We start from the raw sequence: 144,179 nt of genomic DNA on the forward strand, positions 1-144,179 counted from the left end.
TGTAAGTAAAACTATTACACAAGAAAAAGTCAATGAAACTCGCTTAAATTTGAACCAATATCAGTAACAGCGTTTTCCCAAGATTTGTTATCGAATTTAATCTACATTATACAAAAATAAATATAAATAAATACGTTGATATATATTCAAAAACTTGTAAAGAGTGTAAAATTAAAATAATAAAATGGATAAAATCTTTAAGTTTTCAAGAAACGGAATTTTTTTTAGAATATAGGAACTAGCATTCATATCCTACTCACACCAACATACACATACAACACACACACACACACACGCACACACACACACACACACACACAAATGCGCACGCGCACGCATGCATACACATACATTTTAATCCCACATTTGCTTCCTTTTTGGTAATTACTTCTCTTATTATTACTTTTTTATATTGTTTCTTTATTATTGTTGTACTTTAAATATCTTGTATACTTTTACCTAATTCGTGATATGGAAGAGCGGAGTTTCCTGGCACAGGTTTTTCATATGCTTAAAAGGAGACTCCAACAACTTTATATTTAAGTACAAACTTGTTAAATAAAACATACTTTTTTTTTATATTTAAATTCAAAATTTATTCGACATTTATTGATATAACTAAGTGAATTCAGAGCCAAACCAACCCCAGCAAATCGAGTGTTCATCGAAGCAAAGTCTTGTCACTGACTTCCGCCACAGATAGCTCGTCGTGTAACATAACGCGTCGCTAGCATTGCCGCCCTTTCTGTGTTTGATAGTGTGAATTGTGGTAAGGATTTAAAAAGTTTGAAAGTCAGTCTCGTAATAATTCACTTCAATTAAAACCATTGCTTACAAAGAAAAAAGTGTATTTATATATGAAATATACTTATTAAACAATTGATTGATTAAAGTTTTGTCGTGTACTTAAAATAATAACGCATTAAGTACTCTATCGCTTCGGCCATTTGTAATACAGTGCCAATGTTACTTAAAAGATAAAATTAAATAATTAATTAATGTGACCTTTTTCCCATAGAGCAACTAACTACGAATTCACGAGTATGAAAATAGTGTCATTACGATACTCCAAGCAGAAATTTGAATGAATATGATTAACTTAGCATATTATAGCCGGTAAGTTCATTATAAATTCATAGCTTTACGCTTACACTGAATCTGAAGAGAGGTGTTAACGTGAACGTTATTAAGCTAAAATATGAGATGTTTTGGACGATGAACATAGTCGATAAGACTTAAATTAGAACAAATGACACAAAGTTACTTAAATATATATACAGATCGAATTAATAATTAATCTGAACAAACGATAAACTCGTTGAATGATTGTATATTTGATAACCTACAACGCTCTGAGATATATAAACCCACACGCTGTTGTGGCAGTGTTCATGATATTGGAAGCTTTATTCTTCGATGCGTCAAAATGCATTTGAAAAAGTCTGTCAGTTTTCTTTCACATACTTATCATACGTACTATAGTTGGTGAGTCCACCTCGCAGCCTGAATTGATGGATGAAGTCAAATAACTGGATAGGTAAAATTCCTAAAAGATGACCAACGAATGCGTTTGGCTAGATCGGCAGACCAAAATTCCAAATAGCAATACGATGTTTTGGAATGCTCCAGTAGAAGTTATGGTTGGTTGAGTAACCCAGGCGGGCTTGCATGATAATAAATGTAGAATATTAAAGTAATGAGATTAAGAGCTCTCTTTAAACATTATTAATATTTAAAGATATTAATATTATATTAATAATTTAAATATAGTATAGTAGTAATATTGATTTTCTATGAAACTTTTTTAGAATGGGTTACGGAATCCGACGAATATGCCAACCGAACTGATGCAAACGATGCAATATAATTGAATGCATAAAAAAGGTAATAGTGAATATGATAGACTCAGATGTATGTGTTACTATAGGTTACTTCTTTACAACCAAACATTGAACAATATTTGGTCCCAAGTCGCCAATGTGAAGTTAGCCATATATTTCAGAATTAATTATATTTATTATGTTACGACGCTACCGAATATTTTGAATCCATTATTTTGATGACTTTTCATCATATTTGAAATTTCCATTAGACTTTACTTTCATCAAATATTTGAATTATTTTATTGAACGCGTATAAAAATGATATATTAAGACATTAGAACACGGGCACTTGTATCTAAACGGTGTTAAACGAAGGATCTAAATTAAAAAATGATAATCAAATTTCTGAAATTCCAAATGACTGTTGAGAATTTTATCGGTATTTTTAGAAGCTATTCTTCACTTTCAAAAGTAATGCGTGTCATCGGTTGGTCAAGAATTTTCCTAGAAGGTTTTTTGAATATTATTTGGTGCCGTTTACATTGGTATCATCCTATTAAAAATAAACGTGACAATTTATATTACATTTTAATTATTTTGTATTCCATTTTTGTGATTGTATTAGCAATATATCATTCAGGTAAATTTAACAAATTTCTGAGATATATTTCGAAGACTCACGATTACTTTAGCGAGGACCCGATATATTTACGTAACTTGAGTCAGATGCTTAAAATACTGATATTGCTTTATTTAGTTAACTTTGTCTTAATAATTAGTTCACACACGTATATAACAATTGCTAAAAATAATTATTTGATCTTTTCTAATATACTCTTTAGTCTTATTTGCTTCTCGTGCAATGTTCGTTTCATTGTCGAATACGTCTTAATGTGGTCATTGTTACATATATTATCTGAACAAGTAAAGTGCATAACTAGAAAGCTATCAAATGATAAAGACCTCACATTACCAGAGAATATGGATTTGAGTTCAGAAGCTTCAGATCATAAGGAAGGGGTCAACTATGAAAAGTTGACAGATGTTTACGTAAATATCAAAAAAAGTTCAGAATCATTTAACTCCATATTCGGATTGCAGGTAAGATATTATTACGTTTTATTAAAAAAAATCTGATTATGATTTGTTGAAGTCTGTCAACTTTCTATCAAATGGTCTAAGAGACAATATTTAAATAATTTTTATAACATTTTTTTTTAATTAATTCGGTCGTTGACATGTTCCCGCGTCCTCTAATATTACTAATACTTAGTCATGATAGTGAATTACAACTGACGGCTGATTAAATAAACCTATTAAATATTCCTATAAACCTTGATATACTTTTTACGAAATTGAAATATAATGTTATATTATGAACACCAATTATTAACTTGGTGGTGAAATAAACTTTTGCGATCCATTCTGATATTAAGTTGATCAAGTGGCCGTTACGATATTAAATCGAATTACATTGGTATAGAATCGATTTTATTTTAATTTCTGCTCAACATAATACATATGGTAACTGATAAAAACATTACAAAAACATAACTAAAGAAAATGTTATGAATTCTACCGTCAAAGAGAAGTAATATACTTTGTATTGTCGTGTTCCGGTTTGAAGGGTGACTGAGCCAGTGTAAATACTGGCACAAGGGACATGATATGTTAGTTCCCGTATAGGTGGCACATTAGGTTTTAGAAACATGTTTATTTTTTTATATAATAATGTATAATTATTTATATAACATTGTTTTAATTTTGTTTCTATTTATTAAGTAAACGAATAATTAAACTCTTTTAATATGCCCCATGTTTTAATCAAATAAGTGTTTTAAGTTTAAATACTTAAATTCGATACAGTCAATTTTTTTCATTAAAACAACAAAACTACTTGAAATTTTCGACATTTTTGTATTTCATTACAGATTACGATGTTTTTGATTACAACAACAGTTTTCTTTATCATATGTCTATACAATTTGATATCTACAAGTATGCACGTGAGTATTTAATCAGGTTTATAGTTATGTAATGAATAAATTTATTTTTTAAATTAATATGTTGTTACTATCTTTATATAAATAGCCTATCCACGATTGTAGATCGTTAAAAAATAATGATTTTTAGTCAATAATATTTATCCTTTTAAATTCAATGCTATAACAGTTCAATGGCCGGCTATGTTTGACGTTTAAGGGTGCGTTCAGAAAGAGTGTTCGCACGTGACATTGGCGAAAAAATCTGTGCGTTCTTGCCGTAAATAAAAGCCACAAAAACAAAAAAAGAGAAAGTTTTTTCCAAATAATAATTCCATGCAGGGGTACGGTAGTTAGTACATTTATATTTATTTAATTTTATTTATTTTACTCGAGCGAAGCCGGGTTTTCATCTAGTACAAATATAATTTGGCGAATTAAAATATATTTATCGTTGCATGGAATTCCATTGCGTATTTGACTATTATCTATTATCATAGATATTACTCATATTTGAAGTTTCTTTTTTGGAAGAGTCTAAAAAGACAATAAATGACACAGGTGAAATTTTTTTTTTTAACATGTGCTACGTTTTTTTTTAATTTGTAAAGTTAGACTATAGCGTATAACAGTATATAATGAGAACGATTTATATTCGTTTCTATTACGTTTTATTTACTTTTTTAATTAACAATCTCTTTTATTTTTCAGGGTTTATTTTCGTCTTATCTTTTATTTATATTCTTTGTAAGGATATCAATATTACTAATCGCGCTTTTTACCTTATGCTGGGCTGCGCAAAGAGTTCTTAACAGTTCGATCGTACTTCGACGTCATCTCGGTAAACTGCTTCTTAACACAATATCTACAGGTATAGTCTTCACAGCTGTTTTTTGTATACAAACTTCTTCTCTTCGATCTTAATATGAATTTGTTGGCATAGGTTTTCTTTGTTTGGAGGAGAAGTATTTAAGCCTTTTTCATTACGCTGCTCCAGTGTGGGTTGACGTATTATTAAAAATGTAAGACATAGCGGTTAGAGCTAATAAATACTTAACGTAACAAAAAATATGTATATTCGTTAATTTTCATAACATTACATATTTATAAACACTTGAAAATTGGATTGGATTTGTCTTAGTTGTTTATACAATTCGTCAGCAAATTAAAGAACTAGTACGGAATCTCTCTCTTTTTTTATAAATTGATCAATCAATCATAATTTTATTTATTTATTTTTAGATATGAAAAATTACAAGGAAATAAAAGATTTCATGCATTTAATATCAAGTCGTCCAATCGTAACGCGAGCCTTTGGCTACATCGATGTAGACATGACGCTGATGCCGAAGTTCGTTTTATTCTTTACTTCTTACACTGTTACTGTTTTGCAGTTGAATAATGTGGTTTAGTTATAAGTAGATTATATAATTTGCAACTATGTAATCATTCTCACATCTAGGTTTATGGTTAGCCACATAGGATTAATGTGTCACCTGCGTGACGTGTTTTGTCACGCTGTTTCATCTAATTATAGATTTATATATTATATTATGTTTTTTACTTATTTTCTGATTAAAGTTACATTGTTTTGCTACTATTAATATACTGCTCTTTGAACAAAAATATATTCTGTACTTTATTTAATATTTAACATCTTTACTTTATCGATAAAGATATGTTATCAGGAATTTATGTTGCATAGACCTGAACATATAGTTTACGTATATTACTTGGAGGTAGGGTTTGTGCAAGCGCGCCTGTGTCTTATCTTTTTTACCATTTTTTGTATTATTGTCATTCTAATAAAAGAGGTCGTATATGCGTGTAAATTCATTATCTCTAACATATATATGTATGTATTGTCGGTATAGTTGGTAATATTAAAATATCGTAGTTTTGATGGATTAAGTTATAACGGAATTTATAAAGTTAAACATGTAATTGTGTACACAAATGTTGCTCAATCTTAACTATTACAATATGTATAACTATAGTTATATAACTCAACATTTTATTAATTTTATGCAACATATCGGTTTAATATTCTGTACAGCATTGAGTATCATCAAGTTACTTGTGGACTGCACGGATTCAGTACACATTACATTCTGCTCGTGATGCTGCGTTTGAACGTTACTCCTACTGGGAACTTTACTTGACTATCATAGTATAAAAATTGGTATATTTCTAAAATACGTGTAACCATTTCACATAACCTAAGATTCCGTATATAATAGAATTACTATGTTTTACAAGTAAATTGGAAATTTGAATAGCGCTGAAACAACGGACATATTAAATTTATCCTTCAAATCTTCAATTTCATATTTTTAATATATGTAAAAAAACACTGATATACAGTAGTATACATATATCACATATTATGTTAGTAAAACACGTACCACGCATACACATACGAGCACACGCACACATCTATACTTTTCTTGAATAACTTAATACTTGCTCCTTTTAAATAGAATGGATTATTCAAAATAAATTATTCATAATTTATGATAGTTATTACTTTCACCAGTCTACAACAAGAATATTTATAAAGCTATAAAGCGACTTTATGTCGTGAGTTCGAGTGCACCATTCGCTTAGAGTTAGAAACTTCAGATCTGATGGGAAAAGACCACTAAGTCGATCTCAGCTCGCTTTAACTACTGATGAGCGGTCTCTCTATCTGCTCTGGGGTGATAACTTTCTATATCAACCGCAAAGTTATGAAAGCAGTATCAAGAATTTCTTTGGATGGAATAAATGAGATACATTTAATTCGAGTTTTTTTTAATATATGATAACTCGAAAGTAACTATGTCTATCTGTTGCTCTTAAACAGCCAAAACCACTGAATTGATGAAAGTTGGTATGAAGCAAGTTTGAAATCGATGGAAGGCCAAAGGCTGCTTTTTATGCGTAACACCTGCCAATCTATCCTATAAACACAAGCGAATCCGTGAGCGACAACAAGTCTTCTTTAAACTGATTTTAAGTATGATAAAGTAAGTTTCTTTTATTGCACTTTAAAAATTCGCTTTTTAGCTAATAATTTCATTATAATAATATTTGGTTGTCACAAAGAAGTACCTTAATTTTGTAATTGTTTTTTGATGTACGTTATTTATTGGCGCGCCTTGAGGGTATACTCTCTTTGACATGCCTTTTAACTGCACCCGATCTCCTAGGAATTAGTTTGTGCGAAGCTTTTATACTATATTATACTTCGTAACTTCGGTGCAATAAAAAAAATATTATACATTTATTTTTACAACTAGCTGTTACCCGCGGCTTTGCCCGCGTAGAATATAAATATATTTACAAATTAACTTCAAAAATTACGTTAATGTAAGACCTCTTTATATACCACATTGGTGTGTATTTTAGCCCTCAGAGTATAATATTCAGAAACGCTAAAATGCGTATCTACTCATTTTTAATCAATAGCCCAAATATAAAGTTTCATGCTTCTAACTTCAAAAATGACGGACTTCCAGACTAACCTGTATACGAAATATCAACCTCTATTTCTCCCCTTAAGCGTAAAATATTCAGAAACGCTTAAATACGTATCTACTCATTTTTAATCGGTAGCCCATAAATAGTTTCCTGCTTCTAACTTAAAAAATGACGGACTTCTAGACTAACCTGTATACGGAATGTCAACTCAATTTCCCTTCTTAGGCGTAAAATATCCAGAAACGCTTAAATGCGAATCAAGACATTTTTAATCGGTAGCCCAAAAATAAAATATCATGCTTCTAACTTCAAAATGACGGACTTCCAGGCTATCCTGTATACGAAATGTCAACCTCTATTTCTCCCCTTAGGCGTAAAATATCCAAAAACGCTTAAATACGAATCAACTCATTTTTAATCGGTAGCCCAAAAATATAGTTTCCTACTTCTAACTTCAAAAATGACGGTCTTCCATACTAAACTATATAAAAAATGACAACTCTTATTAAACCCCTTATAGGTTGAATATGCAGAAATGCTTAAATACGTATCTACTCACTCCTCAATTTTCATCCCTTATTTCAGCCCCTCAGAGATAGAATATCAAGAAACGTTTTAAATACGTATTTACTAATTTTTAATCAGTAACATAAAAATAAAATTTCATGCTTTAAACTAAAAAAATGACGGACTTCCATAAAAACTTTCAACACTTATTTCATCCCCTTTATGGTAGAATATCAAAACACGCTTAAATTCGTATTTACTCATTTTTAATTAGTATCCCAAACATAAAGTTTCATGTTTTTAACTTAAAAAAATGACTGACTCCCATAAAAAATTTCAACACTTATTTCACCCCCTTAGTTGTAGATTATTTAGAAACGCTTAAATACGTACCTTATCTTTTTTAATCAGAATTCCAAAAATAGAGTTTCATGTTTTTAACTTAAATAATGACTGACTCTCATAAAAACTTTCAACCCTTATTTCACCTCCTTAGTGGTAGATTATCTAGAAACGCTTAAATACTTATCTAATCATTTTTAATCAGTATAAAAAAAATAAAGTTTCGTGTTTCTAACTTAAAAAATTACGGACTATCATACATACTTTCATCCCTTATTTCATCCCCTTAGGATTAGAATATGCAGAAACGCTTAAATGTTTATGTACTCATTTTTAATATCCTATAAATAAAGTATTATGTTTCCAACTTAAAAAATGACGGACTTCCATACAAAAGTTCAACCCCTATCTCCCCCCTTTAGGGGTATAATTACCAAAATTCTTTTCTTAGTGGGTGTCATGATATGTTAGTTTATAAATGTACAGCCTAAAATATAAGATTTATGCTTCTAGTTCTAAAAATGACAATACATTCAACTACTTACAACCTTTCATCCCCCTTTTCAACCCTTTACAGCATTTTTCCAATTAAAACGTAGCCTATGTCCTTTTTCAGGCTCTAGACTATTTGTATACCAAATTTCATTTAAATCTATCCCTACTGGACCGATTTTGGCGTAAAAGCGAGACAGACAGACAGACAGAGTTACTTTCGCATTTATAATATTATATAGTATGGAAGTATGGATAGTATGGATTTTTAGAAACAAAATATTATCCTTAATAAAAACAATACTATAAAGAAAACTATGACACCTAATCATAATTAATTTTATCTACATCAAAACTAAAAAAAGTGTTAATAATTGTGAAATTATTAGAACCGAAATATTATCCTTAAAACAAAATTAAATTGTATTTAAAAAGTATTATTATACACGACGATATTATATCGCAAAAATAAATAACGCTGCATACAAACGTTCAGAAGGGAGCCGACCGCGCGTCGATTTCGACCAAATTTGATTACCATAAAAACGGTTCTAGTGAGTTAATCTTAAAAGATAGACATATACTGTCGCAGACATTTTTTTAGATCATTTCAAGAGGAACAATTCTTTCATACATATATTTTTGATATCTTGAACCGTTTTCGCAGCGCACGCAACGGAAGCCCTCAAGAATGAATAATTTTCCCCGCTTTTTTCACATTTTTCATTATTTTTTTCGCTCCTAATAATTGCAGCGTGATGTTATATAGCCTAAAGCCTTCCTCGATAAATGGTCTAATCAACACAAAAAGATTTTTTCAATTCGAACCAGTAATTCCTGAGATTAGCGCGTTCAAACAAACAAACAAACAAACTCTTCAGCTTTATAATATTAAAGTATAGATAAAAATTATTTAATTGTAAAAATAATACTTTTATTATATTTATATATATATATATTATCCAAATAAATAAAATATTTGCTTGAGATCCATTCGTATATTACAAAATACAAGTAACACGCCAAGGACCCATTTCGTCAGACCCAAGCAAATATAAGAAACTAAAGTACGTACAGGGCCACGGTATATGTTCCTTTACCGACAACGAAATTAGCTTTTTCATGTAATAAAGTAAAACGATGTTTTGCTCTGTGTATATTTTGTTTCTAGAGATTAAGCTGATATAAGTGTCATAAAAATGTTTTAATTAAATATCAATACAAAGCTATTAAAAAACTCAGATTTTAATCATGGCGGACTTTCCGGATATACTAATCTACAAGAGGTTTAAAAAAAAAACATATTCTGGGTAATTGCATCCATAAACATAAATAAATGTACATTTGTTTTATTAAAATGTAAAAATATATACAAAAATCATATGACACTAGTTTGCTTAAATGTTTTTTTTTTTAATCAATGGATAGAAAATATGTTGTCGAGAGACGAGATGTCACGATGAACCCAAGCAAGCAATAATTCGTGCCAATGTACTGCGTACGCGGCGTAATGACATGAGGACATCTTCATGTGTCGGATGAAATTCTGACACACGTGTAACTAACAATGGAGCAACGTCGTGGGATAAAATGAAATATCCAGAAGAAAGATAAATATGCTTCAGAGATCCTGAGATCAGGCTGTCAATATTTATTATATAATAAATCCCTACCAATGGCAAACTCGTCCTAAAACGAGGACTGGCCGAATAGGATATGAGTCACGCCTAGTCACGTCTATTTTGAACCATTGAGTAATCATTAAATATTCGACTTTAGTATCATGAGTCGCTCTCATGCCTGGTGTCGCTGACAAGGCCAATAAAACCAACAACTATAATTATTTTGTCTATGGGCTTATATTCAAAATTCACTGTCTCAGTACAAAGTCATAACTTGAAAAAATACAAGTATTTCACTACCATTTTCAGCCATGTTTCAAATATAAAGTGGAAATAAGCTTAACTAGGATGAAACACGTGTGGAGTAACGTGACACGGGCTTTTAAAGCTCGTATCATCGAGGTTGCGGTGTATTATACCAATTTTGTAGTGGAAAATTTGTAAAAAGTTATATTTAATAAATGCCGATGTGAAAGTAAGTGATTCATGAATATATATATACGTATACGTTACTACGTTAATTATTACGTAGTAAAGACTAAAAGATACGAGATCGTAATCGTAAAAGATAAAATAATCGGAAATATATTGAATTTATTAAAACAATTGAAAAAGGTTTAATATGGGTTGAATGTAAACATAATTCGTATCTTATATTGGAGGTAAAAAAGTAAAATCTATTTTAAAAGTTCGGACGACCAAAAGGGCCATCTGATGGTAAGTGGTCACCATCGCCCATAGACAATGGCCCTGTAAGAATATAAAATATTAACCATTTCCTATGGTACATTGATTGTACATTGATTATGTAATCAATGTACCATCAGCCTTGGGAGCTGAGATGTTAAATCCCTTGTACCTGTAGTTGCACTGGCTTAGTCACCCTTCAAACCGGAACACAACAATACTGGGTACTGCTGTTTGGCGGTAGAATATTTGATGAGTGGGTGGTACCTACCCAGAGGGGCTTGCACAAAGCCCTACAGCCAAGAAAATATGTTGTAAGAATAGTGAAATACAGGCATAAGAGGCATCTCACATCACACAGACATCATCCACTGAAAGTATTCCGCACAAATGTAAAACAGTAATCCTGAATCATTAAAACTACTACTGTTACGATTACGTAATTTTTTTTTTTTTTCGCCTAGACATCCTTCATAATTATAGAGTTTAAATAAATGTGTACTTGTGTGTGATGATATAATATCATAAATATTCATAATTTAGAAATATGTTCTTATTTTAAAAGTCTTCGAGTTTAACAAAAAAAAAGTCTAATTTAGGCCAGCATGCTGTGCTGTATAATGAAAAATAATCTGTCTGTCCGTTATTGTTAATTTATATTTAAATCAACACAGACATTTTTTAATATCGAAAATTTTAACCGATTATTTCTACGATAAGCTGAGCTTCTTTAACTTTGCAATAAACTGCCATTTTAATCTGTATCGAAATTAAAAATATAGTATTTTATGATTGAATTTCACATTCACTATCGTATTAAAATTTCGTGGAATATGCAAAAAGATTTTACTCGAAAACTATAATAACCAGAACAAAAAAATATTAAACAACATTTCCCCCCATACAGGGTAATTGAACGGTACCTGGGACTCACAAGCACCATGTGTACCGAAATACAAACGAAGCGAATACCAGCAAGCAAATCAACGGACTAACATGCGATATGCGATACTCTCGCAGAAGACGACCATGGTCCCAGGTTAATCTTCCATGAATCAGCAACATTCCATTTATTTATTGCAGACAATATATATGCTATAAAAAACAGATTAGTGCTGTGTTCTTGAATGTCTAATGAATCTTGGTAATCGGCAAAATGTACAAGGAACATCATGTGACATAGTGCGCTGAGAAATATTTTATACTTCTTACAGACTTCCTACATATGGAATAAAATGACTAACCATCATATTCTTCATATTAGTTTGTGTTAGGAATATAATAATTAGAAAAAAGTAGCAAATTTATTTATAAATATTTTTAAATCTCATTATCTCTCATTAGTTGTAGTATGTATTATATTTGACAATACGCATATGGTATAGCCTAGGTATAGTTCTGTCGTAAGCCTTTATAGTAATAACAACGAAATTGTGTAATTCGTAGTAAATAGATCCGCCTGTTGGTGGCTTGATATAAGACCACAGGTTCCAAGGTCCTGAGTTCAAACCCCAGGTCGGGTGGATAAAAATTAATGGGGTTTTCTCACGAAATTTCTCAGTAATAGCCCGAAGTTTGGAAATAGGAAGTGCGTACACTCGCGTGCCTCGGAAATCATGTAACACTGTAAGTCTTGCTTCTGAAAATCGATAGTACGATTATCGAATAATCGATTCGAAATCGGATTATTAGAGTGATTGAACAAGTACATCTGTGTTTACGCACCTTTGTGCACAGTAATATGTCCTGCACAGTTGGCTGGTCATCCTTGAGATTCGCCGCCGAGACCGAATTCGGTCAGGACGACATCATCAATTTGAGTTCAATGACATTTAGTAATTTGCACAAAAGAATGGCGATCATATGTGTTGTTCGGCGGTTTCCTACGTAAAAAACTCATTCGCTGGTCTATTTAAATATTATGATTTATAATGAAGCTCCGTAATGTGTGGCAGCTCTTACTAAATTTCGATCCGCATTTCGATTGAATCGACATAGGTGGTTGTATAATTAATCCGCGGTCAATTGCATAGTAGATGAAAGCTTTATAGGACAATAATTGAATCGGTAGCATTTCACCATTCCACGCGATTTCCATTGTGTCGAAACTATGTTAAGAGGATTACAATCTGTTCTACTTAAAACGGATGCAAGCAATGCGAAATTAATAATTTAATTGTAATGAATATTACTTGATACTTATACTAACTTATATCATCGTAGCATCATCAGCGTTCATTGAGATATTATAATCACTGCCTTGCTGGTGAAAGATAAAATTTAGAAATTATAATTCGCTCTTGTTCCTATGTCTAGCAGAAATTTTTCAAAAAATTTTTTCGTAAGTGAGGCTGCATCTACACATATTAACACACTATTAACACACATTAACAGCAGGTAAATTTCCCACTGCTGGGCTAAGGCCACCTCTCCCTTTGAGGAGAAGGCTTGGAGCATATTCCTCCACGCTGCTCCATTGCGGGTTGTTGGATACACATGTGCCAGAATTTCGTTGAAATTAGACACATGCAGGTGTCATCACGATGTTTCCTTAACCGCCGAGCAGAAGATAAATTAAAACACAAATAAAGCAAATGAAAATTCAGTAATGCTTGCTTACAAGTAATCATCATTTAAGATGCACGCGTTCTAACCACTGGACCGTCTCGGCTCTCTGAACGTTTTTAACATATTTATACTTTTTACTCGGTGGCAAGGTATGATGCCACAAAATGATTGTTTTACACTAGTAAATGAAACATCACAATCACTCACTGTAATTTCAGGAACAACTGAAACTATAGGGGTCTACTTAAGGTTTAAATAAATTTTTTTTTTATACAAATTTTTTAATGATTAATTATAAAAAATATATTATGCTATTTAGATTAACACAATTTTGACATATTACATTTCTAAATAAATACACTTTTAAATGTCCGTAGTAAGAAACTAGATTTAAGTATGATAAGAATCAACAACAAAACAGCATCAGCCTCGTTAAAATATACATATACTCTCCCTTTCTCAATATATTACATATCTTCATTATATTTTCGTGAACAGAACATCAGATCTTTGTGAAATAATTATTTTTGCCTCTGGAAAGTAAGGCAAGATATCGATCCAGGAATCCAAACTTAAACTAAGAACGGCCACCTAAAATAAATATAATTTATGGCATAAAAATAATATTACAATTTATTCAATTTCATTTGACGAATCCTTATCTTAATCACGACATATATGTATTTTTTCTTTAATTTACATTAGCATCCTGTTTACAAATCCAAGAGCGAAATTTTGGATACTCAATCACGCAAAAACGGCGGAATTGATCTGAATGAAGATTCTCTCAGAGATAGATAAATGGAAGAGCACATAATTTGCTGTTTGTTTCGGAAAAATGTGCTTAACATTTGCACCCATCGTAAGCGGGCGAAACCGCGGCCAGAAACTAGTGTAACAAATGCGCAAGTGAATTTGTTTATTTGTTTGTAAAATAGTATTACGTCTTAATTTGGCCTATTAAAAATTTTGAAGCTCTTATAAAAAAAATCATTGATAAATAAGGCATTACTCAACACAAGATTATATTACAGAAAAAAACTCGTGGGCTTAGTATTTATTGACTTCTAGGCAGGATATATATAAAATTATTCTTTTTTACTGACATACTGCCATTAAAATGATGGAAAACAGTAAATACAGAGTTTCTTGCCCGTTCTTCTCGGTAGATGCTACTTTCCGAACCAGTGGTTGCTTTAAATTTAATTCAACAGTGTAACATGACGATTCATAAGTGTTTTTATGAATCAGCTTGAATAGAGAATATTATGATTTTGATTTTAACGTTTTAACCGATCAAAAATGGCACCCACGAGGGTCAAGCACAGGACACAGACGATATATATTTTAGTGAACGTCAATAACGTCGATTATTTCAAATTGTTAATTTTAAAATTCGCAATTTTTCCGATAAGCAATATAAAAAAATAAACATTTTAATGAATATATAACAGAAGACGAGTTTAGAGTTCTTGTTTATTTACCTTAGTTTCTGCTCTGTAGGAGAAACAATGTGGCAAGCCATAGTTTAGACCTTGTAAAATCCCGAACACATCCCCAGTACCGAGGCTTTCATGAGTAGTTTCAGTGAGATCTTCTCGCACAGATACCACCGATACAGTCCCTGATGCCACCCAATGCATACGGGCCTCGCTATCTCCGGCTACAACTATATAATTTCCTAGAAAAAATATTCAAATCATAGAGGCCGTTTTGAAAGAACAGAACAACCTTTTTACAAAAAGAAGTGGTTAATCAAATATATTTATAGGTATTTTTCCTACAAAAGTGTTTTAAAAAATATATTGTTTTGATTTTTGTTACATATCTTTCATTAATGAGAACCGAGATGACCCATTGATTAGAACATCTTATTCTTAATCGAAGATTACGGATTCAAAAACAAGCAAGTACCTTTGTTCAAGTTCTTGATTTTTGTTTATCATTGATTCCGTATTCGCATATATATTTATTTTATCGACCCCCATTAGATAATATTGATGGAATAAGATCTTTAATAACAACCTTAGTCCAGTTAAACATTTACAGCCCGTAACTAAAAATAGATCTTTAAAAAAAAAAACTAAGTGGCGGCTTATATAGATAACCGTCACGTAACCAGAAACATTCCGCTAAATTTGGAGGATTAATTCTTAAAATTAAGGAGTGAAAACTAAACATAATATTTTGAGAAAAAAAGCCTATTAATTACAAATTTAAATATATCACTTAGATAAAACAAATTTAAAAACCAATAAGATTATACACATACTTATTATCTAAGAGAAAATAAGAATCAGGTAATTATTTATTAAATAATTAAAAAACAAGCAATGTTGTTTCTTATCTACATTAAGTATATTTTTTCAGATTACGATTTATACAGTAGATATCAAGAGTCTCTTCACAGTGATGTATGACTTAATTAACTAACTAATTTTCCCCTATTTATCAACTTCAACGCGCCAACTTCTTATTATTATCGCACGCAGTTTGTTAGTAATGTTTCTATTTATATTATGACTATCTTTTACGACTGAATATTACAGAAAAAACTATTTACAGAATACATTTTGTGACTAATTAATCTTATTATTTCAAACAGGGCGAAGACTATTATTATTATTATAATTACAATATCACCTCCTAAAAAAAATTAAATAAAATACCAACTTTAGAATGGAATTTAATTTCTAAATTTAAATTTCGATGTCGTTATTAATTTTATCTGTGACGGATTGTAATTACATACTGAATTGCAATAACAGCCTGTAAAGTTCCCGCTGCTGGGCTAAGACCTCCCCTCCCTTTGAGTAGTAGGTTTAGCATATTCCACCAAGCTCCTCCGATGCGAATTATTATAAGAATTAATTCAGTGTGCAATCATTTTCAGGAAAAAACAAGATATTTGGTTGACTTTTTGAACCGAATAGATAATACAAATGATTAAAACATGATTTATGTTTACCTATATCAAAATAAATATTATTTATTTTATGGTTATTATCTAAGCAATTAGTATTTTGGTAACCAAATTGTATTTCTCAAAGATATTTGATAGATTAGAAGTGTTTTACACAATTTTTTTTTTTCTTTGAAATGTTTCATTATCAATCATCATTCTATATATTTTATGAACTCATGTTACTCATGTATGTTTAAATATATCTTTTGTGAACTCGGAATATGGTTAAAAAAGTCAATGTTAAATAAAAACTAAATCATAAAAAACGATCTCGATGTCAACGAAAATAATATAAGAAATAAATTTTATGTTCATTTATACAATAAGTCTTACCGAATAAAGAAAATCCTTACCTGGAAAATATATAGAGTAATCTAACAACACGGTGAGCTGACGAAGGAACGGTTCGCCAGTGTCAGCAAAAATATAACAGCTCCGCAAATGATGGCCGAACATCGCAGACATCAGGTCGCAACGAAGCACGTATGGAGTTTCCGCTACCAAAACTGGCAACTGCGAAATATGTGATTTGATCTTATTACACAAACAGAGGCCCAGTAAATAAAACATGTAGTTCTTAAAAAAATATTACGGGATAAAATTAAGACAAGCTACATTGAGTTTTTAAATGTTTAATTTGTTTTTGTAATTCATCGTGAAAGCTGCATTGTTCGGGTGTAATTCTGCGCCATATTGTCCCTCTCTCAACAAGCTTTAAAATTGTATTTCATAAATAGTTACTTTTTATTTTTAATATGAAATATATTCACTGTAAATCACAAAAAACTCAACTAAATATTTACGTCCCGCATTTATTTTCATTACTATTGTATTCGCAATGTTTGACCGCGTTCTATGTAATTGGATTAATACTTATCCCTTTCAATAATAAACCCTGTATAGCTATTGAATACAAAATATTTTGTCTCCTTCGGTCGAATGTCAAATTAAAAATGACGGAAAGAGAAGAAAAATATTGCGTGACAATCATACGGTAGAAATGAAACTTGTTAACTATTTTTTTGCTTTTCTCGTTGTCGATACATATTTTGTTTCATTGAGTTTCAAACTACACCGATTCTAAAGAAATTCTGCTTTAAAAACGATAATATAGTTGATTTTTAAAAAAATGTCAACAAAATATAATATTAATAAAATGTTATGCAAAACATGGTCATAGTACTTATATTCAAAGCTTTAGGAGAATAATTGCGGCGACTTGCACCCATACTGCCCGGAGACTTGTGGCGACGTATGTATTGCAGTGTCTCTAGACCTATAGCAATCGTTAACTGCCAAAAGAAGTTCCATATTTCGTATCGCAGATAAAGGTTTTGCAACTAGTAACGAGATTTGACTTCCCTAACAACATAGGCAATGACCTGTGTCAGTGGAAAGGTAGGTTAGGTATGATGACATTTTAATAATTACCTGTCTTCCTCTTTCCGTTACCCAAAGCTGACGGACATATTTCCAAAACTTCATTAATTGATAGTCTATAAAAAAATATTAGGTTCTACATTCAAATAGAAAGTTTCAATTATTCTTAATAACCAGAAAAGAGGTTGATTGTAAATTTGATTGACATAAAAAAATCGTAAATTTGTTGCGTAGTTTTTGTTTTTGTGGTCACAATAAATACTTAAAGATCTTTCGAGGAGGCTTTCATACTATTGGCGAACAAAGCGCTGTTGCACATTTCGCTCAAAGCTAAGTCTATATATTGCAAAAGGCAAGTGCATCTTGAATGTAATAGCTCATATAAGACACGGTGAAACAAACATAAAGACTGCATTTATAGCAATCGATTCGAATCAACTGTTTTCAAAAGCACATCGACATGACATGATGTAAATAGAATGAGACATAAAAAAATATTTGGTAATTAAATACTTTGATGTCATTTGAAGGCGAAAAATTCCAAGACGAAATTAAATGTAATATCTCCTTTCGTTTAATTTAAATTTGGAATTGTAATACTTAAAAAAATATTTATGTCTTACAAAATTTTGCATTACGAAATTTTTGTTAAAAGATTTATTACCTCGTGATCAATTTACACGTACGCCTAACATATCTATACGAATAACTAGTGAAGTTAGAGAGCTTGTAACATACAATGTACATACATAAATGAATTAATGTCAGAAACTACCAGATAATTTTAAAGAGTTTGAAGCTTCACGTCATAACCCAATGGAATCAAGCAGCAAAGATTAAGAACAACCAGTAAAGAAACTGAATTAAACTTTTATGAAAAAAACAAAATTTATTTATTTAATTTAATTATATTATATTTATATGGAGTATACATACTTGATAATCCCTGGTTCTTCAGGACATCGATCAGTTCTTTGGTTGATTTCTCATAATTATTCAAGGCATATTTAGTGGAATACGCAACCTGCATGCTAGTCGCAATCACAGTTGCGGCCAACATCTTACCGCTGATAAGACATATAGCTAGGATCACCATGGAAAACATATCTTCTACTATAAACTCATCGCCCCCCGTTGAAGTCAGCTCCGCGACTATTACGTATAAAGATGTCGTGTAGTCCCATTGGCGTTGTGGGGTATCGCTATAAAAGGATGTGAGGCCAAACAAAACAATTTTAGAAGTTATTTACTTTTATATAAACAGCATATCTATTATGTGAAAACATGTATATTGTTAATATCGAGAATTGGCATGAATCATATTTCGAATAGTAGGCAATGTTTTTTGAAGTGATAACTGCTTATGGAAGTGTAAATCGCTTCGTTACGTAACGCGTTACGGGACCAGTCTGTCTGGCTTCCCTTTGTCTTACAGCAGTGGTAAGCAAGCTTTAACAGTTATACTTAAGCGATTCTGTTTTAATTTCATGAAAAAACAGTGAACATTCTGACCTACCTCGGAAAACAGAGACACTGAGACAGACGGACAGTTTTTTTTTAATTTTTTTTTTTGTTTTTGGTAACTTCTAAATAGTCATATAATCGTAAACTTGAAATGAAGAGCGGCAGTTGTTTTGAATTCACTAACACTCACAGTAAAATCTTAGTTTTTTACATATATAGAAGTATGTATAGGTAGGTATGTATATATAAAAGACTTACTCATCTAGCAGATGGAGTTTTAGAGTCCGTATGATATTGAAAGGCGCAGAGGCAATCAGGGTCAATAACCAGACACATGTTAACGTGTGCAACAACAAAATGACTATGAAAAAAGTCATTGCGGACTGAAAAAAAATGTTATTTTTTTTTTAATTTTATGTTATAAATGGCCAATGTGCCATCTGATTGTGAGTGGTCCCCATAGACATTGGTACTGTGCGAAATCAAGCTTGAGAAAAAAGATGTTACGTCACAGATACGACACGAACACACCAATATTAAAGATTGCTGATTGGCGGTAGAATATCTTATGTTTGGGCGGTTTCTACCCACACAGGCTTGCACAAAGCCCTACCACCAAGTCGAAATATAAATATTCTTATACTCAGTCGTAGCCTAATAAATAAAAAATAATGTTCCTTAGCAAGTCCTTTAATAAACGTTTATGTCATATATTGTTTTATATTCTACTCGAATGAAGCTGGAAAGGATAACTAGTATAATGTTGTCGCTTAGTATAACTGAAGAAAGTGACCGGACCTCAGATACGGATAACAAGAGCTTATGTTTGATTTGAATCATAATTTTAATTGAATGATGGAAAATTTTAGGTATAGCTTTTGTAAAAACAATTATCAATTTAATTTGTTTTATTCTATCTTTAGGTTTGGATCTCTGCTTATATAAACATTCTAAACATATTTTGTAACGTAAGTCTTAACTTATAAATTAAATAAAAAGAAAGATATACAGGTTGTGAAATACACGTGTGAATTTTTCTTTAAATATATGTCACAACTTACTCCAATCTAATATATTATAATATGGCAGCACATCGTCTATCTCTTTCATTATTTTTTTTGTCTCTATCACACATCTATCAAAATCTTTACGAATTCTTACACATATACGAATTATTCTCAACCCCTATATTTTATATGTATGATAAAGAAAATTTGGATGTTACTCGATTAGATAAATATATTTTTTAACATATTTATTTAAATGTTGAGATGGTGACGGCTGGTTTTCCCATATTCATCTATTAAGCACCACGAGCTTGGTAATTAAACGGAAATTTATGATAAAAACATTAAATACGTTCTTTCCGTGGCAGAGGAGTGTGTCCACTACGAACTCCCAGACTCTGTTCTACTGAGAATTTATCAAGTAAAACAAACCAATGAAATTTTATTGTTCGGGTTTTATACTTCAGGATTTGCGAGAAGCTCGCCAACGAGGCAGTCGAATGTAACGAACTATAGCATAGGTATACGTATATACTATGAGAAACCGCAAGGCTGATTCGGTTGACCTCCGATCCCACAGAAATATTTGCAGTTCTAAGAGCGTTTACACATTATCCTACACAAACTCCTAATTTATAATGTATATAGATAATAGTAATTATATAATGAAATTATATACATTTAAATGGAAAGCTATATTGGTTCTCGATACAAAAAAATAACAAAAGAACGTGGAACTTCAATCATTTCAATCTTTAAAGATATTATAAATTGGTAGCACTGATGTCATATTGTAATAAAATAACGTTTAAAAGGTTTTTTTTTTATATTAATATTATTAATACTGTTTTGATTTGCCAAAGCAGCTACTAGCCATTGGACAGGCATTTGCATTTTCACCGCAAAATCCGTATGGACCGCAAATCTGGACAAGCATCTCTTAAATAGTATTTACATACATAATATATTTTGTCATCGTCGATTAAAGGAAACATCGAGGATAAAAATATGTTTCGGGTGTAATTTTGTCACTTGTATTCTTTATATTGTTAACTTGATGTTAAGTGGTCACCAGTGCCCAAAAATATTTATATATTTTTATTTTTTTTATTTTTAATAATATATTGATGCTGTGAAAAATAATAACCAATACAACCCCAATATTGAGGATTTGTGCCAACAGTTACGCTGGCTCACTCACTCTTCAAGCCGGAACACAACGATCTATAAAGACGTATCACTTTGTATGTTACCCACAGTATTAATTTTAAGTTCCTTTTTCAATAAATAAATAATAATATCTAAATATATAATATATATATATATAAATAAATATATATATATATATATATATATATATATATATATATATAAATATATTTAACTACATAATATATATATAAAGTATGAAGTATTAGATATTAAACAATAATGGTATTGTGTGTGCTATGAGGATAAATTTTCAAGCCTCTTTAGATTAATATTACCCAGAAAACAGTTTGGTAAGATCTGAACCAAACCGGGAATAAAAATTTAGCTTGATTTTATTGGACATTTTACGCTATTCATTTAAAACTTACATAAATAATGAGAAAACATTATTTACCTATCTTTTACATGAAACTATAAATATCTTGTTCACAATATCGATAAAATACCTGCAATGTAGTAAGATTATTTGTAAGTTCAGCTGAAGTTTTCCGATAAAATTCAACTAGATACTTTAGTCTCAACAATTTATTCATCCTCAAATAATGCATTGCAGTAATGGGAATACTGAAATAATGATAAAATAATTCATAAAAATAACTAATAACTGGATACTTTATGATTATATTATTATCTTCCAATTTAACTTTTTTTTTTATATTGACAGCCGTAGCCTCCAAGTCATGAAACCATTCCGCCTGTTTCGATAATGATGAGCAAATTGGACTCACTACTAAACTGTGCAAGAAATTTTATCTCATAATTGGATGGACCAGATTGGACCAGGATTCGATCAGATCAGTACTAACAGCTTAACGTACTTCACGAGGTTCGAGTGTATAACTTGCAAACTCCGAACTCATACCCAGAATTTTATGACAAAACCCGAAAAAATATTTGTGATGCTATCCGACGTTAAGACCGGAATTTTTGGATTTTATTCTCTCCTCTAATATGATAATAAGTTAAAACATTAATAAAACACAAAAATTAACGAAATATTGAGTTTCAGATCTTAGTCGAACTTATGTCTGTATAATATTAAATTTATACTCACGAGAAGCAGAAACCAAATAGCTCAAGTGGTAAATTGGTAAATACATCTGACCAAACCCACAGCTTGTGTCTGTAATACCGGGCGCGGCATTTTGTTGAATCTATTATTAGATCGCCGTGTCGATTGAGGTAACCCTGTGAAGGTAAGCTAAAGAATTTTTCTACTTAGGTAGTATTCTGAATTATTGCAGCTTCAGAGGCAACTAATGCTGCGAAGTTTTGTTCCACTTTTATAACTTGATCTTGATCTTGTTTGAGGAGTTGTTTGAGGATCCATCATACGTTTTTCGCGGTCATGTTTGAAAAGTTCAATAAATGGTCTTGCTTTAATTGGTTAAATTAGTTGATTATTGGCCTTATCGATAAAATTTATGTAACGGAAGAACACTTATACTTAATATTTCATGATTCAATTGATATTCGGAAAAATAAGACAAAGCTATGTAAAAAAATGCCATAGACATATATTAATTACGGCGGTATTGGTCGTTTGCGATTTATATTGTTTGACAATTTTTAATTGTATCTTTCTACCCATAGATATTGACATTATTTTATTCATGGACTTTATAAACATACCTGGTGGGTAATAATACTCTTTAAGATGGAACGCGTTTGAATAGATATTTTTTTTCTTGATGATACCCATATTATAATGCTCATGAAATATAGATACTATAAGAACATTAAACACTGAGAAGTTTAAAAACAAAACAATAAATGTAAAAAAAAAAAAAACAATTAATGTTAAAAGAAATATAAGTAATTACTTATAAGAATCGATGTTCCAAAAACCATGCGATGTTGCTGTATTTTATATTACAACAAATTTATAAACTAATAAACAACACTTTAAATTTATATTTGATGGAGGAATTACTCATACCTAGATGGTATCTAGACTCACGTAGTATTAACAATACAAAGGCCCTAAATAATAAAAATATGGGATACCAATCAGTCGAAACTCACCTGATGCATTGATAAATAAACTTTGACGTAAAAATATATGTCGAAAATGGATTGTAACCAAAATATAATATAGCAATCGTTTAATGTTACAAGTTCGTACAGTGTCAGTACGTAATTTGCGGTTACCATTACACAGGTGAAGTAACCGAAGCCCTTGAACGAGAAAGTTATCATTATTTTTTACAACGTTAAACAAGCATTTTAATGGATCGCAGTATAATAATATGCATTAAAATTTTAATTTCAACCAAAAATTTCTAAATTTATTTAGGCTTTTATCTTGTTCCAATTATGTCGTCTTGAATATAACTTATTTTCAATGTAGGTATGCGTGTGTATATGAATGGATATGTATTATATAGGTATCACTGTACATGAACTTGTTTTCGATAAGATTTATAAATAAATGAAAATAAATCATCTTTGTTGGAAACAACATCGCTAATACGAGCTCTGAGGCAATATCGTCTGAAAATGCGCCCATGATTTATACCTCAATGTGCCAGAAAATTTTGTCTTTAATAACGTTAATGTTAATATATTTTATTGTACACCATAAACATAGAATACAGTAATCTTAGGACAAAAAATAAATAAAAATTAATACTAAAAATAAAAACAAAAATATATAAAAAATATTGTATGTGTTATTATATTGTATGTGTAACTATTGTACAACGGGCGGACTTATGTCTAATTAATTAATTAAGCCATCTCTTCCAGACAACCCAAATATATAATATTCATTTAATAAGGAGGTGAAAAAGGTAGGCAAGCAGAATAAGAATACATCAAAAAATGAAAACGTCACGTTCATTGGAATCGAAAGAAAATTTCAGACATTAATTACAACAACATTGCATATTCAACTGGAGTCAACAGTTACGTGGATGTAACCTTTATATAAGTCCTCAATTATAAAACTCCACATCTGACAAAAACATCTTCCCCAATGGTTTAAAATGTACAGCTACATTCAGAAATTTCAAAGCTAGGCACGTATAAGGGTTATTGAAAATAGAGCATTATTATACAAATCGATATAATTACCTGATACATTCTGGACCCCGGTTTCAGAAGATTATTGACATCTAAATAGCTCTGATATGTCATGACGCTGACGGATGACTTCGCTTGACTCACGTTGCTTGTTGATTGAGAACTTGCCAGTGAATATTGACCACCTGCTTATAAAAATATATGGTGATGATATAGTTCTCCTGACCGATTTTGTCCACGGTGGTCATTTTCAAAGGAGACTAGGTAACATATACATGTCTATATATAGTACACAAGTGTGTGCGTATCCACAACTGCTCTCTCTATTCAGTCACTCTCGTAATCTATCCATCATGATGGATATGGATGGATAGCAAGTTCCGACCGTTAAAACAGTGACAACTTCTGAACTTCATGCTGCTATAAAGAATTTATTGGAAAAAAAACGTTTGACAAAATTAATGACTGTTTATTTAACACCCATAAGACCTGGCCTCGTTCAAATCAGACAGAGCAGCAAAAGCAAAAATATCCGAAAATATTTGTAATTTTTTTTTAATTGTAGTATGAATAAGTTCTAAGCCTTCTTTGCACAGACTAACTGTTAATAAGAACTGGCTGCTCACAACAGTCTGATAAACAATGTAAGCCATCCTCGCTTAGTTATCGAATATAATATAATTAAAATTGTTCAGAAATGGAATTTTACGTATTTTATACAATTATAAATTTTCATATAGCTTTGAAAATAGTTGCAATATATTCAGCAACTTTAGTATTTTATACTAATACTAACAACTCGTCGTTTTTACCCCTTTCTAATATTAGTATAGATATGTTATCTTTTTGACAGAAACAATATAATAAGGTTTAAAATAATAACCTGATGTATCAAATCTACTGGAACCGCTTCGTGAGTCAAACGCAGAGTCTTGCGACATCAAATCGAAATCAGAATCGGCTACAAAAACAGAAAATTTAAGTTCTATTAAAACTTATCTCAACTTCGTTTGAATCTTGCATTCAGAGTCTACGTTCCCCGTTTTCATATAATTGTATACTTGTACACAAATTTAAATACATACCAAATAACAATAAAAAAGACTAATGTACACCAAATACAAACAATATTACAAAACTCGCAATATTTAAACAGCAGTAGCCATTAGGACTGTAACTTCTTAACCTACAGCAACTTCTACCAGACAAACTAAGCGTAGCATGAAAATATTGCTCCCATTCACTAATAAATATTTAATAAATAAAATAAATATAACGTGGCATTTTATCATTTTCACAGTTTACCAATTTGGTTATTAACCCGGTTATGGCTGGTATTAAGTGGATTACATAGAATGCCTATAGTTGTACTGTGTTTTAAGATATATCGATTATATATTGTTGAATTTGCTCTAAATTAATTTATTATAAATAATACTTTACATGTACAATCCTATTACACTTTGGTTCTATGTCTATACATAGAATACTAAATCTATATTTAGCGTAAACATTTTAAAAATAATCTTAAAGTTGCAAATCGAAATAACATTGCATAGGGCACGTAGCAGTCCCGGAAAACTTTTAATAATTCCAGGATGGAACAAACAAAGTTTGTTTCCAATTTTCTCACCTGAGGAGTCGTCGTCGATGTTATCCATAGATATAGGTAGGATGTAATCTTTCGATACTTCGAATGCCTTGTACAACGGCTCTTGTATTCTTGGATAATACTTGACCAAATTAAAGAATGTTTGCGAAGGCAGTACCAACAAATCTAAGTTTCTGCTAGCATAGATTGAAACTTCAGAACTTGAAATTGTTTGCTAAAAACTCGTGAACGTTATACAAATTCAAAAATATTTGACATATCTCGGACAAATTATACATACATACAAAATTTATGTCATGACCAGCTGTTACTCGCTAGTTTGTATTGTATTGTATTGTATTAATATAAATAAATACTTTTTGATACGCTTAGTAGAAGTATTTTTCAATTTCATTTGAATTTCTGTTCAGCGTGACTCAAGAACAAATATAGTTTATAAAATTTATAATATTAGGACGATAAATTTCAATGGAATTAGTACAGATCGACCCTGGATTACAAAATTCCTATGGACCAATTTTGCGTATTAGTGTGCGAATATATTAGAGACTGCACGAAGCCGAGTCGACCTGACAGGATCGGCTCACTTTCGAGTCAGCATTGAATTCGAGGAAACGCAACGATTCCAATGCTGTCATGACGAAATAGCGCCTAATATACCCATGTAGCTGTAATTTTTAAACTCAATAATACATTAATATGTAATATTGAGTTTACTCTGTAAATTTATAGTAATAAATCGCCATTGCCGAGAGATCGCTCTATGTTATTTACGGAACAAGGTGCGTTCCCATTAATTGAACAAGCCGTGTTTGTCTCGATCTTCAGATAACGCACCTTTATGCTGTCAACTCGTCAAGCAAAGTAATTACAGGAACAAGAGACGTATAATTCTCACGGTTAGCGAAGCAATCAGTATGAAATTGAATATACTATTTTACAGAAACAATAATGTGCCTAAACCATGAAGTATTATTTGACTTCTATCTTGTATTTTGTAACTCCTGACGTAAAAATATTTAAGTTGAAGTGGGTCTTTCTGTGTCACCGTAGCTCCTAAATGGATGAAATGGTTTTGATTATCCTTTTTTTTGTTTAAAATCTGATTAAATCGAGAGTGTTCTTGACTATGATTAAAGGAACTCTGATCAGCTGCTTGGAGATCATATCTTGTCTAGTTGTTGAAAGAAGATGAGCGACTTCTACTAGTCTGATCTATTTAATACTTAGTCTACTGTGATTTTAGTGATATTATAATAACATCCTGACCTGAAGCTCCAGCATATTCTAAAATCAACCGGATACCCAGCTCCTCGTCAAATAATAGCAGACATTTTTGTTTGAGCTCATTGAAATTGTATGGATGAGTAAACTCAGGGTTATTTAAATTTGTATTTTTGTATAAATAAAAGCAAATACACTTACACCCGTAAAATTACCAAACATTCCACCAGGACCCATACAAGTAATCATTTCGTTGTATGAACTTAAAACGTCTACCTGCATTTTTAATATAATATCAGTTTGTTAGTATACTTTTGTTTCTTGTGATACTGTACTTTAAACAATGAGGTAGCACCTCTCTTAAAATAAAAGAAATCGTCAATTTATTACTTTACAATTTCAAGCCTATTTATATAATATCTTAAGTTGTTCGTTGACAACCAGTCAAAGATAACCAGCAGATAAATCGTTCCTTTTCAGTAAATAAAACCTGCTAAACGAGGTTTAATCCGAGTTAAACCTCACTTCCCCGCCCTCGAAGGTTACGGTGTGATATTATAGATATAACCGTTCTCAAACCATGTTAAAAACATTTTCAAAAATCGGAGTTAGATCTCAAGGTGAATCGATAACGCGTACAAACAAAGTCTTCAATTTTGTATAATAATATGTATTCTAACTATCATAAGTCGAAATCACCTAGCAGATTATGCACATACCTTTCCTCTATAAATAATGTAAATCTTAGTCTGCATATCCTTGCACTGCACCACAGTATCTCCTTTAAGGAAATACATTTCATGCAAGTGCTGCGTGATAACTCTGATGAAGGAGCGCTCGACTTTTCCGAACAGTGGAACTTCGCGTAGCGCCCTTTCATACATGAATACGAGCGTATCTTCCATTAGCGCAGAGTTTAGACCTCGACATATTTTCTAAAGATTGTAATAAATTACTATGAATTACATGTTACTAATTAATGAATTTACTTATTTGACAACACCAACAAGTAGTACAGCAAAAATACACAATAGACCAAAAGTCATAAGTAATTGAGTAATTGCTTACTTTTTTAAAGGTGTTCTAAAATTACTTGAAAATTGAAATATAAGTCAACATTGTAAAAATTGTAAAGAAAAATACTAAATTAAAATTAAATATAAATATAGTTTTTTTTTTTAGTAAAATTAAGTTAAATTAAATAAACAATTGTGTATACAAATTGTTATATTAATATTATCGTAAGGCGTCTAATGGATATTTTTTAATGGCCACACAGGGCATATAAGATCAATCCAGGCCATATCATAGTGCTTGGCTTTGAAGGAAACATCGTGAGGAAACCTGCATGTGTCTAATTTCAATGAAATTCAGCACATGCATCTTTTTTCATGGTAAAGGTGGCGGACACCCCTGATGGTAAGCGGTCACCACTGACCATAGACAATGACGCTATATAAAATATATACCATTCCATACATCGCCAACGCGCCCCTAACCGTGAGAACTTAGATGTTATGTCAAACCGAAACCCAACAATAGAGAATAATGCTGTCTGGCAGTAGAATATCTCATGAGTGGATGGTGCATACCCAGACGGGCTTGCACAAAGTTCTACCACCAAGTAAAGCAGCGTGGTAGAATAAGCTGCAAACCTTCTCCTTAAACGGAGCGGAGGCCTTAGCCCAGAAGTAGGACATTTGCAGGCCGTTACAAATAGTTTATGAAGATATTTTAAGATTAATCGAAATAAAATTGCTTTTTATATAAAATTGTTAGTTTATTTTTATTATTAATATATACATATGTTTAAATGAAAGTTTATGTATTTATAGTTCAAGCATAGTTCGATCAAAGGTTGTCTGAAAGACTTTGCTAAAAGCAATATATTTTATATTTAACATATTATTATAAATATATAGCAACGAGATGCCCCAGCGGAAAAATTACAAGCATCAACGAGTTTTGCTAGATATATACAAATCAAGTTCAAAGTATTGTAATCAATACAGAATTACACTTGCTACTTGATTTTCAAATAAAACACTACCTATTCAAAAAATACCCTGATCTGAGAAGATCCGGCGAAAGAATCTCAGTGTTTTTTTGTAGTAGATTTGTGAGAGTTTATAATTAATCTCGTAATTTACAGTTAAGGGAGCTACAAACGCCTGTTGGAATTCTGTCACAAGTGTGTTCATTGACCCGTATCGAAGATTGAGTAGAACAAGCTGGATATCCGTGTGGCAATCATATCACGCGACTTATGCTTAGATGAGCTTGTATTATCTATCTAATTAACTATTAAGGAAAGGTAAATGTAAATATTCCACTGTTTTGGACTGCTTGGAGTTTCTTCCACCACGCTGCTACAATGCAGTTTGGTACACATGAAGTAGATTTTTAGGCAAGTTTCTTCATGAAAATTACCTTCAGCGCCAGACAAGATATTAATTATACAGCACCTCAACAATTCATGGGTTTGTGCGATAAAAATTAGCACATTCTATCAACTGTTAAGGCCATAATTTCATTAAAAAAGGCATTCGTACTCTTCCATGCTTTATTAATATTCCGTTAGTAAAAACCGCCGAATAAAATAGCGTTACTATTTTTATACATTGATTTATTTTAAAATAAAGAAATCTAACTCTCATCCAAAGCGAACGAGAATTTTTGTTCACATCCAATGTTAAAAAAGTTTCATTAAAAGATTTCAAAGTAACGAAGGTAATGAAAAATTCACGCACCTGTGGATCGCTGCCGTGAGTTCTTTTCCAGACGTATTCAAAATATTTCAAAGTTTTTACAGTCAACATTGGATCAACGTTCTGTCGGTTCAAAAAATCAACCAAATCTCTTGTTTTTTCCTGAAATTGATTGCACACTGAATTAATTCTTATAATAATTTGTTTTTACAGTCACCTATTTATTTTATTCTTTTTTATTATTAAGGCACACGGACAAAAAAAGACCCCAGATGGCCCAGTGGTAAGAACGCGTGCATCTTAACCGATGATTTCGGATTCAAACCCAGGCAAGCACCACTGAATTTACATGTGCTTAATTTGTGTTTATAATTCTTATCGTGCTCGGCGGTGAAGAAAAACATCGTGAGAAAACCTGCATGTATCTTATTTCAACGAAATTCTGCCACATGTATATCCCACCAACCCTTAGCCCAGCAGTGGGAAATTTACAGGCAGTTAATGTGTAAATTTCGAGGTAGTAAAGGCACCGCTCATAAACATTGGCACTGTAATACATTTTAACCATCTCTTACACCGTCGATGCGCCTCCAACATTAGAAACTAAGACGTTACGCCCTATGTGTCTATAGTTACGCTGGCTTACTCATCTTTCAAACAAAAACAGAACAAAACTAAGTATTACTATTTGGTTGTAGAATATGAGATGAGTGGGTGGTGACCAACGCAAACTAACTTGGTCAAATTTATTCGTCATCTACTTTCCACGTACCCTTATACTTGAATATTAAAACGTTAATAAATATTACAAGAGACCTACTAAATACTTTCCCGTTATGACATAAATTTGTCTTCAGTGACCTTAGAACATGCCGGCAAATTGCTTTTATCCCGAACTAATAAAAGCAGTTGGATAAAAATCTTCATTTTTAATATTACAATTTAACATGAAAAGCCTTTTATCAAGCCCGTCTAGAATATATTAGGTATAATTTTCTTGTATATAAAATACAATAAAGTTTAATATAGTTCGAGTTATTATAATTATATCCATTTCGAAAGAGTGAAATTAATTCGCAATATCATATTCTAAGAAGGTTTTTTATGATGTTCATAATATTTTAAATTTATTGAGCTGTAAATTCATATTTAACTCCACGATCCTCGCTTCTGGTTACTATATTTTTTCATTATTCTTATTTTTCTTCAATATGTGTGGTATATATACATCCTCGTGTGAATTAGCTTAAATTTATATTTATTTACGGTGGACATGTATAGTGGACACTATACCGATTCATAAATTCAAATAATTAGTTAAAAAATACTAATAAATAACATAGTATTGGTACAAGATTTATCTTTGCAACCCATTTGCGATACATCAATGAACAAAAAAACAACGCTTATTAAAACATGGATAAATATATGAGGTTACAAAATAAGTATGTATATATTTAAATATTATCATTAGCTAAGTCCTCTGTGTACATGTATGGCATTTTACAAACAATGAAACTCATTATTCTTTGAGGTTTATTTATATAACCCGAGTTTAGGATAATTAGTCCATCCCCGAATGGAATATTAAAAGTAACATTAACTACATGTGTCTGCTACACATGTAGATCTATACTAATATTATAAATGCAAAAGTAATTCTGTCTATCTGTTATTCACGGCCCAACCACTGAACCTAATTTGATTTGAATGAAATTTGTTATGAATCAATTTTGAGCTCCAAAGACGGACAAAGTTAGCTTACCAAATCTACGCGCGAGAGATAATTGGACTGTATTAAGATAGAGTTCTTACCTCGAAATCCGGGCTCTTACTTTCGAAGACACTTTCATCTTGGGAGAGCTCTCTTGGTCTTCACACACTTGAAGAACATAAGCCAAGGGATGGGTGACGTTGTTTGTAGGACAGGAGGAGGATAATAGTTCGTTGCACTAGCTAACATTTACCTGAAGACCAAGACCCGAAACGCAAGCGAGACTGAGTGACAAGTATTGACGACGATCTCCGTGGTCGAGTAGCGTGTACACCGGTTTTAGTGGGTACGCCACTCCGAGATTCCGGGTCGGATTCCCGGCCGAGCCGATGTAGTAAAAGTTCATTAGTTTTCTATGTTCTCTTGGGTCCGGGTGTTTGTGGTACCGTCGTTACTTCTGATTTTCCACAACACAAGTGCTTTGGCTACTTACATTGGGACCAGAGTAATGTATGTGATGTTGTCCAATATTTATTTATTACTATTCAATAAAAGTAATGCTTACATTATGCGATAGTAAAGCATGCGAAGCTGCGGAACGCGTCGATGCAATGTAACCGTACATACACGCGAAGTACATCACACCAGCTATTTGCAAAGCCATTCCCAACCAAACATCAAATTTGTTCGAAAGAGCTACTGGAGTACACCCACAACCTAATAAAATTAAGATACACATTATATATTTGTACAATTTAATTTGAATAATCTGAACTACATAATAACCATTTCTAAACAACTTATTAATCTCATGTCCAAAAATATTAATAAATTCCCACTACGATTATATGAATGATAAAAAAGCGTGGACTTAGTATTTGTTGATTTCCAAGTAGGAAATATATAAATTTAATTGTACTTTATCGCCATACTCATTGATTAAATTGGTTGAAAAGAGTAACTACTGAGTTTTGGTAATTCTTCTTGGTATACTCTACTTTCCAAACCATTGGTGCTTTACATATAATTCAACACATGACAATTCAAAAGTGCTTTTATGAAGCTACTTGAATAAAGAATATTTTGATTTTGATTTTTGATTCCAGGGCATTGTGTTGTCTAAATTATGTAGACGTACCCAATAAAAAAATAAAGAAGTTCAAGAAGAAAAATCTACAAAAAAAGTAAATAAACTGTCCTTAAGAACACTCCATATATACACCACCATGATAAATATATGCCTAATTGACAAATAATTCGCCAGTTGAAATAAAAACAAAATATTGCTTTTAAAAAACATACTTCGAGGTTTGAATTAATTCTAATTAAAAGTCGTACGTATGTAACAGTTTTTCCCATTTTGTTTGAGTTTGATAATGTTAGTCTTGTTTGAATTCGAGTGTGCACGAGCGAAACGGAGGTGTTTCCAAAAAAGTTCCATTATGGAAAAGTAATAACGAAACTCATATCGTATCTCGGACACAGGATAGCCACCCGTGTTTAAGTATCGTAATTGCATCATTTTGATTAAATGAAGTGCTCATAATTTTTATCCATCTCTTTCTTTTGAATTGAATGGCTAAACAAAATTGCTCCACGGAGCATCAGTATTTTGCGTAAAATAACTAAGACTTTACGTAAAATAATTAGACTTAAATAGAAACGATATTCATTTTTAACGAAATTATATGATAAAAAGCCTCCGAAAGAATTAAGTTATTAGGCTATTGAACACTGAAAACTTTATATCTCAGCATGATAACGTTTAAAATGTGTATCTATATTATAATTTATACAAATAATAATACTTTAAAACAAGCACGCATTGTCTTGAAAGCTCTTTGATTTAAAGTTATTATAATTACCAACAAATATCTCAAACGTCCAGAAGAAGGTTTGCATATATTCTGCCACAGCATCTAAAATAATTAGTATTTTATAAGAAAAGTGCGAAGCACATTTACCAAACGGTTTCAATGAGTCTTTTTACATTTTGGCTTATACTTCTTTCCAGAAAACAGCAGAACTCTTGAACAATTCGTCATAATAAAACTTGAAGTGGGTACCGTGAAGGGTTTGCAGGAATTCATAAATATGAAGGCGGTTGCGAAGTTGACCAGTGTTATGGCAATCGGAAGGAATTTGAGCAAAACGACTGCCTGATTCACTTGCATAATGTCGCTCTCCCAGTATGAAAAGGCTCCAGTGATACGGAATACCTATAAAATATTTTCTTCATTTACCGACTAACTCTTAACAATTTTTCTTGTTATATAAAAACTTTTTTGTACTAAAAATTTTCCTGTTATTATATCGTGAATAAATCTTCTTTGTTGTTAGCTATGTTTTTGGATTGAAGGGTGAGTGAAATTTTAAAAATGTTGAATCGTATTTAGCGCCAAACAGTAGTACTCAGTATAGTTGAGTTTCGGTTTGAAGGGTAGCTACAGTCACAAAGGACGACATCTTACTTCTCAAGGTTGGTGGCGCATGGGAGATGTAAGGAATAGTTAATATATCTTACAACGCCAGGTGGCCCATTTACTCGTCCGCGTACCTGTATCATAAATGAAGTAACACTAATAAGAAGCGAATTACCAATAGTATACGATTAATCCTGCAAAGATCAGTATCGGCGTGTTCATTCACAACTTTAAACTGGAAAATAAATAATTGTTACTACATGATATTTAGTTATTAACCATTCCAAAACTACGAAACATTAAGCTGATAAACATTTAAATTATATACTGCTATTATAACTTTAGTTACTTTTAGTTACAAGTTGCACTAGCTTGGTGGTAGAGCTTTGTGCAAGTCGATCTGAATCTCACTATCAGATATTCTTTCGCCAAGCTTAAGCTAATACTTAGTTTTGATGCATTTCGGTTTGAAGGGTGAGTATGCCAGTGTTACTACAGGTACATGGGATATAATATCTTAGTTTCCAAAGTTGGGGGTAAATTATTATAGCGTCATCCATGAGCGGTGGTGACATAATTAATTAAATATACCAATAATGTATATATTGACATATTATTTGTTTTGTGGAATCTAAGTACATGCCAGCTAATACATATATACTTAATACCCTAAACTCAGACAGTTATTCAGAGAATATTCGTATAGGATAATTTAAGAATGAAATAAAATAAATATATAATAAAACTAAATGTACAAATTATGAGCACAAGGAATGATAGCAAGAACGCTAATAACATTTCTCCGTTGAAATGCAATTCCGATTCTTCGGGCGAAAAATGGACCGCGGATCACGAACTGAGAGAATAAGATGAGCAAAAATACATTATCAAATAATAAAAGTTATATTTGCTCTCACCAGTTCTTCGAAAGGAAAAACGCTTATGAAATCCAAAAGAAAAGCGTGCTTCAGATACCTCGTTGTGGTTAAAAATGGGTGTGTTATTAGTAATGACCTGTCATCGTAGTACGCCACATAAGCCATTATTATAATGTCGAGATATAATACTATATCAACCCAACTGTATATACCAATGTTTCTGCTCTGTTTTGTCTATAAAAATATAATACTAATATTTTTTTAAGCTTTTAACTTAACTTAGCTTCTATTCATGAGTATAATAAGGAAACCTGGTTATTGAAATTCCGCCACATATGACCACCAACCCGCTATGGAAAAGCGCGATATATCAAACTTCTTGCTAAGAAGAAAGCCTTTTTCCTTGAGTCAGATATAGGCTGTTTCTATACTATATACTTTATTAAACTTCATCTATTTGTGATTGATGGTCAAATATTACTTAATAAATTTATATTTAATAACTGATTGAGTTTATTACACACAACTTTGATGCTGATAACAATGATAACCAAACAATACTTCATTGAATTTGTTGAAGTACTTAAATGAAATAATAGCCTATTTTCAGTGAGTTCTTTTTACACTATTCAATACACAATGTTTTATAAAACTATTTCTAATTTATTTTCATTGGAATACTTTCGTTACCAAAATTACAATGGTTGCCGCATATTCCGGAATAATTAAAATTTGACAACAATGCATAATTACGTTACACGTAACTGAATAATTACACTTATAAATATTTAATATTTCAATAGCCATGTTTTATCGTTATATAATGTTAAAACTTACAGCAATATTATAGGGTACGATCAGCACGTAATATATGGCCATTATAAATCTCACTGTGCACCAGAATTTTAAAAATAATCCATGCGGAGTAATACATCCAGGAAGGAAGAAATATCTTAAGTATCTATAATAAAAATAAAAGTATCTTTATAATGTAATATTATGATATAAAATATATTAGCAAAACGGTGTTGATTGTATAGTAAACTAGTTGTCGCACGCGGTTTCGCTTGCGTTTTAGAGGTTGTTTGTCAGGTGTTCGGCATAAAAAGCAGCCTATGTCATTCTTTACAGTTCAAGCTTGCTTACCGCTATGCCATGAAAGACCAACAGACAGACAGACAGAGTTACTTTCGTAACTATAACATTCGTATAGAATATATATAATCTCAAAGTTGGTTTATTTGAGAGACCTGGAGGATTTTTTGTGCAAGGTTAAAAAAAACGTAGCAATATATTTAGGTCCGTCAATTTGGTTCAGAGATTTTTTAAGAGAATAGGATCTAATATGTCAGTTGACATGACTTCAGTTAATACGTTTATTATTTATATATTTATATTTTTTTCATGATTCATGAAAAGATTCATGTAATTTTTATTTTTTGTAATATCAATTTTCTCAATTTATACCTCATAACGCCTAGCTTATCAAAAGCCAGTAAATATTGATCTCTCTGCCGCCGCCCACTCACTACTACGAAACTCTCTTTTATTTCTTGCTAAAATCAAAACAAACTTTCTTATTCAAACATATCATCAAACAGCTATAATTATATTTGATTACAAAATAATAAGTCAAGGATTTCGTTAGTATTTAAACTTTACTTAAAGATATATATATTTAATAATAAAAAGATTAAATTTGTTTTTTTGTTTATCTAAAAATAACAGTTATATATATATTAAAAAAATATATACGAAAGCCAAAAGAATTCTCACAAGGATATTACTTTTTACGAGTATATCAATACATCGTCAAGATATCAAAAGTTACAGCGGGACAAGACTCAACTTATCTAAAAACTTTATTTTTATAGATAACTTGAGTCTTAGGTTCATAAAAACTGTCAGTTAAAACTATTTTTTTCGTATTTCCTTTTCTTTGTTGGTCTGGAATACAAAAAAGATCACGAATTATTGCAATACGTTTACAAACGAGTAATGGTATGTGCAATCAATTGTTTTTTAGTTATTTAATAACTAGATTACGCGCGCCTTTGTTCGCGTTTTTGGGGCCAGATGTCAGGTAATAGGCGTATAAAGTAGCGTATGTTTTTCCGTCGAGTTCAAACTTCACACAAAATTGCATCAAATTCGTAAATTCGAAGTTCAAATTATAACATTAGTACAGGAGGTGTTTGGTAAATACTTACCGTAATTCTGTTCGTTTTTGTGTCTATTTTACCAACAAGTGGTTTACTCTCTTCGAATTGTGACGCCCGTTCACGTATAGTGGGATCTTTGATTACCTATTGGAAAACATTTCATTTTTTTAAATAAACATTTTAAGCAGAAAATTATCAATTTTTGTCTCTATCATAATATAATGGGAACAAGATTATGAAGAACGAAACTGAAACAGCTTTATTTTGCCATAAAGTGTGCCACCGGGCTGGTTTAAAAATAGAAAACATTAGTCCTAACCGAATATTCAGATTTTGAACTCTGCCAAGCCCTAATGAGTTTTTATATACTTAATTTGTGTTTGAAATTCGAAACGTCGTCAGCGCTGAAAAAAAACATCGATAAGAAACCATCAAGTCGCATTTAAGTAGCGAAGCTCTAAAGAAAAGGAATCTTTGTTCAGAAATTAAAAAATTACCAACTCTTACATGATATGCAGTCATTTTTTTCTGATTTTGGTGCATTTTATTTTTGAAATAGAAATATTTGAAGATTATTCAATGAAGTTGTTTCGCAAGTTGCAAAACATAACACTTACTGAATTAATTGAGATTTTCTGAATAGATCAACAAGAAGCGAACAGACGTTATAGACTAAATTAAACAATTATTTCTAAAGTAATCGGTATGCAAATTGCACAATATATTCAGTGTCATGGATAGTATTAAACACATGAATCATACGTTCATAATAGGCTGACTGATGTCAGGGAATGTGCTCCAACTCCGCACGAGCGCGGTGTATTCAACATGCAGTAATATGCAGTTTGTCGTTGTCAAGACTGTATGCACCTGGATATGTTGGATAATTTATAATTCGTAATACGTAACTTGCTTGAATAATATATCTAGTGACTAAGTTAAAGGGCGAATATATTTATACCCTGGGCTTTAAATCGTTATTGCTTTTTTTTCCGATAACAATCTATTTGTAGCAGCTGGGTTGGGAAGACCGCGTCAAGAACCTTGAGGCGAACTCTTACCAGACGTATTAGTTTTACTCTGTTATCTAATCAGATGAGATCTTATAATCATAAGAGTGCGGGAATAGAGAGTGAAGTCTCATATGAAAATGACCATTGGAGGCGTCTGGAGAATATGATTGTCATTCTTAATATATGCTGAAAATAATTTCAACTGTTTACAATATTTCTATTTCTGTATTTAATATTTATATGCACATACCTGTCTGGATTAAAAATTTATTTACCAAACGTGAATAATTTATGTGACATAATTTCGTTCCCTTGCCCTACTGGCTATGTACTAAATAATTACATACCATTTAACTACTAAATAGGCGATGTGAATTCCTATGTTTAATAATAAAAATAGAATTGTATTTTATATATAATAAAGAAATGTATATTACTTTTATATCAAGCCTTACCTTTGGAAGTCCATACAACATTTCCACCGTTCCAATATCACTGTTAGGTCCGATCGAACATTCAATTTTTCCATTATAATTTAGTTTATTGCAATGACCCTTTAAATTAGATGGTAGTTAGTTATAGAAATTAATTTTTAACACATTAATTAATATGAAATCTAATCAAATTTATAACGAATTTTGAATGTCTTCAATCGATACATTTTTGATAATATATTTAGCAATAACAATTTTTCCATCATTTTAATTACAGAATATGTCAATAAAGTATACTTAAATTTATAAATATCCTGCCTAGAAATAAAAAAAATGCTCAACTTCTTGATCATAAGTATAACCTTGTATATGCCTTATTCATTAATATATTTTTTGACATAAGCTTTTATTTTTTTTATTAGGCCAAGTTAAAAATAACTGTGGAATCTTATTACAAAAACGAATACCGTGCACCTAAAACGATGTAATAACTTTGGGAAGTCGGAAACTAGGTGTTATTAGTTTATCTTTCCTTCTCGTGTCTATACTACATGTAATGATTTTCACCGTTCCTTTTAAAAAGTTCTATACTCTTTTGTATATACATAATTTATTAAAAATTAAAATTATTTAATACACAATAGTATACTATTAATAATAATTTAAATCTACCCAGAGATCAATCGGTTGGTTGAAATTTGTTTAAAATTTAAATGCAAGATTGTCCCACATTTTACATTAAATTTTTACATTAACAGCCTGTAATTTTCCACTGCTGGACTAAGGCCTCCTCCTCCTCCTCTTTCTTTGAGAAGAAGGTTTGGAGCAAATTACACCACGCTGTTCCAATGCAAATTGTAATCACAAATTTGTGTAAACAAAGGTAAAATGATAAAGAAAGAGCGCACTTGGGTGGAGAGCAAAGCCTAACTAATAGTAACATAAAACATTAGTATCTAATTTACATGAACGTATAGAAGCCGTATCAGCTATACATCACCTAAATTGACACTGTAATTTATTAAGATTAATGTATTTCGATAACTTAGTTATGTTATGTTGGTATATAAATCATATTGATTCAAAATCAAAACCAAAATCAATTCAAATAGGCTCAATAAGCACCTTTGAATCGTCATGTTACACTGTAGAATTAAATGTACCACTGTGCTACAATCTGTTCGGAAAGTACATTCTACCGAGAAGACCCAGCAAAAAACTCGCCAATTACTCTTTTCCATCATTGAAATTACAGAGTACGTCAGTAAAGCACAATTTAATTTATACATATATATCCTGCCTATAAATCAACAAATATTGAATCCACTTTTTTTATCTTTAAAGTAATCTTGTACAGAATAATAAACCTTAACTATCAATTGTATTTTGATATGAGTTTTGAATTTCTTAATATACCAAGTTAAAAACAACTACGGAATATTTAAGAAATGAATACTGTATTCCAGGAAGGATGAAAAATAACTTTGCGAAGTTGGAAATTATAGTCATTTGTTTTTTTCTTTTAAATAGACAACATTGAATTTTATTCTGTCAATAGTTATTATCCTAACCTTTTTCAAAATGTACATATCTCGTCCGATGTCGCCCGCATGTTGAACGATCTCATTGTCGGGTAAAACTATTGTCTTGGCATTAGACGCAACCGTCTGAAGGAAATCTCGACTGCAATTCTGTGTTAATGTTATATTATTGATCAATATAATCGTATATCAGATCATATCCAGAGAAAATGTTTCGTTTATCTTATCCTTAAGTAGATTTGTATATAACTTTTTTTTTTAATTCTGTTTGGAGATAATCCACGTAAACATAGACAAACCAAAATTGCAGGCACTTGAAAAAAAAAATCTTATGCTCATCTGGATTTGAGCTCATTATCTTTGTTTCCATAGTGGAAACTTGATACAAGCCACGTGTTTCATAATTTTTGCATTGTTGTCTGTTAATATCGCATTTTGGACTAAAGCATTTCCTATAAAAATCTAAGATAACCTAAATGGCTATATGCAATTCTCAAATACTCAAAAGTAATAGTGTTTTTTTTTATGTACTCTAAGTTATATAGTTTGACCTGGATTTAGCCAATGGAAGTCCGTGAGTTAAATTTCAGTAACATTATTTTATAATTAATAAAATGAATTTTGAATAGTGAATAATTTTGAATTCTTATTAAATAAATGTTGAGAGTTAATTAATAATTTCTTAAATCTTAAATTGATCTCTTAAAACATACTTGGAAAACCGGACAACATAAAAGTTTTTCAATCGTCTCTAATGATAAGATTTCCTGTTGAATGTTACTCGACATATCCTTAAATATTTCTTCATTAAGAACAGCGCTGTTATAGTACCTTTTTAAACATAGAATACAAATATTATAACTCCAAAAAATATGTAAATCAATAGCAATATCTTATTATAATATAATAAATGAACAGGTTTAACTATAAATAATAATGCTCACCATTGAACGCAAAAGAATTTTTTCACCCGCGCCTTGATTTTACCACTAACGTAGTTTACGGAGAGGAAATAAAACAGCTCCCTCATTGATTCCTGCAACGACTTATCTCATTGTACAACTATACAAATATTTGACAAATTATTAAATGTTTTCTAAAGAACATATTTGCTACTTATTTCTGAAATATTCGTTTGGGTAATTACACTCGTAAATTTTAAACATTTCTTTGGAATAGTCTAGTCAGTAGATTCGTAATTATTGTAACATGATCCCTCGTACCACTGTTCTACACTGCTTATCGCCAAAATATTTAGTTCTTGTAATTACTATGTGCCGAGCTGATAATATTAAATACGAAGAATAATCGGGCGTTTATACTAGCTTTGCCTTCTTGTAGTACAAACGACATACATGTCACATACATTTAAAAAATGTCTCTTTTTATATTTGTAATTCGAAATCACGCTAGTTACTCCGGAAGTTTTCAATCCCTTGAAAACGTAACTACTTCGCTCCCGTTGGTCGTAGCGTAGTGTTAGATAACTTTCTTAATAAATGAACTATTAACCTCAAAAATATTGTTCAAGTTGGACTTTCGCTTAGTGCGTCCATACAAACATACTGCTTTACTTTATATTATACGTGTATAGACAAAAAATATTGGATCAAAATTATTCGATAATTTTCGTGAATTTCCATGCTCTTTCTAGATATCACAAAATGTATAAAAAATGTCATCAAGTGTTACTAGTAAACGTTAAAAACGACTATAAATTACCTTAAACTTTAGTCTCCTTTGTGTTGATAAAACGTAGATGGAACATATATTTGCAATATAGAAACATGACAAATACGTTCCCAGTACTATTAAAACTATAACCTAGGGCAGAAACAGAGTTAATTATTTAAAAGAGGAATTTACAAGCATCCTTTAGAAACAATGAAAACTACTGGCGAAAATATAATACTCGGTGATGCTTTGTTTTAATTGAACTTATTGATTTAAAATATATTATGTACGTAATGTTTATGGCATGTAAAATAAAAATAGTATATTTATTTTATTAATATATTATATTATTATTTTTTAAATATTTATCTATAAATATTCAATTATACTAATATAATAGAAAGAGGTTAATTTTGTTGTTTTATATTATTTGAGGGGTTATGTCCGAAACTATTGAGCCAATTAAAAAAAAAAATTATTGATCCATATTTAAGAAAGAGGAATGATATAGAGTATAATATATATTTATATTATGATATGTAGTTTTGTTATGAATAGCTTGCACCCTTGCGAAATAATAAATCTTTTAATAATCATTAATCTCGATATTTCATATGTTCAAAGCTACAATATTTTAGTATTAAGTATGTATGTAATAAATAATTTATACCAAGCCTAAATCCTCCAACCCTGGCGAAATATCTGAAGCCCCACTTCCAGTGAAAACAGATGTTCCAAACGAAAGGGCTGAAGAAACAGGTGTTTCGTGTTTTGCGTTGTTTCTGACGAAAATCTTTGTCTCCCAATAAATCAGTAAGCCCATCCATGTATTCTAAAATTGTTGTATAATAAGTGATACAAGGTATTATTTTGGTTACGGATTGACGTCTACAGGAATCTGTTTTGTTTTATAGTTTTTTTTTAAATGTGGGTTAAGCAGCTGACGTTGGTGTCTCCATGCTGAGTTGAAGACTTATTTTGCAAATAAGGTTTGAAAATTATTCCACCAAGCTGTTCCAATGCACCTTCATTAACATACATTGCGGAATATCATACGACACGTGCATATTTCTTTCACCGTCGATCACTCCTGACTTGAAGACTTACTTCACCGTCGATCTAACAAATATAAAAAATATTATATTTTCCCAGGTTTTAAACAATGATCAGTTAAGATTTCGTGTATAAACAATACCCACTGTGCCATCACGGCATCTATGCCAACAGCTATGGTAATGTAAGAAAAATGTGTAAGCCAGTACAATTAAAGGAACAAAATAACATCTTAGTTGCCTCCATTTAGTGGTGCGTTGGCTTTAAAGAATGGGTACTATTCTATACAATAATGTCGATGGGTATTGGAAATCACTTATAGTCTAATATAGCAGTAGTTCCTCTTATACTGATTATATATTTATAACAATAAAATGAAAATCAATAAATACTTCTCTACAAAGGTTTTTTGGACAGGCGAAGAGGAACAAAAGACACCCTGACCAGTAGCAGAATATGATGAACAGTAAAAAATACTTCATCAGACATAAAAACTGAAAAAAATACCATAACCATTACTATTCACATATAAATATCAACGCAGACATAAATAAATCTTTTCGTTTGCATTTTATTATAGATCCAATTTCACCTTAGCGTTCGTATTAAAGTTCTTCTGCCATTTCTCTAAGTAGTCCCATATGTGCCATACTTGTAAAATCGGGAACACGACGGCTATTTGAGAAGCAATCGATTCCCCGCTAGGGTCTAATGTATCAGTAAATATATACATAGGGAAGACTGAAAGAACATCAAGATAAAAACCAACAGTGGACATTTTCTCCTCGGCTATCTCTCTGACTGTTTCCTTTCTCACATTCTGAAATTTAAATTGCCTCAATTTATCATGAATATAATGGAGATTAATTTGCATGTTAAAAATGAAATGTGATTTGGTTTAACGTTTAAGTTCGAAAAACTTTGTGATAAATATCGTTAGATTTTTTAAATGTTTTAGTTAGGTAGTTGGAGTTGCAAATGGGTCACCCGGTGGTTAGTGGTCACCATTGCCAGTATTTCTTATCATATTATAATACACAGTGGTTTAATATAGTAAAAGTTTTTAGTTCGTAATATTATTATTATTTTATTATGATGACAAGTCGGCGGGCCGGGAAATGAGTTACTTGATATGGTTACAACTGTCCATAGACATTGGCGAATATGAAATATATAGAAGAATTTATTTTTTAAAAAAAAAAAGAACATATTGGGTCATCAAGTACACTTAAAAATTTAAAGAATTAGGTAAACAAAAATTAAATTACAGTCTTAAGACTTATCAAAATAAAGAAAAACTTGTATTTTTTTATTTAGTTATCTAAAATAGAATTCCATCTATTTACAATATTTCAAATGCTAGAAAGCACAGTAACTCACTTTCTCAACGACGGCGGTAGTGAGTTGAATATAAATACTGAGCAACAAGCCAGCAATCACGATTGTGTTCACGACCCGCTCCCAGTCGGACTGCAAGGAATCGGTCCAGTGGGGACACATTACACACACGAATAGCACCAACAAAAAGTGAGTTACATCGAACATATTCGTCTGGAAATAAATATAAAGACCTAGAAATATTCTATACAGTTTCATGAAATCATATTCAATGAATATTTTTCAGATATTTACTGTAAAGAATAAAAATTGTGTGCATCTTCAGTATGACGATTAGACATTTTAAACTACAGCAACTGCGGTCAAGTTTGAATTTGAATCTTCATATTATTTAATAGTGGAAGCACTGGGTTATATCAATATAATAGGTATCCCACTAAATTTCAGTAAATTTCCCACTATTAGACAAGACCCTCCTCACCTCTTAAGGAGATTTTGAAGATCATACGAAATTCTGTTTGGTGAATACGCCTCTTTTGTTTATCAGGCGATGAAATAAAAAATAATGGTGTTTGTTTTGAACCCGTGGATTTTAGCCAATGACCTTCGGTTCTAATCCACGTGATCTAACAAATGAAAAGTCTCAGCTGAAGCCAGTGACCAAGAATATACGAAAACAAAAACTTTGATTTTAAAATATTCGCTAAATTTGTATAACCTTATAATCAATCATTTCTTTTTTTTACGTACAAAATCAGTATTCGGTTCCAGAATCCAGGGAAAATTCGAGCGAAGACAAATTCGAGGTTTATCAACCGTAGTAACATGACTAGACATATGGTATAATTCCAAGTAGTCAGTAGTAAATTTCCGCTGTTTCTTATTATTTTCATCTATAAAAAATCAAATCAAGTCTTAAAACGTAGTTAATATAAAATGTTGTTGACCTGCAAATTAACGAAACGTAAATCAGCTTTGAAAATTATTACTTCGTGAATATTTTCGTAAATTATTATTCGAAGTGGCTTTAATCACTTTTTGTTTATTTTTTTACTTTGCCGATTGAAAAATGTTTTTTTCTTTAGTAAAAAACCTTTATATTGTAAGTTATCACAACTAAAGTTACAATAATATTATAAGTGTCTAAAAGTGGAAATGTAGATAGTCACTTATTCATTCTAAAAGCTGCGCTGTATAGAATGGCCTTTACATCTTAAACACAAACTATAACCGAATATAGTGCTTTATGACAATTAAAGATTAAAATATTAGCTGTAAGTTAATTAAATAACAATTATTTTATAAGAATTTTTTAGTGTATTATACCATACAATATAATTAAAAAAAAATTATTTCACTTTAGACTTTTCTGAATAATACTAATAGTTTATTCTATCAATTAATCTTTATTAAAATCAAATATTTTAAGCTAATTTCTTTGAAATACCAGACTATGTGGTCATGATATTAAAAAAAAAATCCTTTCGTTTATATCAGTTTAGATCCTTATTATTGTCTTCGAATCCTTTCTTAATTTTGTCTTTTAAAATTTTGGGATTTCAACCTAGGATCTCAGGCTCTACAGTATTTTAAGGCAGACACTAAACCAATGCAGCAGTTACCTTTGTAGTACATGTGTGAATCATCCACAAAAGTAGGGTCTTCTTCTTCGACTCCACTTAAATGATCTTTAAGTAACTTCATTGGTCGGTAGCGTATTCTAATCAATCTCGAATCGTTTTTATCATATTTAGTGATAGCGATCTGAAAACAAAAACATTGTAAACTATGAGATAAATGTAGTAAAAATAATGTCGTCCTAGTGAAAACTTCATTGAACAATCTCACAGAATAGCCGTCTCCGGATAATATAATATAATACAGACATTCTATTATCTGACTCTTATGATCCGAAGTGACAGAAATTCGAGCCGATTGAAGAAAGACCAGGCGAGGGGAAGAGAACGGCTGTCAGTTTTCTTGACTGATAATAATCAGCATATTTTTGCCTGAATCCAACTTCTGCAGCTTTTTAAGCTATACATTAGACTAAAAGGCACAAAAGCGTCAACCTACTGAAGCGTTCCCTTCAATCACCGAGCTAATTAAGCTTTTAATATGGAAACATTTTTATCGCCTAAATTTATTTTAATTATTTCCCTAAACAGTAAAAACGAGATAAAATATGATAAAAAGGTCATAAAAAAATCAATGGTCTTATCTAAATTGAACCCGCGACCTTCGTTTGAAATCTCGTGCCCTATCCGCTTCGCTATCTCGGTCCAACTTCATAAACGTAAGTTTCATATTGTTTTGAGACGTCTCGAGAGCAGACTGGAGACTAACGTCAGCCTTACGTCTACTCGAGCTGATATTAAACAACGCGAAAACTTCATATTACACTTTGGTATTGCGAAATGTTCTTATATACATTTTACGAAATAAAATAATTATTATACGGCATTTATTTATTTTATATTTACTTGATTTTGATTTGTTACTAACCTGTCTGCCTCATACTAACCTATTTAAACTGCTTCGTTAGGAATTCAAGTTATATATTACATATAATTATTATCATATTTTTCATAATAAGATTATTATATTTAAATTATGTATTTGATAAGTTCATTTAATTTAAAAGATTTTAAAAATTTCAAGTTAGTTACAATCTAACATTATGTGAAAGTTCGTTTCTCAGCAATCGACAAAAACGTTTCAAACAAGATCGATTGCACAAGTTACACTCGACTTTAACTGACATTAAGCATCGTGGATTTTCACGAATGCATTAATTTTATGCAACCATGTATATGTACTTCAAAATAGATACTAAATAGTGTTTCAGCCATATCAACAAATAAATTCATGAATATTTTATACAAATATCTGCCAGGTATTTCAAACGGCACATGTAGGTTTCCTAACGATGTTTTTCTTCACCGTCGAGCACGAGATGAATTGTAAACGGAAACATGGACGTTTAGTAATGCAAATCTGCAATTGTCTAAGATTCACGTATTCTAACTATAACACGTCACGTATTAACTAATATTATAATTGCAAAAGTAACGCTGTCTGTCTGTTTCTCTGTTACGGCTAAACCACGGAACCGAATTTAATGAATTTTCCATATAGCTTGTTTGAACTCCAAGGAAGAACACAACTTACATTTTTATGTCAACACCTGACCGACCAACCCCTAAAACGCGAGTGTAGCCGTGGGTGACAAGTAGTATAATATATTTAATTAAATATCTAGCGACCCGCCCGGCATCGCACGGGTGCATTCACCGTTTTTCAGTAATTAGACAATACAAAGCGCTATGTCCCTGCGTTTCGGTAAGCGACTTTTTTATACTATGTAATGATTACCTGCTTCGATTTCGATCTTTTAATTCTTGTTTCAACTTTTTCCCGAATTTGTCGGAGCGTGTACGGATTATCTGTTAGTGCCCGAATAAAGTCTGTCCTCTTTAATACCTGCAAATGTAGAATTTACCATTATTTTTTTTTTATTGCACGGTAACTTTGTTTCGTACGTTTTTAAATTTATAACGTATACTTTTTGACTTTTATATACACAGCTCATCGGTGTATGTAAAAATTTGCATTCCTTTTAACGTTATTTATTCGTTTTAAATCTTCAAAGCCTTTGAAAGAAGCTTAGTAGCGTTCATTTAAATAAAATATATGGTTTCTTAGTTACATTAAATGCCTTAAGCGCATTACAGTTCCATAAGTGTCATTAACGTGTATGCCACAAATATATAATAAAAAAAACATATCAAGTATAAATTATCATAACACTATTTAATTAGTCAATATAAACCCTTTGTACAATCTCGTCTGGGTAGGTGCCGAACACTAATCAGATATTCTATCGCAATACAGTAATACTTAGTACTGTTGTGTTTCAGTTTCAAGAATCAGTGAGTCAATCTAACTACCGACCGTCGAGGTCATGACATCTTAAGTCGTAAGGTTGTTAACGCATTGGCGATGTAAGGGATAGTATTTTTTTATTTAGAATATCAATGTCTGTGGGTGGTGGTGGTGGTGACTTATCCTTTACAATAAAATAAAATTGTTTGTTTAATATATATGTACCTGCAGTTCGACATATGTCGCGGCCTTTACAGTCACTTTTGATGGTATTGAATAAAATAAACTTATTTCTCCCAATACCTGAAATAATATACATTTAAGAATCATTTAGGTATGAATTTAAATATATCAAGATATTAATTGTTGCTTCTCAATATATATTCTGTAATGTTTTGTATGTACGGAAAAATATGATTTTATGAGAAAATGTGATTCTCATAGAATTGGTACAAGGAACAAACACAAACTTGTTACTCCTGTTACTCGACTGCATAGAATCAGTAACTCTTTTGTGGTGTAATGTATACGGTTCTACAACAGGATCCCAGAAAGCGTTCAAAATGCTTCTGTTGCCAAATTAAAAAAAAACATGTTAAGGAACGCTTATTTGTGAAAGAAATACAATAAGTGAGTTTACGATTGGCACACCTTGGGAATGAAACGATCGCCTCCCGGCTATTCAATTCTATTCATATTCAATATATGTATTTAATTAGTTTGACAAAAAAAAGACCCGCTGAGTTTTTTTTTCTTTCGCCGGTTCTACTCAGATGTTTCCTTTTCCAAACCGGTGGTAGTGTTTAATTTGACTATCGATAAGTAAGTGTAATACTTATATATTGAACAAAGGAATTTGAGTTTGAGTTTTTGTATAATATAATATTGTATAACGGTTCATGTAGATTTACTTTATATATTATTTTCATTTTGCGAGAAATCAGTGTTACGATTAGATAAAAATCTTAAAATGTTTCTAGAACATTTTAGGTATACGTCAACTTTTCTTGAACGTGTAATTTTATTGTAACCTTCAGGTGATGTTAAATAAAAACATCATATATATATATTGTATAAGTGGCAATAAATGATGCGATACGTTGATAAAAATCACCCTGAAGTTAGACTAGCCTTCTACTACGTAGTACATATTGCATATTATACACAAGTGGGTGACAAGCACATGTGCACTCCCTATTCCCTTAATCTCATGATCCGATAGGACGCCAATGCCACACGACCGGACAAAGGTTAAGCCGCAGGTACAATAGTTTTACGTGTTTTCGGAAGCACGGTACATACTTCTAACTTTGGGCTCCGGTTAAAAAAGCCCAATAATTTTATATCAGGAGTCTGATACCAGAATGTCGAGATCTGCGGCGTTATTTCTAGCCACTAGACGATCGATGCAGTCATAGTAGTAAGTATAAGTATTGCATTTATTTTCTGTTTCTTAATTAATTTATTCTTAATTCTGCAATGGAATATCGATTAAGAATCCAAATTTAATTTAAAGAAAGTTGTATGTTTTTTTCCATGTGAGTCAACTTCCTACGCTACAGTACCATTAATCGATCGAAAGGTTATAGACATATATACATATAATAAAATGGAGTGTCTGTTTGTAATATTAAAATAACCGCGTTTTACTAAATGCATATGTATGTATACACTGTACATATACCTAAATAACATTTTTTACAATCAACAAATAGACAACTATTTGTCTGTCTGTTTGTTCCGGCTAATCTCTGGAACGGCTGGACCTATTTTGACGGGACTTTCACTCTCTGATAGCTGATGTAATAAGGAGTAACTTAGGCTACTTTTATTTTAGAATTATATGTAAAATAATAATAAAGTCACGCTTTTTTAATAAATTCAAACGCGCACGAAGTCGCGGGTACAGCTAGTAATAGATAAACTCACGGTTCCCTCTTTGAACGCAATCATCGGACTTTCATCATCTTCATCAGACAACATCTCCAGCACGCCGCATTTGATGAAAATGATACCATTCTTCACCACGTCCTGGTTCCACACACACTGTCCAGCAAGATACAGTTCGTGTTTCATCAACAATGAAATTTGACGCATGAACGATTCATCTATTGATTAAGTTTATTATTTGAGTGGATTAATTGGGCACATGCTACAGTCCTTTCCAATCTTGTTAAGTCTCATTACATTACATACATCATCATTAACAGCCTGTAAATTTCCCACTGCTGGGCTAAGACCTCCTCTCCCTTTGTGGAGAAGGTTTGGAGCATATTCCATCACGCTGCTCCAATGCGGTTTGGTGGAATACACATGTGGCAGAATTTCATTGAAATTAGACACATGTAAGTTTCCTCATGATGTATTCCTTCACCGCCGAGCACGAGATGAATTATAAATACAAATTAAGCACATAAATATTCAGTGGTTCTTGCCTGGGTTTGAATCCGAAATCATCGGTTAAGATGCACGCGTTCTAACCACTGGGCCATCTCGGCTTATTAACTCATCTTTTATATCGAGTCAAGTCAAGAACTCATCCATTAGAGTAATTATTCTAGTTCCTAAATCGATGTTTCGACTTGGGTAAGTCTTGTAAAGGTCATAAAGTTCCAAATCCAAACCCAAATACGGGTAACTACATGTTATTGGATCGACTAAGTTGACAGTGTTACACTCGCGTATTTTGGAAAACACGTGAAGTGAGACACGTGAGTGTACCTGCGCCTGATCTCTTTCCAGTCGAGGCATTGAAATCGCCAGTAAATTAAATACATGAAGCTTTACTGGAGATCGCGAGTTTTTATGTACTTACTTTTTATGTGTGCACAATAATTCATTTTAGAAGTGATGGGAAAAAATCTTGAGAAAATCTGGAATCTACACAAAAAGAGCATGGATGAAAATATACTTTTGTCTAACAATGGGACCTTTACGGGCTCATGTTTTTATATTTTTTGAATCAATAATTGTTGATAGGTAGGAAATGATTACCCATGTCTCTTAATAACAAGGAGTCGTGAAAGTGTCCGACATTAATATCAAAAATGAGCTCCATCCTCAAGGGTACAGGGAGTTTTTGTAGATGAGGAGTCGTCAGAATTCCATCTTTCATTTTCCAAAGTTGCTGTTTATACAACATTGCCTGTTCTACCAACCATGAAGGCGCCCCGCGGAATTTAAGGAAGTCGATCACATGATGATACTATATAACAAAATCCATTATTAATATGAATAATAAATGAATCCGTTTGAATAATTATATTTTATTTTTTAATTACATTGGTAAAAATTACATTTTTTAAAAAAAAAAAATACAACCAAATAATATATAAATAGTTATTTAAAAAAAATAAGCTAAAATTTTAAACTTATTTTCTTTTAAATAATTATTTTTGGTTGACTTTAATAATTATAACAAGCAGGGAATAGGATAGCTTTTTTAAAAATAGCGTGGACATTGTGGGAGGCTCTTGCCTTGTTACGCAGTGGGCGTGTTAAGTTGTTATTTTTATGATGCGCTTTGATTATATTACGAGAAAAATATTATATAAAATTTTATAGCCCACATTATGCATACATAATAACAAAAAAGAAGAAAAACATCTAAATTCATAATAATATTAGAAAATGAATTAAAATGTGAGAAATAATTAGATATTTATTTTTAAATTATAAAAGGTTCATGCTTAAATAGCAACAGGTAAAAGTATATGCTGAGTACAAAATAAATAATGTTGCAGTTTTCCAATAACAGCTGCTCATTTTCATTTTTAATTATAGACAATATAATTTATTAATAACGTAATATATATATGAATGAATGCTTATATGGAAATCAAGATATCCTTATTTAATAAACTCTATTCATCAATATATTTACTATAAAATTTATATATTTTAATCGAAAAGTTGAAACATATCGACGTCATTTTACAAAACAAACAAATACCAGATACAAAGGAGGATTGTGTTGAATTTGCACAGTGGGAATATTTTTGTTACAGATACAAGCTAATACAAAACTCGTACTATAAAAAGGACAACGTGCTTATAAACGCATTCGATTTGATTTAAAGTCATTTCATGCGGCGTGTCATATTAAATACTTGTGTCAATTCTATACATTTACGGCTTAATTATAAGCTGTCATTAATAAGTGATTAGTTAAGCAATATTTTTGTCTCCTTCTTTCCAATGTCAAATTAATTGTGACTGAAAGAGAGAAATAGCTGTTTGACTAAACACCCGATTACAACTTATATAAGAGAAGTCGTTAGTTTTTTATTCAAACCACTTCATCAAGTGATACTTTTATGAAATAAATTATAACATATTCGTATTTTTTTCTTTTATAAAGTAATTAAATTAAGAATATTTTCTTTTGCAACAGTTTTAATTGTGTACTTGGTTTTCGTAAACACTTAAAGTTTCAAAAAGTAAAATTGGAAAGGTAACCAAGACGGACATGAACAAATCCCTAACACCAAATTATAAACAATGTTTAAATTAAAATCAAAATTCAGATCTTTATTTGTGGTTATTTTGTTATAATATTAATTATTATTTAACTTACACGTGGTCAAGATTTATACAGTAAGTATTGTAATTCATATTTGTATATATTTAAGGACTTAATGTTAATAATTCTTATTATCATGTATAGAAATAAAACATCTGTAGCCGAGATAAAACAATATCTAGTCTATAAAACGTGTTCTAGAATCATCTAGTATCTTCTAACCGAAGATTGCAAAATTAAAACCAGAGCTCCACTGAGTTATCATATACTAAATCTCTATCTCTCTCTATCTCTATGACAAATATAAACTAAAATTAAATTAATGATAAGTAAAATCATTTGACAGTATACCTGTTCAACAAAAGTAGACCATCGACTGTTTTCCAAAACAAGTTCCCAAGTGAGACCTCCGATAAAGCGATAGCGCATAAAAACGCACCCAAAAACCATCAGAAACGATGTCAACCATTTTTCATGACTATGCTGAAAAGGTAAAAGTATAACGAGTGCATATTCAACGAAGATCAAAGCTTGAAATTCAGAGAAGTGCACATAATTTATACATACTTAATTTGTTTAAAATAATATGCTCGACTGAGAAGGAAAACATTGCGAGCAAGTTTATGTGATGTAGATATAATTCTGGCACAGTCGTTTCATTAAATATTAGTACTTTTAAGATCTGTTACGTTGTATTTTCTTGTACCGCGCTTACATTAAGCTCACTTGCATACTCAAAGTACTTACGTTGCAGCGTCGAAGGCTGTCTTTACATAATCCAGTGGCCTAAAACTTAGTACACTTTGTTGGTTTGTTGTACTTTTTGCATGTCGATAAAAAATATAACAATAAATGAACTGGAGCAATGTTTTAATATTTAACAAAGATATACTTTAAGTATAATGCGAGTGGGCCCAATGTAAACGCAATGTTATAATTAACAATTAACATAAGCGTGTATATCCTGACATTTTATATGATTCTTGATTATTTTCATGAAAAAGTCATCTACTATCACGATTAAAGGACTGTTTTCAACTACCACATATTATTGCCTCGTGCTAGCATTTTGATAAAAATAATTAAATATGCCATATTATTTATTACATATAATCGAATGCTATATGATTGAAGTCTATTGGGATATAATCATTAAAACGGAATAAAAAACATACATGTCAATAAAACTGTACCGACAGTCTCTAGCAAGATTTGCCAACAAACCCGCCATCCCGATTATTAAGGAGATAAATTGATCAATTTATTTGACACTAGTAGAAGCTTAAGTATATTTCGATATGGATTAAAACTGCTGAGGATTTATATTAGATTTAGATATATTAATTGGAATGCTTGCATTAAATACGGTGCCTTCTGTATATTCAAACCAGACAAGACAAATGTATCAAGAGGAGATGCATTTCACATTAAAAAAAAACATTGATCTATTAGGTGTCTTTATTATAGTAAAATATATAATAAAATGTATTTACCAGTGGAAAGCTATCACCAAAAATGCAGTTGAAGAAACGGCCTGAGCTGTAGTACCAACATGAGATATAACTGCAAAATTAAAAATATAACGAATGAATATTAAAGCATAATTTAAATTGAATAACTACCATCAATTAGTACTATAAAACATATAAATTGTAATTGGATATTTTTTTTAGCATATATTACATGGGAGACGTCTGCCGACGTTTTTGCTTGTTACAGTATAAATGGTAAAAAAAGTATTATTGTATGTATTTTTTTTAAGGTTTGTAATTATTTTTAAAATTTCGGTGTTAGTCGGGTAAAGCTTTTTTTTATACGTCAAAAGTCAAAAAAATAAAAAAAAAAAAGATTAATTTTTTTTATTATATTACACATTTTAACGTTTTTATAAAATGTATACATACAGGCAATTTTTCAAAATCACAAAGATCTGTTTCTAACTAGATAAACGTTTACTGTTTTAAATTCAACGTGGGCAAGAATTAAAAGATTAAAAATGGAAGTTACCTGTCGAATTCTATCTTTTTGCTGCTCATATAAAATCCTAATGAATACCACTCCTCCATAGAATTTGATTGGTGCAAATAGTACCAGAGACACGTCCCACAGTGCACCACCAAAACAACCAATATTATATGCTCGATTACGTACAGTTTTTTACGCGAACTCCGCATCTAAAGTTACATAGAAATTGCATTTATAAATTAAAATAGAGGCGTTGTATTGATATGTTATATTTGACGACCTCCGTGGTCGAGTAGTGTGTACACCGGTTTTCATGGGTACGCCACTCTGAGGTCCCGGGTTCGATTCCCGGCCGAGTCGATGTAGAAAAAGTTCATTAGTTTTCTATGTTGTCTTGGGTCTGGGTGTTTGTGGTACCGTCGTTACTTCTGATTTCCATAACACAAGTGCTTTAGCTACTTACATTGGGATCAGAGTAATGTATGTGATGTTGTCCAATATTTATTATTTATTATTTATATATATTGAGAAAAAAAATGATTATTATCAAATCTTTATCCTGTATTTAGTCGAACGAATTCGGAAATCAAAAGATTGATATTTGGTTCACATTCGTCATTGAGTTCATAACGCGTACATGCAAATCCTGTCCGTAATAAGAGACGTGTAAACGACCAAAGATATCAAAACCCCGTTACATTTGAATCAGCCTTATATACTTTGTCAGAAAATTGTTTTAAAAGTCTATATTCATTTCAGAATAAATTACTTTTTTTTTATATAGATATATTATTTCTTTAGTTACAAACCTAGAAAAAAATAAATCGTTACACAACGCTCTCTCTTTCTCACATCAGTAATAAGATATATGATTGAAGAAGACAAAGCATACATCAGTAAATATTTGTTATAAGAGGCTTTAGCTTACCTTTTCATTAATATTTTGGAAGAAACCAATCAATCTGTATATCCGTCCGATGCTCAACCATCTTCCAAGCAGTAGAATTTCGTCGAAACCATTTTTGTGTTTAACTAAATTTTAATAAAATTGATAATGACATATCTTATCATTTTAGTAATTGTAACAAAATATTAATTTTAGGTTTTATGTAACATTTATTACAATATGAAAATTTAAATTTGAAGATAGTTTAAATGTACCTAATCTTGTGTCTCTGACTAGGTCAGAGCACTCAAAATTTTTGTGTTTTTAAGTCAAGAAATTCTTAATAGAAGCTCAGAGTCAACTACCAGACACACTAGCTGAGGCACGTAAAGTAGTTGCTTCTGCGCATATACTTTCTCGGTCATGTATTTTTAAATGTTGAAAAAGAGTAAGTCACTTAATATAGATTGTTAAATGACGATTCAAAAGTGCCTACTTGAATAAAGTAAATTTTTATTTTGGTTTTGTATAGAATGAAATAGAGAAAGACTTTTGCATTATATAATATACATATATCCTACGAAGTCAAACCAAAAATCAAGAAACAAGATAAAAACATACTTTTCTATTTTATTTTCTCCCTAAAGTAAAAAATTTGAAAAATGTTCACAAATTATATTACACAAAACCATTTTTAATAACATATTATTTAAAAAAAATAGAAAAAGACAATACACAAAGAAGGGAAAATTCTTAAAAATTAATTTACTGAGAAAATTGTATTGCTCGACTTACTCCATCCAATCTATCACATATAAATATTTACTCACATATAACAAATAATGGGACCAAACTGATGACATCATAGGATAATAAAATATAATTCCTCGTGTACAGTCTAACGTGTAATCGTAAAATAGGCCAAAACATATGTAATAAATGTATGAATACATCCAAGAAGAAGAATATCTCGCCAACAATGATGCTCACATCCAAAAAGACCAGGGGTTCTTTCAAATAATAAGCGATAAGAAGATGTACTATGTACTTGTATATTATCACGGATAACATTAAAACCTGAAATCGATAATTTTATAAATTAATTCTATTCAGTAGATCTATTCTTTAAGAATAATTTTCTATATATATATATATATTTTATCATTTTCTATTTCTCTATATGTTTGAGGACATCAATGTATTCGTACTTATTGTATATAGTGTGTACTTAGATTATATACTTGTAATCTTATTTGTATGGATAATATAATTTCTTTGTTGATATATGATATGTGTATTCTATTTTTACCCTTATTTATTAGTTTTAGTTATATATCAATGTTATTTTATTTATTATACAGCATCGACCATCTCATATTCTGTGAGCTATCACCTACACCTCAATGCCTGGAAGAGATCGCTAAGTAGCAATAAGGTCGCCAAAATAGTACGCTTCTTTTATTTAGGCTGTATCCATGTTTTATTTTTTTTTCTCATTGCGGTGTACAATAAAAGTATAAAGTAAAGTAATAATTTCGAAATTCACCGCTGAACACAATCATGAATTTTCAGAAAGCCATATATACTATTGTAATCATAATATAATAATTTAAAAGACGGATCACAGATGAACATCAGAAAAGCATTTCACCGTAAGACGGCGTTCATTTAACAAGCGAAAATAAAGTAAGTTCTTAAAGTAAGTAAAAATTTTAAACTTTTTAAACCATATAGTTTTAGAGAATATAGCCGAATGTTTTATATAATATTTTTGACCGTTGAAGTTTTTAATTTACAATTATCTAAATTATTCTAGGTAAAGATCTAAACTCATTCAGCCATTTTTTTGAATACATATACTACTACTACTTTTCCAAAAGGCCATGATGACTCAGTGGTTGCGTCTTTACCGAAAACCAAGATTTCAAATCCAGGCTAGGTCTGATCATTATTTATGTGCCTAATTTGTGTTTATAAATTATAATACGATGAAAAACAACATTGCTAGGAAAACAGCATAGATCAGATATTCTGCTATATCTAAGAAGAACCAAGTCTTCTTCTTGAGACAAGAGAAGGACAGCCCAGCTTTGAGTTAATTACGGGCTAGAGTTACTTATTTAATTATTACATAAAATCAAATTTGACCTGCCACCATATATTCCATGGTGCCATTACCAACATCCGAGTCACAACACCGAGTCGTCCTTCCCAAAAGAATTTCCCTCTATAATTGTTAATTGTGTTTTTCGTTGGAATATTTATATGGCTGGCCCGCCCAGTCGCAGCTGTGGCTATTGTACTGAAATTTATTAAAAGCTTTAATATCGTAAGGACAGGCTTACTCAAGACTCGAAAATAAACGAGACGTTTGGAAACTTATGTATTTTATGTATGTATTTAAATAAAACTTTGTTAAGGAATTTATATTTATGAAAATAAATATCCTTTTCAAATGAGCAATTTGATGGATCTTGGTTACCACCGCCTAAAGGTATCGACACTTTAGGGAGTTTAACCAGACCTTAAATCTTCAATAGCATCGTTGAGAACTAATATGTTACGTCCCCTGTGCCCATAGTCACACACACCCAGACGAACTTATACAAAGCTCTACCACCAAATATTAGTATTTTTTAATTTATAGACTGTTTTTTTCGGTTTCATTCTCATTAAGCGATACTGCTTAGTCCCTTGTATATATCACCATAAAATTGGTTATAATGTTAGTTTTGTTTGTTAATAATAATCTATATCGCGAGATTGTAAACTGTTGGAAGATTGTGAATGGTGATTCAACTACAAAAAAACTTATACATTTTCGACAGTTCATCATCTTTCAGTTAGGTTAGGTTAGAGTTTTTATAATTTAGAAAGAATTTCAGTAGATTATAATCTACTGAAGCTAGTTTAAATTAAAAGTAATGCAATTTAAATTGTAAGCAGTAAGATCGGTTCACAGTCTTTCGACAGTTTATAATTTTACGAGATTATAATCTAAGGGCATTTATAATTATACGGCGACAATAAATCTATAATCAATCTTTATAAATGGGCTATCTAACGCAAAATTATTTTTAAATCAAGGTACCGACAACCAAAATATTTGTCTAAGTGTCTTCATTTAACACATTTAAATGTAATGAGAGTAAAGAAAATTAATTATTTACTTACTCAGTAAAAGTTCCCAGAGACGGTTCGCTGACACTTCTTAGCATAATGTTAGCTTAGTGAAACATCAACTTAATGAAATTTCTTAAGAAAAGTAATTTTGGGCATCGCTTTTGAGCATGGCTTCATAGATCTTGATAATTGTGTTTTTTTTTTTATTTATTTTATTATTGTCTGTAATGTACATAAGATATGTAGACTTTTTTGTGCTCTTTAAAGAACCAAAGACAATGTGAAAATTTAATCTACATAAATACAATGTAATTCCATTCATCTGTAATATCTGTATATATTTTTCTTGTTTTCCGTATTGACGTTTTTTTAGAAAAAATATGTGGAGACGGTTGACTATGAAATTTGACAAAGTTAAAGTTTATATGAAGAATGAGTTAAAAATAAATATAAAAAAAAAATTACACATTTTACCAAGTGCTTGACACACATACCAATATACAAATTTCAAATGAAACATACATAGTTTACATTCATACTGCCAATAACAAAACACGTCACGACAAAATTAAAATAAAATTTGGTTGTTAAGAATAAATGACGATCGAATTTCGACCAATGAGCGACGATTATTTTTGATAAAAAGCATTTGATAATTATCTTTCGCAACTGTTGATAGTATTTGCATGTGAATAGCAAAATATATCACACATAGTAGGCAGAGGCTGAGGTGTTAGTTCTAAACCGTTGATTAATAGGACACAGGAGACAGACTAATCTGTGCCGCTTGGCAATTTGTCACTAAACTTGTAGCATTAACTAAGTTAACTATTTTCAACTAACGCCTGAATTTAATTAATTAATTAGTTGTCTTAAATTAATTTTTAAAACTGTTATAAACTTCTGCACATAACATTCTTCGTCATCAAATGTTTAGTACTTTTGACTTCGTACATCTTATGTCGTTTGTTAAATTATACATATACGTTTAATTTATTAATTTTAAATCATTAATGAAATTTTTTTTATGTGATTGGATGTGACGCCGGGGGGGCCTTGCAGGTGCGTTGTCGGCCTTTTCTTGAAGGCCTAGGAATACTCGTTCCTAGGCCTTCTCTTTTCTTGAAGGTTCCCAAGTCGTATCGGTTCGATAAAACCGCCGGCGATAGCTGGTTCCATAGAGTGGTTGTGCGAGGCGGAAAATGTCTTATGAATCGCAAAATCAATAATTTCTCTTGCCAGTATCATTGCCTAATTAAATATGTTTTAATAATGTAAAATACATGTATCTGAGTACAAAATTACACTGAGAATTCCTTTTACTATTTACGACGTAGTCTTAAGATGAAAAAAAAGTAATATTTTAGTGAATAACGGATTCGAGGCGCCACTAAGAGTTTTATGTAAACGATTGGATTTCCGTTCTTTAAAATCCACTCAATCTGATTGTTTTCCTTTCGATCTAAATCCTTCCGAAGACAGATAAAATCCAGACAATCGTGAAACGTTTATTCGATTTAAATCGAGACAAAATCGATATTCAAATTCGGTTTACTCATATATGATAAGCTAATCGATAAATGTACTTCGGCTACTTATACGTGTTATCAACGCGACCCAAAACTTCCTTCGGGTAGACCTGATAATACTTTGAGGGACCGTTTTCCATCAAGCTGGATTTCGGGAATAAAATTTGCATACAAACGCGTTATATACGGTAATATACTTGCAGAAACTCGTTTTAGAACTAACATCTGGATTCGGTAAACTTTTAGGTACGATTGTTGTAATTTGTGTACGAGCATGAGTACCGGTTTTATCATAATTTAATATTTCCATATTAAACTATTTTATATAAATAAATATATATGTATTTATTGGATATATAATTATACCTGATACATGCAAGTTGCCTCAAGATGTTCACCTTCATATCCCGCACGAAATGAATTGTAAAAAAAAAATTACTACGATCGTATTTGAACATGGGATATTTAGCCGAGATCTTGATATGATTCCCACTGGGCCATAACATAAAATAATAATGATGTCAATATAGAACGTCTACACCCGAGGACGCGTTAACTATCTGAGCAACGTGCATAACCGAAAGATTTAATCAAAGTGCTTTCAAAGACCACATAACCGTGTATTTATACCCAAGCAGCACTGATACAACCCTAAAGTGTACATCGTTGGTCGAAAGCACTGCAGTGCGCAATTTATATAACACTTTTACTACCCGGCCACATGTTGCAGCGATTTAATGCGCTCGGTCTAATGGCCACGAAAATCCTTTAGAATTAAAGAGAATTACCTAGAACAACTTTGGAATACCCTGCAACTGTCCCTATGATAATTCTGAGTAATAGTACGTGATTATTATGAAGGGTTAAATTCGAATTATAATGTATTATACTCATATAATACTACGAATAATATATGAGCAAAGATTTTATGTATAATTAATTTATAAAACATTTTATATGTTGCTTCTAGTAACAGCAATTAATTTATTTTATGCAATATTTTTTATGTTAATTTATGACTAATTGCGCGCTTCAGAAGAAGTTTAAATTAGAGCGTAGCTTATTTATTTAAATAAAGAAATTAATCTACCCAAAAAAATATTTACACATATAGTACCAAGAGATATACTAGATCCGTACTTATCGTCTCAAAAAGATTATGATGTATTCAAGTAGAATATTATAAATTAGAATCATGTTACAAAAACTTTTATTTTCTCGAATTAAATACAAATAACACAAATATATCTGAGCCCGCATTGTATCATCGTTGAATAAATACCAAACCTTTTCCTCACAGGGAGAGGCTTAGCCCAGAAGTATTAATGAAGGAAGTTATTATTGAAGGGACATTAGCAAACTTTTTTGTTATTCTATTTTTTTTGGGGCTTTTTAACGACAAAGCTAAATATCTGACCTATCTTTCCCTTAAAAAGCAAACCCACCACTAGCAATAATAATAATAACTTTATAATCACAACTTATTTTAACTTAAGCTGGTAAAACATTTTCGCCATATCTGAGTCGGATATAGACAGTGCGCTTTGAAAAACGTCGAAATATTTTAAATTAACATCGAAACGGCACATTTCACTAGGATATAATGTAAGCCATCCTCTATCCCACATGAAACACAGTTTGGAGAATTTAATTTCTTCATTAGGAATCGAAATTTATTGAGTGGATCACGTCCAGCCTAAGCCATAAAGCAAAATATTTACTTTTTTTCTTTTTTATAAGCCTATCAATATTCTTTGTTAACATAAGCTTAATATTTATTTAATATTACGCATTGTTTATGATTTATACTACTACGACGTATAAAAGAAAGCTTGGCTGTTATCGATTTTCCACTCAAGTTCTATTAATGCCGTAATCCTGTTACTGTCTAATTGCTCTGTCAGCTCTTAGACTGGATTACTGAATGAAGCACGTTCATAATGCCATTGTCCTTCTTCAGCCTACTTTGCGATACTCTATACATTTATGGAATATATATCGGACAAATCCTATTACGATTAACTTTTTCTTCGTGATTAATAATGTATTAGATATTCATTGCCTACTTAATAGAGAAATGTGATATGTCTATATATTATATAAAAGGCAATTAACTCTTATTAGGTTTTTGAATAATAGATACAAAATTTATCCACAGTGATACATTTTTAATATTCAGTCAGCCCGTGAACAAAGAAGATGTTACTCTGCCGGATTAACGTCGAAATAAAAAATAATAATATTTATGTTATTTTACTTAAAATTTTAAATTAGTATCATTCAATTATCAAAAATCGTTTTAATATTTAAATGGACGTAAATTTTCATATAGTACGTTAAATTTAATTGAATTTACAAGAAAATTCTGGAAAAATCAAACCACAAAATATGAATTAACGCTATAAAAGAAACTTCTCCACCTGGTCGGTCGATCTCGATCCTCTTTGTACTCCTTATCAGATGTTTTTGATGTAACATAAAATTTACATGGTGGTAGGTACCACGAGCTCATAGATATGTTAACAATATACAATTAATTTCATTCTCCCGGAAAATAAATAAATACTAACGCAGTACTTTTTTTATCATATTCTATTAAGAAAGGAGCAAGAATTCCATTTTTTTAATTAGCAATCAGATAACTTGGTGGCGTTGTGTCAGCCTGTCTACGTGGCGCCATCCACGCATATTATATTCTACCGCCAAAAAGCGATAGCTTAGTATTGATGTGTTCCGGTTGAAACTGTGATTGAACCAGTTTAACTACAATCACAAGGGATAAAACAACTTAGTCCCAACCGTTGGTGTCGCAATGTCATGTAAGCGCCAATGTCTATGGGTGGGGTGTACTTATAATCAAGTGGCACATTTGCCATGACATATCCAATCATTAAAAATGATATTACAGCAATGCTTATTCCATCATCCTTAATTCGTTAAGTGAAGTGAAGTAATGATGAGTTATATTTTATTTAACGAATTTGTGAGTAGTAATAAATGACACTTTTTATTGGGTGCCTTGGAATAACATTTTGCATTAGTGTGAATTTTAAAAGATAATTAGAATATCAATTATTTTTTCTCTTGTTACTGTGGAATTTGGATAGTCTGAAAATGTCAAATATTAAAGAAATATAGTTAATGCCAAAAGAGTCTTGCATGCAAACAAATAAAATTGAAAAGTCGATATAAAAATATTGCATACATATACATTTTTTAAGTTTTTTTTCAACAAATGAATTTGTAGATTGATATTTAATTTTGTCATGAGATCTTTACTATAATAGGGTATTGTGGCAACACTTCACACGACGTAGCATGCTTAAATTAACTTTTGCTCAACAAAACTATTTAAAGAGGATCTGTTTGGTTATATTTATACAAAATATGTTAGCCTAAATAGCAAATACCTACGTGTTTCTGTCCAATTGTCGGTTTTCAATTAACATCAAACACGTCGAATTATGCAAATAATTTTGGTGACACACATAATTCGCTCAGAATTGCGTCGCACTTGCATTATCTCTTTGTAAATAAGTAATTTTTGAGATAATAACATAAAAATTTCCGATTTTCAAAAGCGCTTAGTGTAGATCTGTCATTCTATTAACTAAACTAAATTTGTTATAATATAGCTGTATTTTCTATTAAAAATCTGATGTTCATTTGTTTTTACGTCGTTCGATATTCCTTTAATATCTCGGTTCCTGTGATCATTCGCTTTGATATCGGTTTGTTTAATTAAACAAAGTAATATGGAAGCGAAAGGAAATGCTTTTAATGATATAACAAACCCTACATATTATGTAAATATATCTATATTGCTTTAGAAGTTGATATTAATAAATTTATATTTGTCTTTTGCCAAACAGCCCAGAGCTTCGGAAAGGACGTAACGCCATTTGTCACTAAACTCTCGTATTTAAACTTTTCGTGTCGGATCTGCCATCCCATGGTATTAAAAGAGGGAGTGCATCTAATTTTGCACACACTTGTGCACTGCATGTCCTGCGAGACGGATCGCCCGTGAGATGACGCACCGTGGCCAAAATCGGTCAGGACGACAATATCGTCAATTTTATTCGAGGTTGTTCTTTGTAATTTTGGGTGAGGAATAAAAGAAAAACATGATAATATAAATAGACAATATTATTGTAAAAATTTTTGTATACATATTAACATGTATAACGGAATTTTCTAATTATGTTGACTAGATATTTTTCACTAAATATTTTGGCAGTGTACTTCAACTTCCCGAGTCTTGTGAGCAACCTGCGAACAAACAAACAAACCAACTTATTTAAAAACGTCTTTACGAAATCATATCTCGTATATAAATTGAGTCTTTTCCTTATTAGAAATAAGTGGCATGTTTTTTTAATGATAAACAAGAAGTTTGGTTTTATTTTTACGAAAAAGACATGTGAACAAAACCAAGTGATAGTTTGTTGTCTCTTTATCAAAAATTCACACTGGAACTGTTCATAAACTGACAATGCCCTACCAATTAAACCTACCAACGTCCAACCATCAGTTATGATTAGCGTAAGATTTAATTTAAAATCGCCACAAATTCATGTAACATAAATATTTTATTTAAACATATTTAAAACATTAAATCTGATGTATTCTAGAAATTGTATGGAATGTTTAATGTAATAGGATTCTGGTAACGGATATATTAATTAACGGCCCAATACTAATTAAATTCATGCAAGGATATGGGTTCTATTTAATGAGAATAATTTAAGTCTTCGAACGAAATATGAGTTAAATTTTAATACCAAAATATTGTTAGGAATATATAAAATTATTAAAAAGTTGTAAAGTTGTCTATGTCTAAATCTCTTTGTCTTTGAGTAGATTTTTTGTCTTTGTATAGTGGTTGTTATATGTCGTAATTAAAAAAATATGAAAAGGACGATGGTAGTCGTCCGCTAAACGTCCGGTGAATAATAATTAATAAATGATCAATAACAAAAGCAACAGAAATAATAAAATAAATATAACCTACCTAACCTAAAAAATAACTTATTTTCAAAATAATATTATTTCAAGTTTTTAGTTTTTTTTTTATAAATGTTTACATTTTAGGACTTACCGTGATCAGGGCAGTAATGTCGTCTGCGTCGACGTCTTCGTTGAGCCTCGCAAGCGTCGACGCAAGTTTCCTCTGTACAGTAATAGAATACATTTGAAACACTGTACGCCAAATTGGCAAAATAATATACATTTATAATGACAAATAAAATTAATTAAAATAAAATTGATTTTTTTTCAAAATAAAATTATTTTCTATAGGCCTTTTGTATGTTTTAAAATATCAAAATTAAATACAGAAACGATTTTTTTTAAATAGTTGGTTTCAAATCTATATGAAATTAGTAGTTGTCTTTGAAACTAGTTACTTTAATAATTTTTAAAGTAAATTGACAAGTGAAATTGACCAATTAGTGCTCAACACTCGCTATGGACGAATAAATAAATTGTTTTGATTCAGCTTGTGAGTAACAGTTATAAAGCAATATATATCAAAATAATACTAACTAACCTAACAATGTCATAGCAGTAATTGAAAATATTGAGCAAATCTCATTTCAGAGTGACATTCCTATTTTCCTCTGATATTGATGATGTTGGGCTGTAGTAAATACCATATCGCTGCGGCACATACTCGGCATAAATCTAACGTATAATTAGATATTGAAATTACATTGTACTCAACCGAATAAAATATTACCTTTAATAATGACTCTATTGCCTAAATATTGTAAAGTGTAAATAAATGGCAAATATATCTACAAAAAATTGCTAAGACAAAGGACTCTCCTTTTTTTGTTTTATTGTATGATTACATAATTTTGACGTTTGTGTTTTATTATGACGTAGTTCTTTTATGCGGCTTACGGTAGAGAAAACTGGCAGAAATCGTTGCAAACGTACTCGTACTTAATTTATTTTATTTTGTTTGTTATTAAATACAAAATTAACTTCTATCTAACGCTGGGTATCCTCGTCGTTTTTTTAAGATATCTGGAATGTTTATTGAATATAGTCACCGTCACAACAAGCCGGATGCGCAGGCGGCGCGGCGTCATCTTCATGGCGGGCCAGCGCACGCAGTTGTAGCGTATAAGCGCGCGATCCCCCACCCGGCAGCGCGTCGCCACCCGCGAACGTCGCGTACGGACTTATTTCGTAAACATCTATGGCAATATTTTGAAATTAAGGTCCTGTATCTACATATATAGAGGTTCTTATTTACTTTGATAGTTATCGGTCCTAAAAATATAATGACATGAAATGATGGTCAACATAATATGTTCGTTAAGCAAGAACTAAAATACAAGAAAATTTACAATTTGTCTCTCATATCGGTGGTCATAAGAAAAATAGTAAAACATCAACATATGTTCATAACCTTTATGTGACTTGCATCCAGTTTCTGAAACGGTGATCAAAATCAATGTTATTTCAGAAACTGTAAGTTAAGATTATAGGTTACAATGATGTTTGTAAATGAAATACAATATTTCATTAAGTCACGAGTATATATTACTAATAGGATAATAAAACTTTCAAGAAATATCCTACATAATTTAGTATTATTGTTATAACCTGGTGGGTCCGGCGGTAGTTTGGGTGTAGGGTGCGGGGGCGGCCTGTACGTGCCGCAGCCCGGCTTGTCGCCGCTAGTGATTACACGAGCCACTGCCCCGTCGCTCCTGTATAAAAGACGAGTGTTACCTCTATAAAAATCCTTAAAAATACGCAAGTTATCATTGCACTTTCATAAATAAAGGTAGTATCCGTAAAATAATTTGAGTGAATTCGATTGAAAGGACTTTTAAGCAGGATTCGTTCTATAATAACAAAATCCGTAATAGATAGTAATTTATTATTATATGCATCCAAGATTTTTCAACCGCAACAGAAGTACATAGAGTAGAATATAATTTGATTCGAATAGTAATTGCTCCAATATATATATATATATTTTTAATTATTTCATAAAATTGTTTATATACTTTTTTTTCACTTTTAATCTTTATCACACAAATTTATATAAAATCTTAAACTATTACATTATAATTACGTCTTCCGTATTCATATTATTGTATTCGTATTCCGTATTCGTTGGTTTCATATTCTTCTTGATAGAATACTCATTAGAATATCGGTAAGAAACTAAGTAAAACGTAATCTTTTTTTTTTTTTAATTAGCAACAATTTACTTAGGAGCAAGGCTTTGTGCATTCTAGGTACTACCTATTTGATCATATCCAAAAATTATCATTCCCATCTTATATTGTACCGCCAAACTCAAAAAAAACTAAGTATTGCTATACATAGTTTTTTGTGTTTCGGTTTGAGGATGAGTGAGCCAGGGCAAAAAGGACATAACATCTTAGTTCCCAAGTTTGATCCATTGTATGAGGCATGATTATTGGGCGGTGGCGTTTACTTACCACCAATTGACTTGTTTACCAGTCCGCCTAACTATACGTCATAAAGGTTAAAACCCAAAATTTAGTTTAATCTACAATAATACATAATTAAAATAGTAACGCAATTTAATTATCAAATTAAGCTTGAATGCCTTGAAGGCAATAATTACATTTCACCGACTAATTAATTATTTTAAAAATACTTTTAAGTCAAATATAAAATAAAGTAATATAAATACTTTAGTACGAATAAAATACATAAATACATTAGGTAATCATTGAAATATACCTACATTTATTTTAGTTTAAATGAGCGCGTTCATTACGTGTGAATCGTCGGATACGAAAACAAAGAGAACTATTAATCTATGACATGAAATAAGAAAGATTGTTTCTTTTTAAAAGGGTCTTATTATAGTTTTGTTACTAGTATACCCCGATGTTAATACAAGATAACTTATACTAGAAATACCTACCTACATAATATTTAACCAATAAAAATATCACACGGATATAAAATACACACGGCTATTTTTAATTATATTTGTGGCTAAATCTAAACGTAAATATTTTCATGGTTATTATTAAAAATTATACATCTGTTTATATATTATATATTTTAAATGGACAGGCAAGTGGTCACCAGTCTGCATAGATATTGGTGACGTATGAAATTTTAACCATTTCTTACATAATCAATGTACCATCAGTCTTGGGAGCTGAGATGTTAAATCCCTTGTGCCTGTAGTTGCACTGGCTTAGTCACCCTTCAAACCGGAACACAACAATACTAAGCGTTGTTTGAAGGCAGAATAGGTATATGATGAGAGGGTGGTGCCTACACAAGCGGAACTTAAATTATGACGCCATTTATTGTATTAACTTAACTTAATTTTTCTTTTTTTTTGCTTCAATAAACGATTTTCCTTTTTTATTGCGAGACATAATCTTTATTTGTTTAACGTAACGACGAGTGAAATGCTGCCTTCGAGTAGAAAAAAAAACATTAAATTAAGTTAAAAAAAAAAGCCCACAAAGCTGTGACATGTTCAAAAAATATCACATTATTATTTTCTGGCCTTTTTTTCGCCGGAAAAAGCACGTTACGCGTTCTCCCCACGTGGAGTGGGGTGTATGTGGGACTCGCCGGTGCCTAGGACGTTGGCAGTACACCGGGATAGCCACTAAAAAACCAGCGGTACCCTACATGTCTCATCGGCGGGCCCCACGGGATCGCTTTCGCTTGCTACCGTGACGCCCTGACGGTCGGCCCGCCTATGCGATATGCAACTATTATTTTCTAGCCTATCACAATAACTATGTTTTTGAAATTAATATGAAACTAAATTTATCAAACAATATAAAATGTTCCAAAACTAATGTTATTGATTTGTGGATATTCGTGTGATAGAATTTCATCTGACATTCATACAGACGGACTGAAAAATGTCTTCCCGTCGTCTTCCTTACACCCAAACACAATCAATTAAAAAAAAAAACACAAAAAGCTAAGGTTTACTAGAAAATGAACAAAAATAATGAGATATAATTCAGTTTATTTATAAATCAATAAAATTTTCAGAAGCTGATATATATTTACCCATATATATAAACATTAGTAGGTGAATAGCAAACATTCAACAACATCAACGTGAACAAAATACACGTCTACGAGTTAAGCTCGATGCGCAACCTACATCCATCACACGTGTTTATACTCCGAGCACCGTACTAACGAAACTATAATGCATCCATTTTACGACATCATATTGTAATAAAACATTTATAGCCTTGTTTGTTGAAATACGATTTTGTCGCGTAATATTTCTTTATGTGTAATAAAATCTACGTTTATTGTAATAGAAGGTTCGACGGTACTTTAGATGTGTTAAGTAAGAATTTGTCTTAAGCTTGTAGTGCACCTCATATATATTACACAAAGCACTTTATTAGTTAGTTATTACGGTACATATTTCCTCAAACGCAATACCAATTCAACGCCCTTTTGAATTTGTAACATATTTCTCTACAGTAAAATTATCACGCAACATAGTTTTTCTTTATTTGTTATCTAATCGACCATTAAAACATTAATATACAACAAGAGAAAATATATTTAAATAAACTTGTCAATAAAAATCTTAGCTCTTTGTCACTTGGGCCAAAAGATATGATATTTTCTTGTTCACAAAGAAGTCTCTTGCGTCAGCAAATTTCATTCAAAATGTCCTTTTGTCGCTACGCTCTTTTCGTACTGATTTTACATGATTCAAAATTGTTGATTTTTACATATATGTATACTCTTATTCCATAAAAATTATGAACTTCATTTAAATGACGATCAGTCAATACACCTTTGTGAAGGCCGTTGATAGAATACGGAATAGTATTGACTTTAACATATTATAATTGTTTAGTTACGAGAATGTGCATGAAATCGTAAATCCAAACTGTGTCGATGTTTATATATGTAAGATAGTAAAAATAATCAAGTATATTAAAAAATCTTAAGATGATTTTTTTTTTTATATGATAGTTGGCAAACGAGCATGCTCACCTGATGGAAAGTGATTACCAACTTCCATGGACATCTGCAACACCGGGGGGCTTGCAGGTGCATTGCCGGCCTTTGAGGAAGGAGTACGCTCTTTTCTTGAGGGTTCCCAATTCATATTGTAATCTAAGAATAATTTTCACAACTATCCGAGCAATTTTAGGCACAATGAGCATTTTTTAGGAACAATGACACGATTATTTTGATTATCCTACGACATCTATGATCGGTGAGTTTTCTATCGTCATAACGAATATTTTTTTTTTATATAAGGCTCCAGAGGATACTCTTGTTTAAAAGTTGGTTAATAAAAACATAGATTTGATATCTGGTATAATTTTTTTCTATGGTCTACTTTCATACGAGATTTATACATTTAAGTAAATCTATAAATTCATTTATAAAGCGATAGTAACTGAACGAAAGTTGATGAAACTACTTTTTTATACCTAAAACATTTCGACCAATCCCTAAAACGAGAGTAAAGTCGTGGCCGACAACTAGTATTATAATAAATTAGTAAAATAATCTTTGAGACGATGGTAACATGTTGAGCTTCCCTACACCAACTTGAAACTCACACAGAAAACGATGGTTCAATCTCAGAGTGATATGGAATATTGACTGTTATAATCATAACACTAAGGACTTCATGTTAATAATGATTATGTATATAAAGTACTTTTAAGGGATACCAGTATTAAAATAGCATATTACTGTAAGTCCAACAATAACGTGTTACATTCGAAGCGAGTTCTTGCATCAAAGCACTACAGGAATTGAACAAACCCCTACCATCGGTTACTAAACTGATTACATTACGTTCAAACACTTTTAAGTATTCAATTGATTACAATACAACCCGACTTAGGTTAAATAATATACGTGTTTCAAGAGATTGTGACGTAGATTCAGCTTTACATACCTAACAATAGAAGCAGATTTAATACATACAAGGCTTCGATATATTTTGAAGTAATAATGAATATTAAATTAATTTTTTTAACTTCAGCTAAATTTTACGCCATAAGACTGAATAATATGATTATTCGACATAATAATAATAATTATTATAATAGTAAATATAACATTATATTTGCTTAGATTTCCTCTATTTTATTTTAATTTTAAATATGAAATTATAAACATAAAAACATGAAGCAGCTCATACAACTTTTTTTTAACACGTGTTTATATGTACGAATTTACGTTCATGTAGTTTAAATTAAAAACTATGTTTATATAATTAGCCACTGCATAAAACTATCGCACACCGCAGGTTGCGTATGTGTGAATGGAGAGTTAAATTTAAATCAACACCACTACATGCATTAAACCTACAGAGTTCTTGTTTAAAATAAGTGCACTTTGAATAGTAGGAACGAAGTTCACCCTTTTTAATACATAAATAAAAATGTTAGGTATATTTAAATTGACAAATCGTACTAAAACTTATATAACGAACGTGTGTCGCGCGAAGATGTTATGCGCAATTGTATAAATTTATTAAACCTTTAACTTTACTTAAAAAAACTGAAACCAAAATAATAATTATTGTCAAAATAATTATACTATATATCGCAGATTCGAGTATCACTTTCGAACATCCATTCAACTTTACTAACAGCTAAACTATAAAAAAAAGTTTAAAAAAAAAGAGTGAACGCATAAATAAATCTTGATCCTTACCTTTTCCGCCTCAACAGTATAGCCAATATTGTCAATGCAGCAAGAGATAGCGCTGCACACAAAGCTAATAGCAGCGCTAGTTCTCCGGCAGTTGCGGGAAAGGGAGCGTCAACTTCCTCTGCGTAACTTCCCTCAGCGGGCGTCGTTGTAAACTCGTACACCTCGCGAGTCCAACCAGCCTCGTTAGATGCTCGCGCCGCTACACGATATCTCGAACCTGGGTTTAGACCTGTGTAAAAATAACATACATTATAAGAAGCCTACCTAGACCTAGCTTACCTAGCTACCTTGACCTAGAAATGAGAGTAAAAACATTGTAAAGATTATGAATATTATTTTGAGTATAACCTTGCAATGATCGTTTGATCTGAGTTTTGAACGTGCTTTCTGAAGCAATACCGTAAAGGACTATACGTAATTCGACGTCTCAGCTTTATTCGAAGGTTCTTAAAAAAATTACACGATTGTCTTATAAGGTAATAATATATGTATGTATAAATTATTACGCTTATCTTTACTTAATATTTTAAACGATTTGTTAATTAATAAGAAATGATAAATAATAAAAAAAAGTACAATAAATAAAGTTTCAGTAGATGATTTTTTAAATAATATTAAAGCACTTACCACCTAAAATAACCTCCCCTCCAACCGGCACATCTCTTGCACCAGCGACCCCAGAGCCAGCCCATTCTAATTTCAAAGCCACGGGCCCACAACTACCATCAGACCACATGCTTGTATCGAATCTTGCATGTGTGGCATTTGCTCTTATCCATCGTGTATCTGGTGGTGCTGTGGGTGGACCCCCAGACGTTCTGATAGATATTTCAGCACCTGGAGCACCGCCAGCTGAACCATAAGCTCTATATGCTGAACCACAGCGGAGTCCTGTTAGAGTTACTGGACCTGGGCTTGCTGATTGTATTCGCCATTCGCCCTTAAAATATTTCTTGCATTATATTTTTTATCATAATCCTTGAAACTATTTTTTATCCTAAAAAGCAAATCTCACCTCTGGTGCAGCAAGCCTCCAATGTAAAGTATACGCTTTTGGTAGTGCGTGACCTTGAGCTCTAGGAGCAGGTCGAAGTTCTAATTCCAGTTCTCTCGACCTTGCTTCTAATAGAGCTAACCCAGGAGGTGTCGGTGGTCGCAGTACATAAACTCGCCATGTTACAGAATCTGAACCATGTGGATTTTCAGCCACACAAGTGTAATTATCAGCATGTGACAATTCTAAATCTATGAACAAAAGATATAGTCAAAACTTTTATTTAAAATATGATTTCAAAATATATAATTAAATTAAAACATAACAAAACTAACTTCGTATTAAAAGAGCATCTCCATCCAAATGGAAAGGTGCTCGAGGATGTAAAGGACTTCCACCTCGAAGCCAACGCTTAGCTGGTGGGGGAACACCTCCGACAACACATCGGAGTGATAATGACCCACCAGCGGCACCTACTGCGACGCCGCCGAATGAGGAAATACGAGCCGGTGCTGGTAAAGATTAAAACTAAATGAATATAAAGACTTGTGGGAAATAAGAAAATTACATCTTGTTATTATTTGTGGATCGAATCTTGTAACTAAACTTTATACTGGAAACACCCACCCGAATGAATACAAATTTTTAATGGCGGCCAAACAATCTTAACTTAACATTCAAATCTATTCAACAATCGCCCTTAAGCTTAAATGTATTTTGATGTTTTATATAATTTTCCTTGTATGTCCAAAAATCGAAACCATATAATCGATCACGATATCAAACAGCAAAATGAAAAAATACAAGAATATTGTCGAATATTTATCTTTAACTCACCAAGTGCACTTGTCTGACAAGCTATAACGGAGGACGGCGGTCCCTCTCCAATAACAGTAGCAGCTCGAACCCAAGCCTCATAAGTTCTCCCTGCTCGAAGACCACGTAATGGCTTCATGCATTCAACCGTACCTTCCCCATCAGTGCAGGCGTTGACTCGAGTAATATTCGCTTCTTGAGACCTAGAAAAATTCGACTTATATATCCTGATTTAGACTTTTTTATTTGATTATTAAGTAGCATCCGTCCACGGCTTTGCTTGCTTCTTTTAAGTCGCAGCTATTAGTATCTTTAATCCCTTTCAGTACCTGACAGTGTTTGAAAATTTTATTGTATTGTATTATAACAGACAAATACAAAAATAAACAGTTTCACTTTTGCACTTATACTGTAAGATGAGATTTAACGTTGGACAAAATATAAAACAGTATTTTACATTACATTTTATTTAAAGTAATTCAAGTATTTATAACCAGTTGAGTAAAGGTTCAATAAACTAAGAAAAATATGAAAGTCATAGGAAGAGTTCCTCTAACATTTATTTCATTCAAAGATTATGACAACAAAATGACGGGACTCATGAATAAGGTATTGTTTGAACTGGAAGTGCATTGTAAACAAGCTTAGTTGATTTTAATTATTTCCTTACACTGAAGATTTAAATAGGTCACTTTAATAAGGTTATTTTAATTACTACAGTATATGAACAAAACTCTTAATCTTAATTTTAATATTACTATGTAAATAAGAGACCAATGTTGACGTGAGATGTTAATGGAATCATAAAAGCCTTCAACATTCAGCCACAAGAACATTCCTGATATTATATCGGAAAAAGAATCGAATAAATAATTACTCTGTTTAATATGTCTACCATAATGTTCTTATTTTTATTTTTCATACGAATTACGAAAGGCTGATATCAGAATCGTACTCAAAACATGGTATTGAACAAGCGCGATGTTTTTCTTTGCAAATTCATTTTAATTTAATTATAATACTATTGTAAAAAATAAACAGTTTTAGATTTATTCATAATATATGAATAAATTTGTAAGTATTTATCAGAATCTTTTTGTAGTGAAGGAAAGTTATTTATTATAAAAATATATAAATCTGCGGCCTTATATTTTCTCTTAATTCATTTTAAGTTAATATAATATTCATTCACTCACTAAATTGTAGACCAAGAAAAAGGAACATACCCAGATAAATCTTTAACGTAAAGTGAATAATGAGTCAGCCTCCCATTAGGCTCTAGAGGCGGCAGCCAGGACGCTCTCAGCGAGCGCTCACTGAGAGCGATCAGTTTCATGCCGCCCGGAGCGCTCGGAACTACAACATCATTCGTATCAATTACCGTCGTAGTAATAAATTCAAACGAATTCATTACTAAAAATAATTAGATGTAAAAAAAATGTAATAGTATGTTATACTTTTACTTAAATATGGACTAAAAGTTTTAATTTAATGAAAGATGCGAACCGTCTTCGTCTGTTTTGCAAACTTGGGGTGCAGATAATGGACCATCTCCGGCAGCGTTGTGAGCTCTTACTCTAATTTCATACTCAGCGTACGACGTTAAACGAGATACTGTTGCTTCTTCACCCTATCATCAAAGACCATAAGCATTTTGTATAAAATAATTTAATAACCTTATACTTTACTCATATAAAACTTTACGACGGTTAAATGTTGTACGGTCAATATCAAAAAGCGCTTTATACATTTTCTTAGAAATTTTAGCGCTTTATATATTTTCTTAAATTGCTCATTTAACATTTATTATTGAAAATGAGACTTACTTGTACTCTCAAATGTGCATCTTGTGTTGGTTGTAAAGGATCGGAATCTCGTCTCGTATATTGTAATGTGTAGTGGGTTATTTGTCCCCCTCTTGCGTCCGGGTTTGGGGGCCGCCATGATACGCGAAGTGAAGTGGAACTACTTGAGGTGCACGAAAGATCTTCTGGACCTCCAGTTGGTGCTAGTAAAAATAATTATGTTCTAGGTAATACTTCTTTAATTGTACAATTTAAAGGTAAACATTTATTGTAACCATTTAACAGGTCTTTAGGACACTATATTATATATGTATATTCAACTGAAAACAAAGAATAAAAACACTGGCAAAACCCTCAACTATTGCCTTTAGAGAACTTGCTAAACATAAGTAAGGTAATATATACAGCTAGCATATCGTCTCGCTTACCATTCATTGAACACACACACATTATTATACACATAAATATAACATTCCTTATATGAGTTCCTTAACATTAAAATATAATTTTAATAATATAAAACTAACACAGAAAACGTACATTATTTGTAAATAATAATAAATAATTTTTGCTCATTGTTTTTGAAAATGCTATTGTTGTAAAGATAAATAAAAGAGTTGAAAAATCTTTTAGCAAATTTCTAATTTTGAACGCATTATTTTGGACGAGGTCATTTACATGAGAAATTCATAGCAAGTCTTTTATTCAAAATCCGTATAAAAGAGCTAAGAAGGTCGGTGCTAACATTGCTTGCTTACTGCTTTTAGTGTAGAAGAGAATTGTACATTACATAATAATTAAATGGAACATTTCGTAAGCTCCATTTAAATTTAGACTACTAAAGCTCGAAGTGTATGAAGGTTGAATACTTTAGAAGGTAATTTTTAAAATGGATGTATGGTCAGGTTTTTTAGGTAGAGGTTTTTTTTTAATTTCAAGTAAAGTTAATTGAAAGATATTTTCATAATGATAAAACTAATAAATCAGTGTTTAATAATGTATAATGTAAACGCCTGTAGTGGTGTATCACACCGTACATTAATTTATTTCTTACTTTTTCTTAAAAATTTGCGAATATGTCGATGGTGTTTCGAAAATCTATAAATAAATTGTAAAAAAATACCAACGTTAACGCAACGTTTTGTATGATTTGACTCCTTTATGGTATTTTTTTATTTGTATGTAATTTAATAACTTCACAGTATTGTGTCAAGGTACAGTTTCAATTAAATGCAGTTTTAGACTTAAGACATTACGAAATTGTTCTTTCTCGTGTTGCATAAATATTTGTTCCAGTGTTTAGAGTATGATACCGCTTTTATCTTTTTACACAAAGTCACGGATAATAATCAAATTAGTTCATTAAGTTTTTATCATATTATAAGTATGTAGAAGAGATACAGTCAAATGGGACTTCAACAACTAGCGTTAATAATAAAACAGCAATAATAGTCATGCAAGAATTTTAGACAACTGGTTCCCAAATAAAATAGCAATAAAAAGTCAGATAAAATCGCATAAAAGTGCTATCAATTTGTTCCGATCCGTTTGACCTGGATCGGAAAGGCCACGGTTCAATTAAGCCATTTTGCATTTTGATGGGAAAATTTACGATGGCCGCTTTGGTGTGGCAGCGTGAATATATTCACGTAGCTACGACAGAACTTATGAGTGCCTGTACAACTTCGCCTTTATTGGACTTCTAAAGTACGTACTCGTTCTTAATATTTACATATTCAAATGAATCTTGTTTCCTAGGGTCGTTTTTTCGCATTCCCGTTAAAAGTTTTTTTGTAACTTTTTCGGGACAAAACTCGAAATGCTCCACTAATGTATTAACATGTTTCTGGTGAATTATAAATTTGCTATATCACATATTCTTTTACAAGCTTTTTGTAATGATCCTCCTTGGAGCTTAATGTTGTTACAATTTCAAGGTCGGATGGATTTCGAACAGATTTTCGGGTCATTAGATATTAAAAAGATATGACGCACAAAATATGAAAGATACGTTCTCTCTCCTTTAATATTTGTATAAAATCTCTCACATTTCCAAAATAAAATATTAATTAATACTAGCATTCTTGCCACCATTCCACGCAGATTAGAAATGTAGAAATCTAACCCATTTTCAATAAATCAACAGTTTGAATGGTAAAAATATAAAAAAATTAAATAATCTAACTACTGATATCAACTCACGTGATTCCAACGTATGACGATAATGCGGCGGTGACAATGGTCCAGTGCCGGCTGCATTATACGTTCTCACTGTAACACCATATCTGGTCGCTGCTTTTAAGCCTCTAAGTGTCGTTGTAGTGGCATCTGCACTTGCACCGCTCTCTGATCCCGTGTCGATTGTGCTCTTCCCCTCTTCAGAGGCTTCCCACCACCGGATTGTGTAACCTAGGAGAGTTCCATGCCAAGTTTCCCGTGGTGGAGCCTAAATGGAAAAACAAAATAATACTATGCTATCTTTAAACGTTTCGAACGAATGTATAAATATTTATTTAATAATATAGACATATATATAAATATTTATGTATATGTATAATCTAAATATAATTTAATCATTTTTAATGGCATTGTTTAAAAATAATGTCAACAAACAATATCTATTACGATAAAAATTATTATGACTTTTGTTTTTCATTCTTTTTAATCTATAATTCTATACTAATATTATAAATGTGAAAGTAATTCTGTCTGTCTGTCTGTCGCTCTTTCACTGCCAAATGAAATTTGATATGAAGCAAACTTGAACACCAAGGAAGGACATAGGTTACGTTTTTTGCCTAACACATGACAACCAACGCCTACAAGGCGAGCGAAGCCGTGGACGACAACTAGTTCAATTATTTATTTATCGATATAGATTACAATAACATCAATCCAATAAAAAGTTTGTAAACAGTAAAGAATTTCCAACGAAATTAGTGAATATATTAGCTTCAAAACAAATTCGTAAACTCTGTAATAAATGAAGAGAAAACCCGTCGTATTCAAAAGTAAATCCGCATAGCCACTTTGAAACTTAAGAGCCAACACCGCCATATCTCGATAAAAACTGTATATTTTTTAAACAAACTTTCAAAAACTATTTTAATTAAAATTAAAAACTCTTCAACGAAAGTTGAGATATAAAGAATTTAAAAAAATATTCTACATTTATATTCAGTTCGCAAACAGTAAAGGATTTCAGTTCTTTTTAAATTTATATTGTACACAGTGTTGCCCGCGGATATCCTTATTTATATATTAAGAACAATAGAACAGCAAGTGTTGCAGCCTCCTAAATAAATATTTACAAAAATAAATATCTGTTTTTAATTATGTAGATTAGCTAATATATTGTCTTTTTTTTAGCTAATATAGTGGAATTTGTTTTTATGGCTGGAATCTTTCTTTCTTTCTTTTTAGATAGAAAGACTACGTGAACATTTACATTCTAATGATAAAAAATTAAGATACCAAATATAATCATAATCCAAAACGTAATCGATACTAAAAAAGGATACTTGTTTCTTTAATCGATATAAAAAAAAATGGTACATTTCCTTAGCGTTACTCTAAAAGTAAATGAAATCGACGCTACTTTAAAATTCTCTTTCCAAACTAGGTTAATGTAAATACGTTTTCTTTTCTTAAACTATTTATTTTAAAAGCAATTCTGCTAAACTACCCACACTACAGAATATTATTTTTACAAACTTCTAGAGATTACTTTTGAAAAAACTTATAACCTATTTTTAACTTCTATTTTTAAAAATCCTCAGTCTAATTAAATGAATAAAAAGGAGCACCAAAATAATTAATATTTAAATAATTCTGTCAACGCATCGGAAAAACAACTGAATCTAGAAAACTAAAATTTGGAACATGCGCTTATTTATAACGCGAGCAAATAATAAGGAATAAAATATTTTTAAGAAATTTCAACCATAATGAGAGAAATCGGCCTAATAACCTCGTATGCATTTTAACCGTATGAAGTCGGGTCGGGAGACTAGTTCTAGACATAGCACTGCCTTCATTATGTGGTCTTACCTGCCAAGTAACTTGAAGCTCCCGAGCTCTGAGTGCTCGTACTGTGATGTCACGTGGAACACCTCCGGGCGCTTGTGTATTTAAAATTAATTTAAACCTAGTACTTAAGATCAATCAACTAAAAGGATAACTTATTAACTATTTTTTCAAGGCATTTTTTTAATTACTAAGCGGTCTGTTAAATGCGCCGAATTAATGGTAAGTGGTCACTACCCCCCAACAGGTTCTTTAGTCAATTTTAATTATCTCTTACATCGTCAATACACCAACGTTTTGAACTAAGATATTATCCCTTGTGCCTGTAGTTACACTGGCTCACTCACAACAAAATACTTCAAACATTTCACACCGGAAAACAACAATAATGAGTATTGCTGTTTCGCGGTAAATTTGTAGCTACCCAAACACACTTGCACAAAACCGTACTACCAAATGAAATGCTAATCTATTTGGTTTCTTTGATTTAATTAGAAGATAATACTTGTATTGGTTCCAAATTTATTTTATTGTTATATTTAAGGTTTATTTAAATGTTATATAAAAACAAGGTTAACTTAAAAAATATATGATATTTTTTACATAATTTAATCTATTATATTTACTATATTTTTAAGTGTCCTAATAATTAATCTCTTTAAGAGATCTATTTAGTTAAGTTTTAACGGTGACAGTAGCCTTACCTTCTTCCCGCGTTGTAAAATGCAAAGGGGACGTGTAAGCTGAAGCTCCAACGTCATTGAATGCTGCTAATCTGAGCACGTATCGGGTATCTGGAGACAGCCCCGTCACTGACGCACCAGCTCTACTTGGTCCTTCAGTGCTACGGAGACATTATTTCAGTTACAAATTTAATCATTCAATCAAAGAACAAATGAAACTAAGCGAAAAAAATAATATATTTTTCTTTCAAGTTGATATAAGCACATTTTTCATTATCAGACAGGTTTAAATTGAATGTACATTAAAATCTACACTCCAAACTCCGGTACATTTTAACAAAAACCTTAAAAAACTCAGTTCAGTACAAGTTTTCTGTTCTGACTATTGTAGGTTTTTTACAATATATCGAACATTGTATTCAATATTCATAAAACATATTTTTTTAATACGCGAAATACATGTTTAAATAAACCTCATAATGTGATAGTCACTCATTTTCATTGTATCGAGCAATTACAGATATTAATTATAATATTAAAGAGACCAATAATGACCTATTACTGAACCATCTTGGCCTCTAAAGATGACGGTATAAAGTTTATTCTGACTCGCTACTTCACGTTGAATGACACACAAACGGCAGTTTTAATCTACTAACAAAAAGTCAGTTGTGTTACATTTGTACCCGCGATATCCGTTTCGTTAATTTCAACACTATACAAATGTACGAACTTATTTTCATAACACATTATGTGTTAACCTTCATTATGTATACAGTTGGCAGTGGGACGAAATTAAAAGAGCACTTGACATTCATGAGTCTCTACAAACTTACGCGACATGGAGCAGTTCGGAATTAGCAAGAGTGGAGTACTTTGAACGAGTTCAACCGAATGCCAAGTAAAGCTGCTAATTTGTGAGGTGAGAAATTATAAAAATACTCGATATATGAATACACAGGAACTAATTTAATAGACAACATAACATTTGCGACACTAAAACATAACTCAAGAACTCATCTAAAAATAAGAAAATTATTATATTATACATAATTTTGTATAATATTATATTATATTATATTATATATATTTAAAAAGGCTGACTTAGACATTTTTAAAAGTTCCGCCTTGTTATTTTATTTAAACGCAAAATTAAGAAACACACGAGTTCTTCATAACTAATGAAATCTTGAATGAAAAGGGCCGAGATGGCCCAGTGGTTAGAACGCGTGCATCTTAACCGATAATGGCGTGCTCAAACCCAGGCAAGCACCACTAAGTTTTCATGTGCTTAATTTGTGTTTATAATTCATCTCGTGCTCGGCGGTGAATGAAAACATCGTGAGGAAACCTGCATGTGGCTAATTTCAACAAAATTCTGCCACATGTGTATTATACCAACCCGCATTGGAACAACGTGGTGGAATATACTCCATACCTTCACCTCAGAAGGAGAGGAGGACTAACCCCAGCAGTGGAAAATTTACAGGCTGTTAATGTAATGAAATCTTTATTTATTGTTTACTTTTTAATCTTCCCTTCCTTCCAAATAAAATAATACTAAAAAATAATAATTAATTGTCTTTATTAGAATAAAAAAAAAACTATATAAAAGTAATAATTAATTGTTTTTATCAGAACAAAAAAAAACTATATAAAAGAAAAATCTAGACTTTAAAAGTGAGCTCATGTACCTCAGAAAAACAATAATTGAAATTTTAGTAATGTAAGCAACTTATATTTGTTATACCAATATCAAAATCAAAACATACTTAGTTTTATTTGATCTCTTTTAAAATGTTTTTCATCGTCATGTTACAAGATTAAATTAAAAGTAGACTTTACCACAGTAGTCGCTCAAAATACATGTTATAATAAAAAATTTAATACATCCTGTATGTAAATCAACAAATTAAATCTCCACGCTTTTCGTCTCTATATTTTCGTCTCCGTAATAAGCCTTAAATATAACCGTTTTCTTAAAATAAATGATAGAACTCAATTATTTTATTAATTGGAAAAATTAAATATAATTGGGAACTGTTATTTCAGAAAAATTATACCTTATCCCAGGTAGAATGTACTGACTTCGCGAAGTCGGAAACTTCGTTGTTAAAAGTTTTCCTTTACTTTTCGTGTTTATGATGTATAAAATTACTTTATTTGTCAGTTACATTATATCAAAATGTACATCATATTTATGTGAACATATGTAATGCAACTTCAGGTAAGTGTATAACTCTCCGTCGGGTGGCGAAATTTGTTAATAGACCGAACACATTTTTTTAGAATAAAAACAGTTTCAATTACGCGAAAGATGCCATAAGATATAATACTGACTGTATATTATTTAAACACTAAAACACATTAAGAAAAAAATAAAGAGAACTAAGAAGGCAGTAAGATATACATCCGTTTAAAGGTTAATTCGTAGATACCCCATTTTGTAACATATTTTAAAAATATTAGCTAGTTGAGGGCTAAAACTTATTTTTATGTATCTATGTATATGTGAAGATACCTGTGTGAGGCACAATCTATCTATAGTAATTATAGCATACTTATGTATTTTGTTAAAATACTGGTAATGCCTACTGCGTTTTTAAGGTAGGAACTAATAATTATTTTTAACGTCTAAACGTTAAGCTTGTATGGTAAGGCTGGGATAGAACCTACATTTGTCACATTGCAAGGCTCTACGTAATGTGAATCAGGATTCAGTTGACGTATTACTGAATCTAATTTATGATATAATTGCTAATTTAGCTTAAATATACTTGCATGCAATTTGTTAAACAAATCAACGATAAAATTGGAATATTAATGTATTTTCCTTTAAAATGACTATTTTTTTTAAATAATAACGTAAAATTATTTATTCCTAAAAAAATAGAGATTGACACTGTAATGTTAATTATATAAGAACGTTAAGAGTTACGAAAAAATAAAACTCATTTATTACTATAGAAGATTTAGATATTTCATAGTGCTTTAAATTTACCAGATCGTATATTGTGTTGTGTGTGACGCAGTGCTGTCATTTGGCTTAATATTTCATTAAGCTCCGCATCAATAATTAATTAATTAGTCATTAATTATATTGATATCAACCCACGCTGAAATCTAGAAATATATTTGTATAATGTTGAAATTACTTTAGATTGGGCAATATCATATGTAATTATTTTTTTGATGGATACGAGTAACTTCTGAGTTTCTTAACGGTTCTTCTCAGTAGAATCGGTGTATATGCCGAACTTTGTAAATGTTTTGTTTTCATAAAAGGGATATTTGAAACTTTTTGAATTATTATAATCATGCACTTCGTGATAGTAAGTATGCTTTATCCAATATATCAACTCGTACTTCATTCAATGTATTCCTTAGAGACACTAAATCATCGGCTTCAAATCGATCTTGATATGTCCCAAGAATATGGATTGAGTTATAATAGGTCCCAAGTTTTAGAACATTGCTGAAGTAATACTCGATGAACACAACAAACATCATTGTATAATCTACTGCTACATAAGATATACCTACATATTAAGTTTGCTATAAAATGATAACCAAACAAAATACAGCATTAAAATACTCACGCGACATGAAGCAAATCCGAATTGGCAAGTGTTATGTTAAGTACGTCAGGCGATTCCCACGTATCGAGCAGAGCGGGCAGCGGCGCGTTAAGCGGTGCGTTCGTTAGATCGCGGGTGAGGGGACGGTACTGCAAAGAGTAGTGTGACACAAACGCGCCGCGTGCTACGCGCCACGTCACGCGCGATTTACGCGACCATACTTCTGATATTCGCACTTCCTCCGGTGTGTTTGGACGTTCTGTATGTGGAATTACAATTTTTACACCAAAAATCTTTGTTTTCATATCACATGTAACATGATGTAACATAATAGAATAGAGGCGTCATTTTCAGATAACAAAAATGTACAGAATGACATATAATTAACTTGCTTTACTGTATATTTTATTGCTTTGCTATAAGTTAAGCTCTTCAAGGTTTTCCTTTTGGATACGAACGTCTTCATTATTCTATCCACCTTAATACTGCTTACACTAGTGTTCATTAAAATATTGCAACTTTCAGACTAAAACTGTTAATTGCTAAAGGGAACTTGATACTTGTTAGAGAATATATCAAAAGGTTTAAGATTAATCTTAGTGGGTTGAAATTCTACATAATAATAGTTAAATACAAATACAAATAAAAATACAATTTCTTACCTTTGACAAAGAGTCGAAACAGTAACTCGTCACTCCCGTACAAGTTCCTGGCCATACAACGATAATCGCCCGCGTGTTCGGGACCCGCATGTGATATCGTTATTTCTGACGTCATTCCCCCGTTGCCTAAATCTCTCATTTCGACGCCACCTGAGCCACTATGATAAAATAGACAGATGTTAGCCAAGTTAACGATTACAGTTGACTACGAGAATATTTTGCGCTTCTAGCATTAGGCCAAAGCAAGCGTGAAAATTTAACCATCAAGACAGATGCTCCAGCACGTCTACGTGTGTTTAGTTTACAAGCGTATGTATGAAATGTGGTTTCAGCTATTGTCCGACTCATGCAACGTGATCTGACAAATTGTTGTTTAATTATAATAAATAAAACTTGTATTACATATTTCGTTTAACTTTGAGATTTGGCAATAAGTACAATTGATTTTTTTTTGGACTCGATTTTATAAGCTTTCGTTCATATTTTTACATTTATTTACTTTAAGCGTTGTTAATTTATTTCATTTCGCTTTTGATTTATTTTTTGGCCATGCAAACAGGTTGATTGTTTATTTAACAATATAATTAATTTTAAAACAAACATTTGGTCTTAAGTTTATTTAAATGTCGTGCACTGTGATCTAAGAAATGAAATGTATAATTTCGTTTAAATAAGAGATAGAAATTTTCTAGTAATAATTTAGCTTTATAAATAAAATATTTCTACATTTATAATTAGAAGATTATTATTTTTTTTAATCTTCTAAGTTAAAAGGTATTTTTATATATTTCTTGGAAATCATTATTTCCAGAATAAATTATTTTAATTAGTTCAGGCTTAGCAGCTTCAAACAGATAAAAGATCTGATTCAGTAACATGAATTCTCGATAAGCAGATTAAATACTATTTAGTTCCATAGATATTGCATTGTCATAGTATACTATAATGTCTTTCTATAAAACATAGATCTCGGTTTAAACCTTTAATTTAATTTTTGTGACGTCTTTAAGAAAAAATAATTAAACCTGTTCATAAAAGTCATATAGTATAAATAATGTTATTGTAAAAAGTTTAAAAATACTCTTGTATTTAGTGTGAAGTTTTTGCAATCAAATTACAAGTATTTATCAATTAGAAGAGATCTTTAAATACTAGAATAGTTATTTAAAATAAAGAGATTTAACAATACTGTATATTTCATGGTGGCGAAATATCCAATGAATTACGCAATGCACAGAAAGCTTAGAGGCGCTTGATGGGTTAACCCAAGCAATAAAATGGCGCGACAAATTTACACTACACGTAAACCAGAATTCATCAGATTACTAGCGAATTAGTTCATTCCCATTCGCCTGACAGCCTCGACATATTAAGCCTCGGACTAGCATGGACTTTAATAAATAGACCCTAATAAATTTGCCGTGTTTATGTTTTACATATATTCGAATATAATTGTTAATAATATATTTAAGCATAATAAACTACCTCGCTGGTCTAGTGGCTAGTGTATAAAGTTGATGCACGACCTCAAAACAAAACCTGAGTCGATAAAATTTGTTGTGTTTTCTATTAAGAAATTCTCAGATGCAGTCAGCAGAATTTAAATGATGACACTCTCGTCCCTCGGAAACCATGTATGGCATGTAGGGCATAAGAATCCTATCGTGTCATTGGACGATGATAGTGTGAGATTTAAAACTGGAAGGTCTTTGCGAGTGGCTGCCGTGGCGGCAGTGTGTCAAAGAACATGGTCATTATTATATACTTGTGACTTTATGATACATAATATAATTCTGCTGATTTATTTATTTTAAAAAACATCGCTAAGCGTTATCAACTTTCAATAAGCTGAACGGAATGTCGATTGTTTTGTATATATGGTACATATATGTTTAATTTTGTATTTTGTTAAAAAAAGGCTATAAAAAAAAACATTATTATCAATTTTTTTTTAATATAAAAAAATAAAAACATACTGCAACGCCAGAGGTCTCGAGTCATGTGTCCAATGTATGTGTATTTCTGGTTCTCCTCGGACGGTACAAGTTAATCGTGCCGTGGATCCTCTTACCACCCACCTAGTCTCACCCGAACCTCCTCCTCTAGAGAGTTTCGGAGGTTCTAAAGAAAAAATAAATAAACATGTGTAAATGTGATACACTATCGCTACTGATATCTTAACCAGATATTATGGAACAGATAAAACGTTCAACGAATAAAATTTTAAAGTAATTTACCTCTTATATCTAAATAAAAAGAATGGTGCAGGAAAGAATGCTGCACACGAGCCGTACATCGGTACCACCCCTCATGTTCCGGCGTCGCGACCCGCAACCAAACGGTACCGTCAGACAGTATCGAACCTTCACTCGCATCACTAGATTCTGATTGTCCCCAAAGAATATGTCGCCAATTTTCCCCTTCTGTTGGAAATAATAAATTCATGTTCTTCACAATTTATCAAAAAATATTTTCCATAGATGCATAATTCTATAGAAAACATGTTATCATAATTCGTTATATATACTTATGTACCTATACGCTAATACTTTTTATAAGTGATAAAATAAATCAGGTTTTAAATATAAGAAACTTAGTAAAACAGTAAAAAAACAAAAATTACCAGAAGAAAATTCCCAAGATATTCTCGGCATCGGCTGTCCTTTAGCCGAACACGGCAACAAAACAGCTGCGCCAGCGGACACCGATGTGTTCTGAGGGCGCCACACCCATGTTGGAGGTTCTATGCGGAAAAACTGCTTTATTTATTATGCCATTCAGCTTAATTATATAAACCGTTTTCTTGAAGCAATATAACGACATGACAAGTAATCTGTTGGTGTTTTCTCAAAATAAATACCTTTAACTATAAGCGATGCGCTGTGAGTCACGGTTCCAAAATCATTGGTTGCTTTACACGAATACTCTCCACTATGCATGGAATTCAAATCTTGAATAACCAATATTGTGAAGAAGTCCATATTCTTCTGTTCTACCTGATATTATACGAACAATTTACAAATTTATAACGCTGTTGAACTTCAAACCAAAGTAGGGGGTATCCTGTTCTTGTTACCTTTAAAGTTGATGGGATTGGCAAATTATCCTTAAGCCATGAAAATTGTATGGGCTTGTCTCCTGAAATCAAGCTACATGTAGCTTGTGTACTTCCACCCACTTCTAGTTCTTCAGGAAACTGAAATGGTGCTATTTTTGGCGGTTCTGTCAATAAAAGAAATATTTTGGACTAAATGATCTCATATCTTCAAAAATTTAAATTTGGAGTTACAAACGTACGGTTGAAATGAAAATACAAAGAAAATTTCTCTTACTATGAACATCTATTCTAACAGTTCTTCGTGCCAGTTCTCCGCTTTCTGCTCTAACTTCACATGTATAACTTCCTGCTATAGAACTTCTGACTGTAGTTAATCGTAATATACCCCGTTCTTCATTCGTTTCTATGGGTGTTTCAACTAAAGAACCGTCTTCTCTACGCCAGATAACTTCTCTAATAATTAAAAATAAAAGGTAATAACAGCCAAAATATCATAACGTACCAATGAAATGTGAAAAATTTACTCACTTAATAGGATACCCAGAATATGGACAATATAAGGACACATCTGTATCTGTTTTGACGTGTATTGGAGGCAAATATCTTATATTTGGTGCACCTAAAATTATACTTAATATGAATTCTATTACGGACTTAAATAATTTGAAAGTAAAAAGGTAATAATTATTACCAAAAACATTTAATCTTGCATGATGTGCCTGGGAGCCGCCTGAATTAGTTGCGTTACAACCATATCTTCCACCTTCATCAGCGCTTCTTATTGTTATACTTAAAGTCGATACAATGGTCCCTTCTTCGCCTCCGTTTAACGTATCCGCTCTAGTATTTACACTATATCTTTGAACAAAAGAGGTTAAAATAAAACAACAACAAGTTTTAACAATTCGCTACTGTAATACTATTTTACTTACTTTTCAGGGGCGGATGGCAAAGGTCTATCGTCCAAAGTCCACAAAATCCTTGGAGAAGGTATTCCAGTAGCTGCACATCTAAACGCAATAGTTTGTCCGATTCTCGTTATCGCTTCACTGAACGTCGATACCAGTCTAGGCGGTCTGTCTAAAACGCAGGTACAGGATTCACATTGTGTAAAACTAATTAACGGTGTTTTATTCGATTGTATCATTTTATTTCAATTTATTTTTATGTTTTATAAGAATACTTTAAATAATTATACTAAAATAATAGTATTCTTAACTAAGAATGCCATTCATTTTTAATTTTTGTTAGTAAGGTGAAATAGTTGCATAAGACATCGTATAAATTTGAACTATTTAAACATTTGAAAAAACAATTCAGAGGCATGCAATATATCAAAAATATTACCAGCTATAACAAGTTCGGCACCAGCTACGGCAGAGTCGGAATGATCGTAAGCCGTGCACTGATAAAGTCCAACGTGATGTGGTCGAACTGGACCAATAGCCAATTTTGGCTGAGGCGAATGTAACGGCCGGCCTTCATGCTGCCAGCTTATCGTGACCCCACCCCCTCGGCCTCCTTGAATTGAGCAGTTGAAATGACCGGTTGCTCCGGTGCCTAAAATCTAAAACGTTAACCTTCTATTTGAAATATGCTCAAAGAATGACGTACGCTATTTATAATAAAATAAAGGTATCAATTGGATAAGATTTATTTAATAAATGTTACATTAATTTCAAACATTATAAAAGCCTTTCGCCATTGAAAGCTATACGAGTAATAAAAAGAGAATGGAAACCCCCAAAATAATATCACTTACCATAGGATTAGGTGTAACAATAACCGTCAAGGGTTCATACACTACTAGTCGTACAATCACACGTGGGGACGTCTCCGTCCCCTGTGAGCAAGCGTAACGTACCGCGTGGTGCGTACGTACGCTCGGCAATACGAGTGTTCCTCCGCGCACAACCCCTTCGCCCGCAGACACCCATACACCATTTGCTTCCTGTCGCTGCCAACTGACGATAATTTCCGTGAGAAATTTGGACATTAATACTTAATATTATGACTGTAGTTTATGACAAATCTTATAATAAATCGTCCCTTTTAATATAACAGATACTAGTTTTTTTAATTAAAGTTTGACTAACTTTAATAATTACTTATACTTACGTAATAGTATGCTTGTTGATATGTCTTAATATACACGGTAGTAAAACTGTGTCCCCTGTGCGAGCTTCGATTGAATTAACTTCAATATTTTCTAACCAACTGCTATCTGTACAAACATGAATAAGATCAAATATGTATGCTATAAATATATATCCATAATATTTATTAAACATAAACCATTTTGTTGAATACAGTTGTTGCTGTGCTGACTATTTATCATGAAACTGAATATCAAAATGTTAAGTATGCAAATAATGAAATTAATGGCAGGAGAATAATTTCGGTTGACAGCTTTAACGCGTTTAACATTTAATAATATTAAACAGTGCATCGAAAAATAATCCGAATAACAAGTTGGACTAAATGCATTTAAATGATATTACATTATCACTATTAATGTCATATAAAGTATATTTACAATAACAAGCATCTTTCGATTACTTAATTAGCTTATAAGTCCAACTTCGTCTATTTGTTTGTGATAAAAAGCATACCGCGATTTCTTGATCTATGAGAGTGTGATTTTAAAACTCATTCAAAAGCATTCCTATATAGAAACTAAAAAAAAATTCAGACTATACAACTATTGACTACTATTTTTTCTTGAAACACAGCTGCTGTTACACTTTCATGTTGTATTTCAATGTACTTGTTCAAATCAATAGATCACATCCATTAATTATTATTATTAAATAGTACGAAGATGATATTTGTTTCGATTTATTCAATATTTTTAAATCCTAACCATAAGCTTAATAATGATTACGTAAAATGCCGACATCGATATGCATCTATTTAAGGCTAAGTCATTCAGATTTTATATGAGGTTTAAGGGGACGCTTATTAAGATTATAAACATTTTACAAAGTATTAAATGACTCCTGTCGCAAAGAAATAATTCTTTAAAGTAATATGGCAATACAAATTAGTAGTACGTTTATATGGAAGTATAATCATAATATATCCTTTTTGTTTTCTATTCAAACCACTGATGGATTTATAATGTATAGAACTACGTCTTGAGCTGAACAGAATGTAGTAAACTATTGGAGTTACCATCTGTTGTTAACTTCAACGGCGGACTGGGCGTGTCGAGCGCCAAACACGAATATTCCGCTTGTATATCGGCCTGTGTCAAATCTGAGCCAAGTAACAAGCCGCCGGCTCCGGACACCCAACGTGTTTCTAAAACAATTGCCGACAGTTTACACTTGATGTTGTCATAAACTAACTGAAGATATTATGAAATTCAATGAGCATGCTAGTAAGAAATTCATATTATAAAATTTATCTAAATCTATAATCTAATTTATAACACGAAATAAGAATTAATTGCACTTATACAAAACAAATCTTAGATAGAGAAAAGGCAATAAAAAAAAAAACGTAAATATGGGATTTATAGAGTTACCTGCTCCCATATACCCTGATGACAAGGGCAGACCATCCTGTAACCACGTGATGTCAGCCAGACCAAATTGTGGCGATACTTCACACCGAAGCACCACAGACCCTCCAATCTTCGCGGGAGTCAGCTGACGAACCAAATGTGAGAGCACGCTGTCTTCCACTAAGACAAAATGATAGACAAGACGGTAATTCGCCATACATCCGAATAAATAACAAATATGTATATATCGGAGCGTGGTTACTTTGGTTGTTGATTTGGATAATTAATGAATCGCGTAGTTGGCAATAATGTTTGATGGCTGATTTACTTTTAAGAGCGGGTCACTCGAATGGAGTTGTAAGTGTCATGGCAACGCGAGTCGTTATGTTTTGACAGGCGATTCGAATGCGATGGTTGCTTGCAAACCCATTTGCTCTTAATCGAGATGAATTATTGTAATCCTTTGATATTATTGTGGTGTACGATTATTGAATCAATTAATACAGTGATTAGATGATATTAAATACGTTTTATTTTGTGAATATCTCCATTGCACACCCACATAGTCTCACAAATGTCGGATCAATCCCCGAACTCAACTGTTCGGCATCCTGCTCCTCCGACATATATATTAATTCTGCATTACCTATTAAAGACTGGTAATAAAACTATAATGGAGTCGTATATGAAAATCCTAACAGCCGAAAGATGTCTATTTGAACTTAAGCCTATTTTACTTTGATTTGGAGCTTATACCATCACGCTGCTCCAATACGTGATGATAGAACTTGTTAATGCTTTTCACCTAAAACATGCAGCATGCATGCATTCCGCACGATGTTCTGCAAGTGAAATTTAGCTGTCTCGAATTGAAACCCCGTAATATTTTTTTAACATGTTCTAGAAATTTGGACACTTTTTATCAATCATAAATTAATTCCCATTAATTATCAATTATACGTTGATGGGACTATAGCATATATTTTTTTTTGCTCTCATGGACGACGGCTACAGGATCGCATAGAATACGAACGAAAATAAGTATTATTTTGATACGTAAGAAAAAACTGTCTTACTTCATTTAGTATTTATATAATTTAATAATAAACCGATCTACTTTATTACAGTTACTTATTTTATTAAAGGTTACGTATAGATTTATTTACGAGTGTTATACCGAACAATCTTGGACATTGGCGCTGTTAGAAATATTAACCATTCCTTACATCGCCAATGCACTACCAACCTTGAGAACTATGATATTATGTCCCTTGTGCCTGTAGTTAAACTAACTTACTCACCCTTCAAACTGAAACACAACATACTAAGTATTGCTGTTTGTACCAAGTTACATGTGGGCCCACAATTTGTCTGAGTTAATATTTTTATATAATTTCAAAAAAAAAATACGTAACTAATTCTATGATTATAATTTACTTTAAATAAAATATTAAGATTACGCCATGAACTTATTGGAAAAAAAGAATTAGTCATATTATGCAGAGGAATGAGAACTTTGGAAAAAGTCAGTGGCATACTAAAAACGACCTCATATTTGCCATAATATATGACAAAAAATAATCAAAGTCAGAATTGCTTAAAAATTCCGAAATTATTATTCTTTCTCTTTTATTTTCCTTGCTTTAACTTTATTTAATATTAAAATTATCGTATAAAACTCTATTATTTTTGTGTGTGAGTGTTGTAAATAAACATTTTCCAGAAGATTTATCTCAGATTGTAAAGCGATTAATTTTTATTTGCGGAGAATGATAATTTTAGATTATGCTCCAAATGATTTGGGTTTGTCTCCCACTTGGAGCATTCGCCTATATTGTGATCGTTTAGATTAATTTAAACATTTTTATTCTCATTTTTCATAACTAAAAGTAAAATATTCCAAAACGAGGAAGAAAAAATAAGACTAAATGCACTGCTCCAGTAGTTTTCTTAGAAGAATTACCTTCAATGCCAAATACAAGATAAATAAATACCAATTGCAAATTAAGTACATGACATCACGTATTCCTTTATCCCTGGTATATTTTGTTATTTTATTTAAAACTAATTATTTTTCTTAACGGTCTTTACGGAGTATTCAAGAATTGTATTAACAATCTTGTTAAAATATATTTTAGTTATCCTGTTATTCTTCAATCTTACAAATATAACAAGCAATTGAATAAAATTAAATATCAGAAATGCAGTAAAAATTGTGGTAGAGCTCGCTTCGTTTGTCTAGCCTTTTCAGTATTAGCTTTATTATGCGCTGAGAAATGACATTGTTAGTTTTTATATTTATAATGTAACTTTTCCATTAAATGCGTAAATACCTTGATTAAATTATCTAAAAAGACAAATTGATTGATTTTGTTATCAATTTCTCACGATTATGCATTACACTAAAAAAAAATCCAAACGAAATTTTGCAATTAAATACTGTCGTCAGAGTTTTCGCAACAAAATTAAAAAAAAAATCTTTAGAGATTTGTGTCTGAAATTACGACTAAAAAAGAACACAAGGCTAAAAATTGAATTGTAATTAAAAAAGAAACAATATACTTTATTGTATGATTTCAATCAAATTTTTTTGCCAGAATTGTTACCAAAAACATAGTGCTTGAATTATGCACACACAAAATAATAATTTGAGTATCTATCATCATAAGATAACATTATATCTGTTCAATAACTAGTGGGTAGAATATGTGCTGTAATTTTTATTTTCTATATTTTGGAACGAAATACTTGAACGCGGCTTAAGGTAGAGTGAACTGGCAGAAAACGTCACGTAAGGAAAAAGCGTTAAGCCGCCTCCAGGCCGTACGACTCTCTTTCTTGTTTTTTAAATCTTAATATATTTCATCAGATTACTCATATTAAGTCACCGTTGAAAGGAGTTTGATAATAAGTGAACTTCCATTGCTGTCATACTTAATTTTTTATTTGCAACAAAATGACTGCGTTCGAGCAAATAGGCCACCTGGTAGTAAGACATATGCCCACAGACATTGGCGCTGTAAAAAAATTAACCATTCCTAAAATCGCTAATGCGCCACCAACCTTGTGTTGAAGCTAAGATGTTATGTCACTTCCGCCTTAAGTTACTCTGGCTCACTCCCCATTCAAACCTAAGTATTGCTGTTTAGCAGCAAAACATCCAATGAGTGGGTGGTAACTACCCAGAAGAGCTTGCTCACCTACCACTTAAATTAACACAGTAAATAAAGGTAAAAGGCATTTGACGACCTCCGTGGTCGCCAAATGCCGGTTTTCATACACCGGCTTTCATGGGTACGCCACTCTGAGGTCCCGGGTTCGATTCCCGGCCGAGTCGATGTAGAAAAAGTTCATTAGTTTTCTATGTTGTCTTGGGTCTGGGTGTCTGTGGTACCGTCGTTACTTCTGATTTCCATAACACAAGTGCTTTAGCTACTTACATTGGGATCAGAGTAATGTATGTGGTGTTGTCCAATATTTATTTATTTATTATTATTTATATTAAATATGACTTCAAATAAAATGACTAAAAAAATACACCCATCGTTATAAGCTTAGTAAAACTTTACGAAATAAAAAGCTAAAGTAATATTAAGTAATTGCTTAAAAGCCAATTTTTTTATACAAGATTGGAGTTTTATGAAAAAACTGTGGCTGCGAAAAGGACTTTATGACAAAATTGTTTTCATTTTCAATAAAGAAAGCAACCCTTACTTACAAGAAGGTTACATTTCGTGACTGAGACAAAGTCCTTTAATCTTTAATCAAAATTTTCCAATTACATCAGAGAAATGTAATTGTAACAAAAACATTTTTTCATAATATTCCTAATACCTCATCGTAGTAATGTAATTGGTTCTTTTTAATTTTCATCTCATATCATGAAGATATTCTTTATATTAATTTGTTATTGTAGTCAGCTGAATCTATATGAATATTATAAATGCGAAAATAACTCTGTCTGTTACCTCATTACGCTTAAATCAACTGAACCGATTTAGATGAATGAATATGGAGACAGTTTAGTTTCACTCCTCGAGGGCGTAAAATGGGAGGGGGGAGTGACAGTTTATACCCGTTAGGTAAATTTATGATCGCAGGATCAGCTATTGTTATATATAATAATTATGTTGTGATTTGAATGTTGTAAATATTTCTTCTTCTTAATAAATACAAATTAATATTTGACCTTCAATATATCCGTTTTACAAATATTCTACCCGTGCGGCGTCGGGATGGATAGAATACAATATATTTTTATTTTATATATATATAATGGCTTATCTCTTTGAAACTAATTGGCCTCGAAACTGACCTTTTTGTCTGATGAAAATTTTTGTTCTATGTACTTTATTTAAATAAAATAACATAAAAATATCTTTTATTTCCTGTAACCTGATGTGAACAGAGTTCTATTTATTTATATGTAATATATATTAGGTATTATTATTAGCAATCAGCTCAGGTTTTATTGTGGCATAGGCGTCTAATTTCCTCCACTTATTTTGACGACTGCTGTTTTCTCCATCCCTTAAGCAGATCATCCTCCCTCCCATCATTATCCTTGAGTACCATTTTACTAGTTCGTAATTGTGCTAGTTCATTTCTCTGCTTTTGTTCTCCACATATATCCCATTCTTCTTTATTATCACCATGAAAGTTATTTTTTATTTTTATTATTATAAGTTAACAACATCCACGGGCTCACAGATGCCCGTGCCTTTTTTACATTCTACTTTAATACATTTTGGCGTTTTATATTTTATCTTATTACTGAACATCAACAATCACCTCGTTGGGCATCAAATAAAAAAATAAGTAAGGATTTTCTATAGCATAGGTGGCGAACGACCAGGAGTCTCAACTGATAGAAAGTGATTAACCACCCATTAAAATCTGCAGCGGCGTGGGATTCAGCGAGGATCTTGCAAGCCAATCTACGGACGATTCCGTCAATTGGTCGTAGGACCAATCGACGCGGAATCGTAATAACTTCTGAACGTTATGAGTATAGACACACCGATACGTTCAGAAGTTATCACGTGATTGACTCACAAAGGAAAAAAAATGTATATATATCCTCGACATCATCATACGTGGCTATAGGTCTTGTGAGAGTCATCAGGTTTAATGTAATCTCAAAGTATTAACTGCAAATTCGTACAATTTAATCGAAGTTTCACATTGCTTATTCAATTTACAATTATTACTTCACAATTACTAGTATTAACATAAATCAAACAATCGAGTAATGAATTCGTGACACCGATATAACTCCACTTAACAACATTATTTAATATTCACTTTTTCAAGGATTCACTTCGATCCAGCATTCCGCCATATTGTTTATTACGCATTACACAAATTCCCGTGACAGTCCATAGACTATATAACCACTACGTATTTCCCGCCAAAACACTAAAATGGTGCCTCTACCGCGCAAGGATTATCCTCGACGTCGATGTATTAATATAATAGTAGCTTTGAATGTATTTGTAAGACTTAACGTGTACTAAATGTTTGAATAAAAAGAAAATAAAAAAAAAACCTATTTAAAACGTAAACAATAAACTTCGTTCCTCCATTTCCGATAAAGGTATATGTATACTATAATTAAATTACCTTGTTGTGATTCTTTTATTTTGTTTTCATAATAAAAGATATTTTCTTTCTCCGCTGTTTGTTAATTGATTCTTTTTCATTGTCTTCTAATTAAAAGTTGCATTAAGCGTGTTATAATTAATTTCGTAGAAAGCGAATATGATTTTAGGCAGAGTGATATGTGACCACTGCTATCATCGCCACATCACTATGAGTATGTATTCAATACAATTAAATATATTACGTATAAAATGTTTACATAATACTATAAGTATTAAACAGTTTTTACATAACGATTTCAGATGAGAATATTTAATTGTCGGGTTTAGTTTTTGAACTTAGTTTAATTATTATAACACACCCTAACTAATATTAAAAATGCAAAAATAATTTTGTTCTTTACGCAGTGACGTCGTAAGTGTTCAACTAATCATTTCAAGATGCATACGTTAATACGTACGGTAGTCCGTACGTAGGCGTACAAAAATAATAAAGGTAACCTAACAACCTCCTTGCCCACAAACGTAAGCAAAACCGCGGACAGAAAAAAGTTACAATGTTCGAATATTTATCAAGTTGATTAGTGTACTTGTATTTTTCAAAATCGTTTATTTTTCTTGAACGTTGCGGCACATGTCAACAAGGGAATGCTAACGATGTCTTGCCTTGCCATCGCTCTTGTATTTTAATATTCGCATAAATTGTTTGTTGCTTCTGTATTTTTGTTTAGCTCTTTTGTAAACATGGCTTATAGTGAAGAGAAAATATATTATTTGATTCTAATTTTGAAAAAAATATTCATCTTTCCTTAAAAATCACTGTTACTACAATATTTAAAGGAAAAAAGATACTTTTGTGTAAAAGGTTAATACAAACAGTATTTAAAATGGGATATTTACCAGGTTTTTTATTATTATTTGGTGGAACTCGATATTTCGACATTATCTACGAATGTCTTGTTCACGAGACAGTCTCGTGAACAAGACATTCGTAGATATTTTTTTAAATACTGTTAGTAATAAAAATAACCATGTTAATTTAAAATCTTATATAAGGTTAATACAATTAGTGAGTTTATTGTTAATAGTTTAACACCTAAGGAATGAAACGATCGTCTCCTTGCTATTTCTTAGTGATATTGATTACATATAAACAATCACAAATGTGAAAAAAAACCCACTGAGTTTCATTTTGCTGGTTCTTCTCAGGTTAGGTAAATTTCTTTCTTATTATTTCTTCGATAAGTAAGCTTTTAAATTAAATGAAGGAATTTGATTTGATTGAAGATTTTACTCACTTGCGATACGAAATAGAACTACTCAAATTTCTGATATCAAGTTCGATCGATTATATAAAACTAACGCACAGATAACTTGCAAAGTAAAATATAATGAAAATGGCTCAAGTCATTTTTAATTCTATCTCTCGTCAGCCGTGGTCGAACAAAATTGAGTATCTAATAGTACAGCAACGTTATAATACTCGATTTACGTGTAATAGTTTTCGGAGAGGCAAGTTTTAATAAGATAAACTGGAAATAGAGCCTCGGAGCTCAACGTTTAGGTAATATTGTTACCGCTGTAGAATTTTTCTTGAAAACATCCGACGAACAAAAGGAAACTTACCGTGTTCCAAACTCGCTCTAATGTCATTTTTAATCCCTTAATTAAAAGTTTTCCAGTGTAAAAACTCGGACGGCCGTGGGCTGTTTTTCATTTTATTTCATATTTCCCTCGCTGTAACGGAAAGTTAATTGGTTCAACTCGACTCAAAGTTGTAATTTGTTTTGCCCTCTTCCCAGTACATCTGTTTATTATACAATCTGTTGTTTACGGTGCGGTTATTATCATTGTATTTCAAGCGTAAAACTAAACATTTACATATACCCAATATACGAAGGGTCTTTATATTCGATCAAATGTTTTCAAAATTTAATTAACATAATTTTGAAATCGCAGTAATTCATATTTTCATTATTTAACTCTTAGTTTTCATATCATATTGCAAAAAGTATATACGAACGCTACTACGTCATAATAATATATCAAAAGTAATCACGTATTATTATTTTTTCATAAAGTAATATATGTGATAAAAAATTGTCTACCTCGTTAGTCAAGAATTTTGAGCAAACTTAAAAGAAAATTAAAATAACTCAAAATCTCAAATTCAATTTAACCGGCTATGGCTAAAGAACCCAAGATCGATGATCCCGAATAACTTTATATCGGGAATTACTCAGTAGCAACTCGCAGTGTGGAAGTTGTTAGTTTCCACTCCCATTTATCAAACAGCACGTAAAAGCAACGCCTGAACTCTTTCCACTAATGTGAGATTTGTTATCACATTGAATTACAAGGACCAGATAGAACTTATGTTTACGCACAAACTTTTGCTTTACAATATCACTGTGTAAACGACTAGTCTCTCTTGTAAATGGTCGCTTTAGCTGAAATTACTTAAGATATAATAAAAAAAATATTCCATCGAGTGATTATAGCAATTACATTTATAACTTAACTAATAAAATAGTACGTAAATAAAGTAACTAAGAGCACCTAAAAAGAAAATAGATAGATGATTTATAACTGCATCGTATAACATAATTAATTTACAGCTCAATGTAGAACATTCCAGAAATAAGATAGTCTTTTAACATGATTACTCCGGGCGGCCCGGTCTAGATAATAGGATGACAGAAACTGGATTAACAACATAAATGAAGTTAACTAGTTAATTCTGGTTAAATTTTAAACTTAAGAAAAGTATAATGATGAAACAATTTAAGCTAGTTTTTAAAATTCATTTACATGTAACTTTGGTGATGTTTTTTTTTAAATTTTTGAACCGAGATAGCACAGTTGCTTAAACCTGTGCATCTTAACCGAAGTACGGATACAAATTCGGGTGAAACCGTATAATTTTAATGTGCTTCATTTGGTTTTATAACTAAACTTGTGATCGGTGGTGAAGGAAAATACTGCATGTGAAGATTAGGAGGTTTCGTATGAGAAATCTAAGAAAAAAACTGAATGTCACCTAATGGGTTAAAGTATATAACCATGCAGGTGATCTAAGTACAGTCAGCATCTTGTATAACAAAAGAGATACTATCTGTTACTTTATATATGACGCACACTAAACTAAAACTCAAATCAATCAAGCCATTTAGACACGCACACAGGCGTCTGAATTATATATATCACGATGAAAATACATAAATATAATTTTAAGGTCGTCCTCCAGAGATCCCTTCTCGATAGGTATCACTCACCATTATACTTTATTCGACTAATACTGGTTGCTGTTTGAACGTAGAGTCAGTCATTATAGATCCAGGCACAATGGACAAAAAAGGTAGATCCCTTAGTTGGCGACGATTGGCGATGTAAGAAATGTTTTACACTTTGAGTGTCAGTATCTATGCCCTAAATACCTTATAAGTGTCACCTTCGCTCGCCTATTTCAATTTATCTATTTAAAAAAAAAATCGGCGTGTTATATGTATAATAAAAATAATTCAATCCAAATACCTGGTTGAAGGAGCATCGGTCTTGACAACGTAACACCTGCACGATTTGAAGCTTTGCAGCGTAGTATAGCACTGTTGCCACCTCCCCCCGCGTCGACCAGCGACCGTCTCGCTCCCACCACCAACCGACCATCGCTAAGTACATGTCTGTGAATGAGAATATCATGTTAATATTCTTTAAAAATATAACCTATATTGATCCATAAATCAATAGATTTTCATAGTCATATTCTATCCGTCAATAAATTCCACTAATTTTTTAATACAAATAAATATTTTTAAAAAAGTATTCAGTATATTACTGCGAATCGATATATATTATATGTTTATTTTTTTCTTTTGTCCTTTGGGTTTGGTGGGCTGGCTAATGGGCCAACTAATCAAGTGGGCGCCAATACTCACTTGATCATTGGTATAGTCTAGTATAGTATAGACATATTAGACATTTGTTATAATACCAATAATGCACCACAAACCTTGGAAACTAAGGCGTCATATCCTTAAAGCCAATAGTTGTACTGATCATTAAAATTGTAAGTCTGAAGTGATTATTCTTGATTCACTTTCTTTAAAAAAATATTTAATTAAATCGTTGTAGTAAATAAAATACAAAGAATCAAAATAATTTATATACATTAATTAAGGCGGAGGACAATTTTATTGACGACGAACATCAAAACTTTGGTTCGAACATTGATACAAGACAGTCCTTGGACCAGTAACGATCGTTCTCGTTAGAATGGTATTGATTACAAAGTTACCAAACCGTCGTTAAAAGTCTTGGAACGATCTTTAAGTGGTACTTCTTAATTAGCCCTTCCCTCCATTAAGTCGTAAAATAAAGCAATGAAAACTTAAGAATATTGTTAAAATATTACCGTTAGTCTCAATTATTTAGGTATACATACTTGATCAATGGCCTGCGTCTGTGTTCGAATTTAAGCATAGTTTATTTTTCTTGATTTACATAGTACGACTAAAGTTCTGACAGCATAGTCCGGGAGTAAAATCTCAAGAGAAAAGTTAAGTCTGTACTTGTCCTTATGTATGTTTAGTGGCGAGGTGTCCAAAGTTTACTTCAACTTGGAGAGTCAACAACGCGGTGCTAAAGCTTACGTCAGTCTTGAAGTAATTCAAACTAAACACGTATACACTAAAATGAGACATATTGTGATGTACTTTAGTTCTATGTTCGCTTTCATAATCTGTATGCAGTTTGTACTGTTTTGTATCCCTTTGTTATAATGATATGGTGCTATCGCTGATAGACTTCACAAAGCATAACTTAGTTTTATCGACTACTATTATTGTAACATAAAATTCTTTGTAATAAATATTAAGCTTTCAACATATTTACACAAAAATTTCGCCTTGAAAAAATTAACATATATATTTTTTTAGATAAATTTACTTGCTTTATTGGTGGTGGTGACTTTGTACAAGCTCATCTGGTAGTGGTTAAAAATGTGAGTTAGCTAGTGTAACTACAGAACCAAGGAATATAATTTATTGATGTAAGGAATGGGTTAAATTCCTTACGACAATGTCTACGGACGGTGGTACCACTTATTATCAGGTATCCCATTTGACCGGCCGCCTACCTATGCAATAAGAAATCAAACATCGTAATTAAAAGCACAATATTCAACGTATCCAAAAAATAAATGTATCTTCATAGACAAGATTTTATTTTCATTTAAAATATATCCAGCCAGGTTTATTCCCGTTTTTTTTTTAGCGAAGTGGTGACATGGACACATTTTCAATTCCATAAACTGTCAGGTGAAGAAAAACGTTGAGCACGTGCCTCGGTCATTTGTCTTGGAACACGTGCCGTAAGTCAACTGTCACTATAATCGTTTATTTCATACCCACTCTACAGTTTTATTACAAAGTAAGCTGTTACATTTGAAAGAGGAAAATGTAAAAATATTATTCCCTACTTTCAGAGTTTAAAGAAAGATCCATTAAAATGAATTATAGTTTCGCTAATTATGAAACGTCAATTTAAATCTAAAGGCAAGCACCATTTTAATTCACATCAGTCCACAAATGGCCCACAGTTGGGCTAAAGTTTCCTATCCTCGTGGTTTTTATTTTCGGGAAAAATTATCTCCTTTTTGAAAGCTTGGAGTTCTCACCATCGTTATTTTCTTCCGAAATAAGTATACACTACTAGATGGCCATAATATTTATCTGTCTTAAATAAATTATGTACATTTTTTTTTAAATAATAAATATTGACATAGTCAAGGCAAGCATCACTCATTGCAGACACGAGGGACATAACTTCTTAGCTCCAAAGGTAGCGCATGGTCTATGTAAGGAATAATTTATAAAGGTTAATAATTCTTACAGTACTATTTAAGTAGTTGCCAGCCATATATGAAAAAAAAAATTACTTCATGTTCAATGAAGAAGGTTTTAATTAGTTGTAAAATCATAATGTAACCTTCATGTTAATGGATGCTGTATCAACTCGTTAATTATGACAATTGACTGTTGAGTCACTAAATTCGCTCAATAATATTTTATATTATTATATTATATTTCTCATTAGTGAACATCAATGTCCAACTGTGGCTTTCTCTGCGTGTGAGGAGGGATAAGACAGGTGTTAGGTAAAAAGACTAAATATGAAATACATCTGAATTCAGACATAATTCTTCAATAAAATCACGTACGTTACTTCCGTGCACAATGGAAACACGTCGTCGTAGAATCTGATCGGAAACCCAGCCAATTTATTAGCGGCGACCGGGAAAGTCGAATTAGTTATGCCACATATCATTCGGGACTGGGAATAGTTTGCTTAAAGTTTGCGATGAGATATCCCATATAGCAGCAAAAGTATTTAATTGACTCGGATTTACTTCGGATAATATGAAAAAAAAAAATTTAATCTTCTTTAACTTCTCACTGCGAGAGCTTATTTTCTGATATTAATGTTTAATTATTGTATAATATAATATTTACTGATAAAAAATACAGCAGTATTACTCAACAGTTTATTTAAATTCGATTCGATGATATAAAATAACAGAAGAAAACTTTACCAAATATGTTTTCGTTATTTTTATTTGCTTAATTATCTTATTCAATGTTTTACATCATTATAATAAACATAAAATTATATAAAATAATGTTTTATTATATTGTTAATTACTGTTTTTGTCAAGCGAAGTATCCTATTATAATCAACGAGGGTTGCCTAAAACGAAAATGCATGTAGAATTAATAATTTAAAAAAAGTGTTTTTTTTATTAAAATACCTTATCGTAGTATAGTAGTCGTAATCGTACTAAAGCAATATAATATGGATAATTGTTCAAACGATGATAATAATGTAAAAGGTTTATCTATGTTACGTCATGTGTAATCAATATTCAGAATATTCAACTAACTCTGGTGTACACGTAAAGCAAGTTTTAAATTCTCTATAGGTACGAGTACGAACAACTGCGGCCACAACAAAGCAAAACTTAAATATGAAACGATAAGTAACTAAACCTTATCCATTTTATATTGGAACTTCGAATAAAAGTTTCTGGAAGCAAATCGTCCATATAAACATTGTTTGTATATAGAAAATTCCTGTAGAAAATAATCCAAAATATTATAAATCTGTCTGCATCTCTTCGCGCTTAAACCACTGAACCGGTTTAGATGAAATTTAGTATGGAGATAGTTTGAGTTCCGGGGAAGGACATAGGTTTTTATTAAGGAAATTATACCTCAAGGGTGTGAAAAGAAGGATGGAAGTTTGTATATGAAATCAATCAATGTTTTTATAGGGGTGAAATGGTGGTTCCATGCTTGTGGTATATAAATAAATATTGGACAACATCACATACATTACTCTGATCCCAATGTAAGTAGCTAAAGCACTTGTGTTATGGAAATCAGAAGTAACGACGATACCACAAACACCCAGACCCAAGACAACATAGAAAACTAATGAACTTTTTCTACATCGACTCGGCCGGGAATCGAACCCGGGACCTCGGAGTGGCGTACCCATGAAAACCGGTGTACACACTACTCGACCACGGAGGTCGTCATATGCTATAAGCTATAATGGTCGTCGGTCTATGAAGGAAATAATTAAAAGTGTAATGGATCTTCTGTTATTTTTACCTACAATGTTTCTGAAGTAAACTATATAAACGAAAATTCTGTTATTAATTCTGATAGGCCCTGAGATTAGAACGTTCAAACAAACAAAAACAAATCTATTTATCTTTAAGATATTAATAAAGACCCAATCAATAGGCTAGAATTTATATATTATGTTACACTGCTTTTTCAGTAAAAACATCTTATACATGTACATACTACTTATCGTAATATTGTTGTATGTTTTGGGAAACACCTACACCTAGTATTTTATAAATGACTTGAATAATAAAAAATAAAAAATATATTATAATTTAAAAAGGGAACGCAGACTTGCAAACGTGATACTTGATGGTAATTTGTTCCCACCAGCAATGTATATTGGCACTCTAAGAGTTTTATTAAACATCTCTTAAATTTTTTAAATGTAACTCTAATCTAAGATGTTATGTCCCTTGTCCCTGTGGTTAGATTAGATTATTGTGTGAAGTATTTATACCTATATATATATATTAAAATATATAATTTTAGAAAAGTTTAATTTTAGGGTAAAATGCTAGGAAATTTATTTATGTAACCTTCCTTCATATACAAAGATATTCCCTTTTACTTAAAAGAAAATGAATATTACTAACAGCAATATACTTATAGATAAAAATTATTCTATGTAAAAAGTTCACTCAACACGCAATGACTTTGAAAAAAAAAGAAATATTCAAAAAATTTGCTTTATAGTCCATTTATATCTTTAGTCCATTGACATAAATCCATATTGCTACTAAAATATGTGAAAAGTTTAAACACTTTATTGATTGTATCCTTCGAAGGATTTCTCTCGACTATACCGAAGTAATCAAAATATCAGTCAATCGTTTACGTATACAATAGATTGCGATACCAAACTTATTCAAAGATCGATTTGTACATAACGTCCGTAACTTACCAAGTTTAAAACAAATTACCATACATTATATTTGGGATCTCTAAAATAACGTACAATGGAATTTAGTTTCGAAGCTATTTAGTTAATATATAAATAAATGACTAAAGTACACAGGATATTAATCGTAGAACTACTACGGAAATGCTACGAAGTTCTACGAAATTTCTACGATATTGTTTTAAATGAACCAATTGATATCCATAATTTTTTTTATATGTAAAAATATTACGTTAATTAAAAAAAAATCTCTGCAGATATAAATAAAAACACAATTAAAAACTTCGTATCAATTAAAAGTTAAATGTAGATCATTCTCGAATATTACAAATAGTCTCGGTAAAATACTTTTATCCAGATTTTTATATTATGAATAAAATAAACCAGTTACTGATGTTTTCGTTTTACGTGTACGTTTTTTTTTTCGTTCGGAAATTGGTTAAAGGAACTGCGAGAATTGCGAAAGCGCCGCGATATAGTATTCTGTATAAAAATTAGGATGGCAATTATTAGCTGTAGAATATATGGATTTTTGCAAAACTATATTTATTTAAATTATTAAGTACCTCAATCCAGGTATCGTCGTGATCACTTGGCCCTCTGCAGTGACCCAATGAACGTCAGGTGTAGGGTGACCAGTTGCGCGACAAGCCGCATATGCACCACGTGTCGCTGGCCATAACACTCGTGACGGCGGCTCAACTACGAACTGTGGTCGCTTGTCCCCAGAACTAGCCGCCAGGCCAACTGCTAATGTGATGCCGATGACGCATTGTATCTCGTAACCTGTATAATAAACATATTTTTTAATCTATTTAACAAATATATTATTGAACGAAATTATTGTAGTTTGGCATTCTCAAAATTAAAACTTTTTCATTTTACATATTAAATATAATCCTTGGTAGCAATGGCAGTTTGGAATTTAGTTTTTCAAGAAGATCCGGTAAGAAAATTAGTAGTTAATCTCTGCCAGACAACATTAAGGCAAATCAATAAATAGTGAAGGCAAATTAATTCATACCATAACTAAACAATAATATTCATTATAATATAAGCAAAAACGTCTCTACACATTGTCTGGGATGAATTAAATACTTCTTACGAATTAAGCCTTCTCTGAAATGAGCTGCAAATTCTAATATAAATTTTATGTATATTGGATTAGTAGGTATTTCAGTTAATTCACACAAAATACGACTTATTTATCAATATAGATTTTTGACCTTCAAATTATTTGAATTATATTTATGTATATTTATGAAATGTAATGTATTTTTTAATGGTTAAATTATTTTCTATTCTCTATATCACTATTCTATATCCTTGTTCACAATGTATTATATTCGCAGTAGGTATTACTATCAAGTAACATCCTTTGCTTTGTGTACTTGTAATAAAAACGTGAAAAAAGCAAAGAAATATTCCACATCCTGTTCCACGACGTCGTTTGAAGGTTATTGAGTTACAAATATACAATCTGCAATGTGAAATGTGAGGCAGGCTGAGAGTTGACTCTGTTGCTGTTGAATTGAACCGACTTCAAAACGTAATTTAAAAATGGAACTGAGCTCATCGATTAAAAAAATAGCGACATGAACGTTTATTTTAAGTGCCAGTAATTTTAAACACCGTCAAATTTTAGAAAATACTTAAATGAATAAATTTTATCGTTAATTTGCTTAAATGCACTCGACAAATTTTAATTTGAAAATAATAATTAATCGCTATCGAAAACGGAAAACCTCTTTGCAGATTCACTATTTTTATGGTACCAATTAATCTATATTTCCACGATTTATTATAAAACAGAACATGAACCATAAAATAAATCAGAGAGCGCGTCTATCGTACAGTCACTCGTTATTTACCACGATACGAATGCAATCCCGACGATTATACCAGTTGAGATTTAAAAAAAACTCGTATAACGCAGTATAATTTAAATTCGCCAATTTACACCCTCATATAAAAGTTGTCCTACATAGTTAATTTACAAGAGAATATTTCGTTCCGTAACAAGGCTCGTGACATGAATAATAATTGTGTACACCCAAAAAGTCATTTAATAACACGATTGTTTAAAATTTAATGATTTACATTTACATAACTAATTTCTATTTAACAACGGGTATTTTATTAATAATAGAATTATTAATATTAGCTAAGTATAACAATTTTAATATAAATTGAAATGTTGTTATTGAAATACCATAAAACTAAAAGTAGTTATAAATAGTTTAATATTTCGATTATCTGTTCTAAAGAGAATAACCGGCAAATTATTATTAACGAAATATACAAATTCGTTTAAATACTTTTCAAACTAATAATTTGGTAATCTGTAATTCTGTCGATTTTGAAAGAGTTCCAGCTCAAGACCAACACTTTACATGCTTCTCGAGGCACGAGAATGTAAACATTATCCATTCCCAGACTCTAAGCTGCTACAGCGAATTTCTTGGGTAAAAAACGAATTTTTTTAATGGTCTTGTTCTTGTATTTTGCACTAACGGTCAGGATCAGCGATATTATTAGCCAGCCACTAGACTAACGAGATACTAGGCAATTAACAGTAATTCTTCCAAAATAAAATATTAATATCTCTAAGCTCACAAAAAAGATTATAGATGGAAATTAATTTTGTTGAATTTTAACCAAATGTCAGCCCGTAATTAAAAACAATTAATCATCTGCGCAGAATTACTAAATACAGGTGTACTCTCTCCTCTCGCATAGGCCTATAGAACAACAATTTGACACGATCAGAGAGTGATCAGCCACTGGATATATTTTTTTTATACTATTATACTAAATACTCCATTGCTCTTCTCTTTTGAATTTGTTAGAAAAAAAAAACCACGCATTTTTACTCTCTTTATAAGCGAGATTATATAACAACGAGATAATTATTATTAGTGTACACATAGTTGACGTAAAAAAATATATGTAATTCCATATCATATTTTGTTTCATTTTTATATCAAATTCAGTTTTTGTATACGTCATACACCATTGAATACAACTTCTAATATACATTGTTGCAATTTGAATAGTATGACTATTTTTTATTAGTTTTTATTTAAATATTCAAACAATAAAAAATACCTACTAAATATACCTTAAATAAAAATTATTATCGAAGCTGATGGTACGTCGTCCGACTTACTTAAATATAAATCTATACTCGCACGAAGACGCGCCCCTCCATTTTAAATTATTATAAGAGTGCATTAGTATGTGTGTCGCTCGAGCTTAAAAGATATCTTAGTGTGCGTGAGTGAGTGAAAATACTAATTTGATATATTTGTAAACTTAACTCAAAATTAATTTAGTTAACGTGGAGGGCGGAAGCTTCTGTCTGGCGGAAGAACTGGCCAATTAAATACACCGGTATTTGAGTTTTTGCTTTCTTACTTTACTCAATACTAATTAAAACTCAATAACAATTAGAACATTTTATGAAAATAAGGACAGATTATCTCTTTTTTTTAAGGATTATTGTCATTTGTAACGTTATGTATTATTTCATAGTAGTATTCATATTAAACGTTTTTAACTTTCTTTTGCTAAGGAATAAGAAAATTTTAAGCTACACTGCTACAAAGTGTGTTGGTAGACACATACCTAAATGGCAGAATTTCATCAAACAAATATATACTGATTCCTCATGAACTCTTTACTCTCACATTAACAGCCCGTTAATTTGCCACTGCTGGGCTAAGGCCTCCTCTCCCTTCGAGGAGAAGGTATGGAGCGTATTCCACCACGCGGCTCCAATGCGTATTGGTGGAATACACATGTGGCAGAATTTCGTTGAAATTAGACAAATGCAGGTTTCCTCACGATGTTTTCCTTTACCGCCGAGCACGAGATGAATTATAAACACAAATTAAGCACATTAAAATTCAGTGGTTCTTGCCTGGGTTTGAACCCGAAATCATCGGTTAAGATGCACGTGTTCTAACCTCTGGGCCATCTCGGCTCATTACTCTCATAGTCGAACACTAAATTTATTAAAAACATAAACTTTTTGTTGCCGTTACAATCTTCTCTACTTAATATTTTAATTTAAACAAGATTAATTACTTAATAGCCGCCATATTGAAAAAACTTGTTCAATTTTTTCTTAAAAAAAGTTTTAATTTTTGTTTATGTGTTGCTTTGGAAATCTTTAGAAATTTATTATATTAAATTGCTTTGTTTCTTTGCAGATTGAAAATGTAATGAGATACCTAATTAGAAACATAACTTAATTTATTACTGACAATAACAAAAATTTGCACACTTAAAATTAGATAGACCACTCAAACAAAAGATTGACGTGAAAAATCAGAGGTCGCCAAATCGTTTTGGTGATCTCTGCTGTCTTTGTTTTCATGATTGACATGCAGTAACACAAACATTGACCGTTTACTTTAGGCAGTTTAAGCATTGGACAATATTTCTGAGGCAAATTAAGCCACTCCAATAACGGTTGCGGATTTCATAAGATATTACAGGTTTTCTTACGATATTTTCCGATGATCATTATTTTTGTTCTTATATACAATATTTCAATTATTCCTAAAGTTGGTATATGAAATAACTCCAAAGAAAAATACAAGCAAAAATATGAAACATACGTTTTGTTTTAATTATCGTTGAGTAAGAGATGATTTACAAACATAAACAAGGGACCCTTGCATTCGAAAAGATATCAAGTAGCATTATTTACGTTATACTAGTATTTGTCAAGATCAAATTCGACCATAATAATTATTGAAATTTCTTATTAAACTCGTCAATAATCAAGAATTAACTTAGTCAAGAGTTATTCATGAGAAGATACTGAACTGTTTATTCTATGGATATAAACAACATGAACATTAAGCGGTGATAATTTAACTAAAACGCTTTTAAATAATTTCAACAGTTTGTTTTAATTAAATCGATGAGCAAGAAGCTATTGAACTTAAAATGTACACAAAGTGTGCTTAATCGCGACCAGGAAAGACGTTCCAATCTTAACGAGAGGCAAAGTTATCCGAACTGTTAGGTGTCAACGACAACAACAGCGCCGTGGAAAACAGGAAAATTGTATTAATTTAATCGAAACGAAAATTTTCCACGAGACAAACCAATCAGAAATATTTTGTTTTTTTTTTTTTAATGATGCGATTATAAGTCGAAAAAAAGAAATAGATTACATGTGCTTAAATCAAAAAATACATCGAAATAATTTTATTCAGATATGAAGAATTTTATTTATTTACGATAGACTGATAATCAATTGTTTTAATATACATATATGAAATTATTTACATTTAGAAGTGTTTTTTGCATTACTTTTAAAGAACAATCACCGAAAATGGACATTTTATTAAAATGTTATTTTTAAATTGAACAACTTATGACTTTAACAATTTAAAAAGCCTAAATAAAAGTTTTACTAAGCAATCATTGTACCTATTTGACTTAAATAATTGTTTATAACATTATTATATTTTTAAAACGAATCACTTTTTTTATTTACGTTTGGAGAATTACATATATCATAAAAATAATTGAGGTATCTATTATATATAAGAAAACTATTCCATTTATTTGATAGTATTTTAATTACATTTTATTTTTAAAAAAAGATCGAAATAACGAAACGCTACATTAAGTTTTTCAACAAAAAACCAACCGACAAAAGTTACCTAATTATAAACAAACCTTTCATTCCGCAATCACTGCACACCGAGTTCAAAAACCATTGTCGAATTCACAACACAATCGAGCGACGCTATTTACAGTCACAACATTTCACATCTTAAAAATATTGTATTTTATTCAGAAAAACAGATATCATTTATTTTAGCGTAACGTGTCGTTCACGCAAAAGTTTCTCCGTAAAGCGATGATCGCATTATACACATGCGTTTAGTTTGAAGTTCGCGCGCGGACTGAACCGGCAGCGAACTGGGGACAGCCACCCTCTCTTCAGATGATAATAGCTATACTGTTACGGGGTGGCTCAATTAGATACTATAGTCAACGTAATATTCACATTTCGTAGACACATTATAGACAAAACTTACATTGCTCTGAACTATGCTTACTAAGATGGCGCTGGTATTATTTGAATAGTACATTTGAATGTAGTAATATTATGATAATGATGTAACTAATTTAAACTATAATGATTTAAGAAATTTAAAGCTCATGCCAAAAAAACATTGATTAATACTTTCAATAGAAGATTATAACAACGACAAAAAAGCGTGAGCTTAGCATTTATTGATTTCTAGACAAGATATATACTGATTTAATTGAACTTTACTGATATACTCCGTAATTAAAATAGGCGGAAAAGAGTTACTACTGAGTTTCTTGCCGATTTTTTCTCAATCTACTTTCCGAACCGGTAGTTTTACATTTTATTCAACACTATATCACGATGATTTCGAATCACATTAGAGCTTTTATGACTGACCTCATATAAAAAATATTTTGATTTAGTAGAAGAATAAATATTTAACACAAATGGCAACACTAAGATTTTTTTTTTTTGTATTCTTACGAATAAACGTAAGAACTATGGTCACTTATTGTAAACCTTGTCGCTGAAGTTGAAACATCGTCAAGAATTTAACAATACCGTTTTCTCTTATCGTTTAAATTTAAAGCAGTAGACGATAAAATCTATTTCCATCAGAAGACAAAGGACCTTTCCCACAAAAAGAATGGAAGTAAGTCTTATTTCAAAGTGCCATTGAGCTGGCAACATTTAATTGCTTTGCAAAATAGCCAGCCAGCGATGCATTTAAATCGCCGTATAACCATTACACTTGAATAGCTACTCTCACGCTTAAAAATGCATAAAAGTTATGAAAGAACTTTAGTTCATAAAATAACGCTAGTATATTATTTTAGGCCTTAATTCTTTTTGAATTATCGCGTTTCATAATGGTAACATACTTTTAATTTGAAATACGATATTTATGCAAATATTTTAAATTCAACACTAATAAATAAAATTTAAGTGTATGTCTGTGATCTGTAATTTCAAAATAAATGCCTTCTTTTAAGATATTTCAAGCTATCAAAACGGAAACAAGTATTATTTTCATTTATGTCTGTTCACCCCTTTGTCCGGGTAATCTTCTTAATGAGTAAAAAATACAAACTAAAACAATAAGTTAGAGAATTTCAAGGTATACTTACTGTTATCTCATCAAAATCGCTTTAATATTTCAAAAGTTATAACAATTTTAAGTTTACGTTCGCACGGGTGCAATTTATACGATACAAACGCACATACATACAGCTCTCAGATTAAGGTAGCTTTTTACAAGTGATAAAAATGAATTAGAACATTAGATCCGCAGATTACCCTTTACATACAAACAAACAAATTTTACCGCTTTATAATAATGTAGTTCTATATATCCACAGCTATATTTGAATATGGAACTTAATAATATTGAAAATATTTGTCAATAAATATCTTAAGAAAAATTTAAAAATGTTTCAATAAAAATTCCAAACGTGTTACGTTATAGCAGTTATATCGCCTGCCCTTAGGTTTACTTCTGGATAACTGCCAAACATACATTACGCAGAAAGTGTACTTCCGTCATAAAATCTACACACAAACACATACATTTAAATTGTCAGATATTTCGAAGCAAAATGTGTTGAACACTTAAATATTCTAAAAATAACAGTTGAACTACGATTTGAAAGAAATAAATTGTATCTTTCAAAAGATTGTTGAATAATTTTTGAAGAACCTTTGAGTGTGTATTATGAATTAAAGTTTACTCTACGGATTTTTTTAGATAGATTAATAGCATCATAAAAGCCACTTAGAATACACATTTTAATAAACAAAAGAATGCTTGCCTTTAAAATAACAATTATTTCATAGAACTATTTAAAGTAATTTTAATTTTTATATTTACCGTGTGTCCGATTTATTCTTCTCTATTCTATTTTTTATTCTATTATTTTAATATAATAGCGGTGTTAAGTGGTCACCACCGCCCATAGACATTGGGGCTGTTAGAAATATTAACCATCTATCATATACTTCGCTAATGCGCCACCAACCTCGAAAACTAAGATGTTATGTCCCTTGTGCCTGTATTTACACTGGTTCACTCACCCTTCAAACTGGAACACAACATTACCAAGTATTGCTGCTTGGCGGCAGAATATCTGATGAGTTGTGATAACTACTAATATAAAAATTACCTATAAAACGAAAAATATTGAGAATTTTTGTTATATTTATAAGAATGGATTTACTGCTTTATAAAATGCCTTAATGAAAAAAAAAATGTTTAATTTAGTTATTGTAATTTACAATTGGGATGGGAAAAAACCGGCTGAGCTTCTTTCGCCGGTTCTTCTCAGGTTCGATGTGTTTATTTCTGAAGTGAACAGTGTTCATTTCTGTTAGATTTTTGAAAATCAATAAGCAGTTTTATCGGTTCTATATTAAACAAAAATTTTGACTTTAATTTTAATACTTCAATATTATGGGCAAGCGTGTTTATAACCATAGTGAGTAAATAAAATGAGTTTTATGACAAATTTATTTGTAGTAATAAATTTACGTAGAACATTTTTTTTTATGGCTTTGATTGGCGGACGAGCATGTTAGCCACCTCATGGTAAGTGGTCACCACCGCCCAAGTCAGACAAAGGCGCTGTAAGAAATATTAACCATTTCTTACATCACCTATGCACCACCAACCTCGGGAACTAAGATGTTATGTCCCTTGTGCCTGTGATTATACTGGCTCACTCACCCTTCTAGCCGGAACACAACAATACAGAGTACTGTTATTTGGCGGTAGAATATCTGATGAGTGGGTGGTACCTACCCAGATGGGCTTGCACAAAGCCGTACCACCAAGTAAACAGTTTTACATACATTACTTGTTAAGTAGAGACAATTTCGTAAAACATTATATCTATTATGTTATACTAACCGTGTGTAACATGATGTTACCTTAAAAAAAATGTAGTCGTCACGAGACGATTTCAATGAAGATTATTAAAGAAAACCGATAAATAATGGTGTCAAATAAATAAAAAATATAGAATTTTTATTGTTAAAATGAATAAATGTTCTTATTATTTAAATTATATTTAGTAATGATGTATATATGAAACACACATGAGAGAGTAGGGAGCGGATGTGTAGGGCTCACGACGAAATTAATGAGCGTAATGCCGCTTCCCGCCACGATATACGAATTCTTATAAACACACTCGTCTATGGATATTTAATATCAAAAAATACTTTGTTAACAAACCCGACAAGTTATAATTAATCTTCGCGAGTTATTTACTTCTTACGTTTCTTGTAGATCGAAGTTTCTAAAAGATTCTATATGTTGATTAAGACCTTTTCCGAATAACATACAATCAGGTCCCTATTCAGGAACGCGATTTTGTAACATCAATTACGTAGCCCGTCCTTTCATCCTAATAAGATGGATAATGTCTTCATCGGAGTTATCGAATTCATTCAATCTATTGGAAGCCCTGATTTCCCTTCGCCTCGGCTTCAAAGCGTAGAACATTTATAACGCAAATTCGTTATTCGAGAAATAATAATGTTCATTTTAATTTAGCAACAGATTCTTTGATAATACTCTTAGTCTATTTTATATAACTGAGTATGGCGGAGGTGAAGAGATGATTTGAGCTTAGTTAACTCGCTTAATCGCTAGATAAATCTTTCTACTTAACAGAATACAATTATGGCTCAAATAGTATAATAAACATTCCTTATTTAACAATCTTATTTAACCGATTTTGATAGGTGGTGATGATGCGTTAAACAACGTTCCTCGAGCTAATTTTAGACTATCAATCAAATTAAATTGACAATAAAATTATATAATGAAAATGTATCCACTTTCAATTTTTATTGATTTAATTTCAATTGCCATCGCCTAGCCACAATTGTGACAATGATTTGTCAAAATTCAAAATCATAACGTTTACTTGAAATCAATGAGTCAATATATTAATTTAAAATATATATATATTTCAATTTAATTAAAGTAATTATATCCCGAGGTCTTTGTTACGACTAATATCAAAGCTTTTCGTCAAGGAAAGCAAAAATAGGGAAAAAAATACGACGTAAGAGAATGTCGGTAATCAATTGTCTCATTAGGGCCCGGCGTCAGCAGGCTAACGATATTAAATTAAGACTTGTGCACACTATTAAAATTATAATATTATATATATAATAGTGAGCTGTTAAATATATATTATATTATTTTGCTTGGCGGAAAGGCTTTGTGCAAGCCCGTCTGTGAAGGTACCACCAACTCATCACTTATTCTACCGTCAAACAACAATAATAATATTGTTCTGTTCCGATTGGAAGGGTGAGTGAGCCAGTGTAACTACAGGCATAACGGACATAACATCATAGTTTTCAAGGCTGGTGGCGCACTGGCGATGTAAGGAATGGTTAATATTTCTTACGGCGCCATTGTCTGTGGGCGGTGGTGACCACTTACTATCAGGTGGCCCATATGCTCGTCCATAAAAAATATATATACACAGAGAAAATATTTTTGGCGACGACCTCCTCTAGCGTACGCAGAAAAATCACTAAAGTTTCATCACAATTGGATGAATAGCTTAGAAAAGCAGAGAGGAGGATTGCAAGTAATAACTATGCTTTGAATTGTTACTAAAGGTTAATAAGATAATTCCTACAACATTTATATAAGGCTAGTAATGGAATGGAGGCTTTCATTTAATTAAACAAATCAATATTAGTGTGTGTTTCGTCCTTAGGTCGATATTGAATTAACATTCGTAGATAGTAGAATATAACTTAAATCAAATATTATTACTGTTATTTAGCTCGAATTCCCTTATCAAAATTTATACCTAAGTTGATTGGGAAGACAAGGAGGTCGTAATAATTATATTCTTTACTTTATTCAATATCTAATAAAAATCACATATTTAATAAATTACGTAAGATATCCATTTATGTACAAATGATGTATGGTGGTATGGTGGTATAGGTGTTTGACTAATTACATTAAAAATCGACACATAGATGAATTTCACTAATTCCAAAAGGTTTTATAATGTTATAAATCGCCGATAGACAGCACTGTCACGCGTGTTCTATACCATTCAACCGTTCGCTAGGACAATCACGATTTATTCGAGAACACAATGCAAGATGCAATCTGCGGGTTTTGCTACTAGCAATAAATAAAAGCAAGTTAATTTCAGGAAAAACATTTTTATTTTATAATCTCAATTATGTAAATAATGTACGTTAAAATTAAACAATAACAATGAGAATACAAACTTAACTTTTTTACTTTTGAAACGTATACAATGATTATGTCTGTAAACCTTCAATAAAGAATATTTTTATATTGAAAACCGATACTATGCCCAGAATTTATCAGCACTAGGCTGTGTAAGTTATCATTTTATACTAAAGTTTCAAAGCCAACTTTGGTATCGTTACTTACTCGAGCAGCTGTGACTCAGTTAAGCGATGTTGTCGTAAATCGTTAGAAGGTAAAAAGTGGACAAAGTTAGCGCTCATACCAGAGGCTTTTAAAAACAAAGTGAAAACATATGACTCTCTTAAAGTAATAAAACTTACTAAGAGGTATAAAAAAGTTTAATAAAAAATTGTCTTACGGTACTTTTTAACTTGTATTTATTATACTTTTTTATTATAATAGGTTCTAAAATGGAGAATATTCCAGTCTCATTACATTTTCGTATATTTATGGTGAATGTGTGTATTTTATATGTGATAGTGTGTACCTGTGTATAGTATATATAAACACACGGCAAAAATATAAGATTAACTTATGTATATAGAATATAGAGTAAAAATATAGTTGTTCAGATATCACTTTAACTTTTTCAATTAACGTAACGAAACAGCAAAAGTAAATAAAATTCGAAAAATGGCATAGGCGAAACCAAAGAAACAAAAACGTAACCGTCAATGCTCGGTATTGATGTGTTCCGATTTAAGGGTGAATGGGTCGGTATAATTACAGGCAAAGGCATTACATGGTAAATCCAATGCGGTGTATTGAATGTGTACCAAATAGTTTTTACTATGTCAAGTTCATTCGCTTATCTGTCACTTTAAAATTAAAAAAAAAAACCGATGCGAAAGTGTCAATTAAAAAACACGTAGTCTTACAAAAGTTTTTAGTCTTTCGAAACAATTTACAAACCTTGAATGTGAAAATAGGCAAGTTTTGTCACTAGAATGCTAAGGAAAGTCTCGCTTGTTTCTTTCAATGCAACAGCAGTTAACCAACTCGTCTGCAACTCGCAAGTTACATGTAAATTCAAAGTTTAGTTGCAACTTTAACGGTTCGCAGGTAATTTGAACACGGAATGTGCATTTATGTTACGTTTTAAGACTGTAGGTTTTTGTTGGAATGTTTTAAAAAAATATATTTATAGCGAAACGTATTAATATATTTACAAAAATAACGTTTATTTTACTAAAAAATAAACACAATAAAAAACAAAATTAAAAGAGAATCACTGAAGAGTTTTTAATAAACTGTTTTATTTGTTTGTTTATTTGTTTCTAGGGCACCTTCGCTCGCAACACACTATAATAGCTAAATTCGCCATTGACGGACACGTCAAGGAGTAGGTCATTTGTTTGTCTGCATAGAACAAGAAACATAACCATGTGTCAATAGATATACTTTTCCCAAAAAAATATATGCTCAATTCATTTTTTTTTTATTATTATTTTATTTTTGTATTCTTATTGTCTATGTTCATTTAAAATTAAGGAGTAATGTATCATAAGATCTCTATGTTGCTTGTGAATGAGGGTATGTAGGTATTGTTTAATGTTTCCTACGTCACCAATATTTATGAGCCGTGATGACCACTTTAAATCAATTTAAAATGATCTGTTATGGCCAAGTCGATGCGCGGGTCTTCACCGAAGACTTCAGGTTCGAACCAAGCACCACAACAGTTGACGTTTGAGATAAAAATGACTCTTTACAGAATAGCACATCTGGTATAAATCTAAATTAGTTATATAATATTATCAAATGCATCAAAAAGGCTCTGCGAACTTGTGAGTACGTACTCGTACAGTGTGAGCGTTCTACCGCAGTCAAATATCAGAGACTGGTGAACTATGATTCTTCAAAACTTTGCCATACGCTTTCTGATAGGCAAAGTTAGTAATTAATTTATAGAGTACATTTTATATGAATTTAGTTTTTTTTAATAAAAAGTTACAAATATATTTAAAAGGAAGAACTAAATATTATTATAATGTATAAGAATAATAAATTAATCAATAGGTTATTTTAATGATTTGTAAGAATATACGTATTAATATCAATACTTTTACTTTACCTTAGACTAAGTGATAATATTTAGTTCACTCTAACGTAACATTAGGGATGATTTTTCTAGCTCATTCTACCCCGCTGCTCTATTTCGAATTGGTATCATATTATAGATGCAAGTGGTACAATGTCACCTAACTTTCCTAACGATTTAATTCTTCATCCCCGAGCTAATACTAATCTCCTTCGTAGCAACGTGATGGAATAAGCTCATTTTTATAACGTAACACAAAAGGACGATATTGTTTTCAAATATGATTATTAATTTTTAAATAAACATTTATTTTACAAGCTACTCTGTAGTTTCAATGAACGTTCCTTCAAAGTTACAACGCGCGATTTTACAGTCACGATGCGAAGCGATGTCTGTAAATTGCTTTACTCGACTTGCTACGAGTAACCCAAAATGACTTAATAATATTGAATGACAACCTGCATCTTATTCTTAGTTACTTGCTGGAAATATAACGAAAGCTATGAAACTAACCATGCTTACGTAATACATATACAACCTAGTTCCAATAAATGGCGTTAATTGATTTACATGCATTTCTGAATCGATAAAGTAAGATCTCATGTACAAGGTAATAGCTCAGAACATGTTATATTTAATGAGAATGTGATTAACTGTGAAGAGCTTCGCTTGTTGAATACATAGGATTATTTAATCTCTCCAACTACATGAGGCGTTCATAATAATCTCACTCAATCATGTATGATAGGCAATAGACATCAATAATAATATTAGTAAAATTATATTCAATATACATTTAACATGAAAATAATAAAGTGGTAGTGCCACACTGCATACCTTCGGCTTACATATGAATGGGCTGGGACGCCCGGGGAAGTACCACTCTCACTCAAAATCGGCTTAAAGTGATAGTTATGCTGCCGCGTTTCGTCCAATAAGTGAAAGTCCGGATGACCCGATCCCCCTCCCCCCAAAAAACAATGGTTGTGCAGGATTTGGTTACATTACCACAAGAGGGTACCATCAGCAATTGCGGTGGAGAATCCCTCTCTGGGCATCCATGCTCAGGACGTACATCACCTGAACAGGGATGCCCAGGCTGTCCTCCGAATTCTGGGGCGAGCAATTTTGCGCTCGCCACTGTTCCGGGCAACCTCTACCGCCCTCGGTGTGGACTTCTGCAACATAAGGAGACTCAACTCCAACTAGAACGCCATTCTCTTTCATATTGACAAGGCGAAGCCGGCCTTGAAAAAATAATCTTACCGGGACCCAGATATCCTCTTCTGCCGATACCACTTTTCTTACTTACCCAGGATAAAAATTGGAACATTCCTTTGTACCACGAGCTTGGGTGTGCGTGATCCGAGCGTTGTTGCTGACTCTGTCGCTGATGTGGTGCTTCAGGGTATGGAACTGCTTATTCCGTATTCTGCGGTGCCCATAGGTGGCAAGTCTTAGCCCTAGTTTGGTCGTTATTGCAAAACGGCTTCACGCCGAAAATGGAAACGCTACCAAGGCTGGGGTAACGCATCAGCGTCTCTTGATGTAAATACCAGCGCATTCAGAAAGGAATATAACTCTGCCTCTAAGTCCTTCAAAGATGTGATTACTAAGGTGAAAGCGGAGTACATTGGCAGAATTGGCGAGAGACTGGTGCGCCTCCCTTCAGGAACACGTGCGTTCTGGTCTCTTTGGCTAAGGCTGTTTTAGGGAATTTCGAGAACGGTGAATCATTGGCCAATGACTGAATGAATGGATGAAAGCAGATCTTTTAGGCTCTTTCTTCGCATCGAATTCAACTCTGGATGACCAAGGAAAGTCACCACCAACAATCCCGCGATGTGATACTACGATGCCGGAGGTCAAATTCCGGCAAAGTGCAGTTCGTAAAGCTCTTCTTTCCTTGGATATTCATAAGTCGAGTGGACCCGATGGCATCCCTCCAATCGTGCTACGGACATGTGCTCCCGAGTTGGCACCGGCCTTAACGCATCTTTTGCGGCAATTCTACGCAATATATTTGCAATGTCAAAGCTGGCTGCTAATGCTTGCAACCTCGACGGAAACCGTACTGGCGGTCGCTAATCAGCTGGTACTCCTCTAGGTACCGCGGGAGCTGGCAGCTTATAAAGGACTCAAATCTATTCACGAATTGTCCCTTGTACCTGTAATACACTGACTCTTACATTTAAACCGGAACGTTTGCTAAATAACTGGAGCAGGTGGGTTTGGACAGCGCTCTATCACCTGTAGGTGATAAGAGTCAGAGGATAATGTTCATTAAAAAAAATTACAGCTATCCAATTGAGTTACAGTGTTTGAATGCAATTCTAATTAGCGTCACTACTTCTAGGAAAAGTTCGTTAGCCTTCTAGTGGGACGAGAGTAATTTTGTTTTAATAGTAACGTAACGTTATGTTAAAAGTAACTCTCATATATTAAAATATGAGAAAATTATATTAAAATACGTCATATCCATATCCAACATCGCAAAGTAACACTGTTAAAGCTGTTTTCACTTAAAGGATCCGTACATGAAAATTAAAGGATGATTATTTTAGAACAACGTACATTGCTGCTATTCTATTACCCAAAAAATTTGGTATGTATATAAATTATGCTGTGGTTAGCGATACGGAACTTCGGTGAGTGCTCGCATAGTATCGCAATCTACGAAGTTCCCGACGGAGGCTTACATCCGGAATAGATAAGCCGCCCTTGTATCCGTTTCAGTCCAGGCCACTTGGCTTGTTATGCTCCATTTAGTATTGAGTAGAATTTCATCCTACTAATGATCGTGTTGATCTGACTCTTGAATATAAATTATTGTATAAGCACAGTTAAATATACCTATTATAAGATCTAACAGGAATGTGAAGTCACTTTTCTTATAAATTTATAAGAAAAGTATTTGATATTACTATTGAAAATAATGATAATCGCTTTATGATAACGCAGTTCCCATGTCTTATATTTTTCCTAGATATTATTGGAAGTGCCAAAATCATATTGGGTTTTATAGTTGAATGTCCATGTTGATTTTGAGTGAGAAAGAATGTAAATAGTATATTAGAATTGTATTTAAAATCTTTATTTACTATTAGACAACAATAAAGGTAAAACGTGACAGTATGAAAAAGTCCCACTACTGGGCTAAGTCTGCTCTTTCTTACGAGGGAAAAGTGTTGCGATTATGTTACCACGCTGCTCCACTGCGTAGCGCATGTGGAAGATTTTTTTGTATCCACCTCATTTCACTTCCTTTCTCACAGTGTTTCACTTCATTTCCAAATATAAAATTAATCATACAAGAAAATTCAGCACGTAAAAGTGAGTGAGTTAGCAGTGAGTCACATCCTGACTGAATCTTCAGTTAAGATACATGACTTCTAACTACAGGATAGTTTCTGACTAGTGCTTAGAACACGTTAGGACACTATTATTTCGACTTCCAAAATATTACACTTATAAAAAAAGCTAAACGGATTCAGAAACAGAGTATTGGAAAAACGTACAGAACACAATGAAAGCGCGTTACAGTGACTTGCAGATGGCAGCACCGCTAATAGCTGCATTGTTTATAAAAAGTACGCACTACGGGAGTACTAACACTTTTTTATAACACGTAACTTACATGGCGTTGAATTTTCATCCCGTTTCTATGGAATTAACCCCGTTATATTTGTTTTCGCTGTTCTCCTTAACTAAGTCTGAATTTATTTCTCGACTAAAGTTTTTTGATGATGCATAAAAATAATAATCATTATTATTATTAGAGAGTTTATTTATTGGTAGGGCTTGTGCAAGCACGTCTGTGTTGGTAATAACTATCGTATATATATTCTACGCTAAATTTAAATACTTAGTATGATTGTGTGCTGCTTTTAAGTTGAATTGTGTCTGTGAGCATGTGTAACTACAGGCACAAGAGACATAACATCTTAGTACTTAAGGTTGGTGGAGCATTGGTGAATGAAAAATGATTAATATTTCTTACAGTAAATATTTCTTGTTTATGAGTAACTGTGACCTTAAAAAAAAACGAATAGTACTTAGTGTTTTAAATGTATTATTGTAAAAATGTATTCGATATATTGATCAAAATAGTTCATTTACATATACATTTTAAAATACATATCTTAGACAATGGCGAGACAAAGTACAGTCCACAACAGAGACACGACAAGGAAAAGGCTCGCTGATGGCGGCGCTGCTAATAGACGCGCTGTTTAGCAAGTGCTGGCTTCCGGACCGGTCGAGTCGGAAATGGCGCCTCCTCGTAGACAACCTTCATTTCCTCAGAAATCCTTTGCGTTTGCTTCTCGGGGTGGTAATCTGGTTTTGCTTAGAATGCGACTAGTCGTTTTATATTATTTCAATATTGTGTGCCAATCGCAAGAATATATAGTAGGAGCTACTTTGATTTGAAAAAAATGTATGTGTAATTTGTTATCGTTATCAACAAAAACATCGCATAGAATGACTTTAAAATATTTCTAAAGTAAATGAACATTATCATAACTTTCAGCATTCATCATAAATATGCAGAGCAACTTCCTCTAATTAGAGTGAAAGCGCAGAGAAAAAAAAAAATAAAAACAATTTTTTCTCTTTATAAACGTCGAGCGCTATTCGTGTATCAGAATAATTTATCTAGGCACCGTAATTTATGCAAGGAGTACGTTCGCCCCTCGAATAACATTTTTTTGCAGACATTAAATCCTTTTTGTTTCGAATGCGCTAAAGGAACAATAAAGCGGACTGTCGGTGAGAATGAGAGACAACGGGATCGCGACGGGTGTTGTCACACGTTTTCTCACAAATGAACATCGAGCAACGAGTATCTAGCGAACAATCCGTGTCAGAGATGACTTTTTGTTCATTTAACAATGACTATCGACTCCGAGCATTGTTTAACAGTCTTGCATTGCTGCTAACGAGAGAATCTATTATTGATATATACTTATTCAGTAATATGTCCTTAAAAAGCCAATTCACTCCGAGTTTAAATCTTCTTTATTTCGTTTATAAATAAATGCAACGGTGGCGATGTTAATTTTCGTACTTTAATTTGTTTTTAATTTTATGTTTAATCAGAACATTCGAAATGTATTGCAATCAAAAGCCAGCACTACATTGGCCGGAGTGCTACGGTTCACGGAGTTTTAATTTCCAAGAACGAGACGTGGGTACATTACGAATACATTAATTTCAACCACGTTTTCGACAGTTTTGACGAACACTAACTTTATTTTAAAGGTCAAAGTAAAATATAAGTATAAATATCCCTATTAGACGGAACCAAAAATGAAATTGTAAATTTATTTAAATGATAATTTAGGTTCAAAAACAATTACAGGTTTTTATTGACGAAGGCCTCTTACGTTAAATTGTATTATTGGCGTGCATAAGTCTCAAACTTACGTGTGTGAAAACGCTCGTGCTTAAGAAATTTTAGTCCAGACGACTAAGCTTAATAATGACGGCATAATATACAAATTCAATTATATTTGTCGAGTTTATTTTATTAAAAATTAATTAATTTAACGTAAAGTGCTTGAAGCGATTCGTTCGTGAGTTATATATACTTGAGAATTATTAAATTTCATAAATTACAAAAAGCAGCATTATTACACATCTATTGATTAAAATTAAATAAAGAATTAAAGGTTTTTTAATAATACAGTTATAATATTTATTATTTTGACGCCTTATATTTTATGAGTGATAAAAAAAATAAAAATGTGTTGCCATGTTTAAAATTTATTAATTAATAAGTGTTTGTTACGTAATTAATTAATTGATGTAAGATAAAAAATTTGAATCCAAACGAATGGTAAAAAAAGAAATGTAACATTTATTCTTTATACCTGAGAGAAACGAATCAAGGAGATAATGTATTTGCTATATATGTTTGTATATTTGTTACACCATTAAGCGTGAGTGATCGTTGGTATCATAGAAGCGCCCGATGTGACATATGATACAACATAGCTATATATTATGATGTCTGCAGACTCGTAACACAGATTTTTTAAAGATACGTGTATTGTAAACTTAAATACGTTTAGTTTGTGGGATTGATTTTACTAAACATTGATATTGTTAATTTGATTAATAATTAAAAAAGTATTTCATTAAAAAAAAGTATTTCTTTTTTTCAATTTATTTGTTTTTTACTTTTTTTTCGTCAAATGTGATTTTAAAGTATTTATTTTTTAATAATAATTTAAGTATTCATTTTGTAATTATTAGTTCTAGTTCTTATAAACTGAAATTACTGAATTCGGTTTTTATCTGATTGTATTAACATATTTTTTTAGCTTGTAATAATATATAAATGTCATCGATTTTATATTCAATTTAGACATCGTAAGCGAACTGCTTAAATGAGACAGCTTTTGTTTAAATATACGAGTTATTTCACACGAGAGTGACATTTTAAATAAAAACAAACTCAAACTAATAAAAATAAATTATCATCATAAACGTTCAGATAAATTATCATCAAATCGTTTCAGATAAGTCACATAAGTGAGCGCATGGATGTCATAAGATGATTATTTATTGCGTGTAGATTACTGTCTCTAAAAATCTTAAGTTTGGCATTTTTTAATAATAATCCAATTAAGAGAAATTCATCAAAATCAACAAGGATATCACAAAATTCAAACCAAGATGCCCAAAAAAATAAAGCTAGTTTGTTAGTCTGATTAAAAACGGTAAAATAGACATATTTTAGATACTTCTATGTACAAAATACTTTCGAAAAATATAACGGAGATATTTTTTGGAGCTTAAAGTATTACCGAAAAACTGGAATAAGTGCTCAGGTGGACATCGCAGCTAAAAGCGATACCGTGTCACTGGGCCGCGCCGTGGCTCTTTCATCATTGAACTTACACGTTGTGACATTAGGGTTACATCCTACTGTTATATTCAACATTTTTTTACCTGATATAAACATAATCATACGTCATAATCGACAAAAATATGCCTAAGACTACTACTTACACGTTGTGACATTAGGATTTTAAAAATTCAACTTTTTTTACCTGATATAAACAATGATTATGTTTACGTCATAATCAACGAAAATATGCCCAAAGACACATTTGACTATAAAAAAATGTTTAAGTAATATGAATAATTTATAGTTAATAATAATCAATAATTCAACATCAAACTTAACTCGTTTTTAAAATACTTTTTTTTTAAATATTATAATTATATAGCAAAGAAATATAGAGTACACGTGCCACGTACACACAAGACAATAGAGAGCGGTAGTGGGGAGCGCTCATGACATCATAATACGTCATGCCGCTTGCCGTCACGGCATACGAGTCGGTTTTCCCCTTAAGGAGCGCCAGTAGACGTTTCAAATAAAAAATCGCCCCCGTAGAGTAACAAAACAACACCCAAAATAAATACTCAGGTGGACGGTAAAAGCGATTTCATGTCGGTGCGTGTCGTCGCTCAGTCCTCGTTTATCACCCCGTTTACACGACCTTACGTTAGGGATAACTGCCTTTGTTTATTACCGTAAACAATGTCTGTTTTAGGAAATATAATTAAAACAGTAGTACGAAGAAACTTTTATTAGTACAATTACGTCAAAGGGTATCTAGTTTTATTTTTACAAAAAGAGAATTTCATTTCAACTGTGTTTCTCGCTAAGAGTTTAAATTAAACTACTGAGAATAGGTGTCTTAATTATATTCTCTTTTGTACTCGTATACAAAGTATATGAAAAAAAAATCCTCAAATCTTATCTTTAAATTACCAAATAAACATTACGATTTAATCACAGATAAAAGCTATAACACTTAACCCTCAAAACATAAGTACTGCTCATAATAAATACTTAAACTCAATCTTTTTTAAAGACCCTCAGATATTCAGTTCTTTGTTCAAAAATGTTCACTAACGTCAGAACGGACGATTCCGGTTAAAATATCTACATTTTTTACGGGCTTACTTGAAACGGCGACGTAAATCCGTGCTCTGAAAGCCCGCCCTCACCATTTTCCTCTCGTGTGTACAGTCTACTATTGAAAGAGTTATTCCAGCACCATGAAGGTTCACACAAAGAGGCTTTTATCGCTGGGGCGGACGCGCGAAAGTGTCGCTAGCCGAACAAAATCCGGCACTACATGAATACTGCTAAGTAGGTTAGCGTATTATACAGTAATTTACTCAGGAAAAATGTATTTAAAAAACATGAACGTATTTACTTATTTTATTCGTAAGCTGATGTCTTTTAACTTTTAGATATAAATAATGTAACCTATGTATAATTTAATACAGAATTAACCGAGATTTAACTCCGATTCGTTTAAAAAAAATAGGTATTAAAACATCGTTGAATCTTTTTCTTCTAATATAATAAGAACCTTTAAATGAAAAAGTGATTTTATTGGCCGCTGGGGGTATTGGATATAAAATATGAATCTTAATCAAAGATAACAGGTATAAATCCGGGTAAGCATCCATCAACAGCGTTGAATGGCGTGGTGGAATCAACTCTAAACTTTCACACTGGTGGGTAAGGAATTATCTTCACTTAAAGATTTAAATGAACCACCACCACCAGTGGAACAATAATAACTATACTGAATTGTACTGCTTTGCTTAATACGAATTATCTCATAATACAAAAAAAACATTTAGTTATTATCCGATAAAATAATTATCCCTGCACTTTAGCTCAAGAAGTTATTTAAATAATAATTATTAAAAACATTTCATATTTTAAACAATATATTTAGCTTAACAATGGAATAATGAGAGTACATTTTACATTTTGTTTAACTTTTATAATGAAATTCACAAACATATTTTTGCTTGATGTTGAAAAATATTACTTAGACGGAGTACTAATGTACGTATAATAGTTGAATTAAAAAGATCATAAAGCTTATTATATAACTAAGGTTTACTTTGTTTTTAATAATAATAGAGATTTATTAAAATTCTAAGATAACAAGTCAAAGTCTGCCTGCCTAGACTTTAAAAGCCACCTGATGAGTAGTCACCATTTCCCATGGAAATTGGTACTTTAAGAAATATTCATCATTCCTCCTATCACCAATGCACCACGCACCTCAGGAACTAAGATGTCTTGTATTTTGTGTTTGTAGGTAAATTGGCTCACTAACCCTCAAACTGGCACACAGCGATACTAAGTATTGCTTTGTAGCGGTAGAATATATTATAGTAGGTGAAACCTATCCAGTCGGGCTTACACAAAGCCTTAGCAAGTAGCCAAACAAGTCACGCTCGAAAAGCATTAATACTTTTTAATTTCGGCAAGCGAAGCGATGGTTAGCGCTAGATTTGCTTTATTATATTCTTCTGTATGTTAAACAACAAGGGCACGTTTCATTTTAAGCACTGAATATCTCAACTACTCTGCTTTTTAGTACCGGTTAGATAAGCTGAAGTCCCGAAATACTCAGATAGGCTAATGAGAATCATTTACTTAGCGTCGCTTGCATACTGATGGCTGGCTTTCATTTTTATGGCGAATGTCGTAAAATTTCGTATGTATAATATGCAGTATTTGTTAATAGCGCAATGGCTTACAAGTTCTCTAGCGATATAAATGTCACGGATTTAATCTAGATCTCTTGGTCTTCGAACATTACCCAGTATTGTTGTTTTATAATTATCATTAATAATTGGGTTGTGCCTACCCACTTGCACAAAGCCAAGTGAAATGACATATGTTATAATAATACATAATTATGTTTGAGTCGAGATGGCCCAGTGGTTAGAACGCGTGCATCTTAACCGATGATTTCGGGTTCAAACCCAGGCAGGCACCACTGAAATTTCATGTGCTTAATTTGTGTTTATAATTCATCTCGTGCTCGGCGGTGAAGGAAAACATCGTGAGGAAACCTGCATGTGTCTAATTTCAACGAAATTCTGCCACATGTGTATTCCGCCAACCCGCATTGGAGCAGCGTGGTGGAATATGCTCCAAACCTTCTCCTCAAAGGAGAGGAGGCCTTTATCCCAGCAGTGGGACATTTATGGGCTGCTAATGCAAAAAAAAAAAAAAATGTTTATAAATATTGTATTTAATTTTTTATTTTTTGTTAATTTCCAAAGACTGGGCTGCTACTGAGCATCCCTTGAAATAAAGACTCAATTATTGACGAATTATGCCACGGATTCAATTCGATCTCTAAAAAACCAAAAATATGTATATAAACAAGACAAAAAAACACGGAGAGAGTAGACAATATATTATATTTTATAAGTATATAATACTATCTATACGTATAAAATAACAAGTCCTGACTGACTAACTAATTCATCACCACCGAGCGTAAACTGTTAAAGGGTCTGATAATGAAATTTCATGAGTAGGTTCTTTTTATTTAGTAGACAGCCATTAAAGAACGAATTTTGGAAATTCTACCCCTAAGGGGGTGAAATAGGGGTTGAAAGTTTGTATGTAAGTCCGCCATTTTTTAAGTTAGAAATATGAAACTTTATTTTTGGGCTACTGATTATAAATGAATAGATTCGTATTTAAGCGTTTCTATTTTTCCCAATGGGGTGAAATACACACTAATGTGGTATACAAAGAGGTCTTAAATTAACGTAAACGTATTTAACTTCCACGAGAGAAAAACTGCGGACACCAGCTAGTATATATATATATATATATATATATATATATATATATTGATTCGTTCTTATTTTACAAATATAAGTCAATTTTATTACATTATAAAATTTGTTTCCAGAAAAGAAATCTCGAATATTCCGAACAACAATAAGTATCTTTGCTTAAAATATTGAATATTACAACCCAGTTTGGATTCCTCTTACTCGGGACACAAAGGGAATTTATTCCTCTTCACCATTAATGACTTTACCTTACGTGACCTTTTATTTTGTATTATCTTCCTTGGAATTATTTTTGTTATTTATGTCCGTGACAAAATACATGTTGCTAAATCCTACAGCCGCATTTGAATATATCATTATTGTATAAAGTTACTTTACTGTGTTTAAAAGCCCGTCTGGATAGGTAACCTATCTCCACTTACTCACCACAAATTCTACCGCCAAATAGAAATACTTAGTATTGTTGTATTCCGATTTAAAGGTTAAGTGAACAACCACAGATAATATTACAACATCTTATTTTCCAAGATAGTAATCACAGGCGTAAGGGACATACTCGTAACATCTTAGTTCCCAAGGTCGGTGGCGCATTAGTGATGTAAGGAATGGTTAATATTTCTTACAGCGCCTTTGTCTATGGGCAGTGGTGACCACTTACAATCAGGTGGCCCATATGCTCGTCCGCCAACTAATGCCATATACGTTAACATTTTTACAGTTCTAATGTTAGTGGGTGGTTTTGACCACTAGCAGATAATCAACCAAAATATCATGGTGGTAGGACTTAGTGCAAGCTCGTCTGGGTACCTCCCACTCATTAGATATTCTTCCGCCAAATAACAGTGCTCTGTATTGCTATGTTCCGGTTTGAAGGGTGAATGAGCCAGTGTAACTACAGGCACGAGGAACATAAGATCTTAGTATCCAAGGTTGATGGCGCATTGGCAGTATAAGGATTGGTTGATATTTCTTACAACGCCATTGTCTATAGGTGGTGTTGACCACTTACCACCAGGTGGTAGTGCGCTTTAAATTTCCTAAATTTAAACATATGCATATTATTATTTGTTTCCCACAACGAATACCATCTGACCGCAACCCTTTTAAGGAAAACGTAATAATCCATTGGAATAAAATAGTTATACATACAAAAAGTTAAAACGGCTTAACGTTAAGGGATGATAGAATAACTGAAAGGAAAAACTTTGAGATCAAAGCGATACCCACGTGACCACCGCAAACATCACCACAGCAATATTGACTTACTAATTCAAATTTAGCTTAAACACAAATGGTATTTAAAATGCTATATAACGGAGATTGTGTAACGATAACAAAAACTGCGCCATTATTCAGATAAAGTGCCTAATAGAGCATTTACGGTGTCGAGAAAATACTTCTACTGAAGTTTTATTGCTTTTTATTGTTTACTGCGCCGACCCATTTTAAATGTGAGATATTGGCCAACAGACAACACATGTCTTCATCTCTTTGAATCAGCGTAATATAATATTCTACTTGCGATTTAAATAACACTGATAAATAAAGTACATTATTCAACAGAAGATTACATAAATGATATAAAGTGGGCTTACAGGCAGGATATATATGAATTAAACTGGATTTGATTAAGACAACTTTGTATTTCAAATGTTGGAAGAAGTCATTACTGAGTTTCTTGTCGGTCCTTCCTGGTAGAATCTAAATTTCGACCGGTGGTATCGTTACATTTACAATTCTGTCAGAAGATGATTCAAAGGTAAAAGCCTATTTGAATAAAGTATTTTTTAATTTATTATATATAATACTTTTACATTTTTTTCTTATTTCTTTTCTTCAAAATCTTTATTTGTTCATTTACGTTTTGCTCCGTTAGGTCACTGAACTCTGTAATTACAAGTATCAAAATTTCAACTATATTCATTTATAATATTTTTTTGATCCGGTTTCGGATCAACACCCGGTCAACTACGATATAATAGTTTTCAAAGTGGTATTTCTTAAAATAACAATTATATTAAATGAATAATATATACGTATATTTACCATAGAAATAAGAAATAATCACGAAAGAATAAAGCAATTATTAATTGTTGCTACACAAAGAGACTACGTGAATAAGAATAACGAATTAAGTAAAATTGAGAGTATTATTAAAGTCAGGGCTGGTCCTGTAATCGAAACTTTGTTTTTTTTTATACGGTTTTAAAGCGTGTTCAAAACAATTATTTCTATAAAATGACCTACATTACCTACTTAGATATTTCATTCCTTGCAAAAGAGTTTGATTTTATTGCATGTACTTAAATCCAAATACATTATTTATATAATCATAAACAAAGACGAATATATAAGCATTCAAATAAGTTATATCGTGTTAATAGGAAAACGAATTTTCAAATACGATTATGATAAATTCTTCTATCAAGAATTTTTTATGTATTTTCTCAACATTTCACGTAAATTTCACGTAGAATTATGGTAATGATTTAAATTGGCATAAAATTATTTAAAAATTCTTCAACAATATTGCTTTTATTTAAGAACAATGTATTAACAACGATATCGTACGTTTGGTTATGTGTCTATCTATCTTTACGAGTAGTCTAAGTTTACGAGTTAAATGTAGCGGGTGAAACCTTGGCTTTGAAATAACATTTCGATCTTATATCTATCTACATATAGATGGTTAATTTTTGTTGCTAAGTAAACAAACATCAATTTATAGAACAGAGTTTCAACATACCTTTTCAACATAAGTAGCGAGATTACTAATACATCCCTTCTAAATGATATTTAGGACAGCTGACTTCACAAGGAAAAGTGATTTTCCAATATGTCGAGAGGGCTTAAACACACGTCTCCAGATTCCTTGTCAGAAGTAATTCTGACGAATGTCATTGGTCTCTACATAAAAGCTACTTTACGAATGGAAATTAATACTTCACTTATATTTAGTCTACCGATTCATATATATTTTTTATTAAAACTAAAATTATATATCTGTCTTTGTGTACGTGCGTATGGTTGTGTGCGTGAGAGAGATGAAGATTCTTCAAAGAAGTCATATATTGAAAATATAATTAGTTATGTATATTCAACATTTACAACGAATGATACAAATTTTATCGTAATTCGTTTACACAGTTTTCGTTTGCTCAATTTATGTTTACAATAGTAATAATAAATAAAATACTCCACATAGATTTATACCACGACACAATGATGTCCAACCTGACTTGCAGCCTTAAGCAATCGAAATCTCCTCCGCAACAGGAAAAGAGACCTTGAAAGAAGAGCTTTCCTGTGACCTTTGAGCCGAGATGGCCCAGTGGTTAGAACGCGTGCATCTTAACCGATGATTTCGGGTTCAAACCCAGGCAGGCACCACTGAATTTTCATGTGCTTAATTTGTGTTTATAATTCATCTCGTGCTCGGCGGTGAAGGAAAACATCGTGAGGAAACCTGCATGTGTCTAATTTCAACGAAATTCTTCCACATGTGTATTCCACCAACCCGCATTGGAGCAGCGTGGAGGAATATGCTCCAAACCTTCTCCTCAAAGGGAGAGGAGGCCTTTAGCCCAGCAGTGGGAAAATTTACAGGCTGCTAATGTAAAATGTGACCTTTGACTGCTATTTAAATCGCCGAATGCCTTAGGCTAGTGCCGTCCCTACTCCTAGTGCAAGCTAAGGCTTAATGAGAATATTTGTGATTCCTTAAATAGACGCATTTCTTCTAATATTAAAAAACAAACAATCTATTAAACTTGTACGTTATTGTAGTATTAGAAGTAATTTAGAATAAAGCGTATTATTTATTTCAACATTCAACTCTGACATACAAAGTAATACATACAGAACCGTATATTTCAATTGACATTAGAATCCATAATAATTATTCTGTCACATTAGACAATTCGTTACAATTCGAACTTGTAATATTAATTAGTAGTTACGAAATGCAATTCGGATTTTAGTTATTCGCGCGTAAAGACACATATTTACTCTTATGTAAATAATGAATTATTGACTTACCCTTTATACTGTTTTATTTGAATTGAGTTTAACTGGAATACGTTCATAAGCCCATTTTGTTTATCGATTAGCTTAATAACTAATTTAATATTCATAGTGAACACCAGATTTGTTTATTGCAATAAATATATTTTCAGTTAAAATAAATAAATTAATTAATTATTAACAGAGATGGTCTTAATCGATTGCGGGTTGAATTTGAGTAAGCAACATTTAGTTTTAAAGTGCTGAATTTGTTTTTAAGCCAAACCTTGTTCCGCGTTGAAATAAAACTTAGAGAGAGCATCAGGTGTATCATGATAGCGACATAACCAATGGGAGTTAAGGCTTTACCTTTACGTGCTTTCTTAGGTACGGAATCGGAAAGACTGTCTACAACAAAATGATGATCTATTTGTCTATATCATTTGTATATATGGAGAGTTATTTGAGAAAACGCAACACATTTTTATTGATCGGATCCATAGTTTGAACCCATGATCTTGTGACCATGGTATTGTCGTTCAATTATTCTTGACAAGGAATATTTTTTCAAATCTATTTATATTTATATTTGTATTATATAAACACATAAATATTAAATAATACATACATGAAATAAACCCATAAATACTTACATAAAAAAAATTGCATGTAAAATTTTATGAAAACAAATCACAGTCATTTATAAAAAAAGGGTAAAAATACGAACGCGTAATGAAAGAGTTATAATTTTCGGGTCGGTGTTACGGAGCACGTGCATTTTGTTACCGCAGAGCACATATTATATTACGAAATGACGAACTGTGAAACAAATGAGCATTGTACACATTGGAGATAAACAACTATAGGATTAAACGAACTATATTTGTTTTGATATAACATACAATATTAACCACCGCTAATTAAATGCAATCGTGAAATAAGAGAGTTGATTAATACACAAAATAAGTTACTAATTGTAACAGGTATTTTTTTTGGGTTTCGTACCCAAAGGTTGGGAAGTTCAGGAGGCTGTATCTCATGAACCTTGATAGTTGAAATTTTTACAGATGATATATTTCTGTTGCCGCTAAAAACAAAATAAAATAAATATTTAATTGGGGCTCCAACATACAATAGACATGATTTTTTTGCCGTTTTTATAGATTTGCGATGTTTTTTAAGAACGGTACGGAACACTTCGTGCGCAAGTCCGACTCACACTCACTCAGCTTTATGATTTGGTTTACCTCTTCACTGGACCAGCGTGCATATGAAAATGAGTGAAATGAAATATTAAATAAATTAAGTTTGATTTTGTAGAAATATAATAAGTATCAATTAGTAGTAGTATATTTTGATTTTATTTGATATAATGACTGCAAGAAGTATAAACTACTACAGCGCCAACTACGCTGAAAAGGCGTTATATACATATCAGCCGGACATTTTTGTTGAATAATTTTATTTATAACAAGTTTCCGGCCGTCGTTTAACATGCGTGTGAGGGGTGTCAGTATAGCGGTCGTGGGATATTAGATTCATTATTATTGAGATGAGCATGCCATATTTTATTGAGATTTGTTCAGCCAGTTCTTGTGTGATTGATTAACAAATATCCCTCCATCCAAACATTTATAATGTTACTAAGATTATAATCAAAGTATTTCCGCTTAGTGGAAGTAAAATCAACACTGAAGAAGACGGGCCTGCCACTTCCCTGTGGTAAAAATGTTTATTTGATAGATTTACAGACCGCCTACCCGGTGCCAACTCTCGTTGAGAATGTTTTTGCTGATTGTTCCCCGCCACCATAATGATATTTAAAGCGCTCGGTCGCTCGATGGCGCTTAATAGAAATTCTTTGATAGGGAATTAATTTTTCTTCCTTTGTTCCACTCAAGCAAAATCACATGACAAATAACAAAGCTATGTATCAAGAATTCTATTGGTAGACTTTGCCCGCCTGTGTAGATAACACCCGCTTCTCAATTATCCTAATAGCTGAATCCGTTTGACGATTAGTTAGCCAGTGTATGTATTTGAGAGTGTTTAATATAAGAAATATTAACAGGGCTATTTTCTCTGGACCGGTTTTACTCACAAACTATTGATAATTAAAAAAAAATCTATATAATAATATGAATAAATAAAAAAAAATCTTATAAGATAATCAACATAATTGATAAAACAATAGTGAATTTGACTAAAAGAGTGATGAGCATGAGCGTAGAGAGAGGGAGGGGAAGTGAACTTCTATCTCTCTCATATCGAATAATCCATTATTCTTCATCTGATCTGATTCGTTCACTTGAGTTCGGACATGGAAGTAAAATCATGCTGCGTTGGCCCCGAATAGATTGGAACACAAGCAGTGAAGAGAAGACAATAGTGAATTTGAGAAAAAATATGTCCAATAAAAATCGAATATAGGTAACCTTAAACCTATGACGGATGGTCACAATTTTATGTACAAATTAATAAACTGATATGAACGCTGCTTTATATGAAAACTGAATCGCGCTTTAATATGTAATGTATGCGAAACCTTACTATTGGAAGTACATAACGTGTATATAAATATAATGCATATAATATAGGGCATTGTGGTTAAAAATAGTATAATGATATATAAGTACGTATTTAAATAAATTTAACTTATATAAAAATATAGGTGACCAGCGACACGCCCAGCTTCACAGGGTTGCAATTTATAAATAAAGAGAGGTCAAAATTTCATTGTTACAGCCAGTTATCTGACCGCCCATATCGCAGTGAAAGATTTTTTGGGGTCTATTCTGTTTCAAGAGGTATCTCTTTCCGACTTGTTAGACAAAAATTGTGATAGTTCGGCTAATATGCATGATATCAATATAATTTATCACTTATCACCTTCGCTTACAAAAAAATGATAAAAAATTTAATGCAACGTAGAATTGCTATCCGGAAATCCGGAATTAATTTTAATGGAAACCTATCATAGGTTTCCATTAAAATTAATTCTGTAACGTGGGATTCAAAACCTATTCAAGAATATACTGATTTTATTTTATTTAATTTATCAATTCTATAATATAATTACAAAATTAATCATATTATGTATTACAGATATTTTCTTGGATTGTTGTCAAATAGATCCTCATCCTTATGAAAATAAATACCATATTAATTTCGAGCGATTCACGTAAATTAAAATTCAATTAAATTCAAATTCGAGTAATTAGTATTACTTTAAAGCCATAGAGGGGTAGATATCATTATTGAATACAAAAAATATAAATTTACGCTTTAGAAAAGATATAGCATGGGTAGCGAGATCAGTTAGCTGGATACTTATGTTATCATAATATTTATTCACATATTATTTATAAGCTAAAACGGAGCCCTCACATTAATGAATTGGCGAGTAGACACAGCTCTGCAGAATGCACGATAAACAAAAAAGGATCATAGCTTATGTGGATACGGCTCGCCTTGTGTACTTAATTTATTTCCGTGGGATAATATTATATGGTATTCTATATCAGGAAAACGTAGCCCTCAATGCTATCTTAATCATGCGGAAGAGCGGATAGCTAATCAATATATGTACCTACTAGCTGCCTGCAGCAACTTTGAAGGAGAAAAATTTATAAAAAATCCTAATCACCCCACTCCACTCTGAAGTTTGAAGTCAAAATTACCAAAAATCCTTCCTTAGATTAACTATGCTAAATTTCTAGTCAATATGATATCGTGATGAGTATTTAGTCTTATCTATTTTCTGAAAATTTACAATTTTTTTGCGCACGTTTCGTAAAAATTTTCTTTCTACAAAGTATTAGATAATTAACTTAAAAAAAAACGATAAGATTCACTTATATATTCACGTATAAAATGAATTCTAGTAGGTAGATATGGCCGAGTGGCTAGAACGCGTGCATCTTAACCGATGATTTCGGGTTCAAACCCAGGCAGGCACCACTGAAATTTCATGTGCTTAATTTGTGTTTATAATTCATCTCGTGCTCGGCGGTGAAGGAAAACATCGTGAGGAAACCTGCATGTGTCTAATTTCAACGAAATTCTGCCACGTGTGTATTCCGCCAACCCGCATTGTAGCAGCGTGGTTTAATATGCTCCAAACCTTCTCCTCAAAGGGAGAGGAGGCCTTTATCCCAGCAGTGGGACATTTACGGGCTGCTAATGCTAAATAAAAAAAGGTAGATATATATGATGGAGATTAATAGACTTCAATGCCGTTCCATCAAATTCCATCAAATTTAGCACGTATATTGTTTTCATGGAAAAGGTTTTCATACTATAAATCTTTGGTACCTAGCGGCTGGATTCCGCTACAGCTCTTCAAATTCTTTACCGCTTAACAATTACTATGTTTGCCAGGTTTTGTTAGTAATTTCGAAATGCAAGGTTGCATCTGTTCAAGTAGTTTTTAGTCACCCGACCAATTTACCCAAATGGAACTTGACACGGGTTACAATAATAAAATTATCATGGAAGTCACTCAAAGTCATCAATAATTTTAAAGAGTTACTAAATTTGACGTCAAAATCTAGACGAATTTACATTAAAATATATACTTCCTAGACTTTTTACAAGAATTAGTCAAAAAGGGTTCCATAAAAATTTCATTTTTTTAAATATATATATAAAGAACCCTCATCTCACGAAATGGTAAAGTGAGCTCAAATAAAAATAGATAAGTATCTTAATGAACGAAATGCAGATTATTTTTTTTATTCTTTTACTGATATCCAGTTCGGCTTCCTGGAAAGCGAGGCACTCTCATTAATACGGTTCATAATTTCCATTCCCTGCATCTATTCGATAAAAAATATATTACATAGTAGATATTTATTTACGTTATTATACATTATGCATTTATTTATATGAACATACAATGGAATATAGCGGAACTATCATCATTCGCTTGGCATCATCGTATTTATTTTATACTAGCGACCCGCCCCGGCTTCACATAGGTGCAATACTGATACTAAATATACTACAAAATGTCTTTATATACAACGTTCATAGCTTTTTTGTCATTAGACAATACAAATCGCTATGCTCCTGCATTTTAAATCTGTAATTTCATCGAAAATGCAATCGAATGCACAATATAATTAAGGTACTTCATTGGATAAGGATTAATGCTGTATTGCTTAATATCGCTTCGTAAAAAATCCATTATTTCTCGTAATAAGTAAAGAATAGAAAATGGTTATTGTGGGTTATCCCTAAGAGATAAACATATACCACCCTGATTTTTTTTGTAGACCTTTTTAAGGTGTACAATACTGTACTAGATTATTTTGATCTATCTCGTAGGGTTCAGCCGACATTTGTAATGTAAGCGCAAAAATAAGTTAATTTACGACATCACAACAAAAACTTCTAAAGTGATCAGTATTATTCTACCATATAATGCAAGTATAATACATAAAAACAATCCTCTTGAATCACTCTATCTATTAAAATAAAACCGCATCAGAATCCGTTGCGTAATTTTAAAGATCTAAGCATTCACCGGGACAGACAGCGGGTACCGACTTTGTTTTATACTATGGTGTGAAAAATGAAAAAGGATAATCAAGGCTTCTTTCCTGATTCCTTGGAAATGCTTTTGCTGGTGAAATTTTTGCCCGTCATCCTATTGGAAGTTGAGCGCTTACGTGAAATATTCGCATGTGTCAGGTGAAATTTCGTCACATTTAAATCTCATTTCAATAAACTCTAAGGTTATTTCGATTACTGTTTATTTTAATAAAATTATATTCCTAATAATGTAGTAATTCTGAGTAGAAGCCTGGAGTTGAATAAATCCATTAATCACAGGATTGCAGGCTTAATAACTTTACAATCGTGTCGGATCGCTATCGCGTCGAATAATGAGAATGAGATAACTGAGAGACCCGTGTTTGACCAGTATATCTCCAGCGCAATTGGCTTGTTCTTAAAATTGACCGCCATAGTTGAAATTAGATCAAATTTTATCATGAATTCATCAGAATTCGATGCGCTATGTTTTCTAGAATTTTCGACATGTTATGAAAATATACGGTTCCAGTTATCATAGAGCGCATCAAAATCACATCGCTGATTATTCTGTGAATTTGGATTAATTAATAATAATGAAGTTATAAATTATCTAACATATTTTACTTGGTGGTAGGGCTTTGCTACTGCCCGTTTGAGTACCAACTACTCACCAGATATTCTTCCGTTAAACAGCAATATTTAGTATTGTTGTTTTCCGGTTTGAAGGAATTTTAAACATACGTAAATTAAAAAAAAAATATGGAGAAAGATGCACCAAGAAAAATAATATAAAATAAATTATTAAAAAAAAAAACATAAAATCATTTTATTACATAAAGTTAAAAATCCGATGTTCACTCATAAATACTGTCAACACAGTGGCATACTTAAAATTAAATACATACTTAAGCTTAACCAAATAGTACAATCGAGTAAAACAATAATTTAATCACAATAAAACAAATTGATATAACTAATCACTTAATAAAAAAGAACAACATTATAAATACGTATCAAAGTTCCAATAATCTTCCAAGGTACATAGAAAATTCTGTAGCTATGTGGGTTCAAAGCCCTGCACTTAAGGTAACCGATGCACTGCCACCGCACTCTGAAATGTAGATCAGAGACGAGAAACAAGATTCGTCTCGTAACAGGAGCTTACCAACGTAAGAATATTTGTTTGTTTCTCTCCATTTAAAACCATTTTGCTAATATATATTTTTTTGTAATGGACACACTGACTGTCACTTTATCCAACACTAAAAAACAAAATGGCGTTGTAAGTACTAATATCCATCCCTCATCACACCATTAATACACCAACAGGTAACTTATATTCCTTGTGCCTGTAATTCCATAGTCAAACACACGTATCAAAGTTAGAGAAAATGTTATTAATAAAATCTAGCTTCAGTCTATGGGGGCGGATTCGTGACGTTTAACGTGGGTGTAACGCGGTGCAATGACTCCATAAGCTATACAAAAGGAAATATTGAATGAATATATCTTATAAGCTACATATTATCATATATTATATCACAATACATAGCAACATAATGCGTTCAAATAAAACAATTAGATGTGAAAGTTAGACAGATAGCAGCATTAGTACATACAAGACATATATTTTTTTCATTTAAAAGTACCAAATTGATATTCACTTTTTTTCCGAACAGGAATCGACAAAGCCGTATCGAAAGCTTCAGTTCGGCCGGTAATCCGCCTACCGTTATCGGTTTCCAGCGCGTGACCTGCTCCGATTTCAGATAGTCCCTGGACTACCTTCGGTAAATATCACTTGAATACGTGACGTAATTAATCCTGACAAGATTTTCAAAGAAGTTTAATATTAAATTTTAAATATACACTTTTTTTTGTTTGTCACATAATAAACAAGTTAGTAAGTAGCTTATATACTATTAATTTTCAATTTAAATCTATTGCTATCTATAATATAATAAATAATGACATTTAATTTAGCGTAGGTATCACACACTCATCCTGTATTTTACCACCAAACATCATAATTTGTATTGTTGTGTTATAGTTTGGAGGGTAAATGAGCCAGTGTAACTACGGGACTACAAGGGACATATCATCTATCAGTTCCCAATGTTGGTGACGCATTGGTGATGTTTGGAATTGTTATTATTTATTGTAGCACCAATGCCTATGGACGATGGTGACCAATTTCTGTCAAGTGACCCATTTGCCCGTTCGTCTACGAATACCATAAAAAAATCACGCTCGTCGTATTGATAGTCTAAATTTAAACCAGATAAAATTGCAACGTGGAGCGTAATGTAGTGTTCTTATACAATAATATTATGTACTACAACATCAACCAAAATCCGCATCTGCATCTACAGTTTATGGTCTAAAAGTTTTTCCAATTAACATTTTAAAAAAAAAGGTCTCCTCATTTGTTAGTACAGATATGTAACTCCTCAGAAACAATGCCCAAAAATATAATACGACTGAAAAAAAAAGTACTTATTACGAAAAATATTTCAATTAACAAATGAAATAACCTCGAGCTATTTCAATACAACGCGGATTTTGCAACTACTATAAAATTTAGCTCACATATATTTTATTTGCTTAAAATATTTGAAAGTCAATATAACTTCGGAACGCATCCGAAAATTCAGAATATAAACAACGGAAGTGGAAAGCTGGTAAAAAATAAAATGGTATTAAAAATAGCAATGTCTATAAAACTGAATTTACCGTGTGAGCAGTCGTTGATGAACGCAAACATTCCGAAACGTGTGGCTTAATCCGATTTTCAATTATTATTATACAAACGACCGCCTCCTATCCCATACACGGGAGGTGCATATGCAAATATATCAACATGATATGATTCTGTTCGACCGGCCTAAAATACCAGCTTATAATAAAATTTAATTTACTTTATCAATCTCCGGGAATTTCAGCCTAAATATTATTCAGACGATGGTTTAATTAATATTGAAATTCCATAAATCTATCGTCATTTTCTAAACAATGAAAAATGCTGTCGCATTAAATGTAATATTATTTGGCAATTTAGATTATTAGTACGAAATATACAGTTATAAATAAGTCATTGCAGAATGAACTTCCTTGAGCAATTAATAATAAACGATTTCGTTCGTTTTGGTAGTTTAGTCAAGCATAGTTCTTTGATGCTTCTTGAATTGACTACGTACTATACACGTCGTTGATAATAAAAACTATGTCATTGACTCTTTGTTACATCTATTCAGCAGCTTGGGTACCACTGTCAATGCTGGTACCAAACCAATAATAAAAGCGTTGCAGTCTGCCGCTGATATCACATGATGGTCGGTTTGGTGATGATTTCAATTCCTGCTGGTTGATAGCTAGTCACGTCACAGTCACTCGAAGCACAATGACGATGAACATCTCAAAAACAAATCAACTAGTGGTTATTTTTAAATACATTATTATTGTGAAATAATATTATTATTATTATTTTAATATTGACAAAATATTTCACTTGGCTGAGCGTGTTCTAGTAACGATTTCCCTTTATTTGACCAAATATTTGGTGTATTCGCAAATAATACAAACACTTTTTTACTTGGTGATGGGGATTTATACAAACCTGTCTGGGTAGGTCGCAATACTTAATATTGTTCTATTTCGGTTTAGAATATGAGTGAGCCAGTGTATCTAGAGGAACACGGATCATAACATCTCGATTTCAAAGGTTGGTGGTGCATTGTAATAAGCAAGAAATGGATAAAAAATCATTCGGTCCCAATGTCTATGAGTATTGGTGGACACTTGCAATCATAAGGCTCATTTTTCTGTCCGCCTACCTATGTCATAAAAAAGATCACACGAACATGGACTAAAAAAAGTAACTTAAATGCGAAAAAATATTTGAACAGCGACTGTGCGAAGATTTTCACCGGCATTTCATTATATCATTTCATTATATCATTTTTTGTTGCGCAACTAAAAACAGATAAGTGAAGAGCAATACTGCCTCAGCAACAGTGACTGCAACACAATGCGAATACTTGTTCATTATACATACAAAACTAAACGTAGATTATAGTCCAGAAAGATGTAACAAAGATGATCTTATTGCTAAGATCACCTCCGAATAATCTGATGCTAGCTAGAGTAGAATGAAATATTTGCGTCATTTCCCATACTTGTGGCAATTATGTCCATATAAGTCATCTACAAATGTTCATACTCGAACAATCAACGTAAATACGCACACGCTCTACGCTACGAGAAGAGCCCTCATATTATCGAACACCGTCCTCTATAATTTTTTACTCTGTGTACAATTTTCCAGTTTAATCGATATGAATTACAATGCAGAGCCATCAAACAAGTTTTATTTATGAGCTATTTTTATAGATGTCGAGTGTTCATTGGGAGGGAATCGGTTCAGTGTCCACTCATTGGTTTGATGCGCCCAATGGCTCGGAACACGATACGTATTGTTCCATTTACACATACGAATGTCTGTCCGATGCATTGCTTTTATTGATTTCACATTTTTAAAGATACATATGTGGGTGGGTATCTTCGGGAAGCTCTATAAAATTTGACATCTGGTGAAACGTGAAACAATAGTATGTAACTGTCTTGCAGTGGAAACAAAGACATCTTATACAAAGCAATATTTGACGCTTACTTCAGCGAGCAGGTTATACACGTATCATTACTCGTTATATTTGTTTTGCCCGTGACAAAAGAAAATATCAGCCAAATTTACTACACAAAAATCTTCGTCATTTTCACGTAATTTATGATCTGTTATCTGTGGTAGTGATTCATTATTTTTTTTTCTGATACTAAGCTAAAGACGTTAACCGTTTCTCAAATTATATATGAACCAAAATAAAACACTTTTGTGAAAACAAGACATTATTTCATCATCAAAGGAAAGTATAAGGCGTCCAAGGTAAGGAGTAGGACTTGGTCAAAAATCCTATTGAATTATTTAATTGTACTGCTAATTGCATAACAACATATAATTTAATTTATACAATTTTAACATTTATTTTAATTTATATAATTCTCACTTACTACACTTACTGTAAGCATCCAAGTGAAAAGATTTTAGGAAATTTCAATAAATGAAATCACAGTGGAAAACTTAGTAGGAATTAAAAATTAAAACATATATAAAAAAAAATATTACATTGAAAGTGAACAATTCGTCAATCTTAGACTGATTCTATTCATAGTATTGCACACGAAATTATAATTAAAATTACGTAACGGTACAAAAAAAAATGCTTAAAGTTGGTCTATATAGTAAACAATCTTCAAAATAAAATTATATGTTATAAATTCTATAAAAAACAGAAAAATTATTATCTTAGCCTTAACTAAAAAAAATTTAAAAGTAAAGAATTGTC

At 31.7% G+C, this 144,179-nt stretch overlaps 2 protein-coding genes across 2 annotated transcripts; both read right to left on the reverse strand.

Annotated features, from left to right (window-relative positions):
• Positions 1 to 13,965: 13,965 nt before the first annotated feature.
• On the reverse strand, positions 13,966 to 58,787 carry LOC125065923. Its single transcript, XM_047673783.1, has 46 exons — positions 58,744 to 58,787; positions 57,718 to 57,796; positions 56,400 to 56,646; positions 55,612 to 55,715; positions 54,726 to 54,892; positions 54,212 to 54,281; positions 53,070 to 53,201; positions 51,191 to 51,401; positions 50,126 to 50,304; positions 48,422 to 48,499; positions 47,687 to 47,794; positions 45,934 to 46,075; positions 45,062 to 45,204; positions 44,354 to 44,524; positions 43,566 to 43,793; positions 43,366 to 43,467; positions 42,591 to 42,752; positions 41,969 to 42,070; positions 41,191 to 41,282; positions 40,960 to 41,077; positions 40,277 to 40,396; positions 38,727 to 38,825; positions 38,021 to 38,128; positions 37,307 to 37,402; positions 36,564 to 36,652; positions 35,934 to 36,057; positions 35,136 to 35,330; positions 34,394 to 34,453; positions 33,786 to 34,014; positions 33,661 to 33,714; positions 32,361 to 32,512; positions 30,124 to 30,243; positions 28,093 to 28,308; positions 27,575 to 27,649; positions 26,171 to 26,363; positions 25,415 to 25,498; positions 24,589 to 24,707; positions 23,539 to 23,691; positions 22,568 to 22,701; positions 21,960 to 22,077; positions 19,553 to 19,677; positions 18,767 to 19,032; positions 17,882 to 17,946; positions 16,804 to 16,963; positions 14,970 to 15,166; positions 13,966 to 14,076 (listed from the first exon to the last, which is right to left on the reverse strand). The coding sequence occupies exons 1-46, from the start codon at positions 58,785 to 58,787 to the stop codon at positions 13,966 to 13,968; spliced, it is 6,141 nt and encodes a 2,046-aa protein (XP_047529739.1).
• A 5,600-nt stretch (positions 58,788 to 64,387) lies between these two features.
• LOC125065700 (Down syndrome cell adhesion molecule-like protein Dscam2) lies at positions 64,388 to 111,003 on the reverse strand. The gene is made up of 34 exons (XM_047673472.1): positions 110,932 to 111,003; positions 105,798 to 106,017; positions 100,177 to 100,322; positions 91,064 to 91,222; positions 90,709 to 90,837; positions 89,653 to 89,758; positions 89,297 to 89,498; positions 88,882 to 89,101; positions 88,467 to 88,614; positions 88,226 to 88,392; positions 88,063 to 88,153; positions 87,809 to 87,987; positions 87,553 to 87,698; positions 87,337 to 87,472; positions 87,100 to 87,219; positions 86,714 to 86,899; positions 86,453 to 86,597; positions 84,477 to 84,634; positions 83,836 to 84,073; positions 80,258 to 80,397; positions 79,578 to 79,648; positions 77,730 to 77,973; positions 75,549 to 75,730; positions 75,229 to 75,352; positions 74,949 to 75,078; positions 73,744 to 73,925; positions 73,242 to 73,418; positions 72,928 to 73,157; positions 72,540 to 72,852; positions 71,913 to 72,141; positions 66,840 to 66,946; positions 66,281 to 66,427; positions 65,323 to 65,394; positions 64,388 to 64,493 (listed from the first exon to the last, which is right to left on the reverse strand). The coding sequence occupies exons 1-34, from the start codon at positions 110,936 to 110,938 to the stop codon at positions 64,468 to 64,470; spliced, it is 5,277 nt and encodes a 1,758-aa protein (XP_047529428.1). The 5' UTR covers positions 110,939 to 111,003; the 3' UTR covers positions 64,388 to 64,467.
• Positions 111,004 to 144,179: the final 33,176 nt, after the last annotated feature.

Source organism: Vanessa atalanta, chromosome 8, assembly GCF_905147765.1.
Source record: "Vanessa atalanta chromosome 8, ilVanAtal1.2, whole genome shotgun sequence".
NCBI lineage: Eukaryota > Metazoa > Arthropoda > Insecta > Lepidoptera > Nymphalidae > Vanessa > Vanessa atalanta.

Coding starts and splice junctions, on each gene's coding strand:
- LOC125065923 (XM_047673783.1), bottom strand. CDS start 58,787: ATGCTAAGAAGTGTCAGCGAACCGTCTCTGGGAACTTTTACTGA. Junction 56,647..57,717: donor CATGGAATATATGGTGGCAG/GTCAAATTTGAT, acceptor TATCGATTTCAG/GTTTTAATGTTATCCGTGAT. Junction 51,402..53,069: donor GGTCTACTTTTGTTGAACAG/GTATACTGTCAA, acceptor TTTGTTATATAG/TATCATCATGTGATCGACTT.
- LOC125065700 (XM_047673472.1), bottom strand. Junction 87,473..87,552: donor CAATCCCATCAACTTTAAAG/GTAACAAGAACA, acceptor GTATAATATCAG/GTAGAACAGAAGAATATGGA. Junction 84,635..86,452: donor TCGAGACCTCTGGCGTTGCA/GTATGTTTTTAT, acceptor ATTTTATCATAG/TGGCTCAGGTGGCGTCGAAA.